At 31.7% G+C, this 144,179-nt stretch overlaps 10 protein-coding genes, 2 long non-coding RNA genes and 3 pseudogenes across 24 annotated transcripts in view; 11 read left to right on the top strand and 4 right to left on the bottom strand.

The window, feature by feature from the left end:
- The first annotated feature begins 10,062 nt into the window (after positions 1-10,062).
- Golgin84 (golgin A5) lies at positions 10,063-18,746 on the top strand. 6 transcript variants are annotated; one of them, XM_083087775.1, is made up of 9 exons: positions 10,074-10,515; positions 10,820-11,247; positions 11,316-11,772; positions 11,860-12,064; positions 12,167-12,406; positions 13,931-14,164; positions 14,242-15,931; positions 16,012-17,906; positions 18,562-18,746. In XM_083087775.1, the coding sequence occupies exons 1-7, from the start codon at positions 10,367-10,369 to the stop codon at positions 14,299-14,301; spliced, it is 1,773 nt and encodes a 590-aa protein (XP_082943901.1). In that variant the 5' UTR covers positions 10,074-10,366; the 3' UTR covers positions 14,302-15,931; positions 16,012-17,906; positions 18,562-18,746. The 6 variants fall into 6 exon arrangements, with proteins under 6 accessions (XP_082943904.1, XP_082943905.1, XP_082943901.1 ...); XM_083087774.1 differs by having other exon boundaries at positions 14,242-16,255; positions 16,373-17,906; XM_083087777.1 differs by adding an exon at positions 18,390-18,485 and having other exon boundaries at positions 14,242-17,906.
- LOC145964922 (protein transport protein Sec23A-like) lies at positions 18,412-21,401 on the top strand (annotated as a pseudogene). The gene is made up of 6 exons (XR_014436570.1): positions 18,412-18,420; positions 19,566-19,780; positions 19,876-20,129; positions 20,211-20,865; positions 20,961-21,111; positions 21,247-21,401. The product of XR_014436570.1 is annotated as a protein transport protein Sec23A-like (transcript).
- Positions 21,402-28,314: 6,913 nt separating this feature from the next.
- On the bottom strand, positions 28,315-33,299 carry LOC145964921 (uncharacterized). Its single transcript, XM_083088073.1, has 3 exons — positions 29,886-33,299; positions 28,606-29,791; positions 28,315-28,338 (listed from the first exon to the last, which is right to left on the bottom strand). Exons 1-2 carry the CDS (start codon positions 33,297-33,299, stop codon positions 28,991-28,993), a joined length of 4,215 nt encoding a protein of 1,404 aa, XP_082944199.1. The 3' UTR covers positions 28,315-28,338; positions 28,606-28,990.
- A 4,362-nt stretch (positions 33,300-37,661) lies between these two features.
- Positions 37,662-82,098, bottom strand: LOC145965249 (uncharacterized). Of its 3 annotated transcripts, XR_014436656.1 has the most exons (4): positions 82,026-82,098; positions 57,983-58,292; positions 55,367-55,715; positions 37,662-37,954 (listed from the first exon to the last, which is right to left on the bottom strand). XR_014436656.1 is itself a non-coding variant. In XM_083088659.1 (3 exons), exons 2-3 carry the CDS (start codon positions 58,278-58,280, stop codon positions 55,525-55,527), a joined length of 489 nt encoding a protein of 162 aa, XP_082944785.1. In that variant the 5' UTR covers positions 58,281-58,292; positions 82,022-82,085; the 3' UTR covers positions 50,798-55,524. The 3 variants fall into 3 exon arrangements, 2 of the variants coding, with proteins under 2 accessions (XP_082944785.1, XP_082944784.1); XM_083088659.1 differs by lacking the exon at positions 37,662-37,954 and having other exon boundaries at positions 50,798-55,715; positions 82,022-82,085; XM_083088658.1 differs by lacking the exon at positions 37,662-37,954 and having other exon boundaries at positions 50,799-55,715.
- On the top strand, positions 37,682-38,493 carry LOC145965250 (uncharacterized). Its single transcript, XR_014436657.1, has 2 exons — positions 37,682-37,956; positions 38,377-38,493. It is a non-coding gene; the product is annotated as an uncharacterized LOC145965250 (long non-coding RNA).
- Positions 42,872-44,200, top strand: LOC145964920 (uncharacterized). Its single transcript, XM_083088072.1, has one exon. It carries the CDS (start codon positions 42,872-42,874, stop codon positions 44,198-44,200), a length of 1,329 nt encoding a protein of 442 aa, XP_082944198.1.
- Positions 82,099-89,314: 7,216 nt separating the features above from the next.
- On the top strand, positions 89,315-90,262 carry LOC145964919 (uncharacterized; annotated as a pseudogene).
- A 2-nt stretch (positions 90,263-90,264) lies between these two features.
- On the top strand, positions 90,265-91,414 carry LOC145964917 (uncharacterized). Its single transcript, XM_083088071.1, has 2 exons — positions 90,265-90,584; positions 90,628-91,414. The coding sequence occupies exons 1-2, from the start codon at positions 90,265-90,267 to the stop codon at positions 91,412-91,414; spliced, it is 1,107 nt and encodes a 368-aa protein (XP_082944197.1).
- Positions 91,415-92,027: 613 nt separating this feature from the next.
- On the top strand, positions 92,028-92,519 carry LOC145964916 (uncharacterized). Its single transcript, XM_083088070.1, has 2 exons — positions 92,028-92,226; positions 92,317-92,519. The coding sequence occupies exons 1-2, from the start codon at positions 92,028-92,030 to the stop codon at positions 92,517-92,519; spliced, it is 402 nt and encodes a 133-aa protein (XP_082944196.1).
- Positions 92,520-92,562: 43 nt separating this feature from the next.
- Positions 92,563-93,539, top strand: LOC145964915 (uncharacterized). Its single transcript, XM_083088069.1, has 2 exons — positions 92,563-92,995; positions 93,115-93,539. Exons 1-2 carry the CDS (start codon positions 92,563-92,565, stop codon positions 93,537-93,539), a joined length of 858 nt encoding a protein of 285 aa, XP_082944195.1.
- An 11,558-nt stretch (positions 93,540-105,097) lies between these two features.
- On the top strand, positions 105,098-107,001 carry LOC145964914 (uncharacterized; annotated as a pseudogene).
- A 5,650-nt stretch (positions 107,002-112,651) lies between these two features.
- LOC145965439 (uncharacterized) lies at positions 112,652-113,662 on the bottom strand. The gene is made up of 2 exons (XR_014436712.1): positions 113,306-113,662; positions 112,652-113,223 (listed from the first exon to the last, which is right to left on the bottom strand). It is a non-coding gene; the product is annotated as an uncharacterized LOC145965439 (long non-coding RNA).
- Positions 113,663-115,880: 2,218 nt separating this feature from the next.
- Positions 115,881-123,697, top strand: LOC145965046 (uncharacterized). 4 transcript variants are annotated; one of them, XM_083088314.1, is made up of 6 exons: positions 115,881-115,954; positions 117,367-117,536; positions 118,239-118,404; positions 120,341-120,533; positions 121,400-121,588; positions 123,489-123,696. In XM_083088314.1, exons 2-6 carry the CDS (start codon positions 117,403-117,405, stop codon positions 123,623-123,625), a joined length of 819 nt encoding a protein of 272 aa, XP_082944440.1. In that variant the 5' UTR covers positions 115,881-115,954; positions 117,367-117,402; the 3' UTR covers positions 123,626-123,696. The 4 variants fall into 4 exon arrangements, with proteins under 4 accessions (XP_082944440.1, XP_082944439.1, XP_082944441.1 ...); XM_083088313.1 differs by having other exon boundaries at positions 115,887-115,954; positions 117,377-117,536; XM_083088315.1 differs by having other exon boundaries at positions 115,907-115,954; positions 117,393-117,536; positions 123,489-123,697.
- Positions 123,698-125,386: 1,689 nt separating this feature from the next.
- Positions 125,387-135,067, top strand: LOC145965233 (uncharacterized). Of its 2 annotated transcripts, XM_083088630.1 has the most exons (8): positions 125,387-125,795; positions 129,528-129,746; positions 132,172-132,405; positions 132,863-133,021; positions 133,109-133,267; positions 133,409-133,632; positions 134,140-134,299; positions 134,540-135,067. In XM_083088630.1, the coding sequence occupies exons 2-8, from the start codon at positions 129,533-129,535 to the stop codon at positions 134,671-134,673; spliced, it is 1,284 nt and encodes a 427-aa protein (XP_082944756.1). In that variant the 5' UTR covers positions 125,387-125,795; positions 129,528-129,532; the 3' UTR covers positions 134,674-135,067. The 2 variants fall into 2 exon arrangements, with proteins under 2 accessions (XP_082944756.1, XP_082944757.1); XM_083088631.1 differs by lacking the exon at positions 125,387-125,795 and having other exon boundaries at positions 129,569-129,730.
- A 6,259-nt stretch (positions 135,068-141,326) lies between these two features.
- LOC145964913 (uncharacterized) overlaps positions 141,327-144,179 on the bottom strand; it is a 5,814-nt gene continuing 2,961 nt past the window's right edge. Inside the window, exon 2 of the mRNA XM_083088068.1 lies at positions 141,327-144,179. This exon is cut by the window's right edge and continues 1,454 nt beyond it. Within this exon, the coding sequence (XP_082944194.1) occupies positions 141,327-144,179 (2,853 nt within the window).

The raw sequence follows: 144,179 nt of genomic DNA, 5'->3' as shown, positions 1-144,179 counted from the left end.
TTATACAGTGATATGTACATAAAAAGGAGAAACTAATTATTTAAATTAAACAATTTATAAAAATGATAGTTTTATTTCTCTTAATTTCCCACACGGAACATGACATCCATTGGAGGTCCATATAACCTCCATACTTCCATATGACCTCTATCTCCACGGTGGATGTTCAATGGATCTCTAATAGAAATCCATATTATCTCCACGGTAGATGTCGTTTGTAAATTCATCATGGATGTCCATTAGACGTCGGTTATGGATGTATGATAGATGTGTACACATTTTTCTTAACATAAATCATTTTTATTAATTATTTTTCCTAGTATTGGTAAATATTATTTTTTGTTACTTTATCTTATATCTCACTAATAATTATAGTTAGTGGAAGTAAAATTTCACTGTAAAATCAGTAATCGCGCTAGTTCGTTCGTTTACCGCTATGGTGCGCTATTTTTCTCGTACTTAAGTTTTAGTCATGAGAATTATATAAAGCTTGCAAAAGGCGACAGATAAAATTAAAAGTATTACTTCGATCTAATTTCTGATACAGTTTCAATAGAGGAACTTCAGATATTAAATCGATTTTATAAGTCGGACAAGTAAATGTCCGGCCAATAAACGAAAATGATCCGTTCATTATCTATTTGTTACTCCATATAACGTACATATGACATCCATGAAAGCTCGACAAAATATCTATAATTACTCCATATAACGTATAGCTGACATCCATAAGAGCTCCACAAAATATCTATAATTACTCCGTACATATGACATCCATGAACGCTTCATTCAATATCTATAATTACTCCATATAACGTACATATGACATCTATGAATACGTCTAATGGATGTCGAATGGAGGTATGAAATGCGGAACTGTGGATGTCTAGTAGATGTTTACGGGACGTTTCATGGACATCTAATGGAGGTTTCGAATCTCCATGGTAGATGTCTAGTGGACATCCATTAGAGGTTTTTGTCCCGTGTGGGACAGGCCTACAAAAAAGAATTTTTTTTAGACCCAGAGACCAGACAAGGTTATTCCGAAGGTTTTTCGTGCGCTGAATCCAATCCCGGTGGTTTTTTCGCCCTAGCACGTCAGGATTTTGAGATATCTTAATCTAAAAGTGCAAAAAAGGCCTATTTTGGGCATATTTGAGGTTATGTAGCGTGAACAAGTGGGATTTTTTTTTATTACCGTATTCGTCATCAGAAAGTATCATTCTTCCCCTCCAAATAGCGTTTTCGATTGCCCTGATACGATTCCTAGTTGCTGAGATATTGCACTTTGAAGTTGAAACGATATCATTGCTAACGATAGTGTACAGGATACCATTACAGGATCATTAAATGTAGAAAATTTGCGATATCTTGATAGTGTTTTACGACAGCGTTTGAGATAACCAAGTCTATTGAAGAAGAGCTTACGAACTCAATAAACCACAACTTATGGGTCCGGATCCCTTGAAACCCAGATTCCATGAATCAAAATATCATGAATGCGAAGTTTTAGATTCAATGATCTCAAATCCAGTGAAATTAAATATGAGCTCAGAATATTTCAGCCGTGAACCCTTAACCCTGTAACCTCCTAAAGCCTTAAACCTCCAATTCATTGAAACTGAACATTGAAACTTTGAAACTTGAACGTTGGAACTCTAAGCTCTCGACTTTGAATTCTTTGTCCCTCGACTCTCAAACACGCAACTCTGAAAAATTGAATCTGTAAGCTTTGATCGTAAAAACCCTCAATCCTTAGAGTCAGACTCTTCAATTTCGATGCCTAAACTCTGAACCCTTTGAATCTGAGCCACCGAACTCAGGAGATACCTGGGAGCAACGGCTCACTGCCAAGCATCCAGCCGGTTAAGGCAAGACAGCGTGGCGTCCGGCCAGCTAAGGCAAGATAATGTGGCGTCCGGCCAGCTAAGGCAAGACAATGTGGTGTCCGGCCAGCTAAGGCAAGACAATGTGGTATATCTATTACCATTATGCAGTAAGACTGCCTTGAGACTCGCTTTTGAGGAATCTATAAATAACCGCCACTTGTCTGCATCATATAAACCAGGTTTGAATTCATTGATGAGTCTTCTAACATCTTTACAATAAACAAGGTCCTCGTCTTGCGTGAAATATTCCAAATAAGCATTTTCCCTATTACGGTATACAGAAATTTTAATTCCGGGTAATAACATATTTCTTTCTTTGAGTCTTGAAGCTAATACCTCAGACGAATCTTTTGGAAGACCCAAATCACGCCCAAATCACGCACAAGATCATTGAGATCATCTTGATCAAATAAAATGGGATTGTTGGAAGATGATGGATCTTCAAAGTCACTATCTTTTTCGTATTCGATTTCAACAGTCTCCATTTCATCAAATGTGATTGAGCTTCTGCTTTGTTCTGCTGGATCTCGCAACTCTGAAGTAGATACCATTTTATCCTTCTTAGCTGACGTGACAGAGCTTACAATCGGATAAACCATTTTATTTTTATTCTTTGCATTGAATCCCATTGTATTGCAGGAACAGAAGAAGCAATCATTGGCGTGATTTGAGGGCTCCCGCCAAAATGTTGGTTCCAACATGGTTTCTGAAAATTGGTTTCTCTCGTTTCGTCGATTTAACATTACTTTGCATGAATTACAAACACATTTTGGAACCCATGACTTGTCCAAGTTTTTCATTGGTATTTTAAAGCACTCGTGATATTTACCTTTTATATCATCATTGATTGATTTACGAAGATGAGCGACTTCATACTGGCCACATATATAGCAAAATGTATTGGCTTTATCATGACATGGAAGCCTTGACGACATGTTGAGACGATGGAAACTACAACGTTGCTGCAGTGGACGTAATCGCTGAAACTGTTTTTGGGAATACTTGGATACAGTTTATAAGACAGCAATGGTCATGAATGCAACTAATAGAAAATGCTCGCGGTAAAAATTGCTCCACGAGAAGAAGATGGTGAAACACTATTTGGAAATACCCGAAACAATGTACTTTCAATAGCAGTCGTGATAATGACTAATGTATGGCTGTTTTGAAAAGATCTCTATTCAATAGGTATTACTATAATAAAAAAACTCTTCGAGAAAACTTGAGACAATTTACTGTGAATGAAAGCTGTGATAACGACTGATTGATTAACTGCTTCGAATGAAATGTCACTCGACAATTTGTGACACAAACAACTCGATCTTGTATATTCAAATCCCGCTTCCTTGAACCCTATACCTCATAAGTTGTAGTCTTGATTCTTATACCTCAAGCCGCCGAGATGAAAGTACCAAACCCCGAACCTTTACAAGATACAGGGTTTGAGACTTTGAGGTTTGCGATTAAAGGCTTTGAGTCTGAGTCAAGAGCTCATGGGTCACAGTTCCATAGGTTCTACGTCCACGATTAAGTCCTTTCAGATGCTCTTGTTATTGAGATATCGCGAGTTCTCTACTTTTTATGTTCCTGTAATGGTATCCTGTACACTACTGCTACCGTTAGCAATGATATCGTTTCAACTTCAAAGTGCAATATCTCAGCAACTAGGAATCGTATCAAGGCAATCGAAAACGCTATTTGGAGGGGAAGAATGATACTTTCTGATGACGAAGACGGTAATAAAGAAAAATCTCACCTGTTCACGCTACATAACCTTAAATATGCCCAAAATAGGCCTTTTTGCACTTTTAGGTTAGGATATCTCAAAATCCTGACGTGCTAGGGTGAAAAAACCACCGGGATTGGATTCAGCGCATGAAAAACCTTCGGAATAACCTTGTCTGATTTCTGGGTCCAAAATCATGTTGGCCTGTGTAATTATAGTCAGTGGAAGTAAAATTTCACTGTAAAATCAGTAATCGTGCTAGTTCGTTCGTTTACCGCTATGGTGCGCTCTTTTTCTCGTACTTGAGTTTTAGTCATGAGAATTATATAAAGCTTGCAAAAGGCAATAGATAAAATTAAAAGTATTACTTCGATCTAATTCCTGATACAGTTTCAATAGAGGAACTTCGAATATTAAATCGATTTTATAAATCGGACAAGTAAATGTCCGGCCAATAAACGAAAATGATCCGTTCATTATCTATTTAAGATGCATGTTCAATACGCACCTAAATATAAATAAAATTTTTAATTTTATACGAAGTAAATAAATTATAATCTAATATTCCCGGCAAGCAAAATGCGCGCAATTTGCCAGCAGATTGGCGACAGATTTTCACAAAAGTTGCTAGCAGATTGGCATCCGTTATGTCCGCAATAAGCTCACGATTTGCTAGCAAAACCTGCTCACACAATCTGACAGCAGATTGTTAGCAAAAACCAAACAGGATCTGCTAACATGACTTGACGTCAAATTGTCGGCAGAAACCGAGCAGGATCTGCGCGCGCCTAATCTGATGGCAGATTGGCAGCAAATTCTGAGCAGAATCTGCAGTTTCTGGTCATTCATATAAATATGTAATATAAATGCAACAAAATTGATTATTACAGATGCTAAATAAGACTATTATTGATGAATTACAATTTTCTTCTAATATAACATATAATATGTAATATATGTTATATCTCACATAGTGAAGGACTAGTTCAATTTAATTAAATTAATAATAAAGTAAATGGTGAAAGTAATTAAATTTAACTTATAAAACTTGATATATAATTTATTTAGAATTAAATTCTTCCTTTATACTTCAAATAGGTAGTAAATGAATAATTTTCCATTTATTCTATTGATTCCAATCAGTTTAATATTCTGAATCTCATCTGCTTGTATCAGATATCAAAATCAAGTGATAGAAATAGTTACTATTTTTAATCTTTTATTAATAATCGCGACTTTATATACAGGATGTTTCATTTTAATCGCCCCAGGCAAATATCTCGAAAAATATGGAAATTATGAAAAAATGTTTCGGACAAAAGTTGTATGGTTTCGAGGGGGCCATAAGATAGTAACATTGGTTTGACCTTGAACCAGTCATTTGAAGGTCACATAAAGGTTACCTTAAATTTCTTAAATGGATCCTATTATTTGTCATTGCATATTCTTGTAGCTTATCTCCAGAGCTTTCCAAAACACTATAATTAAGTACCTTTTCGTTAAGTATTTTTTGAGTTATGAGGCTTGAAATAATTTCTCAATTTTACATAAACCGTAAAATATCTTGTAAAATATTCATTTTTCGATTATCTTACCTTAATACTTTTACGTACAAAATAATGAGAGGAATCAATTGGTGTAAAGAAAACACATAGTTGTTTTAAAGAAGAAATATGTAATTTGCAATTAACAATTCCATATTTTTTCTTAAAAAATATATTTTTCATTGTGTAAAATATTAGGTTTCGACCAGTCAAATTCATGTCCAGATTCCAATCTATGTTTACAAATGACGGAATCTTTTTGCCATAGTGCCACGTATAAAAATGGACGAGATTTTAACTACTTTCAATAATTACCACCAACGCTTGAAATTCACTTATGAAATTGAAGTTAGTTCGTCCATTAGTTTTTTAAATGTAACTGTCATTCGGTCTGACAACAGACTTATTACTAATTGGTACAGGAAACCTACATGGTCCGGGAGATATATAAATTACTATTCAAACCATCCGTTGAAATACAAAATTAATACCATTTACAATTTAGTTGACCATGCAATTTTATTATCGAATAACAGTTTCCATCAAAGAAATATTGAGTTAGTACATGACACCTTACTTAATAACTGTTTCCCGGAACATATCATAAAACGACACATACAAAAAAGAATCAATTTTTTAAATAATCGTGACCACAACAATACTCTTGACGCAAATATTACACGTTTTGACAGGACATCTTTTATTTCATTACCATATGTGGAAAACGTGAGTCATGACTTGTGCCGTCTACTACGAGGTTGTGGCTTTAATGTCGTCTACAAAATGACTAAGAAACTAAATACTTTAATAAAACGCGGTAAGGATATTTTACATAACAACGATAAAACAAATGTTGTATATAAATTAAATTGCAAAAATTGTAATGTGTCGTATATTGGGCAAACAAAAAGACATCTACGTACTCGTGTGAAAGAGCATTTTAGTAATATAAAATTACATGAAACAAATCATTCCGTCATAAGTAAACATAGATTGGAATCTGGACATGAATTTGATTGGTCGAAACCTAATATTTTACACAATGAAAAATATGTACGAAAGAGAGAAATTGCTGAAATGTTTTTTATAAAGAAATTCAACAATTTAATCAACCTACAGAAAGACACGGATAGTTTAAATAACATCTACGACAAAATAATAAAGGTCGTATAGTTCGTTATTATTTTTTGATTTAACACATTTAGTTCGTTGACGAAGTCTCACACTGCCACATCGTTTTTATCTCTTGATTTTAAATTTAATAAGATGTAATGATCTTGCAAATGTGACTTGTGCAGTTTACAATACTATGAGTTATATCCATCACTTGATCTGTATGTACTCATATTGTTCACATTTAATTCGTGGGTATTCTGTTTATTCAAACCGTTGAAAATCTAATTTGTAATTTCATATTCCAGTATATATTTGAAAAGGACCACAACCATATGGTCGAAACGTCGTAATTAATAAACAAAAATTCTGGCTAGTTTGGTCGATTACATTATTTCCAATCCTTTTATATATATATATATATATATATATATATATATATATATATATATATTTAAGTAAAAATACTTTGGATGTTTTAAAAATTATTCTTAAATTTACAAAAAATGTAATATTTTTAAAATGAAACATTACACAAAAAAACTGCTAACGTGCATGGACTCGAACTTAAGTCTACAGGATGATAGACTGAACATCTTGCACTTCGCCATTATACGTGTTACTCACTTGCGATTTTATATTACTAATATTTTTATGTACCAGTATATATGTTTATATATCGATATAATTGAAAAAATATCATTATTGATTTATAAAACTATGGTTACGGTTGCTAAAAAATAATATTAAATAAAGATTGACATCACGCTACCTCTCTATACCATTAGCATGATGTACGAAGTATCGATAATGGCTGCGTTCAGCAGGAAAAGCTGCTTTGCAACTGTTGTAAAATTCGTGAATCTGATTGGTGTATGCTCTTAGATTCAGTCAAAATTAAGAGCATATACCAATCAGGCTCACGAATTTTACAACAGTTGCAAAGCAGCTTTTTTTGCTGAACGCAGCCATTGTGAGAAAGCAATGAATTACTAAGTCTAATAGACACCCGTATCTTACATATTATATATGTGTTCACCCTATTATCTATAATTCTACTGTTATTATTCATCAACATACCCAGCAAACACCAAATAACAGTTATATAACTGTTAGTTATAATTTCCCACTCAACAATATAACTGTTACATAACAGATATGTTATGTAACTGTTATATTGTTGAGTGGGAAATTACAACTAACAGTTATATAAATGTTACTTGGTGTTTGCTGGGTATAATATCTAATCGCATATATAATTTTAATTATAATTTAAACATATATATACACATATACACATACATATACATATACACATACACATACACATACATATACATATACACATGTATATATGCAAATATAAAATTCACAAAAAGTGGGCGCCCGTTAGTCTTGTTACATTACTGCTTTCTGCCACGAGAGGCCAGAAAGCATTTTCAGGCCATATCTCGGCCGTAAAACGATATGCTAGAGGAACAAGGATAGCATGATTGTCGATCCTTTTCTCTCTGTCTTCTCTACGGTGCGTTCGCGCGAGCAATGCAATGGTGTTTGCACAGTATATACAGTAGTGCAACTCTCTGTCGGCACCTTTGATGTATGTGCAGCACAAAAAGAAATACGCATGCGCGAAGTCAGGGAGTATAACTAGTGCTGCCATCTAAACTTTTATCTCATTCTCTCTTGGCTCATCTCGTCTTGGCTCTCTTTTTAGCACATTACCGCATGTAAAACTATTAATAATATAAGATATAATATATACAATAGAAGATAAAAAAATAGAAAATATAAAGTAACATATTATATACATATTAATTAACAAAAACCTACAATAAACTTATAAAATATATTTTTTTATGAAAATTTATTAAATTTTTATATTAATTTTATTTTACAATTAAAAAAATTAATTACATATGTATAATTAAATTAAAGACCACATTATATTAATTAAATGCCCCGGGAAAAAAAGTCCATATAAAATTGGCCATATATGGATTTTGTCAATATCTAATTATGTTTTGCCAAATATAGTCATATATGATATCATATATGAATAAATATTATTAGATCTGAAAATTAAGTACCACTAAGAGTACACCGAAAAAATTGTATTCTTAACTTAAGAATATGCCACTTATCTTTAGAATATATATCACTAAAATAGGCGCCAAGAGGATCCTCTTAAGTTAAGAGGAAAATCTTCTAAAGAGATATTCATAATATACAGAGAAAAATATTTCTTTGGATTTAATAAATTTTGTTGAAGTCAAATAAATTTAATTATTGGTCTAAAAGTTTTTTTCCGCCTAATTTCAAATAATCTGTTTAATATTCTGAATCCCAACAAGGAATCCAGATTATTAAATAAATTATTTTAAATTCAGTTTGAAATTAAACTGATAAACAGTGATGTCAGAAAGAGGATGCAGCTCACGTGCACACAGAGAACCTGTGTGTGAGAAGCGTCCTCTCTTTCACATCACTGCTAAGGGAAAAAAATATAGATCTTACGTTAATACAAGTCCTTTATATACATTTCATGATAAATATTGAATACGAGAAAAATTAAGAGTGGTGTCGCCGCGTAGCGGCAAATGAAGAAACATGTCGCGCACACGAAAATCGAGTTGCGGCGTAGAAGTCGCAAATTAAGAATATATTCTTATTCATTAAGAATATATTCTTATTTATTAAGAATATTTATTAAGAGGACTTTTAATTAATTAAATATATAATGCAAGATATAATTTTTAGGAAAAATTATATTTGTCTATATAAAAAAAGGTGAAATCATATATAATATTAAATGATTATATATAATATCATATATGATATATATAATATCATATATGATTTATATAAAAGCATACATGAAACTAACCTTTGCTTTGGTTTTATACATGCTTAGATATGATATCAATATCTGACTATGTCTGATTGTACAAAATGACGTGAGTTATCTAATATCATTTTTTATGATCAGAAATGGTCAGAGATGGACATCATATCTAAGCATATACAAAAACGTATGCTCTAATAAAATCATATGTGATATTATATATAATTATATAAGACTGTATATAATTTTACTTTTTTTTTATATAAATAGACATGGACTTTTTTTCCCGGGGCATTATTAAGAATTTATTATATTTACAATTTAATTATAATAGCACATACATTAATTACATATAATAATACGTACACACATACACAAGTTAAAAATTTAATAAATTTTCATAGAAAAATATGTTTTATAAGTTTATTGTAGGTTTTTATTAATTAATATGTATATAATATGTTACTTTATATTTTCTATTTTTTTATCTTATATTGTATATATTATATCTTATATTATTAATAGTTTTACATGCGGTAATATGCTAGAAAGAGAGCCAAGACGAGATGAGCCAAGAGAGAATGAGATAAAAGTTCAGATGGCGTTACTGGGTATACTCCCTGACTTCGCGCATGTGCACTCCATTTTGTGCTACACAAAATTAGGCCGGTATTCATAGTCCGTTCTTATATTTAAGATCGTCTTAAGAACCCATTCAACCAATCAAATAGCTGCAATGCGGTCATTGATTGGTTGAATGGGTTCTTAAGACGATCTTAAATATAAGAACGGACTATGAATACCGGCCTTAGAGAAGTTGCGCTACTGTATATACTGTGGTGTTTGTACGTATACGGACATACACCTCTACATAGAGACCGAGAATTTATTTCTCAGATTGGTAACCCTGAAACCGGAGTTTCGCATTGTCACTGCGTGAGGTCTCCAATATCAATTCGGAGTTTGCTCGTCACTCCAGCCGACCCTTAAATCCGATGCGCACCGAAGCAGAATCGGATTGAAGACTTCGGTGGAAACTAGACCATATTGTCAGTTCTTTGCGTATCATGAAATGAGATGCACTAGTATACATGTCAAACAAACGCAATAGTAGTGATTGTAGCATCTTGTCATGAGTAGTCACCATGTTATATTGCAAATAAAATTGTGGTTTATCGAATAATCGTTATATATAGATATAATATAAAATTATTTTTAAATAATTTTTTTTTAATCAGTTTTCATTGACATGGCTTGGTTGTCTGGTCTTGCGGATAAGGCAGAGAATTTACTAAATAAAATCGACAAGAACACAGCAGCTGTTTTAAATAAAGATAAATATGAGATGTCACAAAATCACTTGTCAACAGAAATAACATGGCTTTCTCCGGAACTTGGGTAATTGTGTTTATGTCAATTTTAAGTATTTATAGTAAATATTTTTAGATCAGTGATCACTTTACGCGACAAACTTTCATACATTTCATATATTATTTTTTGTGCATAGAATATAATATATAAATTGGAATATAAATTTATCCTATAAAAAGCATTATTCTCTCTATTCTCCCCTTCTCTCTCTCTTTCTCTCTCTCTCTCTCTCTCTCTTGTGCAATTTTGAACATATGATTTTAACATGATAATATAGTTGCTAATGGGAAAAAAAATATGAGGACAAATAAAAATACAAGTTTTATTTCAGACAAAATGGAAGTACATCTAAAAGACCTTTATTGGAATCATCAGATCATATCCCTTATATTACTCCTACTTCAAAATTAACATCAGTGAATCTATTAAATGTGACAGCATCTAAAGAAGATGTACTATTTACATATTTAAATACTCCAGATCCAAGTCCAAAAAAGATAGCAGAATCTTTTAATTTGTCAAAAACTACTTCATTAGTAGAACATCCTACTAATGATACAGATTCAGAATTATCAACTCATAGCGATCAAATTAGTCCAATTCATACTTCATTAGAAATGGTTCGAAATGCTTTAGATGATAAAGATGCTGAAAATGAAGATATAGATGCAGAAAATGAAAATTTATGTCTATCTAGTGAAACACAGATGTTAAATTGTGAATATTTAACTAAACCAATAACAGATGCTCTACAAAATGGTATATTTTTATTTGTGTACATCATTAATTTGTAATATATGTAATTTATATATATTTTTATATTACAGAACACAAAACAGAAGAACATTTGAATATTTTCTATCCTCAACTCAAATATAAAATAAAATTAGATAATTTAAAAGTGGATATGTTAGGTAATTTCACTGATTCAATAGAAAATGAGTCTATGCAAAAATATATAAGAGAAATGGAAAGAAATTTAGAAAAACAAAATGAGCTTCTTGGGAAACAAGAAACAGATTATCAGAAAGAAATTGTAATTTTAAATGAAAAGTTAAAAACTTTAGAAATAGAAAAGTTACAACAATCTAAGCAAATAATGGATTTGCAATTTGTTATTGACAGAAATAGACAAGAATTAAATTTAATTAGATCTGAACTAGAGCAGCATAAGGCTAGAGCATTAAAAACTTTACAAGAAAAGGAAAAATTGATAGTTGAATTAAAGAGCAATGCTCCAATAACTATGGATGAAGTTACCATCATGGAATTAAATCAATTAAAGTAACATTAATATTTTACAAATTTATATTATCATCTAATAATCATTATGTAGTACAGAATGTAATCTACTAATATATTAAATCACAGGCAGGAATGTGACAGTGTTAGAGAAGAAAATCAGCAGATGTGTCAACAATTAAAAACGTTACGTGAAGAATTAATAAGTGCAGATCTGAACTTAGAAAAAATAAAACAGAAGTCAATGGAAACAAATCTGCAAAACCAAGAGATTCTTACCAATGAAAGACATCGAAGATTAGAAGCGGAAGAAGATGCAAGACTGCATTCTGAAGTATACAATTTTACTTAAAATTTTACAAACATATATTGCATCTTTCGACATTTTTTGAGTTAATAATTAAAAAGTAATAACAATTAATTAATTATGTTTTAGGAAATAAGATCCTTAAAAGATAAATTAATTAATCAACATAATGAATTTACTCTACAATTACAAAAACAGAATTCAGAGATTTCTAGGCTTAAATTACAGCTATCTACATTAGCAATGCCAAATAGTGAAATGGATTCAAGGATAGCATCTCTTACACAAACTCTGGTCATAAAACAACAAGCATTGGAATGTTTAACTACAGAACGAAATGCATTACGTCTCCAACTTGAAAAAATCGAAGTAAATATAATAATTACTTTTAGAAAAATATTTTTAAAATTTAGAAAACTATATAATATAATATATAGGCTAAAATATATATTATTTTATACTATTTATTCTATATTATTTATTTTATACTATTTATTTTATATTATTTATTCTGTGATATATTACATATACCTTTCATGATATATGTTTGTTGATAAATAAGTGTTTTGAATTTTAGTATATCTCTAAAAATTTTAATCTATCTCTTTTAGTATCTCTAACATTTAGTATCTGTAAATGTTTTTCATGTATATTTTCAAATACTTCTTTTCTTTAATTTACGTTTATAAATGCATATACACATGCACACAATATATATATGTATACAAGATGTTTCTTAAGTAATGTTCAAAACTTCAGGAAGTACTTGGATGACTAAGAAAAAAAAATCCTATGAACATGAATCTGGAAATGCTTTCCTGCAGAGTTATGAACCTTCAAAGAAAAATAAAAGAATTCTGTGATTATCTTTCATAATTTTTAATTGAAGATTCTTAATCGAGGCTCAAAAATATACGTCTCGGAAACATAAACATTATATTTATGATCTCTGCAACAAAATTGTCGATTTTTTTCAATACTAATTCGGAATTTTTCAAAGAATACGACAATCAATGGCCAGAAAAATGCAAGCGTGTGTAGTTGCGCGAAGTGAATGCTTCATTTAATTTAATTGTTACTTATTAACATTATTATTCAATTAAAAATTACGATGTTCATCGAAACTTTTTTCTTCAAAGTTGTCCAAGGAATTACTTTTTGTAGTTTTGGACATCACTTAGGAAACATCCTGTCATATACCAATCTACCAATTGTGAGTAAATTATTATTGAGAAATTCTTATTAAAAAAGAACTTTATAACTTGAAAGAAAACTTCTGGACCGATAATTACGACCTTTTTTTCTTACACTAAATAGATTATGTTCCTGTTTTAGTCATCTCTTCTGAAATATCCTATACGCACGCGCGAACGCACGCACGCGTACATACGTATTGTAAGAAAAAATGTTATAAATATCGGTCCAGAAGTTTTTTCAAGTTTTTTTTTCTTTTTTTTTTTAAAATCTCAATATTAATTTATTCAATTGACGGATTGATAAAAAGAAACTATTTTTGTAGTTTCCCTAGCCTGTGTTCCTCCTAAATTAAATTTTCAGAATTTTTATTTGTGGAAACACATCTTAAAATTCTTTTTATGTACTTTTGTCCCTACTATGGAAGTATTCTTAAATCATCAATTTATGCCACAAAATTCGAAATATTTAAAAAATTTTTGAATATCTGAGTCCGTAAGACATTGACAAGAGATATACTTGAAAAAGAAAAAGGTATTTTTACTAAACTTTCTCATAAATAAAAAGTGTTTGTAGACTTATGTTTATATAATTTTTTTCTCTTGTTTCATTTTGATGTCATTTTAAGTAGGCTCCTTTTTATCAATCACCTATTTTTGAAATATCTTGTATACTATAATAATGTGCTTTATGTAACAGCATGAATATAGGAATGCTGCAAGTAATTTACGAAGAAATATATCGTACAATAATATAAACGATACAGATGATGCAAAAGCTCAAGTTCCCACATTTTTTATGGAAACACCATTTGATACCAGCGTTACCAGAAGAGTAAAGAGAGCTTATTCTTCATTGGATGCTATAAGTATTCGAACAGGAGTTTTTTTAAGAAGATATCCACTAGCTCGAATTTTAGTGTTGATTTATATGGTAAAGTGCATATTTATATTTATTTTTCTTAATAAATATAACTATTATTATAATTTATAGTATATCTATTTTTGCAGGGATTGCTTCAATTGTGGGTCTTGGTAGTACTTTTATCTCAATCACCAGAAGCGCATTAATAGCTAATTAGAAATTAGCATCGCATTTTAAAGAAAAAAATATAAAAAATTCAATTTATGGATATTGGAGGGTGAGATTTGCATAACACATCAAATGTCTTGTACAATTTAGAGTATATATATATATATATATATATATATATATATATATATATATATATATAATATATCTTCATAAAATTATTTTATTATCTTTAAAACTGAATAAAAATTTAAAAAATGATAAATCAGTGATATTCATAAAATATTATGATTAAATTATCTTTTTCAAACATTTTTTACCTTCATCTATTATCATGGAATTTGTCTCTTATTTATCCTGTTTTATTGTTTATATTACAAAAGAATATTATTTTAATTTGTACAAAACAGTGTTATTTTAATTTTTAAAATACTGTTACATTAAAAATTATTTCAATTTTTATTCAGTTTAACCTGTATATGACAATCATTATCGGACACTGTATATATATAGTGCCCGATAGTAATTATATCATGTGCAGATTAAACTGAATAGAAAAGTCCTATGCCGTTTTGCAATTTTCGCAATAATTAATGAGCAATTAATTTTAAAAAATCAACCAATTCGTGCGAGTATAAAACGCGGCGAGATAGTCCAGCATTCACAATTTATGTAGTTGTCATTTATAGAGCACTCCTTCCCTCGTTTCATCGCGCGCATAGTAACTGCATAACAATAAGTTGTCTTTTCTTCGCCGCGTGGCAATATTCGCGCGAATTGGTCGATCTTTTTTAATTAATTTCTCATTAATTGTGAAAATCATAAATTGGCATAAAACTTTTCTACTTATTGTTAGTTTAATTCGCTTTACCTGCACACAGGAAATAATACCGATTATTATCGGACATTCTGTTTATATAAAATATTTTTTAACGATTATCAGATCTATATACGATCCGGCTGAGTTGAGATCTTAGTACATATACATATATGTATAATATTATTTGCTATGATACGTATGGATTTGTTACATCTTATATCATTTCACTATATTATCATCTTATAAATGTAAGATGTATTACAAAATCGTGTATCAAATTGCGGATATGTAATCAAATATGGCAACGCATATTTTGCGTTTTTAACATAAGATTCATAATGTATTCTATTTATATAATGATAATATAATAAGGTGGTACAAGAATACACAACAAGTCTATATGCATCTTTAGATAATACAGTCGGTATGGCTGATACAGACCTTTTATATTAATATATAAAATTTATATTAATATATTTTTATATTAATATATAAAAAATTAATATATAAAAGGTAGTATAATACTAGACTGTTAACAGTGATGTTATCCGTGAAGAGTAGCTATTTAATTTGACAGAATATAATTATTGCATTAATGGGCAGAATATCAGTCAATATTTATACATGAAAATACTTATATTTTAATAATTATCAGTAATATGACTTTTTGTATCAGAATACAAGTTAATATATTAACCTAATCTATATATTCAGTCCAATTGTAAATGATTACTTTTTCTTCTTCTTCTTTATGGCTGGCTCCGTGATGGATTCGCCTATACGCCAGATGGTGTTGATTTGTGGTTGATCAATTCAGATATAAATTTTGGCGTCAGTTACAGACTTGTGTAAGAACTGAAATGCTTTAATGTCTTTGGAAAAAAACTATGATAGGGATGTCTAAAGTAATGAGAGGGTTTAATTTTAGCAAAGAAGTGATTAGGATATTAGAGTGTTCCTGTAAATTAGGGCAATGGAAAAATATGTGATTTATATTTTGAGATGGAGATTTGCATGAGCATTGAGTTTACAATGTTTTTATCCCATAAATGGGAATGAATTGCTACGTGGTGTGTTTTAAGTCTGGATATAAGGGAAATTGCAGAGCGGGAGGGGGAATCATCTATCCCATGATACCACGGAGGTTCTAGGATAGAAGTAATTTTTGAAAAGTATCTAGCTTCTTTATATAAGCTTTCTGACGAAGAATATTCCAGAGAATATTAATTGCTTTTTCTTTAGAAACTTTTTTAAATTTGGAATATAAGTTAATATAGTGATAATTACAGATAAGGAATGGATCTGGAAAGTGCAAAGATTCTTTAGCTAACAGATCTGCGGACTCGTTACCTGGCATACTTCGGTGCCCTAGTATCCACATAAGTTTAATGTTTAGACCCTGATTTTTGCATTACATGGAAAATTTTTAATGTTGAGGATGGTACCATGAGAAGATTTGTTGAAATTAAATGATTTAATGTTAGACAATGCACTAAGAGAATCTGAAATAATTAAAGTATTCGTGGAATTATAGTTTAATTGTGGGAATCACTTTCTATGCGGAAGCTTCCGCATAAAAAAGTGATTCTCACAAAGACTAATTTCTAGGCGGAAGCTTCCGCATCGAAAATGGAAAAGAGATTATTAATTCTTTGTGAAAATGAATGTTTAATTCTGGGGAAAAGACAACACATATCCCATTCTTTCTGAGTTAAAGTCAATGGTAGATTTAGGGTCTGTTCTTTTTAGCTGCACTAGTGCAATAACATAAACTTAAATTTAAACGGGCAGTAAGAGCCAAACGCGGATGGTAGTGCGTAAGTTCAACGAGAATTAAGTTTTCGTTGAAACTTATTTGTGTGCACAGGGTACAAATTTTCTTGGTACGATACCAAGCAAATTTAAAATAATTCTCAATTCGAGACTTTATTTTAATTATTATCCCTCTTTTCCCCCCTGTAATGTTGTAGGCGAGAAAAATATCGGGCCGAAAGTCGCTGAATCGGGAATCGAATAGTGCAATAAGTTAGAAAGAGACAAACATACTTTCTTTCACTGGATGCATCCAGAAGCACAACCGCTCACTGAGCGGCTAAGTAGCACTCGAATGTGATTGGTGAATTCAAAGATAGAAACCAATCATATTCAATTGCTACTTAGCCGCTCAGTGAGCGGTTGTGCTTCTGGATGCACCCACTCTAACTAATTGCACTAGTGCAGCAGTGCAGTTAAAAAGAACAGGCCCTTAGATCCATCTGTGTAAAAAGTGGCGGTAAAATTTGATTCATTAAAAAAATTATTAAAAGTACCCACACAACATGCATGTCTTGAAGACGTCTTAAACATGTCTTTCTTATGACGCCTTTAAGACTTGTCCAATTGACGTCTTTCTGATGTTTTTAAGACATTCAATTTAAGACGTATTTTTTTAAACGTCTTAAAGATGCCTTTCTTATGACGCCTTTAAGACTTGACCAATTGACGTCTTTCTGATGTTTTTAAGACATTCAATTTAAGACGTATTTTTTTAAACGTCTTAAACATGCCTTTCTTATGACGCCTTTAAGACCTGACCAATAGACGTCTTTCTAACGTCTGTAAGACATTCAATTTAAGACGTATTTTTTTAAACGTCTTAAACATGCCTTTCTTATGACGTCTTTAAGACCTGACCAATAGACGTCTTTCTGATGTTTTTAAGAACATTTACTTTAAGACGCCATTTTTAAGATGGCCGCGGTGCCAGGCCAGTCAGGCATTAGACGGGATCGAGTTGGAAAATAAATTATTCCATTTACCAAAGTTGAGCAGTGCTTTGCACAGGTAAGAATTAATGATATTTAAAGCCGGGTCTGCAATGGCCATAGCATAAGGTTGTAAGATGTAAGCGAAATAACCAAATCCATTTCCTATGGATTTCGTGCGTTCTACGGTGGTCTCGCATACGCAGTCACGGAAGAATTCTGCGTTCTTAATTCTTATTGCGCGTCCGCCGTAGAACATACATAGGTCCCATTCTACAATGGCAGTAACAAGACTGTAGGAGTAGAGATTAAATCGTTTTTAGTGAAGTAAAGAAGAAGAAGTAATGAAATAGACAATTCTCATTTTGTACTACTATTACCTTAGAGTACTAATGAGAATTTCTATTTCGTTACTTCTTGTCTTTACTTCATTAGAAACAGTTTATTCTTTACTCCTACAGCCTTGTTATTGCCATTGTAGAATGGGCTTAGGGCATGTTCCAAAATTCACTATCAGCGCTGAAAATCTTTAGTTCACGTTACGTATATTATATATTTTCAGCGCTGGCAGTGAATTTTGGAACATGGCCATAGTAGGAAATGGATTTGGTTCATTTCGCTTACAACTTTATGCTACGTTATATATATATATGTATATGTATGTATGTGTAAAAAAATTAAACTCTATATTGTAAAAAAATATATTAATTATCTTTTGTATATTTTTTTTGCAGCATTATGACAACATATGAAGATTTTATTCAACGAAATTTTATTCAACAAGATTGTGACGGTGTGCGTTCCATAAATGGAATGCTTGGCCATCATCGCGTATTGATACTACTAGACTAGTTGTACTATTGAAAACTTTGTATCAACCAATTAAGGAACAAGTAGATCTTCCGCCAATTCAATATGATCCAGTTTTATGTACAAGATCTACATGCAGAGCTATTTTAAATCCATTATATCAAGTAGACTATCGTGGTAAGTAATAAGGTATTATAAATGAATAGAACAAAAATCATTTTTTATTTATCACAAGAAACATTTTGAAAAATATTAAAGTAGTTTATTTCTATTAGAAATTAAAGTATATTTTAATATGTTTCTTTATTACGATGTATTTACATTCATATTCTTTATTATTCTTTATACTTCATTTAAATTCGTATTTTATTTAATGCATAATTCTCTTGTAATTTTCTGTCTATATCATATAAGATAATTTAAAAAATCAAATTATTTATTAGGAGCATATAGTATTCATAAAAATATTGTAAAGGTATTTTTATATTTCAATAAATTCTAAATTTGTGTTATCATTATATATTATTTTTTTTAAGTTACATTATAATACACATATTGTGAGTTATATTAATAATTATGAGAAAAAAACTTTGCAAAAAGAATTTATGAGGAAATTCTTCGAAATAAGGAACAAAAGGGAAATATATTTAAATGATCAAAATGTATGCATTTATTTGAATAATAGTGTTATATATGTGTTATATATGTTGAATAGTTATATTATGAAACAAATATTTTTGATTTTACTTTTTTTAAGATTTGATTCTTTTCGAACATTTTTTTTATTATCATTTATTGACATTACATGATTTATTATAGTTTTTATTATATATAAATTTATGATATATATATATATGTGTTACTTATATATTACTTTAAATATTATTCTATCTCAGTCCAATTGTATGTATTTATATGTATTATTTAGCGTGCCCAATGTTTGCCATCAATATTTTTACTTTTTGCGGATACATATGTCTGGATGATGAAGAATTAGAGGCACTTAAAGATTCATTACAAATGTCATTGTCTATGCTTTCACTCAATGCTCTTATTGGTCTTATCACATTTGGCAAAATGATTCAAGTTCATGAATTAGAAGCACAAAGGATCTTCAACCAAAACAAGTTCAAGATATGTTAGGTACGAATAGAATAAGTCCCAAGTTATATTTACTATATTAGTCATTGTTCTTCATGATTACTTTATTGCATTTTATTCACAATACATTTTGATAGGTATAGGTAGACTAATTCCTGGACAAAATCCAAATCAACCAAGAGGACCTGGTGCGTAACTATTGCCAGCTGCTAATCGCTTTTTGTAACCAGTACATAAGTGTGATATGAGACAGTTCGACAGATCTTTTAGGAGAACTGCAACGTAATCCATGGTCTGTTGGGCCAGAGAAACGTTCATTGCGATCTACAAGTGTGGCATTAGCAGTCGCCACGGGTCTCTTAGAAGCTAGTTATGCAAATACTGATGCTAGGTATTTATATGTTGTAATATGATGTATATATGTTATGTTTTTCATTGTAATCCTACATATAATGCTATCAATGTATTTAAGGATTATGCTATTTGTTGGCGGACCATGTTCTCAAGGACCTGGCCAAGTTGTAACTGATGATTTATGACAACCAATCAGATCACATCATGATATTCAAAAAGATAATGCTAAGCATAAAAAGGCAATTAAGCATTATGATACACTTGCATCACGTGCTGCAACTAATGGCCATAATAGATATTTATAATAGATATTTATTTTTGTGCTCTTGACCAAACTGGTTTATTAGAAAGGCGACAATATTGCAACTCTACTGGTGGTCATATGATGATGGGGGATTCATTTAATTCTTCATTATTCAAACAAACTTTTCAACGAATATTTGCTACAGATGCCAAGGGTGATTTGAAAATAGCATTCAATGCAATCTTAGAAGTAAAAACATCTCAGAAAATTAAAGTTTCTGGAGCAATTGGATCTTGTGTATGTCAGTGGGAGAAAGGATCAAGTGTTGGAGTACTACAAGAAGTAGGCTTACTTGTCAGTGGAAATTTTGTTCATTGACACCATCTACAACAACAGCATTATTCTTTGAAGTTGCAAATTAACATACAGCCCCAATTCCGCAAAGTGGAAGAGGCTGTATTCAATTCATTATCCAATATTAACATAGTAATGGACAAAGGCGAATTAGAGTTACTACTATTGCAAGAAAGTAAATATATTTTTTATTATACATTATATGTATATCATAAATATTTATAATATCATAAATATTTATGATGTTATAGGGATATCTTTAATTATTAGTTGGGCAGATGAATCATCATCTTTGCATCATGTAAGCATAGAATTTGAGGAAGCAACAGCTGTTTTTATGTCACGTTTAACTGTATTTCGAGCAGAAAGTGATGATGGTCCAAATGTTTGAAGATGGGTTGATCATATTCTGACTAGACTTGTTAGTAGTTTCTATCATTAAAATTGTGCCCAATTACACTTAATATAAAGCTTAAACTTTATATATTTATACATATAGATTTACACATAAATATATATTGTATCTATTTTGAGGTGTAAAATCTTATTATTGCAGTATCAAAAATTCGGAGAATATGCAAAAGATGATCCAACTAGCTTTAGATTGGCAGAAAATTTTTCCTTGTATCCACAATTTATGTATCATTTACGCAGATCACAATTCTTCAAGTATTCAATAATTCCCCAAATAAAATTAGTTTTTATAGGTAAGTTGTTATTTGTATAAAACACATGATATATTTAAAACTTATTGATACTTTTAGGTCTCATATTTTATATATCAATGTATATTTTTTGACATTCTTTTTAACTGAAAGAAGAAAGGAGCGTCTCAGATAAAGTTTTCATTTATCTTATGATAGCAGTCATTTGTCATAAGTTGCTAGTGTATTCGCAATATATACTGTGTCCATTTTGTGTGCAACATTCAATTTAATTTCAAATAACTGCATTATTGCATATTTGCATTAATTGAATGTTGCACACAAAATGGACACAGTATATATTGCGAATACATTAGCAACTTATGATAAATGACTGCTATCATAAGATAAATGAAAACTTTATCTGAGATGCTCCTTTCTTCCCATCTTTCATCGAGTGCGATTGTGATTGTGGTTGTGCGTTAAGTGAAAATTATATAAAATAGTTTACAATGAATGAAATTTAATAACACTGTGATGAACAGTATAACTAACAAAATGAACTCACAGACTTTATATTTACAGATGTTGACATTACTGATGAGGAATGGTTGAACGAAAGTTTAGTAGGTGATTACGTGTCTTGCGGTAATGCTAATGTGCGTGATGATGGTAATGGGCTTAATAATGACAATGTGCCTGATGATAATAATGATGATGATGATATGGTGACAATATGATTAGCCCCGATAATGTGCTTGACGGTGATGACATGACAACTTTCAATGCCAACGGCAATCAGTTGGAAAAATGCTATGGTATGTATTAAACTTTATTCTTTATTCTTCCTTCTTAATTATATCGTTATATTGTACTTATAATAGCAATATGTTATATGTACTTAATTTCGTATGTATGTACTTGTGTAAAATAACTAAACAGATAATTTTAATGATACTTATAAAGAGAAATAAATATTTTTCTTTTTTATCTTATACAGATGCGTGTCGTACCGAACAAAAAATTATTAAAAATCTCATACAAAAGAATACGAGACAGTTGGAGATAATAATAAATTTAATAAATAACGCAGGACCAGCTAATACAATATATAATAATGACGAAGTCCAATTATTGCCGGAATTTCCGCTATCAACAGTTGACGAATTTTTCAAATTTGACACGGATCTCCAAAAGGACAGAGAGATTCGGAAACAATTAGTGAGTACTTTTCTGTTTTTGCGTCTATTTCTTTTTTCTTCTTCTCTCTATTTTTAAATGTGAAATAAGTGTATATTTTTATAATTCAATCAACAACAAAAATTCTTTTGTAGAGATAAAAGTAGAAGACAAAATCTAGATATTGAATATACTGGGTGTCACACTAATTAATTCCTCTCATTATTTTGTACATAAAAGTATTAAGATAAGAAAGATAATTGGTGTAAAAAAAACACATAGTTGTTTCGAAAAAAAAATATGTAATTTGCAATTAACAATTACAATTTTTTCTTAAAAATAACTGTGTTTTCTTTACACCAATTGATTCCTCTCATTATTTTGTACATAAAAGTATTAAAGTGAGGTAATCGAAAAATGAATATTTTACGATTACCTCACCTTAATACTTTTATGTACAAAATAAGATATTTTACGGTTTATATAAAATTAAGAAACGATTTCAAGCCTCATAACTCTGCAAGTACTTAATGAAAACTAACTTAATTATAGTGTTTTGGAAAGCTCTCGAGATAAGCTACAAGAATAATAACGCAATGAAAAATAAATGGTTCCATTTAAGAAATTGAAGGTGACCTTCACATGATCTTGACAACGCTATTCAAGGTTGTACTAATATTACTGTGCATTATTTGAAACCCTATAACTTTTATAGGAAACATTTTTGTCTGCCGTTCTCGGTTTTCGAGATATTCGGCTGATACGGGTGGTCTGACACACCCTGTGTATATATATATATATATATATATATATATATATATATATATATATATATATATATATATATACAGGGTTTGCCAAAAGTGTGGAAACCCCTTAATATTTCGAAAAATACGCATTTTTAAAAAAAATGTTTCATACAAAAGTTATAGGGTTTTATGTGGCGCATTACACAGCAACATTATTATGACCTCGAATAGCGTTGTCAAGGTTATGTGAAGATCACCTCCAACTTTTTAAATGGGACACCCTATATGCTTTTGCATATTCTTGTAGCTTATCTCGAGAGCTTTCCAAAACACTAGAATTAAGTTAGTTTTCATTAAGTACTTTCCGAGTTATGAGGCTTGAAATCATTTCTTGAAGGCTTGAAACCATAAAATATCTAGTAAAATATTCATTTTTCGATTATCTTACCTTAATACTTTTATGTACAAAATAATGAGAGGAATCAATTGGTGTAAAGAAAAAACAGTTGTTTTTAAAAAAAAATATGTAATTGTTAATTGCAAATTACATATTTTTTCTTAGAAACAACTATGTTTTTTCTTTACACCAATTGATTCCTCTCATTATTTTGTACATAAAAGTATTAAGGTAAGATAATCGAAAAATGAATATTTTACTAGATATTTTATGGTTTATGTAAAATTAAGAAATCACATAACCTTCACATAACCTTGACAACGCTATTCGAGGTCATAATAATGTTGCTGTGTAATGCGCCACATAAAATCCTATAACTTTTGTATGAAACATTTTTTTTAAAAATGCGTATTTTTCGAAATATTAAGGAGTTTCCACACTTTTGGCAAACCCTGTATATATATATATATATATATATTTATTTATTTATTTATTTATTTATTTATTTATTTATTCATATAATAAAAACAATTTTTAAAAATAAAATAATGAAAATAATAGGCTCAACATAATAATAAATTACTAAGGGGTAAAAAGGCAAATAAAAATCAAAAGACACGCGGTTATTAGTGCGCAAATTTAGATATATAGTATAAAATATTTACTTAAATTTACTTAAAGCGTAATATATAACATTCTTTTAAATTTTATTACAATTTTTGCTGCCTTTTGTCGCTTAGTAATCTTGAAAGAAGCTCTTAAAATATATTAAATTCATGTTTCCTTTTTCTTCAATTCAAGCGGCTTAAATTGAAAATATTATTAAACATTTTTGTAACATTCTGTTATAGAAAAGGAAAATTGCAAAAATTGGAGGAAACACTTTCGTTCACAAGACAAGGAATATTATAAAATACACATTATCGGATGAATTGTGCCGCAAATTATCATGGACAGGCCAAAAAGGATCAACGGCAATTAAGGACACAAGTTTTGTCACAGTTATTATGGGTAATTATTATTTCTTTAAGATATATTTTTATTTCTCCTTTTTATGTAATATTGTTTAAAAATAGTTGCACCTTTAATGTATTCGAACATCAGTATTCGAGATAGTATCTAACATATGCTTAGATGTAACGTGCACTTTTAACTTTAAATTTTTCTTCAGAATTATTAATAAGATCTTACTTCAAATTTCGTTCAAATATTCTTCTACACTTTATACTCTTTCCAATTTTTTACGGATCAAAATTTTTATATTCTTTCCAAAAGTTACAAACGTTTATAGCTATACTTTACTTCATGACCCTACCCTATTCTAACTATTGGAATTAAAGCACAAAATATTTTAATAATTATGTAACAAATCGTTTTTCAGCATACGTTTCGGACGACGAAAAAAGTAATATGCACGATATTAAAAAGACCATCCAAGAATGGTTACGACATGCGGGAGATCGCCTCAACTATTTAAGAAATAAGGAGAAAAAGGTTGGTAAATTATTGAAAATTCCATACGATATTATTTAAAAAACAATAGGGCTGTATAATGTTGCTGCATAACATTTTTAGTGTTGAAAATGAGAAAACATTGAAATTAATATATGTTTTTTAATATATGTAAATGTATATCTTAAATCATATTTCACTTATATATTTAATTTTGTGTGTGTGTGTGTGTGTAAAAAATTAAATTCTATATTGTAAAAAAAAATATATTAATTATCTTTTGTATATTTTTTTACAGCACTATGACATATGAAGATTTTATTCAACAAAATGAAGATTGTAACGATGTGCGCAATGGAATGCTTGGTCATCATCGCGTATTGATGCTACTAGACTAGTTGTACCATTGAAAACTTTGTATCAACCAATTAAGGAACGAGTAGATCTTCCGCCAATTCAATATGATCCAGTTTTATGTACAAGATTTACATGCAGAGCTATTTTAAATCCATTATATCAAGTAGACTATCGTGCAAAATTATGGATCTGCAATTTTTGCTCTCAGAGAAATCCTGTAAGAAAAAATTCTATCCATTTTCTTTTAAACTAAATCATTTCAGCTAGACTAGAGTTTAACTTAATTAGATTTAAGCTAGCAATTGTTCAATTTTGGAAGTAAATTCAGCAGAATAGTAAGCTATAGGTCCTTGATAAAAATGACTAAAATAATATGATTTAGATTGTACAGATCATAAGATTTCAATCTTGTATTATAGTATGTATGTATATACACAGCATATATATGCTATACACATAAATGAATAGAGTAAAAATCATTTTTTATTTATCACAAACATTTTGAAAAATATTAAAGTAGTTTATTTCTATTAGAAATTAAAGTATATTTTTATGTATTTCTTTATTATGATATATTTACATTCATATTCTATTCTTTATTACTTCATTTAAATTCGTATTTTATTTAATACATAATTCTCTTGTAATATTCTCCTCTCTATATCATATAAGATATAATTTAAAAAGTAATCGTAAATTATTTATTAGGAGCATATAGTGTTCATAAAAATATGTATAAATATTCAAAATATAATAAAGAAATGAACTTAAGATGAGTTTTGTTATTTATTATAGAATAAATCAATAAATCAATGCAGCTATTTTACCGACCGAATTACGCACGTCTAAAAGTCGTCTTAATTGAAATGTCTGAGACGTCTTTATAACATCCTGAGTGAGACATTTAATTATATCTTGATTGGGACGTCTTGAGTGAGACGTCTTAAAACAATGCCCGATAGATATCTTAAATCGGGACATAAGACGTCTTAAAGACGTCATAAAGATGATAACTTCTTAAGACGTCTTTAGAAATTTCATGACGTCTTTAAGACGACATAATGTTGTGTGGGCTATGTATAAATTAAATAGAATGGGACTTAGGATTGATCCTTGTAGTCCACGAGATGAAAATCTTTGTTGGAGTGGTATTCCTGCTGAGAATGCTATCAGATGACAATTTGTGGTGAATGTTTTAATATATTTTATGATTTTGTTAGGAAATTCATATTTTTCCAACAGTATCTACAGAATTTCAGTATTATGTTATCAAATGCTCCGATAAGATTTAAGAAAAGGACTCCAGTGTATTTTCGTTCTTGATTAGCGAGATGAATCTTAGCAGAGAGAAGCCTGAGAGCGGCCATCCCGCTTTAACGGGCATATTGTCCTGATGCGCCGTCTGAGAAAGTGGACGTGAACTATGTCCGTTACGCTCGGTAACGGTATATGGTTCATATCCGTGCTATGGTTCATGTCCGAACTAGATAAGGCGGACTGACAATGAGTCAGACAAGAATCGATAATGAATCGCCCTGGCTTTGTCTCACCAACTGTACGGCGATAGGCACGAGGCGAGCTAACGGCGATTTATATCGCAAAGCTCATGTCTTTCACCCCTGTCGGTTTTTTTAATTATTGGAAAATATATATTTTTCAAATAATTAATTAGAAAATATACATGTGAATAGGAATAATATCTTACTTTGATGCATTTGTCCGTAATGTTAAAATCTATCGTATTTATATATTTGTGCATTATAATTTAAAATAAAATTTAGTATGTCGGGAATTAAAAGTATTTTGAATTATATTATAATTTAATATAAGTAATGTATGATTCCCAACAAAAACAGTTACGTCACATCCTTGTCGAATCCACGTATTTTACGTGGCTTACATGGATACAGATTTATCCACGAATTATCTACGTGGATACAACTTTCTTTTTTCATTATTACATCGAGGTACTTTATTCTCGAAATATCATGTAGATTTCATGTGGATATTTCTATTGAAATTATGATTAATCATTCAACGACTCGGTAATATTGTAATGTTAAAAGATATTTTATTAAAATTTTTCAATTGTAATTTTGTATCTGAAATATTTCAGAAATATACCTGCATCATGTTTTTTATAATATTTATAATATTTATATTATAATATTATAATATTTATATTTTATATAATATTGTATTTGCAATATTTCTTAAATCTTTCAGAAAGATAAAAAAGTTTGCTAAAAAAAAGATTATATCTGTATGTTTCTAAATATGTAATAGTACATATGTATATAGAATATGCTTCCTCGCTTTGCCGTTATGCGGCGCTGCATCAAATTAGCTAACTCGTATTCAACTTTTCGTCATAAAGGTCCATATTCTGAATCCTCTTTTATCGATAAAAGTGCCTCTAAAAGTGGCTTATAAGCCTTCTGATTGGCTATAAGCCACTTTTAGAAGCACTATTATCGATAAAAGAGGATTCAGAATATGGACCAAAGTGTATATAAAGAACTGATACTAACACGGTCCGAAGTTTATTTTTTCTTTTAAGGACCGTCTACGATGGAAGTAATATTGGTGGAGTGGACGGTGAAGTAAGGCGTAAGCGAATGGTTCTTTTCCATTTCGCATTACTCCTAGTCTTACGCCTTACTCCACCATCCACTCCACCGTCCACTCCACCGATATTATTTTCATTGTAGACGGTCCTTTAGTCAGTTTAATTTAATAAACTGATTTAATTTAAAATAATTTGTTTAATAATCTGGATCGCTTGTTGGGATTCAGAATATGGAACAGATTATTTGAAATTGTAGAGGAATAGATGATGAAATGGTCTTCAGGATCCCAGTTTTTATCTACTGGAGAAAGGAATAGCAGGATAATTTGCGTCATAAAACGCAAATTAGATACAACACTATTCACTTAAATGTCTTGAATTTATTAATTAGCCAAAGCTGCACTCTTACTCGCACATCCACACAATGCTTTCACACTTGTACATGTTTCTCTCAAATTCAATTAATTGCGCACGTGATTTTAAATGCTAACAATTTATGCATAGGCGATGTACACACATGCCGCGTTCGACTTAGACTGCCGGAGACCGGTGGAATTTGAGTACTTACAATATTTCATATGCGATGGCGCTTTTAATCTAGAATTTCGGAGATCGTCACGTGATATAATTTGAATCCTTAACAAACCGCCCGCCTTGAACCGTCTGGTTCAAATAATTATCAAAGTAACGAATAATATAGGACGATTCGATGAATATTACATGTAGTTGCTTACTTTCGTTACATATTACGGTGCGGTACATAATACAATGAGTTTCGCTGTTTGTGACTAATTATTCAAGTTCATCGAAGTTGATTGAACAGATAGAATTTCAGTGAAAGTTAATTACATAGACAGAAGATAAAGGTGAATTCTGATCAATCAATCGTACAATAATGATTCATAAGTATAATTCTTTGTGAACCTTTATAAATTTAACTTATCGATATTATATTAACGAGTGCATTCGGAATCGGTGTTATCAGACTCTAAAGCTACTGGCAATTGTGCAATCTCAGTTATTGGACGTAGAAAGGTTGAGTTCTCAGTTTTTACTCGAACAGTGCGAACTTTATCATCGCGACCCGGAATGCATTCGATAATTCTTCCTAAAAGCCATTTCGAGGCTGGAAGGTTTGGTTGTTTCAACAAAACTAGTTGTCCTAGTTTTATATTAGGTTGTTCAAGACGCCATTTTGTGCGTTGCTGAAGTGAGTTTAGATAATCAGTAGACCATTTACGCCAAAAAATTTCAAAACATTGTTGCATGGCCTCCCAACGTGATAAACGATTTTCATTTAAATAGATTAGAGAAGGTTGAGGAATTGATATCAAGCTACTGCCTGTCAAGAAATGACCAGGAGTTAGAGCTTCAAAGCTTTCTATATCGTCAGTTAAGGGTCCAAGTGGACGTGAATTTAAAACACCTTCAATTTGACAAAGTATTGTTGTTAGTTCCTCAAACGTTGGAGTTCGATTTTTCAAGATTTTCGTAAGATGTCCTTTAACGCTGCGCACGCCCGCTTCCCATAATCCTCCAAAATGAGGGGCTGCAGGTGGATTATAAATCCACATAATTCGATCGTTAGTTAATAAAGTTCGAAACTCGGTATTTGAGATTGCCTCGTCGTATGCAGTTCTCATAAGCGCCACGAAGATTCGTACCGCAGTCGCTGTACATTCTCTCGGGCAATCCTCGACGCGAAGTAAAGCGTTTGAAGGCCGCGATAAATGCATCAGATGAATAATTCGATACTAATTCTAGATGAATTGCTTTAACTGCGAAACAAATGAAGAGAGCAATGTAGCAGGGTTGGGATTTATGGCCGCGACCAGAACTAAGACGTACCTGAAGCGGACCTGCATAGTCGATTCCGCAATCAATAAATGCACGCGGAGGTCGAGTGATTCGTCTCTTTGGCAAGTTTGCCATAATTTGATGCGATAATTTCGCTCTTACTTTTGCGCATTCCAAACAATTGTAAACAACAGACTTCACAAGAGTTCTCGCATTGATCACCCAATAATTTTCACGTAGAGTACTCAAAGTTAAACGTACGCCTCCATGCAGGCATCTTCTATGAACATCTTCGATTATCAATTTTGTAACTCTATGCTTAGCTAGAATAATTGGATGCCGATTGTCGAAAGTGAGGTCAGCGTTATCTAAGCGACCGCCGACTCGAATAAGAGAATCTGTCAAATATGGAGTGAGAGACGAGAGCTTACTTTTCTTTGGACATGGTAAATTGTTTTGAAGACTTGATAATTCAAGTGGAAATAGGATGTTTTGTAAATGTTTTAGAACTAGTTGTTCTGCTGCGTTGATGTCGCTTGCCGTAAGGAGCTTTGTATCACTCGTATGTTTGTTTACTTTGTGAGAAAGAATTTCTTTTGCTTTTAGAATGTAAGCTACTGCTCGGAGAATTTTACTCCATTTAGAGCAACGTTCATACAATTCGGATAATTGATCGAAAACGAATACAGTGAAAGTGACATGAATTTTTCTATTCTCTTCGAGATCTATATTAGAGGGCAATTGAATTAAATTTTCGGGCCAGTCAGATTGTGAATGTGATAGCCACGGTGGGCCTTGCCACCAGAGTGATGAGTCAATCAGTTGACTGACGGACATTCCTCGAGAGACAAGATCAGCAGGGTTAGTTTTAGTAGGAACATGCCGCCATGTATGGTCAGGAAGTAATGAGTGTATTTCAGACACTCTATTTGCGATGAACGTTTTCCATTTTGCTGGATGTTGACTGAGCCAAGTGAGAACAATACTTGCATCAGTCCAACATTGAAAGGGTACATGAGTTAGGGCTCTTGCATTTCGAATTGAAGTTAAACATCGAGCTAGCAGTAAGGCTGCTTGAAGCTCAAGTCTAGGAATGCTTTGTGATTTTATTGGAGCGACTTTTGATTTGCTCATTAATAAAGTAACAGTGATTTGGCCGTTGTAATCTTCAACTCGTAAATAAATTGCAGCTCCGTAAGCTATTTTTGACGCATCAGAGAATCCGTGGGTTTGTACAGAACGGACACTTGGTGAAAAGCCAGTCCATCGTTGAATAGAAATTGAAGTTATTTGATTCAGTGAATGGAAATAATCGAGAATGGATTGAGTTAGGTTTTCCGGCAATGGATCATCCCATGAATAATTTTCACGGAATAAGTTTTGAATGAAGCATTTTCCAATAATGATGATAGGTGATAGCCAGCCCATAGGGTCAAATAGCTTTGCGATTAACGAAAGTGTAGTGCGTTTAGTAATTCGCTTTGGAATGTCAATAGTTACTTTAAATCCGAACATGTCATTAGATGGATTCCAATTAATCCCAAGTAATTTAATGCCATCATTTTCACCTGTAGGCGCTGTCCAGGCAAGCCCGTGATCTGATGAATCTATACCAAAAAGTAAATCATGCGAGTTGCTTGTCCATTTGCGAGCTTGGAATTTTCCTCTATCGAGTAATAGAATTAGTTCATTTCGAGCGGCTAACGCATTGCACTTGTTATGTGCTCCAAAAAGAAGATCGTCGACAAATGTATCGTGTAGAAGTATTGGTGAAGCGAGAGGAAAACTCTTTCCTTCGTCCTCTACTAATTGTTTGACAACACGAAGCGCGAGGAACGGCGCTGAACGTGTTCCATACCTGACAGTCATGAGTTGATACTCTTTCACACGCTCAGTATGAGAATAACGCCATAAAATGCGTTGAAAGTCTACATGATTTTCATCTAATAAGATATTGCGATACATTCGAGCGAGATCCGCAGTAAATACAAATTTATATGAACGCCAATTGATCATTATTGTTATTAGGTCTGCCTGCAAAGCAGGGCCTTTGTACATGAAGTCGTTTAATGACATGCCATTTGAAGTTTTCGAGGATGCATTGAAAACCACTCTTAATTTGGTCGTTTGACTGCTCTCTCTGAAAACGGCATGGTGTGGTAAGTACACAGGTTCGACTGATAACTTAGATGGTTGTGTAGACGGGAGAACTTCTCTCATATGATTCATAGTTTCGTATTCTTTCATAAATTCCGAGTACATTAGGCGATAAGTATCATTTTTTGCTAGACGAGATTCGAGAGTTTTCAGAGATGATTCAGCGACATATCGAGATTTGCCGATTGGCAGTGGAAGATCCGAATTAAATGGAATCTGTACAATATAACGTCCGTCATCAGTCCGTCTATGCGTTTGTCGAAAATGGGTTTCACAATTTTCATCCTCTACTGAAAGTAATTTGGACTGTGGAAATTCCTCGATTTCCCAAAATCGTTGTAAATTTGAATTCAACATTGAGTTTGTAATTACATGATTAATAGTAATTGCATTATTCAAACCTTTGGTTGGGCATTGCATATTACCAGATACAACCCAACCGAAGATTGTTTTTTGTGCAATGGGTTCATCAATTTTACCTTTGCGTACGCCATCGAGAAGAAATGCTCCATAAAGATTAGCACCAATTAGTACATGTATTGGATCATTAAAAAAGTCATCTGCAAAATCGAGGTTCGACAAGTGAGACCACGAGGATAAATCACCCGTGTATTGAGGTTTGTATGAAGTAATTTTTTGCAATATCATAGTAGTAGTATGAACAGATGAGTGGCCATGATGATTAGCGGAAATGCGAATATGCGCGGCTGATGAGACAGGCCCAGCGTTGGATTCTCCAACGCCAGAGAGTGATTCTGAAATTTGTTCCGTCTTTACGCCAAGCGCGCGTGCGAGATCGTGGGATATGAATGACCACGTTGATCCAGGATCGATTAATGCTCGAACTCTTATTGCTCTTTGCGACGGACTTAAACACCAAACGCGAGCTGTTCCGAGCTGAATATTTGTATGTGATGTTGTCGAGCAAGACAAGTGTGACAAAGTTGGAGATTTGTTTACGATCTGCATACCGCTTTCGCAAGATAGTTGCTGTGTCTCGTTTGAGTTATCGTCTTTTGATTTAATTTCTACATCTCTATGTAACCATGTATGATGACGTTTTTGACATTTATAACAACTTTTATCGCTTTTGCAATCTGTTACTTTATGATTTGGTTTCAAACAATTGATGCACCATTTATGCGTTTTCACTAAGTCAAATCGTTCTGTTGGACTAATTTGCTTGAATTTTTTACATTTGAATAACTTATGATTTTCTTTGCATAATTGACAGGAATCTTCTGTATTAGAAGCTAAATGTGATTTGATCGATGATGATTGGAATTTTGTTTTCGACTTCGAAATCATTTGATTGTTTACATGTATTGATTCGGACGACGATGTTTCGAGTGACTCTAGTATACGAGCTAAGAGAAATTTATCAAGATCATCGAATTTTGGATACTCTGTATTGGAAGTAAGCGAGAGTTCCCAATCACGTTTGGTGCGTGAATCTAACAAAACAACAGCGATTAATCAAAATGTCGTCGTAGCCATCCGTATTGCGGCCTAATTGTTTCAACGCTCCAAGATGCTTTGTAATTGAGTTACGCAAATTTCTAAGTAGTGCAGGCGATTCCTTTTTTATAGGATCAATAGCGAATAACGCATTCAAGTGAGCATTTGTTAATGCAATTGTATTATTATATTGTCGAACAAGTAAATCCTATGCTACTTCGAAATTCGCATTAGTTACATCCATAGTAGAAATCAGATCAAAGGCTTCTCCATTGAGAGAAGTGCGTAAATGCCACAATTTTGTTACATTGTCATATGTGCGATTATTCTTTACAAGTGCGGTAAAAGTATCACGATAAGATTGCCATTCGGTTTGTTTGCCGGAAAATTTCGGTATTTCGATACGAGCTAACCTTACATAAGATTCGCCGAGGCTTGTAGCTGCCATGGGAGGTGTCGCTACTGGAACATCCCGTGGTTGTAGCTCTGCGTGTCGTTCAGCAAGAGAGTCGAAGGCCTTGAAGATGAGGTTTTCCATGGTGGCAAATTCTTTCCTAGTGAAGTATGTGAGTGCCTTTTTCACTTCGTCAGTGGCGATGCGATATGCTTGAGAATTTCGATGTTGACATTTAATCCACAAGTGTTTCATGTATCCTTCTCTACATGAAAGAACTGAGCTTGGTTTGTTATTTTGTATAAGAGATGCAATTTGTTCTATCTGGCGTTTCAGAGATTCAAAATCTTGCATTTGATCAGAGAGCAAGTCTGCTAAATCCATATCCTGGAATTCTTCCATATTGGTTGATATATTTTCTTGTTTGAAGCTTTTTTCTATAATTGTTTGGTCGAACGATGATCCAGATTGATTGAGCGAAAGATGGGACATTCTATTGTCGACTCGTACTGAATATCATATTGGGCGGCAATGCGTTACATAATAGTGTAAACTCTGGTAGGTCGAGTCTATCGAAAATGTCTATTTGTTCGGTATGTTTTGGTTTAAGCGTTGATTGTGTGTGTGCGCATAACGTTTCGAAGAGTATGAGCGGTTCGTCGTATGAAGAAGCAAATAACGATGGCTGCTTCGTTGTGACGTCATGAGATTGGAATTTTTCCTTTGTTCTTTGAATAGCGTTGCAGTCGAAAGAAAATTGATGATGCAGTTCCCTTTGATCCTGGCAGGATCGCCAAATTTTTGTAGAGGAATAGATGATGAAATGGTCTTCAGGATCCCAGTTTTTATCTACTGGAGAAAGGAATAGCAGGATAATTTGCGTCATAAAACGCAAATTAGATACAACACTATTCACTTAAATGTCTTGAATTTATTAATTAGCCAAAGCTGCACTCTTACTCGCACATCCACACAATGCTTTCACACTTGTACATAGTTTCTCTCAAATTCAATTAATTGCGCACGTGATTTTAAATGCTAACAATTTATGCATAGGCGATGTACACACATGCCGCGTTCGACTTAGACTGCCGGAGACCGGTGGAATTTGAGTACTTACAATATTTCATATGCGATGGCGCTTTTAATCTAGAATTTCGGAGATCGTCACGTGATATAATTTGAATCCTTAATAGAAATTAAACGGATAAATGGGAGATAGCCTATTTATTGCGTATATTAAAAATAAAATATAAATAAAAATAAAATTATTCTTATGGCCGAGTGTATTTATATACTTTTATAAATGTCTAAGATATTCACTTATCAAAAATGAAAAAAGTAATATGTCTCGAAAGTTCATGAAATTTTCACATAGATTCCACGTAGATTCTAGTACCGTGTTTGAGTGGATTATCCACTCGAATATTCACGTGGATTCAACGATATTAATCTACGTGGTAATAACGTGGATTTCACGTGCTGTTTTTGTCGGGAATTAACCATATTTATTTGCAATATGTAATTTAAATATTTAGATATTTCGATAATTTCGATATTTCAATTTATTATAATCTATATATCTGTATTTATTATAATCTATATATCTATATGTTTCTATTAATGAATTAATAAATGTACATACATACATACATATATTGTAATGTCAGACACATATGTGTCTTTATTAATAAACACACATATGTACATATTAATAACAGATATAAAACAGATTGAAATAATCTATATAAAATTAAATATTGCAAAAATAAATAAATACCGTTAATCATATTTCATTCATATTTAATTATAATATAATGCAAAATACTTTTAATTCTCAAAATGCTATAATTCTCAAAATGCATAAATATCTAAATACTATATATTTGAACGTTGCACACAAATCAAAGTAAGATATCATTCGTATCGACATAAAATAAAATAAAATATTAATAAAATAAAATATTAATATATAAAAAATAAAATATATAAAATATCAATAGTAAAAGAATTCATTAAACTTATTTAAACTGATTTATAAAACTGAATTTAATATATTTAACAATAATGCGAAAACTTATGATTGTAGATTTATCACGAATGGAATATATTAATTAGAAATATAAATTATGATAATAGCAATTTTTTATCCGCGAAACATTTGGAGATAGTTAATAAAATTACGTTCTGTTTAACATTTTTTTATTTTTACAAATTAGAGTACACTTATTTCTCTACTAATCTGGATGCGAATTGATGAAATATTATTATTTGATTCCTCTCATTATTTTGCATATAAAAGTATTAAGTAATCGTAAGATAATCGAAAAATGAATATTTTACTAGATATTTTATGGTTTATGTAAAATTAAGGAATTATTTCCAGCCTCATTACTCGAAAAGTACTCAATGAAGAAATACTTTATTATAGTGTTTTGGAAAGCTCTCGAGATAAGCTATAAGAATACATAATAAAAAATAGAGGGTTCCATTTAAAAAATTAAACCTTCATGTGACATTCTTGCTTATTACTTAATAATTATTGCGAATTTTGCAAAATGGTAGAGGACTTTTCTTCTTAGTTTGACCCAATCTATCATCACTTTTCGTTTGGTCCTTCACGAATCGGACACCCTGTATACACGGCTCTCTTTTTCAAAGTTATATTCTTTTTAGCGATCTGTAAAATCTGTGTGTTTTGCAACACGTGTTGCCGTTTCGTTTATCTGACATCTGATCCGGCATCCGATTACCCGTCAATATTTTCGCGTATACGCGTATATGTATACTTCTATCGTGTCGGTTCTGTGTTTGTTTTTTTCACGTGTTGTATTTCTTCTTTTTAAGTTTTTTTCATTTTTTTACTTCATTTCTAAATTTTTTTTTCGCATCGCATTTTAATAAACAATGTCGAGTCAGTGCCCTGTAAATAGTTATTATGATAGATGTGTGTACAAAGAGTGCAAGAATGGAAAATCGCATGGAAAACGACTATTCAGATTTCCAAAGCAGGAAGATGTAAGATGCAATATGTGGATACGCAATACAGGTAGGTCTCTGTGCAATAATTATGTCATTATTTTATATATTGACATGCTAGCAATGGAAAATCCGAGTATGTGTCACGTATACAGGGTGTCTCATGTAAAGTGTCCCACTGAAAGTATATCTCGTACAAGTACAAACTGGACTAAAAAGTCTTATATGATTTTGCAAGCAATTACAGCAACGAAAAGATAAGAATCGGGCGGCGTATAGCCAAACTTTATTATCGTGCTTTATTATTCGCCGCTGGCACGCCTAGCGCGCACATCCCACGATTTAGCCACACGAATGAGACGTGCTCATCAGCTCTTCTTTAATTAATCTCTTTCTTTAATAAATCTTGAAATTTTACGATGTTGTTTGCAAAATAGTATAGGACTTTTTAGTTTAATTTAACGAGATCTACTTGTACTTTCGGTAGGACACCTCAGATATGCTGTAGAAATATGTGAGGTATATAATATAAGTTTATAAATTTTATATATAAATTTAATATTTAATAATTATATATAATTATATTTACAGATTTATACTTCCTCTCTTTCTTTTGTTTAATTTTTTATTAATTTATTTGATTAATGATAAATTTTATTAAATTAATTAATAAGAATCCATTAATATATAAATATTTAAATTAATTTAAATTATTAATTTAATATATAATAATTTACGATAAATAAATTTATTAATGTATATTTAATAATTATATTTGTAATATTAATGTAAAAAATGTAAATTTTCATTTTTTAATTTATTTTTTATCCATTTATGTATTTTTTTTAAGTAAGCAAATTTAAATCTCAAAAAAACTCGGTGGCGACGACGGCGACGGTCCCGACGGCTATGATGGCGACGACGGTGACGGCCCCGACGGCCACGGTGGCCACGGTAGCGACGACGGCGATGGCCCCGACGGCCACGATGGCCTCGGTGGGGCCGATGGTCTCGACGGCCATGGTGGCGGCGACGGCACCGACGGTCCCGACGGCCACGGCAGCTTCGGTGGCGACGACGGCGACGACTCCGACGGCCCCGACGGTGTTGACAACCGAGCCAATTATATTAACTGTAAGTAAAAAATTAATAAATTTTATATTATAACCAATATTCATATTATAATTAACATTTTGATGGCCGCATATATCGCATGTTATCTGTGTGCGACTGACAGTGTTAATAAAAGGAATCGCGGAATGTTTTGCTTTATCTTGCCTGATTTTTTGTCTCACTTTCATATATATTTAAGAAAGCATATTGTTTTTATCTGTCATGTATATGTCATATTTAACGTCTTGCACGCGGATATTTCAGAATTCGCCTTAGAGTTAATATAATATTTATCATATTAATATTATATTACGGTAATATAATATTGATTATACACATATATTTATTTTTTTAAATATAATATTTATTACATAATATATTTATTTTTTTGTTGCAAACAGAACAGTTGCAAACTGTAATTAACAATATTTTTGTCCAAAGAGGAAGATGGAGGGATAGAAGGGGATGGAGAGATAGAGGAAGAGGAAGAGGTAGAGGTAGAGGTAGAGGTAGAGGTAGAGGTAGAGGCCGGGGTAGAGGTGCAGGCGAAGGCAAAAGTGATGACATAAAGATATTTTATTATGAGAAATAAAAAACATGTACACAATAAAACACGTCTCCTAAATATAATTTTTGAGTAAAATATATAAAAATATATAAATATATAAATTTTAAATATATATGTGAAACTTTTTTTTCCGATATTTCCTATCCTTTTTCCAATATTTCTTATCCTTTTCGAAATATCAATAAGTTAAAAACGAGACGGGAAAGACAAATCGCTATTAGCTCGCCGCGTGGTTTGCTTATGCGTTGGTGAGACAAAGCCAGAGCGATTGATTGTCCGTCTTTGTCTGACTCTGTCCATCTTATCTAGTTCGGATATGAACCATAGTATGGACACGAACCATGTATTGTTACCGAGCGTAACGTACATAGTTCATGTCCACTTTCTCAGACGGCGCATCAAGCGTCGAGAAATTTGCTTCTGGAGGCCAGTGGCCGCTCTCAGGTTTCTCTCTGATCTTAGTGGTTAAAATAGCCATGCTATCCGTGCATGAAAGCCCACGACGAAATCCAAATTGTGAGTTAGGTTAGGTATGATATGGTTATTGTTGTTGATCTTGGATTTTTGGCTTGCGAGGGATAACAAATGTTATGGATTACAATAAAATTTATATGGATATAATCTGTCGCGTGTGCCTTTACAAAGCAGTCGGGATCGAGAGAGAGAGAGAGAAAAAAAGGGGGAAGGCAAGCGAGTAAAACGCCTAGTGACATCTTAATAACACAAAAAAACTAGCGAGTAAATTACTATGAAATACATAACTCTGATTCAGTAATACAGGCGAAATGTCATTACAACTTAAAAGAAATAAATTTAATAATTAGAGATTTGGCTCAAGTAATCAAAAAATTAAAAAGAAAATGGCATAAGAGCCAACGCGCGGTAGTTGGAGCGCAGAGAAGCAACAACATTCTTTCTTTTTTCAATATTAGTTTATTAAAAAACACATTATAATAACAAAAAACGAACGTTTCGGATCACCTTTTGATCCTTCTTCAGCGCGATGTTAACAACTTTTATTACAATTATACTACAATTATTACTACAATTTATATTACAGATAGTGACGCGTTACATTAAACGAATTTGTTCTCGACGCGTAGGTGACGCTAAATTGCATCCCGCGGAGGTCTACCCTGGTGAAAATTAAACGCTTCTCGAAGTGTCAAAGAAGCGTAAACGAACAGAATAAACGCTTCTTAGAAGCTTCATTGACTTCCCATTAACTCTTCGCGATTTTAAATCTTCGTGCATATTTCTCGAACGCTCCATAAAGTGTATACGAAGCATTCCGTTACGCTTCCCTTACGCTTTAATATTTCATGTTTTCCTTTACGTTCCCCAAACGCTCGATAAAATGTGAACGAAGCACTCCGATACGCTTCCCACACACTTCAATGATTGACATTTAGAAACTCTTCATTTACACTTCCTAAACGCTCCATAAAATGTGAACGAAGCACTCCAATACGCTTCCCGCACACTTCAATGATTGACATTTTAGGAACTCTTCATTTACACTTCCTAAACGCTCCATAAAATGTAAACGAAGCACTCCAATACGCTTCCCGTACATTCAATGATTGACATTTTAGAAACTCTTCATTTACACTTCCTAAACGCTCCATAAAATGTGAACGAAGGACTCCAATACGCTTCCTATACACTTCAATGATTGATTTACTTAGAAACTCTTCATCCACATTTCTTCAACGCTTAAACACTGCACAAAACATGTATGAAATACTTTCCATACACTTTAACAATTTAAAGAAATATTTTTAAGGACGTCAAAGTTTCGTGCGAGCACGCAAGGATCTGTTAGTTCGTTCGTTTACCGCTACGTGCGCTATCTTTCTCGTATTTAAGTTTAGTTATGAAAATTATATAGAGTTTACAAAGACTAACAAATAAGATTAAAGATATACTTCAATTTAATTTCTGATCTCGATGTAGGAGCTTCAGATATTAAATTGATTTTTATAAGTCGGACAAGTAAATGTCTGGCGAATAAACGAAAATAATCCGTTTATTACCTATTTAAAATGTAAAGTGCAATATTAACGGTACAGTATAAATATAGTAGAGTATAATATTTCATTCGTATTCGCCAATAAGTTTGATGACATTTCATTTACGTTCTTTGAAAATTATATTAGATATTTCCCCTGGCGAAAATAATTATCGGAGCGTAAGTCGAATGTAAGGAAAGAGTAACAGAAGTGTAAACGAAGCTTCTAGGAGGCGTAAATTGAAACAACGAAACGTAAACGAAATGTTAACGCTTCATTTACGTTTCGTTGTTTCAATTTACGCCTCCTAGAAGCTTCGTTTACACTTCTGTTACTCTTTCCTTACATTCGACTTACGCTCCGATATTTATTTTCGCCAGGGTTATTCATGTTTGTCGGAGAGTTCGATAACGTTTCGTTTACGTTCCTTAAGGAGTTTGATGACGCTCCGTTTACATTTGAAAGATATTTCGTTCACGCTTGTCGGAGAGTTTGATGACGCTTCGTTAACGCTTTTCTAACACTTAATAGCCGCTTTATTTACGTTCCGATGTTTCAATTTACGCTTTCTAATAGCTTCGTTTACGCTTCCGTCACTTTTCCGTTACATTAGATTTACTCTCCAATTCATGCTTTGTTAACGCTCGGTTTACATTTTATTTTCGCCAGGGTAGTAAGCGCTCTGCTTCCAACAGTCAATTAAATATACTATAGTTATGCTATGCGACGTCATAGCAGATCTTACAAATCGAGAATAAAAATAATAAAATAAATACCGAAAGATATTACACGTGAATAAGCTTTTTTGCTTAAATTAATAGTTAGAAGCATGGCTCACCAGATTCCGCGCTTTTTACAATTAATAATATAGTATGCCGCTGTGCGCCCCATGTCGATTCGAGATTCGATGACGAACTGTATAAATATGTCCTCGGTTGTCAGGGGGTCGATTGTGTATCACACAACTTGGTGAAAATTACAAAAGTGAGCATATGTACTAGAATATTTATAATTTCATTAGTCAAATCTAGTAAATTTGCTCACTTTTGTAATTTTCACTTAATAATGTGATACACAATTGACTCCCAGGACGTAAACATGGACTCAACCAAGGACATGCGCAGTTGACTCAACGATAACAAACATACCGACGCGTGAACGAACGCCTCATATTTTCGATAAATTATCGATTATCGTCGCAAATGTATGATGCAAGCCCTCTGTATCACTGCAAATTTAAGCTATTTTTTTGGCGCTTGATAAACAGCATTTCAGAGACAAGCCTTTTGCTCAACGAGGACTCCCTGTCCAAAATCTCAGATTCCTCCCAATTAAAATCATGACCGAATTCCAGTCTGTGATTAGTTATAATCGAAGGTTGTGACGTATTTCGTCGAATGTGATTTCGGTGTTCAGAAATTCGTTTTTTTAACTGTGCTAGTTTGGCCGACATATGACGCATCGCAATCATTGCACGAGACTTTATACACTACATTGTTATACGAATCTTTTGGCATTATGTTTTTATAGACCTTGAGAAAATTACGAAGTTTATTTAAAATACCAAAATAAGAAACTCCCGTGTCATGACTACGAAGAACTCGCTTAAATTGTTCCGAAAACGTTGGAATGTATGGGATTGTGAAATATGAAGAGGGTCTTTTCTCAGGGTGGTCCTCGTCGGGCTCCGAGCCTGTTCGATTCAAGGCCAATAGCAACTTCAGACGTTCTCGTATTACATGGAAAATGTAAATAACATGTAATTTTGATGTGAACGCGGTTGAGGCACTTAAGAGGTGGATCAATGTTCAAAAGAAAATTATTAAAACAAATTTGCAGATCAAATTCTTAAAGAGCTGCATAAGCAATGACATTGTTCCACCTCATGTTAGCCGATGTGTGTCTCGTGGCGAAAATTTGTATCATGATAAATCATTGCGAAGATTTAGATTGTGAATCGTTTTTGTATCAGCGTTTTGCGTAATGAGATCGATGATGCATACAGGCGCGTTCGAGCGTTGCGCATACAAACATATAAAACCACCCGCTATGTATACTCGCGGTTACCGATTTATATTTGTAATGAATTTTTTTCGAGACAATGCAAGTCCCTCCATTTCTATTTCACTGGTGAACATCGGAGATTGGATAAAAAACTGAATGGTTGATCCATAAACATCGACTCTTTGTCGATAGTCAGATTCAACCGATTTGCTATTATGGTGCTTTCGAATCACATCCCGCGATACCGCCGCGTGTGAATCTCCAGTCTGATGCCACTCGATCAGCGGAGGGCGTCGTAAAACCTTGCTTTTCGTTTAAACCGATTGACAAAAAATCAAATATAACTTCGGTAATGATCGACCTTAGTCCTTCTGTTTTTAACCGCGAAGAAACGCCTTCCGCTCTCGATTTAGTTGATGGGTGGTTCATTAATCTTTCTTCCGCCGACATTCCGAGAGAGATCCAAGGCCTGTTACAACTAGGGAATAATTTTTGCTTACCAATTGAAAGTAATGAAAAAGCAATAGTTGAAATGGTCAAAAATATTGAACATAACATTAGAAGACTTTCGATTGGTGATCAAATTGCTATCAGGAACCGCTCTGCCCCAATAATTAATAAGATAGCTGGCCACTCTTTTGGTGTGTCGGAGGAGGATGAGACACTTATTCGCGCGGCAAACTTTACTAAAAAATTCCTACGGGAAAATCCCAACGTTATTTTTACAAGAGTGGATAAGGGAAATGTCACGGTTGCCCTTGACAGGGAGATTTATTTAAAAAAGATGACAGATATGTTTAGTGACGAAAGCACCTATTTGATTTTAAGTAAAAATCCGATTAGAAAAATGATTAATGATCTCCATGAGTTGCTAGTGAGATGGAAATATTATAACTACATTTCTGATATGACTTACAAGCGTTTGAACTGCACTGATGGTGTGTTACCGAGAGCCTATGGATTACCAAAAATTCATAAGCCGAACTGCCCATTTAGGGTGATTGTCTCCTCAATCAACACTTCCCTATACCAATTAGCTGCATTTTTACATAACATCATCTATGACGCTATCCCCAGGGCACATAGTCATGTTGCCAATAGCTTTGAATTAGTCAAAAAACTATCAGGTGTACAGTTAAATGACCACTTTAAATTACTATCATTGGATGTTGTTTCTCTCTTTACTAACATCCCATTAGATTTAGCGTTGGATAGCGTCTCAAAGAGATGGTGTTTAATAAAAGAAAAGTGCAGCATTCCCCGCGACGAATTGTTGACTGCAGTTCGGTTTATATTAAATTCTACTTTCTTCACTTTTAATGGGAAAATATATCAACAAACATTCGGAACTCCCATGGGCTCTCCCCTATCCCCCATCATTGCCGATATCACTCTGCAAGATTTGGAAAATAAAGCAATTGGACGAGTTCCCTTCAATCTACCATTCTATTATAGATATGTGGATGATATAGCTTTGGCGGTTCCCTCTTCTATATTCAGTGAGGTCTTGGGTATCTTCAACTCTTTTCACCCAAAGCTTCAGTTCACATTGGAGGAGGGAGTTGATAATAAACTTAATTTTCTTGATGTTACGATAATCGTGAACAATAATTTAATCGAATTCGATTGGTATCACAAACCTACTTTTTCCTTATCGGTCAAAGAGAGCGGACTATTATAGTCGCTAGCTTTTGCAGGGAGCTTCAGAGCTCTATGTAATTAACCGCAGATGGTTAATTTTTTATAAATTCCATCATATATGTATCTATATACAGAACCGATCAAGTTGAATCGATCAAGTTTTTGAGAAATGACAAAAATAAAAATTTAGTAGTTAATAGACATGATATTAAATTGACTGAAAATTGACTTATAATCGCCACAAAGTTGACTTCTAAGTCGACTTATTAGCTGACTGACAGTCGACTATAGTCGAGTCATTTGTCGGCTGTTAGTCGACTTTAAGTTGACATTCAGTTTGACTTTGAAGTCGACTTTAGACTTTTTCTGCTGACTGACAGTCAACTAACAGTCGACTTGGTGCTGTTTGGGATGTGGGATAGTTGTGAATTTGTAATTCCCGCGGGAGATTTCTTGTATCGACCCTTAAAACCTAGTAACAATTCGATTCCTTTAGCAATTATTGAGGTGTAATTAATGCGAGACATTATCATGTCTCTTGATAATATATTATTGAGAATCTATTTATTTATTATATTAAATTATCTTTGTTTTATTACATGTTAAAAGAATAATGTTACAATAAGTAAGCAACATATTAGGATAAAAATAAATCGTTAAACAACTAAAGTAATAAAAATTGTTATATAATCCCAGACAGCACACGGACGTCTTTTGGATCTCCTAAGGACGTCCTACATGGATATAGGGAAATATCCTGAGGATATCTGTTTGTAATCCTCGTACATCCTGAGGAATAGTAAATGAGCGCCTCACATAAAGCCTAGATATATCCTCAGGAGATTCTATTTCAAAGTCCTAAGGATATTTGCAGGATGTCCATAGGAAATTTTATAACTCTTGAAACGTCTACAATACATCCTAAATTGGTCCAGAATATATCGTTGAGGTGCTTTATATGCTATTTTCAGGATTTTAATTTAGGTTATATCCAGCATATTTTTTCCCATATTTTATATCGCGTTGCTTAATTTGGCAGTTTATATGTCGAATATATGTTTGTACCCAAACAGCACCAAGTCGACTGTTAATTGATTGTCAGTCGGCAGAAAAAGTCTAAAGTCGACTTCAAAGTCAGATTGAATGTCAACTTAAAGTCGACTAACAGCCAACAAATGACTCGACTATAGTCGATTGTCAGCCAGTTAATAAGTCGACTTAGAAGTCAACTTTATGGCGATTATAAGTCAATTTTCAATCAATTTTTAGTCAATTTTCAATCAATTTAATGTCATGTCCATTAACTATTAAATTTTTATTTTAATGTCAAAACTTTGATCGATTTAATGTTCTGTATATAGATACATATATGATGGAATTAAAAAAAAATTAACTGTCTGCGGTTAATTACATGGAGCTCTGAAGCTCCTTGCAAAAGCTAGAGGAGATGCGACTATAATAGCGCTCTTTGATCGATAAGCTGTGATTCGTGGGACTTGTGTCGCGGCCTTATATTACTGTCTTAGATGAATTCCACTTTCGGGTTAAGCGTTTTCCTTTTCGCCACCTAGCGGGGCGTAAAACTCGTGGAAGTTTATGAATATTTTTATTTATCCATTGGATATCTCTGGTAGCTACTTGGTGAATATACATTCATACACAAAAAAACAGGCCACAATAATAAACGACGACTTAAAAAGACGACTTCAAGTTGACTAAAAAATGTCGACTAATAGCCATTCAGTCGGCAAATAGCCATTCGTACTGTGTGGATATATGCAACGCATATATAATTTTTTAAATTTCTTCTTAAATAATCCTTGAAACATATACTGGATATAATCTAAATTAATCCTTCAAATAACATCCCTAGTAACACAAAATATTGGCAAAATATTGGTATACCTTGGCTCAATATTGGTTATATTGGAAATGTCTTGGCCAATATTTCCCAATGTAAAACTAATATTGGTTGTTAACAAAATGCAAGTGTTCTGCCAATATTGCAGTGCCCATGATGACCAATATTGGCTACTAAATAAATATAAATGTGTTGCCAATATGGTTGCATCCATTATAATACCAATATTGGTTATGAAATAAATGTAAATGTGTGCCAATATTGCACGTTCACACATTATATGTGAGCTTCGCGCGTCGCCACTAGGCGAAAAGGAAAACACCTAACCCGAGAGTGGGACTCCATCTAAAGCAGTATATAAGGCCGTGGCACAGGTCCCACGAGTCATGACTTATTAGTCAGAGAGTGCGGACTATTATAGCCGCATCTCCTCTAGCTTTTGCGAGGAGCTCCAGAGCTCCATAAATTAACCACAGACGGTTAATTTTTTTTTTTGATGGCAAATTCCGTCATATATTAAAAACTGATCTACAGGGTGTCCGATTCGTGAGGGACCAAACGAAAAGTGATGATAGATTGGGTCAAACTAAGAAGAAAAATCCTCTATCATTTTGCAAAATTCGCAATAATTATTAAGTTATAAGCAAAAATGTCACATGAAGGTTACCTTTAATTTTTTAAATAGAATCCCCTATTTTTTATTATGTATTCTTATAGCTTATCTCGAGAGCTTTCCAAAACACTATAATAAAGTATTTCTTCATTGAGTACTTTTCGAGTTATGAGGCTTGAAATAATTTTTTAATTTTACATAAACCATAAAATATCTAGTAAAATATTCATTTCGATTATCTTACCTTAATACTTTTATGTACAAAATAATGAGAGGAATTAATTGGCGCAAAGAAAACACATAGTTGTTTCGAAAAAAAATATGTAATTTGCAATTAACAATTACATATTTTTTCTTAAAAATAATTATGTGTTTTCTTTACACCAATTGATTCTTCTCATTATTTTGTACATAAAAGTATTAAGATGAGGTAATCGAAAAATGAATATTTTACAAGATATTTTACGGTTTATGTAAAATTAAGAAACGATTTCAGGCCTCATGACTCGGAAAGTACTTAATGAAAACTAACTTAATTATAGTGTTTTGGAAAGCTCTCGAGATAAGCTATAAAAATACATAATAAAAAATAGGGGGTTCCATTTAAAAAATTAAACCTTCATGTGACATTTTTGCTTATTACTTAATAATTATTGCGAATTTTGCAAAATGGTAGAGGACTTTTCTTCTTAGTTTGACCCAATCTATCATCACTTTTCGTTTGGTCCCTCACGAATCGGACACCCTGTATATCCAATGTAAAGCTATTTGAGTATGTATAATTAGTCAATCTTGGTTAAAGATGAAAATAATATATTGGTCCAATATTACAATTCAATATTTGCTCAAAATGAAATCGCGTCTACTTTGCAATATTGGATCAACATTGGAAATATTGGATATATATTGTTAGCCAATATTGCTCCAATAAAGTGTGCTACTAGGGATATATATAATATCAATCACATATTTTCTGAACTAATTTGGGATGCAATGAGGAACACAAAAGAATATCCTTAAAATATCCCTTACAGTTTCGCAGGACTTCCTTAAGAGATCCAAAAAATATCCTGAGCTGTTTGGCTTTATACCATATCCTGAAAAATCCCGCGTATATTCCGAGGATATTTAGGATATATTCAGGATCATCCTGAGGATATCTTGTGCTGTTTGGGATACTACTTTTTTGAATATTATTATTAAATATTATTAACTATATTGTGTATAATTATATCAGAGCTGTCCACGTTTTGCACATTTCGGCCGATTTCCGTGAGTCAACGCCTATCGTCGCCCCCCTCTTCCCTTACGTCTCGAGATCTTAATAACGAGCCAGCTAACAACCGTAACCAAGACGCGCGACACTTTACTTCAGGTACGGCTCATCTATAACGCAATGTTGTTCCCTACGCCTCTACCAAATGTTGATACTTTAAAAGAATACGCGAGTTCTTTAAAATCTTTTTAGATAATTAATTCAAAATGTATAATAAAGTTTCAATTCCCGATTATTAATTATATTAATAATAAAATATTGACATTTGGCAGACGGAGTATAGGGAACGGTATCGTATTATACCGTTTATTATGCGTATTATTATGCGCCGTACCTGAAGTGTCTTGGTTACGGTTGTTAACCTGGCTCGTTGTCAAGATCTCGAGACGTAAGTGGGGGGCGATGGGCGTTGACTCACTGGGGAAATCGGCCGAAATGTGCAAAACGTGGACAGCTCTGAATTATATAATTAACTATATCATGTATAATTTTGAAATATATATAAATATATGTATAAATATATGTATAAATATATGTATATTTTAATGTCATTTTAATAAAAAGGTTTATTTTTATGAAGACCTTATTTTTATAAATAATTATTATTTTACTTTGAGAAAGATATATAGGGTGTTTGGTAATAACCGTATTATCTCTCGTGTGTAGATAGAGCGAGTTAAATTGAGTAGAAAAGTTCTGTATCATTTTGCAATCTTCGCAATAATTAATGAATAATTAATTAAAGAATCGACCAATTCATAGAGTATTACCGCGCAATGAAAAGAGACATCCCGCTGTCACGTTGTTGCTAAAACGTGAAAATTCAATACTCACTATACTCATATGTAGTTGTTATTTATTAAAGTGCTTCTTCCAAATGTTCGCTTGTGCTTATAGTAACTATGGAATAGTTAGGTTACTGTCTTTTCTTGCTACGTGCTAATATTCGCGCGAATTGGTTGATCTTTTTAAATTAATTTCTCATTAATTATTGTGAAAATCATGAAATGAGGATAGAGGACTTTTCTACTCAATTTAACCCTACCTGCACACGAGAGATGATACAGTTATTGTCGGATATTTTATATATACATAATTGACGCTTTTTTATATAAAATATTTACGAAACAATTGTAAATATTATTGTGGAATTAATTTTTTCTCAATATAACTGCAAATATTTGATTCTGTTTTTCCTGTGATAATAGAAAAAATATTAAACGCAGTGAAATATAACATTATATGTGAATATTTTTGTATTGCATTTATTTGTACACACATATGTTCATTACGTTGCATATGTAAAATCAAGTTCGCAAAACACTGATTATATGTTGATAATAAAATATTCCTATATCTAAAATATTATAGTGGAAGTTAGATCTATAATCAATACACATATCGAATCTAACGTCACTTATTATAATTATTTATATTTGTATTGCTCATGATCGTAAAGAGGCGTGTACATGTACTTTAGGCACACATTTTTTCTATTAACATACAATTTGATTGAACAATGATAAAGTATATTTATCACACGATTTTCAGTATGATCAGTTATCTGAAATATACTATGATTCCTGAACTATACTATGATTATCACATAGTTCTAAGATGGATTAAATGTAGTGTTGCTTCATTAGTTAAATATTTCAAAATACATTTAATTACATAATCATTAGTTATATAAATATTTCAAAATACATATAATTACATAAGATATATATAAATAAAAATTATTTATTTGTAAAAAAATTGAATATTTCCTTGTTATAAGTGCTCTTGTTATAAATATATTATTCTCTCTGTTATAGATATTTTATTCTTTTAGGTTACATTATATCTTCTTTAAAAAAAGAAAACATGTGAAGTAAATATATAAAATTCTAATTAATTCTAATAAAGTCTAATTAAAATTGTCAATAATTTTACATATTTTATACATCAAAAGATATGCTAAATTGATGCAAGAATATCATATAAAATAATCAATTTTTTTATTTTAAGCATATTCTTAATGATCTATGATCAATTCTGATTGGGATCATAAAAAATTTTTATAACATGAAGTAGTTAAACTGTTGCTTCTTGTAAGTTATATTTATAAGCATTAGAAATCTATATTATTAGATTATTTTACATCGAGAAAAATTTGATGTTAGTTTCTATTACTAATTATCAATCTTTTTATTTATTATTTTTTTTAGATAAATTCATTATATTATTCAATAGTTTAATATTTATATAAATATCTATAACAAATATGCTAATATGTATGTACTATGATATATTAAACTACATTAGCATACAATTATTTATTCTAATATACAGGGTGTCGCAGACCACTCGTATCAGCCGAATATCTCAAAAACTGAGCGCAGCAGATAAAAATATTTCAGACAAAAGTTGTAAGGTTTCAAGTAACGCATTACATGGCGATATCAGTATGACCTTGAAGAGTGTTGTCAAGATCACGTGAAGGTCACCGTCAATTTCTAAAATGGAACCCCCTATTTTTTATTGCATATTCTTGTAGCTTATCTCGAGGGCTTTCCAAAACACTATAATAAAATATTTTTCCCTCAAGTACTTTTTGAGTTATAAGGCTTGAAATCGTTTCTTAATTTTACATAAACCGTAAAATATCTTATAAAATATTCATTTTTCGATTATCTTACCCTAATACTTTTATGTACAAAATAATGAGAGGAATTAATTGGCTCAAAGAAAACACACAGTTGTTTTTAAGAAAAAATATGTAATTGTTAATTGAAAATTACATATTTTTTCTTAAAAATAATTATGTGTTTTCTTTACACCAATTGATTCCTCTCATTATTTTGTACATAAAAGTATTAAGATGAGGTAATCGAAAAATGAATATTTTACAAGATATTTTACGGTTTATGTAAAATTAAGAAACGATTTCAGGCCTCATAACTCGGAAAGTACTTAATGAAAACTAACTTAATTATAGTGTTTTGGAAAGCTCTCGAGATAAGCTATAAGAATATGTAATAAAAAATTGGAGTTTCCGTTTACAGAATTCAAGGTGACCTTTACGTGACCTTGACAACACTCTTCAAGGTCATACTGATATTACCATGTAATGCGTTACTTGAAACCTCACAACTTTTGTCTGAAATATTTTTGTCTGCCGCGCTCAGTTTTTGAGATATTCGGCTGATATGGATGGTCTGCGACACCCTGTATAACAACTAGAACGACAAAATAGCCATATTACATGTAATATTGCAAAAGGGATAATGCATTATAAGTGCAAATACAGACCACAGCCATGATAGTAAAAGGATATATTCAAGTAATATTTAAATTACTAAATTAAATTATACAGATGTTTCAAATCTAAAAAAGTTTTTATAAATCAATTGATTTTAACTCTAAAATATTACTGTGATTATATAAAAATTAATATAACTATAAAAATTATATTACACACGAATAATGTCACAAGAATTTACAAATATTTAGAGAATAAAAATTAAAAATCGTCATCGCTTTTGATTGAAGTGTTGCTGACTGTTTAGATTATTTAAAAATTTGTTTATAAGAAAATCTCTATTGGGAGATATATTGAAAATTGACATATATATATTGAAATTTAATGTAAATTTTGATCATTTGGATAAACGGACTGCATATGTGTGACTGTAATACATCAATTTGATCAATAATTTCATCTTATCTTAGAATTATTTTATTATTCAATTAAAATTTTTTCTTCCGTTGTCATGAACCGTCAGAAATTAATACGCAAATTAGCGTTAGCATTAACAATTCTTTAATTAAGACATTTTTATCTAATTTATACATTAATGCTTCCAATATATATCACATTATAACATTATTCATCTTTTCGCTTTTTAATCAGTTTATTACTAAACTTAATCAGTTTATTACTAAACTAACTTTTTAACATCTATTATATTTTCTAATATCATGCGAGTACTCACAAAAGATTATATGCAAATAACTTAATTGCCAGAATTTTAATAAATTAAATTAATTATAGAAATGGCATTTCATCTATAACTATTCAAAGCGATTAGGGATCACATTTTTAAAGATTCATATCATATCATATACCTAATTATTTAATAATAAAGTAGTTTTAAAAATTTATTTTTAATGCTCAAATTGATATTCATGCAGATATAATTTCTTATACTATCTCTTTCAAAATTTTACGATTAATTTTACAGAATCAGTCATTCGTTTGAGAACCATATTTCATTCAGCGAAAATCATTATTAATCTCCGCATTGGAAGAAAATATGTGAAAACTGCCACTCTGTATATTAATATTGATAAATATAATTTTTTATTATATTTTAGAAGAGAAAAGAGAATAATGTATGTATAATATATATATTACACTGGATTTTACACTGGAAGATCTTTTATTTTGCACAATTGGATATATGCAATTTTTTGCATTTATTAATAATTGAAATAGTATTTTATCATGTGTGTAGGAAAGTTGTTCATCTTTCATTGAAAGAGCAAATTTCGTTTGGTGGACCTCACGGATTGAATCCAATTGTGGTCTAAATGATGATATATTAATCTGAAAAAAATTTCATGTTGAGCATAGGAATGGTTTTAAAGATATGAAGAGTCAAAATCGCGAGAAGCGAATCCAACGGTATGTGATAGATGAAAATACCATGTGGACTTTCATTAGTACATTTTTCTGGAATCCGAATCTCAGGAATTATTTTTTGGAGAAATTGTAATTGTGCAATAATTTGTTTAAGCAAATTGTTTAAACAAGTAATTTTGCAATTTCAACTCTGGAAACAGTGATGCGCGAAACTACTTAAATTATAAACAGTTCATACGCGTCTTTGTTCAGTTCCATGTTCATTAAAGAGTTATGTAAACTATAAAAGCACAAGTCTAACCAGAGTTTATCAGTATAAGGGGCTCAGATGAAGATATTTGATAATAAACCCTTCGATATCAAATTCTTCATCCTACAGCTTCTAAGCCTACATCTTTGAAATTGTCCAGTTTCAAGCCCTTAAATCCCGATAAATATGACCAATGAGATTTTGAGTCATAAACACGCATATTTCTCTAATTTTAAGTCAACGTGATATTTTCATCTATTCCGTACCAGTGGATTTGCTTACCGATTTCGACAACTTTAACTCTTCATATCTCCGGAACTATTTTTATGCTCAATTTGAAATTTTTCTCAAAATACATCATCATAAGCTATCATTTAGATCACAATTTAATTCAATCCGTAAGGTCCACTAAAAAACATGTATTTTTGCGGTTGCTCTTTACAATCTGACATACATATATTTCAATGCAACATTAAGTTTTTTAATCTAAAATTTTTTGGACCGAACCTGTTACTAGAAGCAATTTATTCAATAAAGTTTCTATTCTAATAATTAATGAAACATAAATATAAAGTGTTATTTTTTCTGTGAAATTGGAAACCATTTTTTTTTCAACGACACTAAGGAACTTCGGTATATCATTCTTCTTTCAATTTCTCCCGTTAAATATTTAATATTTTATAATTCTTTTAATATCTTATTAATATATCTCTTTCCTATAAACATTTAATATAATATAACTAATAAGATATATAAATAAAAAATCTATTGAACTTCTCCAACATAATAATGAAATAAATATCATAAAAAATAAATCAAATATATATTCTCTCGTTTCTTTCGTTTCGTTTCTCTCGTTTCGTTTCTTAAATATTTAAGTCAAAACCTTCGAGTATTGATATGCGTCCTAATACTAAAAATACATCGTATGAACATTATTGATTGAAATTTGGTTTTAAAAGCAAATATTAAGATTACTTTTATAAAAAATAACTTTAAATATTGATTTGGATAAATAATATTTAAAGAAGATTATATTGAAAAAGATATTAAATTATTTGTAAATTATTTATCAAATATTAATCTCATCACTTATTAGTAAAATTTAATTTTCAAGCAATGCATATTTGCATATTATATAATTATTAAAACTGTCAGTCACGTGCTTAAGATATAGTTAAAATATATTCAGATAAATAGATAAAATATAGATAAAATTTATGAATTAATTATTAAAATTAATAAAAACGTTAAAATAACAAAATGAGTAAATCTTTGTAAAAATATGTGGTCACATAAGCTTTATCTTAACATATAAGCTTTCACCTTAACATATCAATAAACAATAATTCTTGTAGCAAAAAAATGGATTTTAAATTCCGTAAGAAATATAAATTATATCTTTTTGTCGCCAAAATATCTCACATTCAGCACAGAAACTTGCAGCAACATTGCAGATTGCAGTGTAATGTAGCAGAGATATTAAAGACATTTTACAATATTACTTTAGCAATGTTACAACATTTTAAAATAGCGAAAATGTATGATAGTGTACGGTACGTGTTTCTTCGCTTGCCGCTACGCGGCGACACTTCAATTTTTCATCATGAAATGCATTCAATTTTTTATCATGAAATGGATATAGAAGACTGGTACTAACAGAAGATTCAAAGTATATTTCTTTTCTTTTTTCAATTTAATTTTCGACAAACTGATTTAATTTAAAATAATTTGTTTAATAATCTGAATCCCTCTTATTAGGATTTAGAATATTAGATTATTTGAAATTAGAGAAAGGCGAATAAATGGAAAATAATCTATTTATCGTGTATTAAAGTATTCCTATTGCTAAATGTATATATAAGATAATTGTATGTATCGAGATAAAAGCATTTTAATAAGAAACATTTAATAAAAAATACTAATAGACGTTTCTTAAACGTTTCATAGACGGTTAATAGACTTTAAATAAAATCTTATAGAGATCTAATTTGAAAGACACACACAAATGTCTAATTAACCGAATTGATGATGTCTAATTAACCAAATTTTATATATTTTTAAGTTTCAAGATTTCATCTATCAAAAGCAAAAATATTCTATATAATATTATTAGATTATTAGATAATTACATTTTTTAAAATATATTACATTGCAATGTTGCTATGATGTTTTGTTGCAATATTACAAAATGCTAACGTCTTAATGTTGCCGTAATTTTACAGCAATGATGTAGCAAAGTTTCGCAATCGATTTGTAATATTGTAATATTTTAATGAAAATATTCTGCAATATGTCTGCAATCTTTATATGCTATATAGATATAGAGAAAAATCTAAAAATATTTTTAGTATTAAACTTTAAATATTAGATCGCGAATAACTTTGTTCAAAAATGTTTATTAATTCTTTCATGTTGTGTATTATGAAGAATAGGAAAATATTTTATTTAGAGAAAAACATCTTACGAAATAAAATATATTCAAAATATCTTTTTACGAGAAGGTATTCTCTCTTAGATTTTTTTAAAATTGTGACTTCTGAGAAATTATTAGCTTCAGATTTTAAAACTTAACTAACCTAACTTTTGCTTCTGCTTGAATCTGAAGATTAATCAAATTCGGTTCAGCATTAGTATGATTATGATTATTGTAAGCAAAAATAATTCCGCGAAACAAGTTTTTGCTCGAATCGAAGCCAAATGGAGGTGATAACGTTGAGACTTTCTTCGTAGTAAACTAGATAATCTCATCCTCAGAATATGTCGGATGCAGAATTTGCAATCTTCGTTCTTGATTCTGATTTTGCGGATTCTTCAATACAGAATGGAGAAATCTTCGTGTCTCCGCTTGTAATGCGTTTAAACGTCTCTGAAGGATACGATTGCGTTGAATGAGAATTATCGTGTGTATGATAATACTCAAAAGATCTGTGAGAATAATTTAAGATATCAGAAAACTCTCTCTCTTTCTCTTTCCCCTCTTGTTCTTTCTACGCCTTTCTTTCGACCTTCTTCTGATGAAAACGAAAAATAAAATAACTTTTCGACCAAAAAAGCTAAAAGTACGCCGTGAAAAAACTTTGCAATAAACATTGTTTAAGAGTAAGTTTTAGTTTTATTCCATTTATTTTGCTTTGTTTTTTTAAGTTTCGAACGAATTTTCAGTAAACAGTGTTATATTAATGTTATATAAGACGGAATGTTACAAATAATATACATAAGTATTATTGGTAAGTTATTAATTAATTGTAAAATCCCATTCATAAATGTAACATGTAATGTAAGAATGATGTCGATAACAACATGTTTTATCGTTGTTATATCGTAGTTATATTCTAGAATTGGTTGACAGAAAATATTGAGTGATCATATATAGAGTTGGTAATTAAATAAACAAAATAAATTATATGTATTTAATTTATAAAATTTGGAATTTTAATATTCTAGAAATTTCGATTTTTTACTAATAGATAATAAATGGCCTATTTGTCACATTTACGCTCAAATTAAAATAATCTGTTTAATATTTTAAATCTCTTGTTGGAATTGTTTTAGAAATAAAATTGACAAAAGAGAAATAGGAGAATATTGTCCCGAATAAACCATTCCTCCGATTGGGAACTTTGCAAGTAATCTCAAGATATCATATTAAAGTCAACTGTTAAAATCTCATATGTAGTTTTTAAATAGTTTAAAAATTATAAATAAAAATATGACTGAAAAATATCACTGAAAATGGTAAAAATCGACAAGAAAACCTAATGATCTTGATCTTGATATATGTTATCAAAGTTATGTTCCTGAATAACATTTAAAAGATTTTAATCGTCGTTTATTTTTTATTAAAAAGTTATTAACAAAAAAGTTTATAAATGAAATGTAATTCTTTATCTTTAGAAAAAATCATCAAGTGGCATTTTAATAAGTGAAACTATATAACAAACAGTAACCAAGTAAAAGAAACCAACTATAACAAACAATAACCAACTAAAGAAAAAAAAATCGAAATAGTACATTTTACTGTGCAAAAAGTCGCAAATCCATGTATCTTATAATTAAAGAATAAAATTAACTTCGTTACTGTGTCCAAAACACTAGACTGGGATGGATCTCGCTTCGCGCGGAAAAGTTATAAATCTATGTGAAACTATATAATTATAAACCTCCTTTCTCATCCGAAGCACCATTATAAAAATTATAAAAAATTTCAAACTCATATGGATTCTTTTTTTATTTTCTTTCCTTGATAATAATATTTTAATCTATTGGTGTTTAGTCTTATAACACATTTAATCTATTGGTGTTTAGTCTTATAACACATTTAATCTATTGGTGTTTAGTCTTATAACATTTAATAAAATAAAATATTTTAACAAAATATTATTGAATTCTTATTTTTATATGGGGATTTTAAAAACTGTTTAAATAATTCAAATTAAATTTCTCAGAAATTAGGCATTTTCGCAACTCATTTTTAGTACTGATAATTTCGATTTCATTCAATTAATATTACATATCTGTAAAATTTCATCAAAATCGGAAAGGGATGATATACTAAAGTTAAGCTGTAATCTCCTTAATTTTAAATAAAAAATATTAAATTATATGCGGCACACATTATAGATGCGCCGTACTTGAGGTAGATCGCCGCATGTTTTGTTTATGGTGTTATCAGTTTAGAATTTAGAAAATTATAGATATCCCGGATAGGACTTTAATAAATGATTTCTAAACATCATAACAATATATCATTTATCAAAAGTTTCATTTCCATCGGAAGAATGGTTTATTCGGAACTACAGCTTAATAATATTTTGTTATATTACTGTTGTGATGTTGCAAAATAATACGTATGATATATTACAATTTTATATCATATAAGTAAAACTTACGTTATATTATTTGTTACTTCCACGTTATATTACTGCAATAAACAATGTTTGCTGGATTGTTTCAATTTAAAAGTGAATTTTAGCTTTGTACTTGTGTATTTATATACTTGTGTATCTATTTCGCTTTGTCTTTTCAATTTCGAACGAATCTTTGCCACGCATAATATGGAGCAAAAGATTTTTCTATAAGGGAAATCATATTTGTCACAATTTAAATCGAAAATATGTGTTTGAGTTTACTATAAAGTTCGCGATACTTTTTTGTTTCAATACTTTAAATTTAAAATACGTTAACAATCGTACCTTTTTTTGGCATGAGGAGTTTTTTACAATATTCATTCGTATTTGTTGCATGTTTCGTATTTTTATCTGGAATAGAACAGTTTGGAATCATATTCATATATTTTAATTTCCGTAAACAATTTTCACGAGATGTTAGGGATGTTTCGATGATGGTCCCATTTTGCAGTATCTGTTCCAGCGGAAATGTCTGTCGTTTAGTGATGTTTATTCTGTTTTGAGATCTTCGTCGCCGGCGAACATATGTGTTAACTGTAGTTCCAACAATCGGAAATTCTGCTACACAAACAGTTGGCGCCATTTAATAAAAATTCTGAAACATAAATTTTTTGAAATATTTATCAGAAAAATCTTATTGAAAATTATTTAATATAAAGGAATATGTAAGGAATATATAAGAAAAATATTTTAACAGAAGAGCGTATATATTCAAACATTTAATTATTTAATATTTACTTATTATTAAATGTAAATATTATTAAATATAATTATATATTATTAAATAATATAATATATTGGAATCTTTTGATACTGTGATTTAAGGAGGATAAATCTACATCAAAAATTAATAAATCTAATATATTTTAAGATTCATAAATTTGATTTGCTCAAAGCACTTTTAGCCTTTTAATAATTAAAATTTGTAAGTAAAATAAAGATTTGCCTTGTAGAATTAAAATTATTTTCATGAATTTTTATGTCGTATAATTAAAATAATGTGCCATTATAAAAAAATTGTAGTTCGATAATTATTAAGATAATATAATAATATATTAAGATAATATGATTTTGAAGTTAAATTATATTCTACAGAGCAAATCTTTATTTTAACTCACAAAAATTAATTACTAATTTTATATTTTAAAAAGTTAAAAATATATTTATGCAGTGTCAAATTCATCTCAAAATGTATTAGATTTATTAACTTTTGATGCAGATAATTTGTCCAGTTAATTGAAGTTTTGAATATAATAGAGATTGCTTTACTTCACTTACATACCATGAAATTCAGAGCCGTAGCAATATCACTTCATAGATTATTTTCTAGTATATTGCTAAAAAACATAGATATACATTGTTGTTTGGTTATACTGCTATCTCATATCAATTCATGCTACTCATGTGCGTATGTACAGTATGCAGGAAAGAAATTTTGAATGATCAAGATTTTTGCTATTACGGTTCCAGAATTTGAATATTTTATACTTCTAATATATGTAACATTCACATATAATTATATATAATTATATATATATATATATACATACATATATATATATATATATATATATATATATATATATATATATATATATAACTATAAAATATTATGTATAATTTTTTAAATAATTATAAATAATTTTATGTGAAATTAATTGTATAATTATTGCAATTATACATGATGCTGTCTGTGTGATTCCTATAATATTCCTATATAATTATATAGTAAAATCTCGTAATAAAAAAGTTGCATGAGGTTATAACGAGATTATAATCAAGTAGGATATTATTGTTTAAGTGATAATTTAAGTGATAACTTCAAGTAAGCAGAGTAATATCAGTCAATATTCGTACAGTACAGAAACTTGCAGCAAACATTACTACAATGTTGCAACATTGCACATTGAAATGTAATATAACAAAGATATTACGAAAACATTATTTTATAATATTATTTTAGTAATATTGCAGCAATATTTAAAAATAGCGAAAATATATAATAGTGTATGGCACGTTTCTTCGCTTGTCGCTACGCGGCGATACCAAACTCAACTAATTCGTATTCAATTTTTCATCATGAAATGGATATAAAGAACTGGTACTAACATAAGATCCAAAGTATATTTTTTTCTTTTATCAATTTAATTTCTGATAAACTCATTTAATTTAAAATAATTTGTTTACTAATCTGGATCCCTTGAAATGAGAGAGAGAGAGAGAGAGAGAGAGAAAGAGAGAGAGGGAGAAATTAATTGATTGATTGATTGATTGATCTTTATTAGCTTTCTAAGAAATTTGTAGTATATAATTTTAGATTATATTAAATAACATTAAATAAAATATATTCCTTTAACATTCGCTTAAACGGTTCGATCTTTTCACATTGTTTTATTTCGGCTGGTAAAGCACATTATATAATTTCATTCTTTCATAAAACATACCCTTTGCGCACTTCTTATTTTGCGAAATTGTATTGCAATGTCTCTGGCCTGTCGCGTTTATCTTTCACTTTCATTTCCTATTATTTCTAGTTTATTTTTTAACTGTTCTGTCAGCAAATTTTTTAAAATCTTAAAAAAAATAAATAAACATGTTATAATACAGCCTCTGTCTTATGGATATAAACTGCAACGTTTGTAGTATATGTTCTACACTTTGTATACCTGTCACATTGTAATATAACTCTCACTGCCCGATCATGCGATACTTGTAATATGTTGTTTCTCAGCTTGACAAATCTTATTGTTAGATATAAAATAATTTTAAAACAGAAACTGGTCGAGCTAAATATCTTTGTATCTGATATTATAAATTTCTTCTCTTAATATACTTAAGTAGCGCAGAGTGATGACATAATGATATCTATTTTTAGTTTCTATTATTCGTTATAGACATCGATGATTAATAATGGGCGTTTACAAGATATCATTTCTTAGATCAGCCAAAAATATTTTAAAGGTGTCTTAAAGTTGCTCAAATAAAGTCTTTTCATAATTTGAGTTGATTTGGGTACGTGGGTTATAATTTGTTATGCGATGTGCTATGCGTTACCTATATGCGTATTCAAGTTTCTGTTATGAGCGAATATAAAGCGCGGCTAGTAAGATTAAAAGTGTAGTATGTATCTATTTCTATTAGTTTAATTTCTAATACAATATCATATCTTGACACATATCTTAACACAAATATAAATAAGATAATGAATCAATTTATCAAAAATTGAATAAATGAATTATCTCCTGAATGAATAAAAATCATCTGTTCATTATGTATTAAGATATAAAGTAGGAGTGTAATTATAATATTTAATGTTAATTATAATATTTAGTTTTATCTCGTTTATTAAGTTATATATTGGTCTTATTTTTGCTGTCAATAAGAGAGAAAATGACATCTCATGGGTGCAACATATCAACATTAGTTTCGAATTTCATAGGATTTCATTTAGAATAATAATTAAATTTATAAAATTTATTATAGTTAAAATAATATTCACTGTCAAAATTCAAATTTTTACAGTTAACACACACACACACACACACACACACAGACGTTAATTGAACTTTGACAGTGTTATAATTATATATAACTATGTACAATTATACATATATATAATTATATCACATTATATATATACATATAGACATATAATATCTCTTTCCGGTCGAATTTTCCGTAGACATGGATGTTGTACTGGTCAGAATTATTTTTTGCGTGGTCGCTCAGTCAATTATTGCCTAAAAAACGTATAAATTTTACTTAAATGAATTTGTTTAAGCTAAGTGTATATTCTTTGCTATCTTGGAATTCGATATCTCATGTGTAGTGCGATAAGATAAGCGTGTAGTGTTCCATTGCTTAAATGAGTATCGCATTCTCGTGCCGGGAATATCTTGATACGCGACCGCAAGGCTAAAAACGCCTTACCGGCAATATCCTGGATTCCAACCGGAAAGAGATATATGTGTATATAGGATGTCTGACATAAGGCATCCCACCTAAATATACAAGTAGATTTCTCTTAAACTGAATTAAATGTCCAATATCATTTTACAAATAATCATGCAAAATTTCGAGATTAATTAAAGAAGATCAGTCAATGAGCGCGCGATCCGCATGACTAAACCGTAAGATGTGTGCTCTAGGCCAGAGAAGTATCGCACGGCAATGAAAAGATAAGAGGTACGATCGGCCAAACTTTTCATTGCCATGTAATACTCGCCACTGACACAGAGAATACACATACTAGCTACGAATCTCCTCCAGCACTTCGTCGCATATCTAGTATCACGTTACAGAAACAACTCTTCTCGCCGCGCGTTTTTATTCGCGCAGGTTGATCGATCTTTTTTAATTAATTTCTCATTAATTGTTGCGAAACGGTAGAAGACCTTTCTACTCATGTCAATTTAATCCGCTCTACCTGCACACGGTGATTATTACGAGACATTCTGTATATATAAACATATTTTTATATATAAACATATTTTTATATAAATTATATTATATTTATTAAAGCATACTACAGCTATTTTTATGATTATCTATATAATTTTTATCACATTGCATATTTTATGTTAGTATTTGATTGATTATGTGATGCATGTAACTCTCTCTCTCTCTCTCTCTCTCTCTCTCTCTGTCAGGTATTAAAAAAAATATCAACATACACTCCCAGAAAAGAAGATTGCACATATATGCTATCTTTAAATTTTGCAACGTCATATTTATAATTTTGTAAATATATTAAAAGGGAAACAACAGAATATATAGAAGAATATATAAAGAGACTTTAAATTGACACGTAGAATTTTATGTAGAATAATATAAACATGTAAATGAATAGGGATAAATTCAAATTATCTTTAAAGTTTTTAAAGTTTCTTGAGTTTTCGTATTCGACTATAAGACATGGCATATTATTGTGTTACATAAATTCGTATAATAAGGCCTGACAAAATGTTAAGTAAAAGTGAGATTAAAATAATTCTCGCTATAAAAAGACAAGGTTTGACTATTTTCAAAATTGTAGAAATAATTAATAGAATTAGGGAAATTATATACAGGGTGTTCTAAAAAGGTATGTCAAAAATTTAAGGAGATATTCCTCATACCTGAAGAATGAAAAAATGTTATATGGACATAGGTGCGGAAATGCTTATTTCAGGAGTTATGTTGAAAATACTGTTAGCTGTTTTACTTACATAAGGAAAAATTTAGGATTAATGATTGTAGACGACAATCATCAGGTGAATATTTTCAACATTTATTGTAACATACTCAAGGTCACATTAAAACTAAATGTAAATAAGCCTAATTAAACGATCGTCTACAATAATTAATCCTAAATTTTTCCTTGTGTAAGTAATACAGCTAACAGTATTTTCAACATAACTCCTGAAATAAGCATTTCCGCACCTATGTCCATATAACATTTTTTCATCCTTCAGGTGTGAGGAATATCTCCTTAAATTTTTGATATACCTTTTTAGAACACCCTGTATAATTTATGAACAAAAGCGAAAAATCGTAAAAAATGAACTATTTTATTATTTTACATGAGTTATTTTCAAATTCTTGCAGTACAGCAAAAAAATTGCTCGCAAATCTGGGATTAATATCAATATTAAAAATATTGGTAAAATTTTACATTAACATACACAACACGAATTACTTTGATATATTATATATTGTAGAGCAGTGCTCGAAATTAGTTGCCTTTTTTAAGCCGATATTTGAGGCGACGCCAACGATCTCCCCACTACTATCCGAGGCTCGACAGCCGAGCCGCCGATCGCGCGCGTAACGCTATGCCTTAGGAGCGTCCGCCAAAACATTTCGCCAAATCGTCATTAAAATTTTCTTTGGTAAATAATTTTTCTTTTTATAAATAATTAAATATCAAAATTTTTATTATTATAATATATTATTTATGTATTTATAATCGTAGGCGTCGCCTCAGATATCGGCCTAAAAAGGGCAACTAATTCCGAGCATTTTTGTAGAGAGTTTCTATGTAATACATACTTTGAATTTTACGGCTCTCTATTTTGTTCTTGAGATGTGCGATTTTATAGTTTTCGTACTTATAGCATATTTTTATTATATCCTACTTATACATTTATATTTTTTGTATACATTTGTTGGTCAGTCAGTACGCTTCTAAATTACTATTCAATTTTGCTAATTGATGAATTTATTTTGTTTATATTTGCTTGTCATTGTATCACTGCCAATACAAATGATTTATAAAATAAGCATAATTTAATAAAATATGAAAAATTACATACTCTTTTGTTTTTTTTAATATTATTTTATTTTTATTTCAATAATTTATTAAGTATTTATTATTAAAAATAAAAAACGTAAATATTTAAATAGACGCATGAATGGACAAAAGGCGGAACTGTTCCTTTGTTCGTGTCTTTATTTTATAATAAGGAGAATCATGATTTTCAAAATATATGTATGTGTCAAAGTCGTTGAAATGAATTCCCTTTCCTTAAAAATTATTTTTACTATGTTTCAAAATCGCATATCTTAGAAATCAAAAGAGAGCATCACAAAATTCAAAGTATGTATTATTTGAGAAAGAGGGAGAGAGAGAGAGAGAGAGAGAGGAGAGAGGAGAGAGAGAGAGGAGAGAGAGAGAGACCTTTTCTACAATACATGTCAAAATGAACATAATTCGTGCTGAGTAAATTAGTGCAAAGGTTTATCAAAATGTTTGCCGTATGGTCTAGACATGTAATAATATAAATCTAGTTAAAATTAAAAGAAAATAACAATAAAGCAACAAAGAACATCTACGATTTGCAAAACACGTGTATTAGAAAAAGATTCGGAGAAGAATCATTTTCACGTATGAGAAGCAATTCAATTTAAGGAGTTATGCCTAGTCAGGAGGTCGAAAAAAGACGAATTTTTCAGAATTTTTTTTGAAAAAGTGTATGCATATTTTTTTTTTTACAAAAGTTTCTATATTTAAAATAGTTATATTTGACAAAATTATTGTAAAATTTTGGTACAAAAATATAAATTTATGGCAAAGTTACAGCCGATGTCCGGGAAGCCTATATTCCAAAAGCGTTTTGCGGTGACCACTCCTGTTTGGAATTGAGTTATCTGCAATCAAAAATTCAAGAAAATTTAGTTAATACATTAGTTTATCTAGTCTTTAATGGTTCCCTGTTACAAAAAATTAATTTGCGAGAAAATGGCGGCCGCTTAAAGTGAAATTATCGATTTTCGTAAAAAAAAACGCTCGTTTTTCATTCATAAAATAAAAATTACGCATTGAAAAAAAAAATCCTTCGGTCAAAGACTAGATTTTTATGTTTACAAGAAGTTTGTAAAAGTTGAAATAGATTGCTGCAGCAGTTTTCGAGATATTTTGGTCACCGTCTTTGAAAATGTGGTTTCGAGAAAAACGCGTTTAAAGTTTCGAGTCTAATTTACATTAAAATAAAAAATTTATTTTTCAACTTACACAGAGTCATCTATTCCAGGCCCATACAGTACGCCTTCTGCTGCAGTTGTTGCTTCTAAAATATTAATTTGTTCTTGCCGATGACGCATTCTTGCCACTCGAGTACTATCGAGTGTGCGGCAGTCAGAAATCTTTATGTGGCACAATAATCTCTTTTTGCAGTTTCAATTTTTTTGCAGATGCACTAAAAGTACTTTCTTCATACTCCATCATTTTCGGATTAATATTTTGCTTCCTTTTTCTTGATCTTGATTTTCGAAAATTTTCCGATTTTCTCAAATCTCTCGAACCTTTCTTACGATCCATAATTTATTTAGAAATCGAAAAACTACGAAAGAAACGAACGTTCGATTGCACAAGTCGACGTCAACGTCGACGTTCCTATCTTCCTAGCTTCGACGTCCTAGCTTCGACGTATACTTCACGTCGTATATCTCCAACAAATTTCAGCGGATTAATTTGAAACTTTCAGGGAATATTTCTAACATTATCTACTTCAAGAAAATGTGAAAATCCCAGAATCGAAAATTTGAAAATTTCTGACTAGGCATAACCCCTTAAATTATTTGGTCGGTTTTTTTTATTATTATGATATACAGAAATGTATAATAATGTAAAGAAATAATAACAAAAGGATAGGGGTAGGGGGTCAGGCGGTAGGAAGTGTAGAAAGTATAATGGATTAGGATAGGAATCGGCTAAAAGAAAAGCGGATATTCATTTCTTAATTAAAACAGGATTAAATTAATAAGTACGTCGAACGTTTGCCGAATATAGTTATCAGTAGATGTATATTTTTTAACATGTTACTATTCATATAGCAAAAAGTCTAGAATTTGTGTAAAAGAATTTTTTAACATGTTGCTGTTCATGTAGCAAAGTCCTTATTTTTTTAAAAGAAAAGATTTCCGTTATGAAGCAATCAACACACACACACACACACACACACACACACACACACAGGTGTCAGGATATCGTGCCAAGGGCTGCGTGGCATCGCGGAAGAGATGTCTCAAGCGACCCCCCTGGGGCACCGGGTTTCCCCCAGGTGTATTAAGTGACTTACTCCAGCAACCGGGGCTCTGCTGGAGCGGACTGCTATTTCCCTAGGTACTCGTGGGAATGAGATGGAAGTTTTAAACCAAAATATTAATATCGACATAAAGAAGACTGGGATTCAAACTCAGCCACCGGCGCAGGACACAAGTGCTGCAACAAAAATGGAGAAAGCGATGGAGCGGCACGGACAGCTCATCACGGACTTGCTCACCTTCATAAAAGGGAAGTCGGACGTCCACATGGACATCCGCAACATGGCTAGCTCCCTGGGGAGCTTTTTCAGGATTCGGGAGCTAGAGATGACCCGTACCGCAGGCGAGCGACCACTCACCTCGACTGGCGTAGCGCAGACATCTCCGTGGCTTCTTCGGAAATGGTGAAGAGCACGGAGACAGACGAAGATGAAATGAAGCTTACTCCGAAGCCGAGACAAACCCGTAATGCAAAGCGGAGGAAGCGTAACCCACCCAGATTGGACACGATGGAAACCAAGAAAAGGAAAGAACGAGGAACCACCCCGTCAGCTGAATAGCAAACGCAGGCTGCTAACAACCAGGAGTGGCAGAAAGTGACAGTAAGGAAAACACAGAAGAAGAGAGGTGCAGCAACAAGACCCAATGCGCTCCTCATCCGCCCGAAGGACAAGGAGAAATACTCTGAAATACTTAAACGGGTAAAAGAGGATGTTCTCCTTGAGCAAGTCGGTGATTGCGTAGATAAGATACGCAAGACGACCACAGGCGATATGCTGATCGTCCTGACCAAGGAAGACGCTGACAAAGCTCTCGGCCTGCAAAGGGCGATAGCCGAACTCCTCGGAGATGAGGCAGAGGTACTCAACAAGGTGCAGGAGGAGGATCTTGAAATCAAAGACCTTGACAAAGCGACCACCAAAGAGGAGGTCCTCGAAGCTCTGCGGAAAGCAGCAGGTGAGGACTGCAAAATTACAGCGGAAGCGATTAAGTTTCTGTGAAAGGCGTACCCAAACTGACTCTGTTTGAATAGCAGCGGCAGTGGCCAAGAAAATAGTCGGAGAGAAAGGCAGAATCAAGATAGGCTGGGTTAATTGCCACATAAAAGGAGTTGAGAGGCCCGTCAAGTGTTTCAGGTGCTGGCACTATGGACATCTCGCAAGCAAATGCAAGAGCGAGGTTGACAGATCCAAGCTCTGCATCAAATGTGGAGAAGACGGCCACAAAGCGGCCGACTGCAAGAAAGAGGCCAGGTGCACCCTTTGCGTCGAAAAGGGCAATACGGGGAACTGCGCTCATGTGGCTGGTAGCAACAGGTGCCAGCTTTCCAAGAGGCACTTCAGGCGCTAAGCAACAAAAGGCGATGAGGATCCTGCAGCTTAACCTCAATCACTGCGAGGCTGCACACGACCTGCTTACCCAGTCAGTGCGGGAGCTGAAGTCAGACCTGGCGATTATATCGGAGCCGTATAGACATCTGGATACCCAAACGTGGGTCTCTGATACCAGCAAGAAGGCCGTCATCTAGGCCTGTGGCAGGTACCCGCTTCAAAACATGGGTAGCAGTGCCGAGAATGGCTTTGCGAGAGCGAAGCTGGACAACATCCAGTTCTACAGTTGCTATGCTCCGTCCAGCCTTTCGCTCAATGAGTTTACTGGCTTTCTGGATAGGCTAACCAAGGACGTAAAAGAGCACTCCCTCGTGGCAATAGCCGGAGACTTTAACGCCTGGACTGTTGAGTGGGGAAGTAGGGAAATCAACGCAAAAGGGCAAGCGCTGTTGGAGGCCATGTCTTTGCTCGACGTGGTCCTGCTAAACAGCCAACAGTGATGGGCCGACATTCGCGAGAGGGGGGGCAAGCTTTGGTCAGCGAGCGACCTTTCAGAGATCCTCCGTGGCAATCGGCATTGCATCCATCGAGTGAAATACTAACATCGCTCTGGAGTCGCATATCACTGTGTTAAAAAGCAGCATTAGGTGTGAGGTCTGGATAGCTCGGTGGTCTAGAACAGTTGCCCGGAAAGCGAAAGACTCGGGTTCAATTCCCGATCCAGCCACTTGCGCCTCACATATTTTTCTAGTCTGCGAATATTGTTTTCTAGCAATTATTCGTTAGGCTGAAAAGTGTGTGAATGCTCTCTCTACAGGATATGCGTCAATGCCGTTGCCACGGATGGATTCTGTCGCTCGTTGATCAAATGGGCGTAAAGACACGTCCGACCTACTCCCACATACATCCCTATCTTTTTCTGTGATAGAGGACACATGACTGCCTAGTGGAGTCGCAGGAAGACCGATCGCGGTAGCCTTCCCTACGAAGCAATACCTAACGGTGGTCCCGTGGGGGGTAAATAAATGGCAAGGAGATGGAGATTTAGGTGTTTAGTCGGTAGGGGCTGTGTGGGAAAACAACACATACATTGCACAATAATAAAAGCCGAGTCCGACACGTTGTGCGTAAACGCATTCACCCCCTCAAAAAAAAAAACACACACACCACACGCGCGCGCGCGCACACACACACACACACAAGCTCTGCTTATAAATATTTTGTAGACTAAAATATAAAATATTATAGAGAATTCTTGAGTTAGAAATTGCGGTAATTATTTACTTATACGGACCACCTCCCGATTTCAATAATTCTCACATATGTTATCAAGATCATCACTCTGAGTAATGTTGTGAAGGTTTTAGTCGGCGGTCATTGTTTATTAAAAAGATATAAATAAAAGAAATTTCATAAGTTCATTAATACATTTATCGAAAGAAAGGTCAATTGTTACATAATTTCACATACACGGAGAAAACGATATGGTTACCAAATGCATAATTATGGTAGATGCAACCATAAAAAATTGTAATATTTGGTACAGCAATATGTGTGGTTGTCACATCCATATTGATTTAGTCATGTTGTCTATAATTGAGATTATTACACTGTATGATTGGAGCAACCATAGAGAATTGATACCGCTTGCACTTCATGTAGCTTTCGGAACCATATCTAAAGAGATATTCTTAACATACAGAGAAAAATGTTTCTTTGGATTTAATAAACTTTACTGAAGTCAAATAAATTTAATTATTGGTCTAAAAGTTTTTTTTCGTCTAATTTCAAATAATCTGTTTAATATTCTGAATCCCAACAAGGAATCCAGATTATTAAATAAATTATTTTAAATTCAGTTTGAAATTAAACTGATAAACAGTGATGTCAGAAAGAAGATGCGGCTCAAATGCACACAATCAGAGAACCTGTGTGTGAGCAGCGTCCTCTTTCTCGCACCTCTGCTAAGAGAAAAAAATATACTTTAGATCTTACGTTAATACAAGTCCTTTATATACATTTCATGATAAGTATTGAATACGAGAAAAGTTAAGAGTGGTGTCGCCGCGTAGCGGCAAATGAAGAAGCATGTGCCATTGCACTGCACGCATGTCGCGCACGCGGGAATCGAGTTGCGCCGCAGAAATCGCAAATTAAGAATATATTCTTATTCATTAAGAATATATTCTTATTCATTAAGAATATATTCTTATTCATTAAGAATATATTCTTATTCATTAAGAATATATTCTTATTCATTAAGAATATATTCTTATTCATTAAGAATATTTATTAAGAGGACTTTTAAAGTATACATTTTAAGAATACAATTTTTTCAGTGTATGCTGTATCGTGTCGATGCAAGTCGGCTACCGGCTACTCGGCCAACGCATGACAAGTACTGTCAACGCTGGTGCGATGATGCGACAACATCTTGCGCTTCAGCAGCAACTATAATATGGTTGTCACAACTACACACTCTCAACTACGGAGAAGTAGTGGAGACAACTATGTGTATTTAGTACAGCAAATACAATAAATGTTGAGACACAAAACAATATGGATGCCCTAACAATCCGTACGGCAACATTTTAATTTTAATTGTATCAACCTTAGCCGTTTTCTCCGTGTAGATTTGTAACTTTCGATGCAAAGTGTATCCCGCATCACAAACACGGGTTGGGTTAGGTTATATCTTCTGAAAGTGGACCCCCCGTAGGGGGGCGGAACATACTGTACCTACGCATGTACTTTCTAAAATGAAGCAAAATTTACTCTTAATGGAGGTCAAGATTAAGTGAACTTTGCTTCATCTTGAAAAATACATGCGTGGATAGTATGTTCCGCCCCCCTGCGGGGGGCTCCACTTTCAAAAGATATAACCTAACCCAATCTGTGTTTGTGATGCGGGATACACTTCACTTTGCATAGAAAGTTACAAATGTAACATTTTTCGCACACAAATAGTTTAATAATCATATTTTGTTGTTAAAGCGAGAAACTCGTATTACTTCATGTTAACTGTACAACAATCTGTCTTGTACTAACTCAACTTTTCTTAAATATTTTCAAAGTCATAAGAAATATCAGAAACATAGAAGCCTATCATTGTTCCACTATCTGATTTCAATATAAGAAAGGTAAACAATGTCAAATGACAACATAGTTTATGTACGGTGTCATAAAATTACATATTACATATTATATTATCATTAGATACTTTTTGTTTATAACTTTTTAATAAACAATGACCGCCGACTAAAATCTTCATAACATTACTCAGAGTAATGATCTTGATAACATATGTGAGAATTATTGAAATCGGGAGGTGGTCCGTATAAGTAAATAATTACCTCTATACTTCTAAATGTGTTATCATTTTGTCTCTATTTATATTTACATATTTATATTACTGTACATAGAACTTATAGTTAGTATGTTAATTTAAAATCTGTTTGTTTTTACGACGTAACATTTATACAGCATTTGTAATATACAGGGTTTACCAAAAGTGTGGAAACCCCTTAATATTTCGAAAAATACACATTTAAAAAAAAATGTTTCATACAAAAGTTATAGGGTTTTATGTGGCGCATTACACAGCAACATTATTATGACCTCGAATAGCGTTGTCAAGGTTATGTGCAGGTCACCTCCAACTTTTTAAATGGGACACCCTATATGCTTTTGCATATTCTTGTAGCTTATCTTGAGAGCTTTCCAAAACACTATAATTAAGTTAGTTTTCATTAAGTACTTTCCGAGTTATGAGGCTTGAAATCATTTCTTAATTTTACATAAACTGTAAAATATCTTGTAAAATATTCATTTTTCGATTATCTTACCTTAATACTTTTATGTACAAAATAATGAGAAGAATCAATTGGTACAAAATAATGAGAGGAATCAATTGGTGTAAAGAAAAAACATAGTTGTTTTTACAAAAATTAATAAATATAAGACTCGAAATATAAAATTAAACAAAACAGTTATAATGGCAATACGAGTCGAGTGTCGATGTTATAACACATTTATTTATAATACAATCAAATAAATATTGATATTAAAGCATACAAAGAGAGGATAGCGAACGTTTCGACCCTATTTTTGGGTCATCTTCAGCGCGAAAGTATATAATAAAAGATAATATAATGAAAAAAATATAATAACAAAGTGTTTTATATCGGAGTCTGTTACAAAGGGTGCTGTCTAAAGCGATAATAAATGTCTCGGTATCTCATTATCTTGACGATGCCTACGTAAAAACAAAGGACAAAAGTAAAATAAGTTGAATAAACAATGTAACTAATATGAACAAAGAAAGAAAAAAGTACTAAATTAAACATGAAATTACGAGATTGAAATGTCAATTTATTAAAAATGATCTAAATATAAACTGAACATAAAGTCAAAGAAATAAAATAAATAAGTTATAAATAAGTTAAATAAATAATATAACTAATATGAACATAGAAAGAAAAAAGTACTAAGAATTAAACATGAAAATTACGAGATTGAAATTATTTTAATGTCAATTTATTAAAAATGATCTAAATAAACTGAACATATAGTCAAAGAAATAAAAATTATAAGGTTAAAAAGATAAGAAGTTAAAACTACGGAAATAAGACTTACTTCCAGGCATCGAAGAGTTGTTTTTAAAAAAAAATATGTAATTGTTAATTGCAAATTACATATTTTTTCTTAAAAACAACTATGTTTTTTCTTTACACCAATTGATTCCTCTCATTATTTTGTACATAAAAGTATTAAGGTAAGATAATCGAAAAATGAATATTTTACTAGATATTTTATGGTTTATGTAAAATTAAGAAATGATTTCAAGCCTCATAACTCGGAAAGTACTTAATGAAAACTAACTTAATTATAGTGTTTTGGAAAGCTCTCGAGATAAGCTACAAGAATATGCAAAAGCATATAGGGTATCCCATTTAAAAAGTTGGAGGTGACCTTCACATAACCTTGACAACGCTATTCGAGGTCATAATAATGTTGCTGTGTAATGCGCCACATAAAACCCTATAACTTTTGTATGAAACATTTTTTTTAAAAATGCGTATTTTTCGAAATATTAAGGGGTTTCCACACTTTTGATAAACCCTGTATATATACAGGGTTTTCGAAAAGTCCGGAAACGGTCGAATATCTAAAAAATAAAGCATTTTAGAGAAAAATGTTTCAAATAAAAGTTGTTTGGTTTAAAGAGAGCTATAAAATGGTGGCAACGGTTTGACCTTGAATAGTCGCTGGAAGGTCACATGAAGGTCACCTTGAATTTTTTAAACAGAACACCCTATATATTTTTACACATTCTTGTAGCTTATCTCAGGAGATTTCCAGAACACTATAATAAAGTATTTTTTTATTGAGTACTTTTCGAGTTATGAGGCTTAAAATAATATCTTAATTTTACATAAACCATAAAATATCTAGTAAAATATTCATTTTTCGATTATCTTACCTTAATACTTTTATGTACAACATAATGAGAGGAATCAATTGGTGTAAAGAAAACACACAGTTGTTTTTAAGAAAAAATATGTAATCGTTAATTGAAAATTACATATTTTTTCTTCGAAACAACTGTATGTTTTCTTTATACTAATTGATTCCTCTTATTATTTTGTACATAAAAGTATTAAGGTAAGATAATCGAAAAATGAATATTTTACTAGATATTTTATGGTTTATATAAAATTAAGAAATTATTTCAAGCCTCATAACTCGAAAAGTACTGAATGAAGAAATACTTTATTATAGTGTTTCGGAAAGCTCTCGAGATAAGCTACAAGAATGTGCTAAAATATACAGGGTGTTCCATTTAAAAAATTCAAGGTGACCTTCATGTAACCTTCCAGCGACTATTCAAGGTCAAACCATTGCTACCATTTTATAGCTCTCTTTAAACCAAACAACTTTTATTTGAAACATTTTTCTCTAAAATGCTTTATTTTTTAGATATTTGACCGTTTCCGGACTTTTCGAAAACCCTATATATATGTATGTATATATATATATATATATATATATATATATATATATATATATTTATGGAATCATAATTACATCGGAGAATTTAGGATATTACATTTAACAAAAAGATAGCACACATGTGCTATCTTTTTGTTAAATGTAATATCTGTATTCAGTAAAAAAGTTAAACACATGCTAATATTTCTTTATTATAACTTTCTATAAAAAATTATGAAATTTAAACATATTTTTTTAATAAAAAATATGACTAAATGGCATAAAACGTATTTCACCGTGTATATAATGCGATATTATTAATATCATAATAATATTAATTTCCATGCAATTCCATGTAATATGTTACAAATCTTGTTTAATCGTTTCATATGAGATTGTGTACAGATATATACTTTCTCTTACATTAGTTTAGATTATGTAAATCTGTCTTGCATATTTCCGATTTTTATTCCGCACAGTGCGGAAAAAAGATCGGAATCCCTGAATAACTCCGAAAATATACAAGATAGAAAAAAAATATTAAATACAAAAGTTGTAGGGTTTTAAGTGACAAATTACATATTTAATACCAGTATGACCTTGAAAAGCGTCGTCAATGTTATGTCACCTTAAATTTTTTTAAATAGAAATCCCCATTTTTATTGTATATTCTTATAGCTTATCTAAAGCTTATCAAAACACTATAATAAAATATTTTTTTATTATGTACTTTCGAGTTATGAAGCTTGAAATAATTTCTTAATTTTACATAAACTATAAATATCTCTCGTAAAATATTCATTTTTCGATGCTTACCTCAATTCAGGCTTACCTCAATTCAATAAATTATGAAGTTTCTTATTTTGAAAATTCATATATAAAAGATAATAGAAATCTTTATCTTGAATAGAAATCTTTATCTTTTACAAAATGCGTATATATGCCAACGAATTGACGTATCATTTTTAATATCCCACTCTTGACTTTGGAATAACATCCGGCGTTTTGATAATGACCTATGTGTCCTACACGTGGATATTTTTCCGCCCTCCGCGCGTGGCAACACGATCGATGCAGGCGATGACCTGATTACCGTTAACGTCACTGCACGTGCCTGCACCAAAATAATGCTAAAGCCTCATTCTCCTACCCACTGCGCGGTGTATATATGTGAGATTATTTTGACCTCGAGTCTCTTCTACCACGTGCAAGGCGTGACGCGCAATCATATGATATATAATAAATAAATACAATTGTCTTTGATATGTTAATGTGTGAAAACTTGAGCAGATAATGAGCATCTGCATCTCAAGGTACGTATATATATATATTAATTTTTAATTATTCACCTTGTTTTCTCACGATATTTTCTCACTAATTTTTATAATTTTGATACTATATATACATATATATATATATATATATATATATATATATATATATATATTATATTAAAAGATTTAAAATAAAATTAAAATTTGAAGACAAGTGCTTTCATGACAAATATTTTATAATGCATAAAAAATAATTAAAATTTTAGTCTACAATATCAATATATATCGAAATAAACAACTTAATCATGAAATACATTCTTTGAATTAATTTTTCAATATCAACGAATTATGAAAAGAAAGAAACCCGTACTATATAAAATATTAAAATGTTTAATACATATATAAATATAAAAATTGTAATCTTATATTTATTAATTGTATATTTATTAATTGTAATATGATACAAAATATAATGTATATAAATAAATTATATAGCTTTTTCCTAATTATTTTTTTTGTAATTATATATTTGAAACTATAATAAATTTTTTGAATATATTTCTTGCATATACATATAAAGATAAAAAATAATATATCAGAGTAAAAGTATATATTAGCACAAATATAAAAAAAAAATATATATAATATATACATATATATATTTAACACACACACACACACACACACACACACACACACACACACACACACACACACACACACACACACACACACACACACACACACACACACGTATACATATAATACAATATATACAACACTATACATACATACATACATACATACATACATATATATATATATATGTATATATATATATGTATATATATATATATATATATATATATATATATATATATATATATATATCTTTCTTTTCGTAATTCGTTGATATTGAAATATATATATATATATATAGTTTTGTGCCGATATTCTTTTACTGATTTTATTATTTTTGATCTTTATATGTAAAGATGTATATGTAAGAAATATATTCAAAAAATTTATTATAGTTATAAATATATAATTACTAAAAAATAATTAGAAAAAAGTTATATAATTTATTTATATACATTATATTATGTATAATTTTCATTAGAATTTATATATATATATATATATATATATATATATATATATATATGATATATAAACATTTTAATATTTCAAATAGTATATTGGTTTCTTCCTTTTCGCAATTCGTTGATATTGAAAAATTAATTCAAAGAATATATTTCGTGATTAAGTTGTCTATTTCGATATATATTGATATCGTATACTAAAATTTAATATGCATTATAAAATCTTTGTTATGAAAGTACTTGTCTGCAAAATTTTCACTTTATTTTCAATCTTTAAATATCTCGGGAAAAAAAGTTTATGTCTAATTATATATAATATAATTTTGTATGGATTTTGACCTGATCTAATCATATATATATATATACAGGGTGACCCATTTTAACTTAGGCAGCCAAATAACTCGAAAAATAAGCAAGATAGAGAAAAATGTTTTAGACAAAAGTTGTATGGTTTCGAGGGGGCCATAAGATGGTATCATTGGTTTGACCTTGAAGAGTCATTTGAAGGTCACGTGAAGGTCACTTCAATTTTTTTAAATGGAACATCCTATATATTTTTGTACATTCTTGTAGCTCATCTCGAGAGCTTTCCAAAACACTATAATTAAGTACATTTTCGTTAAGTACTTTTTGAGTTATGAGGCTTGAAATAATTTCTTAATTTTACATAAACCGTAAAATATCTTGTAAAATATTCATTTTTCGATTACCTTACCTTAATAGTTTTATGTACAAAATAATGAGAGGAATCAATTGGTGTAAAGAAAACACATAGTTGTTTCGAAGAAAAAATATGTAATTTGCAATTAACAATTCCATATTTTTTCTTAAAAACAACTATGTGTTTTCTTTACACCAATTGATTCCTCTCATTATTTTGTACATAAAAGTATTAAGGTAAGATAATCGAAAAATGAATATTTTACAAGATATTTTACGGTTTATGTAAAATTAAGAAATTATTTCAAACATCATAACTCAAAAAGTACTTAACGGAAAGGTACTTAATTATAGTGTTTTGGAAAGCTCTCGAAATAAGCTACAAGAATGTACAAAAATATATAGGGTATTCCATTTAAAAAAATTGAAGTGATCTTCACGTGACCTTCAAATGACTCTTCAAGGTCAAACCAATGATACCATCTTATGGCCCCCTCGAAACCATACAACTTTTGTCTAAAACATTTTTCTCTATCTTGCTTATTTTTCGAGTTATTTGGCTGCCTAAGTTAAAATGGGTCACCCTGTATATATATATATATATATATATATATATATATATATATATGTATATATATATATATATATAATTATTTTTAATTATATATGATTAGATCGCATTATGCATCCTTTATAATATATAAATATATAAAGTATTTAGCCCAACATAATTAAATAATAATATAACATCTATCTATTTCTCATAAAATTAAAAATTGTATTTATATATATATATTGAATTTTACAGCTTAAGTATATGATGAACTGATCATTTTCATTTATTCAGCGGACATTTATTTGTCCGCCTTATAAAATCAATTTAATATCTGAAATCTGAAGTTCCTCCACCGAGGAACTTGTATCAGAAATTAAAGCAATTGAAGCAAAATATTTTTATTCATATTTGTCACCCTTTGCAAGCTTTATATAATTCCCGTAATTAAACTTAAACACGAGAAAGAAGCGTCACGTAGCGGTAAACGAAAAAACTAATGATCATATAAAATCATATATATGTATATATGATTAGATACAATTACATATTTTTAAATGCAATTAAATAAATACAATTTATATACAATTGTATAAATATATCAAATATATAACTATATCAAATAGATGTATTTATATTATTATTTATATGTAATTTTATTAAAATATTTGCAATTTTATATCGAATTATATAAAATTATATCGAGTATAATTCTCGAGCAAGAATTCTAATATAACTTTGCATAATTCGATACGGAGTTATAAATATCTTGATATAACAATATAAAATGATATATGTGATAGTATAAATAGATCTTAATATATATAATTATATTATTTATAATTATATTATTATTATATATAATTATATTTAAATTTATCTAATTGTATATAATTATGTATAAACTTTTTTCCCCGGGATATTTGTATTATATCCTATTATAAAGTAGTAACTTATTAAGCTACATCTCTATTATAATAAAAACATTTTTCTTAATTTTTTTGTGTCTTCGTATAATAAATATATAATGACATAACTAGTTTGTATAAGTAATCCTTCTTAAGGACTCTTTTAGGAGAAAAATGTCAATTTACATAAATATGATTTTTTATTCTTTGGCACGTGTTGATGATTAATGTACTTAAACATTAAAGTCATTTAATTTGCGTATTTTGCTGAGCATGCTGAAAACCGTAACTGTGCCGATCATGGAATGCATGCGATAATTCTGGCATTCTCGGGAAAAACTCGATTATAAAACGTTAAGGTTATAGAGCGATACACGCGCGACGAGAACGGGCACGTGGAAGGCCGTCTTACGTCATTCTGCCCCGCTCTATTAAAGACGCGAATGCCTCCGTGTACGCGCCGACCTGTATAGATGTAGGAATACATGGGCACACTGACATCGTTTTAATGCCGCGGACATATTAATGATTGTACGCAGTTAAGCATAGAAATTTTTTGTCAATTTTTAATTAAAACTATATGAATGGTGAAAGCAGTAAAACTCAAGATGCATCTGAACGTAGTAAATCTTTGTATATAATTCCGGATTTCCGGATGCGGAAAACATTGAAATCAGAACGATATGACAGAAGAAAGAAAATATTTTATCGCACATTTATATATATGATTTAAATTAATAATAATTCATACACTTAATATTATCTATAACAGTAATCCGTAAAATAATAGTCTTTATTAGTTTTTTTATCATGATTATATCTGAGATATTATTCTTTTTTAATCTGTAAGAGTGTGTCTTTTTAACGCTGCTTACATTAAATGTTTTTTAATCAGGTCTATTCTCTGTAAATGATAAAACATATGGTAGAGAGGTCCTAAAATTATGGAATGTTGTATTCTTTTGAGAGCAAGTTGGAATCGATTTTTTTTCAAGAAAATGTTAAGATATTTGTAATATAATTATAGTCCTGTGTATAATTAGCTGTAGAAAAATAAAGATTTTTTGCGAAACAAATATTGATAAGATAAAGTCTAATAAAATTTTAATTGGAATTTAAAGTTTTTGTTATATTTGTTATATTTTCGTTATCATTTTTGTCGCTATTTTATTTTAAATTTTCTTTTGAAATTTCTTCCTTGTAAATCTTATTAGAAATTGAATCTTGAAGAATTTTGAGGAATTTTTTAATTTTTTTTTAAATACATATTTGTGTTATAGAATATATATTTTTGTGTGCGTGTTTTTATTGTAAATGTTTAAATTGAAAAAATAAAAAATGTAAGCATTATAAAAAATTATAAACAACTATATATAATATAATAGTTTATATTATAATTGTTTATATTATTATAAAAAACAATTTCATATTATAGATTATATGAAAACAAATGTTTAATATGTTATAATAATTATTTTGTATCTACTTATACTAGATATTAATCTCTCATCCCTCTTTAATTAACAACATCTGTTTAGGATGGATATTTAACAATTCTTTTATTTCCTTATATTTTATCTCTCTCTCTCTCTCTCTCATCATACTTTTTTTCTCTTTCTCTTTATACACATAAATATATATAAACTCACACATTTAAAAAAATATATTCTATATTATTATAATTATGACATAAATATTTTCAACATAAAATACAAAATATGGTAAAATGTGAGATAAAAAGACTATGATTAGAAGACTCTGAATCACGTTGCTAAAAAAATAATGTTAAGTACTAATGCATAAAGATTAAAATAATTATATAATATAATATATTTGCGTGTTCTAATATTATAACATATTATACAATTGTATATGATATATATGATATATATATATATATATATATATATATATATATATATATATATATATATACGAGAGATAGTATTATAGCATAGAGAGATAATATTATAACGTATTATACAATTGTATATGATATATATACGAGAGATAGATATATTAGAGATTTAGTACATATATATATATATATATTTTTTTTTGTTACTTTATTATATTTATTCTCTCAGTATAATATATTGAAAGCAAAAAGGGATGGCTAAATTTTACTAATTATGTACCTTTAAAAATGAATTAATTATTAAATTTTAAGTTTATATAAATATAAAATGTTTTGAGTGAAATAAAAACTCGCGACAATTAAAATCATTTGAATTCAAATTGATTAAGATTGCAGTGAATCAAACAATAATTATTAGAATTATTGTATTTATTGAATGGAAGCTGGTTAGCAACGATGAGAAAATTCGGATTTGCATTTCAATATTTCTAAGAATTGGATCTATTTAAATTTTTAAATTGAAAGAAAAACAATTAGAAATAATAATAATGAATACTAATAATTTCCCTTTTTTTGTCTTTTTCGGAAATTTATTTAATTTTTAATCTTTAATATTTAATATTTAATCTTTAATCTTTAATCTTTTGCATAAAAACACATTCATCACATAACAGCACATTCATACACGTGGCAACTGTAAAGTTCAATGACTCTAGCTTATGTATCTACATGTATTCTCTTAGTTAGCATATTAAAGAGAGATGGATTCACATGATTCTTTTTAATCTCTTATACAATTCACTTTTTTCTAGCAACTATTTTCTTTTATCAACTTATTAACAACTAAAATTTTATATGCGAATTTATAAGCATCGATATTGCATATAATGATGCATTTGTACAGGAAAGAGAATAATGATCATGCATATGAATAGCAATCTATATAATAAAATGTATGAGCACAAATAAAAGTAAATATTTATCTTTCTAATACTTATATCTATATGTAACATTATTTTTGAGTGCCTATAATTTTTATAAATCGTATAAAGAAATCTTTAATTTAAAGTATAATTATGTTTTTCTATTTTGTAAATGATAAATTTTTATCATTTATTTATCTTTCATTAATTTTTTCTTAAGTTGTATATAAATTGAATAATAAAATTATTTTCATATATATTACATAGTTAAAAGAATTACACGGGGAAGTTTCATTACATATTTCATAGAAATTACATATTTCTAATAAAATAATTTTTACAATTTTATATTTTGGTTTAAGAATTTTTTATATAGTATAATAATAATATATGCACACTATATTCTGTAAAAAGATATGATTTCATACTTATTATTAACTTTTTCATTAATATTTATAAAAATTTTTCATTAATATCTTACTGTAACATATAATAATCTCAAATATGCTATGTATATGTATTTGTATATGTATTAAAATTTTATAAAATCTATATTTGTTATTTTATTTTTGATTTCTGTATATATGTATGGCTGTAATAATAATGTACGAACACAAATAAAAACAAATATTTATCTTTGTAATTTTTATATTTATATAAGATTACTTTTGAGTGTTATATAATTTTTATAAAACGTATCAAAAAATCTTTAATTTAAAGTAAATTTATTTATACACTCTTGTATCACATGTTGAATTTGACAATCACTTTTACGATAGGGAGACAAAAACAGCAATTTTAACAAAAAATATCACTTTCATATTTCAAAACCTATGCCCTTGTACAAATTTCGGATATTTATCTCAGAATCATTGTAGAGAGAAAATCATATCTTATAGAAAATATTAAAATCTTTTTCTTATATTCTTCTTATTGCATTTTTTCTAAAATTTGGCACAAAAGGATCACTGATGGTAACAATGCACACTTGATGTATCATGAAGTTCAATCTACATATATTCCGACACATATCCCCGATTCTTTCAAATACATTCTCTCAAAACCGACTTACAAAGGCAACTTTCATAGTGAAAATTAAAGAGCGCGTATATATATCAAGAGACATAAACTCATCTTGATAAAAATCGAAAATTCAGAATATACAATTAAAAGTTATCGTGAGAAAGCTTGTGTTGATACCTACAAAGAACCGTCACTTAATGTCGTCGTCCCTCTATCATTGATCTACACGCGCCGATGGTCGCAAACCGACTAACTATGCTAGGCAGTCGCCATATTACTTAGTTGATGTCGAGAACACATTATAGTCACGCACGCGCGTTATATCGGTTGAAATACACGACTCGAATTGGCGCGGATGTATTATATCACAATGACAAAAGGAATGACACGTGTGTCCTCACCTTATAGCCCTCGTTCTGGATGTTGAAACATTTCGTAGTAAAATTATTTACTAATCGAGACGCGGGATGACTTCAGCGGCGCGATAGCACTAGTCTGGATTTGAATTAACAGAAATCGAATGTTCCTCATAAAAATACCTACGAAAATATCACTTTCAGCAAAGAAAGATCTATATAGCTATAGTAACGCTTAAATACATGTGAGTAATACATGTTATATTACACATGTGCATATATAATACATGTGCATATATAATATATGTGCATATACATATATGAGAATATATAAAACATTGTTGTAATCTGATCTTTTACTCACTGACCTATTAAATATTGTTCATTGTAATATAGTACAACAAATAATGGTAAATTTTCGGAAAACCCACCTATATGAAATAATGGGTAAGAATACCCAATTCCTACGTATTTTTACCTCCTGAAACGAATATGAAACTTAAAAATGGACGTCGGACTCGCAAGTCGAAAAAAAACGCAAAAAATCAATAAACCTTTGGAAAACGTACCTATATGAAATAGTGGGTAAGAATATCCAATTCTTACGTATTTTTATCATCTAAACACAAATTTGAAACTAAAAAATGGCTCTCGAAACAAGAAACATAAAAAATAGCAGCAAAGATCGCAGAAAAACGTAAAAAAGCCAATGAAAATCAGCGTAAACATTAATGTTACAGTGTACACCCCAGGATACGCCAAGTGTATGTGTGTGTGTGTGTGTGTTTTTTCATAAACTTACTATTTTAGCTGTTATATAAAAAAATAATTATTTTAAATATATACATTTAATACAATTAAAAAATATCACAAATGTATGTGTACACACACACACACACGCGCGCGCGCGGCGGGTGCAAGGGGGGGGCCTTCGCCCTCCCTCCTGCAACCACCCCGCCGGTAGGGGACGCATTGCGAAAAATTCAATCACAATGGATATATGCTATAAGTTGTAAAGCGTCCACCTTGCCTACTGGCGGAGTGGTTGCGGGAGGACGGACTGAAGACCCCCTTGCACCCCCGCCGCGCGCGCGCGCGTGTGTGTGTACACATATATTTATGATATTTTTTAATTGTATTAAATTGTATTAAATTCTATATAAATTTAAGTTGTTTATCTTTTTTTTATTTACCTTTAATTTACCTTTTTTTGCGTTTTTCTTCGACTTGCAAGTTCGACCGCCATTTTTAAGTTTCATATTCGTGTTCAGGAAGTAAAAATACGTAGGAATTGGATATTCTCATCCATTATTTCACATAGGTGGGTTTTCCGAAGGTTTACCCAAATAATGTATATGTGTGTCCGCGTGCGGATGCGTGTGTGTGTGTGTGTGTGTGTGTGTGTGTGTGTGTGTGTGTGTGTGTGTGTGTATTATACAAGGTGATTCAGGATCTCTGCAACAAACTGTGAGGGATGATAGGTCTTGTAGAAAGGAGCATTTTTTGTCAAACAACTCATGTTCTCTGACGCGTCGTTTAAGTGCTACGCGACCGCGAAGGTCTTAGATGATATTCATTACGATTATGACCTCCTTACTTACTTTAAAGACGGTGCTCAAAGTGTCTACCCTGAACTTCATTGCATTCATAGCATCGTTGTAACATTGATTGGCGGACATAACATCAAAGCGCGTGCGGCGCTTCAGCGTTACGTTTGACTAGTGCTCCGCCCACCGCTTCGCCGCGCACCTAATATCAAATTACAGTGGCTTTTCTCGCTGTGTGCTTCTACTCACACGATCTTCAATTAATATCTCGAAATTTTACGTAAATGTTTGCAAAATGGTATAGGACTTTTTAGTTCGATTTAACGAGATCTACTTATGATTTTTTCTTGGCAGATGATACGACAGACACCCTATATATGTGTAAAAATAGAAATTATTTTGTGAATAAATTCAAGTTTTATAATAAATAATTATATGTATATTCATTAACCTGCTCTCATTTTCCAATCTAAAAAAGATCGCACTTGGCTCCGTCCCGCATGAAAGAAATTCTTTTATCGAAAAAGGAACATTGAACGAATGTTCGAATAAATAGTATAATGGAGACCTCTCAAACGGTCGTTTATTTATTTTTCAGACCTTATTGTTGTTCGACCTTATTGTTTGTTCGACCTGAGTCACTTCTTCATTGATTGAGTGACTTTGGAAGTATAACTGTAACGTCTTTTCTTTGACTCATCGTTTGCCCAGTCTAGACATAACAATCCCTCTAAAAAAACCTTATAAAGGTAAAAAAATACGCCAAGTACATAAAAAATATTCTACCTTGTATGCAACAAAATGTTTAATAAAAAAAAGTACTTAAAAATAATTTACAATAATTTTTCCTCAAAAAATCATTTTTATATAAAAATAAAATCTTAAAGAATAATTTCCCTAAAAAAATACTAAAAAATAAAATATCAAAACTAAATATGAAATCAATAATTACTATTAGCCAAGTACTTAAGAGCAACTTGTAAATTTGATATAATATTTGCCATCAATATATTTGAAATCAATTTTACATTGTAGAAATATTATACATAAATTCGCCCTAAGAAATTAAAACGCATTTTATATTTATTCAGAGAGACTTAATTTTTAAAATATTTTTTTATGTACTTGACGTCACGACGCTACTGCGTCGCTTGATATATAAAGTGTTCATTTTAAAATGTTCCATCTGTTTATTTCACGATTGATTATTTTTTGCGAAAAATGCTAAAAGATGTCATCAATTTTGTTTTCGAGGGAGACATTTAAGTACGTTAAATGCGAAACGAAATTTTTTTATCGTCTTCGTCGGGGTAGCTACGCCTTCATAAATATTAAATGGCAATAGGAGTCAAGTGATATATGATTTTAAAGGTCCTTTGATTCTCTGTACAACTCTGTTTCTTTTTTTTAAGTGAGAAATCACACTTGAAAGTTTTAAGTGTCAAAAATGTTTTGGCAAATGTTTTCTTTAGGTTACATAGCTCGAAAAATTTTTATTTTCACATATGTTGTAGAGGATACATTCCTAAATAATATACCGTTTGAATTTTGTGGCGGTCTCTCTTCGTTTCTGAGATATGCGATTTTGAAATTTTATACTTACTTGTATCATCTTTTTGTTACATTCTAAATATGTTTATATTTTTCTGTCTACATTTACCGAGGTCATCTTTTAGAAGGTTTTAGCCTTGTTATTTATTAAATAGTTATTAACAAAAAAAGTTTCATGAATAGAATATAATTTTATCACATCATGTATGTTTAAGAAGAAATATATTTAATAGAATATATGTATTTGTAAACTTTGTTTTGTCTTGCTACATGCGTGGTCGGTGCCGTTTCTTACGGAACACACGGAACGTCGGTGCCATTTCCTACGGAAGGCCAGTCGGAAGCCAGCATGCAGTGCACGCGAATACCTCCACCGGCATTTATTTGGTCAGCGAGCGATCTTTTCAAGGATCCTCCATGGCAATCAGCATTGCATGCATCGAATGAGATATCAACATCGCTCTCACTGTGTGAGTCGCATATCACTGTGTTAAAAAGCAGCATTAGGTGTGAGGTTTGGATAGCTCAGTGGTCTAGAGCAGTTGTCCGGAAAGCGAAAGACTCGGGTTCGATTCCCGATCCAGTCACTTGCGCCTCACATATTTTTCTAGTCCGCGAATATTGTTTTCTAGCAATTATTCGTTGGGCTGAAAAATGTGTGAATACTCTCTCCACAGGATATGCGTCGATGCCGTTGCCACGGATGGATTCTGTCGCTCGTTGATCAAATGGGCGTATAGACACATCCGACCTCCTCCCACATACATCCCTATCTTTTCTGGACACCGTGTGTTCTGCACCCCCCCCTCCCCACGGGGAGCTCCACTTTCGGAAGATATAACCTAACCCAACCTTTGTCTGAAGTGTAGGAAATACCTTGATATATGACATTTCGCTTCACATGGTTCATATGGTTCATGAGTTTATATAAGTTTGCAATTTTCTATGTGAAGCCAGGTATATTCCACACTTCAGACAAGAGTTGGGTTAGGTTATATCTTTCGAAAGTGGAGCCCCCGCGTAGAGGGGGGGGGGAACATGCGGTGTCCACGCATGTACTTTGCAAAGCGAAGGAAGTTATATACAAACACTTATTAAAAGTTTAGGTAAAATAAAAAGTACAATTTTTATTTAGCGAAACTAAACAATAATTCTATAGCTTAATGACATGAAAGTGACAACGAGCAAACGTAAACAAAAAAATATAATATAAATATAATATAAACACACAAGTAAAATATAATATGAAACCGTGATGAGCAAATGTAAACAAAAAATGTAAACACATAAATACGATATAACGAAAAGATGACAAAAGGATGAAACTTCAAAAGTGCATATTTTAGAAACTAAAAGAGACCACTGCAAAATTCAAACGGTGTATTACTTAGGAATGTATCCCCTACAACATATGTGAAAATGAAAATTTTTTGAATTGTGTAACCTAAAGTAAACATTTACCAATGTTTTATATAAAAAGATATAATTTGGAGTAGAATTTATTTATTTGTCATTTATTATAACAAATGTCAAAATGCTCCATTGTTTTCTAAACAATAATATAAAGAATTCTCAAATTCTGAACGAACATTTTGAAAAAGACTATTTTCTGTGGAGATACTTAAAATCCATTGTTTATGAAACACCAGTGGAAAATGTAAACGATTTGCGTCGAAAAATTGTACAAGATTGCTATTCCTGTAAAAACTTTTTAATATGTTCGTTCAGAATTTAAGAATCGTTTATATTATATTGTTTAGGAAACAATGGAGACCCTTTTTAACATTTATTGTAATAAATGACGAATAAATTGTACTCCAAAAGGTATCTTTGTATGTAAAACATTTTTGATACCTAAAACTTTTAAGTGCGATTTCTCGAAAAATATTCATTTAAATAAAAAAAAGAAAGAGGGTTATACAGAGAATCAAAAGACCTTTTTAAATAATATATCACTTGATCCCTATTGCCATTTAAGATTTTTGAAAAGTTAGCTATCCCGACGAAAGGGATGAAAAAATTTCGTTGCATTTAATGTATTTAAATATTCCCCTCTGAAACAAAATTGATGTCTTTTTTCGCAAAAAATAGCCAATCACGGGTAGAAAGTTTTTAAATAAACATCCTGTATACATAAGTAATATATACACATATATATCAAATCACATTCTTCATTAATTCGTTCCTAAGCTCGCGGTAAGGAGAACAATAGAATTATAACCATATATAGCGCCATCAGTCGGCAGTGGCTAACTGATGCTGATTTATCGACTTAATTATCAATTGCCGTAAAAAAATAAGTAAGGATATACCAGCCCCCTGACACTCTCTTGAAATCCTTTGTTACGGGATGTCTACTTAATGTCCTAAGGCCACTACGTGGCGCTACCTGACATATAGCCCTGTTATGTTTAGTTGTGAGGTTAGTTCGTTCAGTTTCATTCAAAAATCATTGACTGTATTATCTATTACGTAACTGGATATTTATCAAATCACATATTGAAATCAATAAAATGTGACATGCAAAAATGCATTTATCAGTTCTACTACATATTCTGCTTTTCCTGCAGCTTTACTACCCACATAGCACAAGATATCCAGCGGACGTCCAAATTATGTCCATTTTATATCGGAACGTCCGTGGACATGTTACGAATGTCCTACGACGTTCGTTTATGGATATCCATTACACGGCCATCAAAGGTCATCCAGTGGATGTCCAAAATATATCCATTTTATATTCGATTTTTTTGGACGAATTATGGACGTTTATTGTATCTTTTATTTAGAACATCCGTCGGATGTCCGCCACAGGATACTTATTATAATGGATCCAAATCGCATCCGATTTACGTTAATAAATCCATTTGCGATATATGTAAAGCGACACACAAATTTAATTAAATATTTTGTACAATAAATTTATTTTTCGATGCTTCCCATACAGCACATATATATCATTCAAATATTCTACACTCATACTGTGAACATACGTTACAGATATAACATACTGAGAACATTTTCATAATATCTCTTGTTGTATATTATTTCTCATATATTCTCAGAATATACTTTGAATATCTCTTATTAGTATCCCATACAGCACAGAAGCTTGCATCAACATTGCTGCAATGTTACAACATTGCACATAGCAGCGTAATGCTGCAGAAATATTGCAGAGACATTATTTTGTAATATTACTTTGGCAATGTTGCAGCAACATTTTAACATAGCGAAAATGTATAACATGTGTTTCTTTACTTGCTGCTATGTGGCGACACTAAACTTAACTAACTCGTATTCAAATTTTCATCTAAAGTAGATATAAGGCCTACAAAGGACTAATGTAGTAATTATATTTTTTTGTCTTGTGTCAGTTAAATTTCTGATAAACTGACTTGATTTATTTAATATTCTGAATCCTAATAAGGGATCTAGATTATTAAACAAATAATTTGTTTAATAATCTAGATCCCTCGTTGGGATTCAGAATATTAAACAGATTTTTCTTCATTGAATCGGTAAATGGGAAATAATTCATTTATTGCACGTATTAAAATATTCTGGTACCGAGTGTATGTAAAATAATTGTATGTATATTATTGAGATAAATATTTAATAAGACACATTTGATAAAAAACACTAATAGATATTTTTTTTCAAAGGCGGTAAATGTTTTTTTTCCTATCTTTCTTAAACATTTCTTTATATTTTCAAAGTTTATTTATTAAATTTAAAACGGTCTGCATTTGCAATAGCAAAACGCGTTTTAATATTGCAAATACGTTGCACCGTAACATTACTACAATCTTACATTGTAATATTTCTGAGGGCCTGTAATATTTACAAGCCAAGGTGTTAATGAAACCGTGCCGACGGCTGCGTGGCGCAGGGGGTGCTGCGTCTCGAATGGTTCCCCCGGATACCAGGCGACCTCCGGGGTATTTAGCCAAGCCCCAGCCATTCGCGGCTCTGGTTGGGTGATATCGCGCATCCGCGGTTCTCGTGGGACCAAAATGGACTCGACAAACACAATAAACAAAACGACAAAAGACACCATTATGGACAAAGTCCTCCAGGACGTGGCTTCCTTAGGGAGCGAACGACCGGAGGAATGCAACTCGGGGGCACCTAAAACCCGAGTCAGATATAACGGAGCAGCAAGGAGACGCTACAAGAAACAACTTCAGAGGGAGGGAGAGGCTACTAAAGCCCAAATCCCTCCCGCCGAAGCTGATTCGAGTCCTGGGCCCAACAGCGGTGGAGCCCCGACTGTGGCGCTTAAACGCGCCCGGCCGGGGAATAACACCTCTAGCCCCATCGATACTCGCCAGGGCAAACAACCCAAGATCAATGATCAAGGGTCATATGCCCAAGCGACCAAAGGGCTTGTCAGACTAGCCCTCATTTTGGAGGGCTTCCCTGACAAGAAGCTAGGAGCCGCGGATTGTGGATTGATCAGGAAAATGATCAGAGGGCGTATCCTCGAGTTACCCGAGGGTACAAAAGCCCCCACATTCTCCGGCTCCTGGGAGAGAAATGGAGCCTTTGTTTTTGTGTGCGACGACGAATAGTCGGGGGACTGGTTAAAAAGTCTATCCTCCGACCTGAAGGTGGGGGGAAACTCCCTACGTGTAGTGCCGGTCGATGAGCTGCCTAGGCGCCATCGAGTGGTGGTACACGTGGAGGAGCCAGACTTGTCTGCTGAGGAAGTCTTGAAGCTCCTCGGCAGACAAAACGCAGGACTGGCAACCGGAGATTGGATCGTCACCAGGGGGAGCGTGAGTAGGGATGCCACGAGCACCCACTTCGCCTGCCTGATTGGGGATCAATCTCTAGACGCCCTGAAGTCCTGCAATTTCAGGCCCAGCTGCAGTCTCGGACGGGCAACCGTTAGGCTGCTCGAAAGGGAGTGCGGCAGGAAGCCTGAATCCGTGGAGGGAACATCAGGGGAGACTGCCTAAATATGACGGTCTCCACGGTACCCATCACCCAAATTAACTTGCATCACAGTAAAGGCGCCTCGGCTATCCTTGCCAGGAGCACTGTTGCGATGCACACACACCTTGCCATTATCCAGGAGCCTTGGCTCCTGAATAATGCCATCAAAGGTTTGGGCGGCTATGGAACTATTTTCAGAACCTGTTCGAACCGCAAACTAAGGACATGCATTGTAGCAAAAGGCCTTAATATCACTTTTCTGCCTCAGCTTAGCAGTGAAGATCTAACTGTCGTCCAGACGAGCATCAATCTGGAGGAGGGGAAGACAATGGACTTACTCATAGGGTCAGTATATATGCCCTACGATTCCTGCGATCTTCCACCTCAGGACAACGTCAAAAACCTGGTTGCCCATGCCGAGGAGGCAGGACTCGAACTCCTCCTGGGCTGTGACGCTAACTCCCACCATGTTGGGGGAGCTCAAACATCAACCCGAGAGCGGGGAGCCTGACTTCATCCTGGACAAGGGACTTATCATCCTAAACAGAGGTACGGAACCTATCTTCATGGACGCCAGAAGACAGGAGGTAATCGATATCACTATTTGTACCAAGGGCGTGTCTGAACTGGTAGGAGACTGGAGGGTTATAGACGAACCTTCAGGATCCGATCACAGGCAGATACGCCTCACCCTTCGCCAGCAACCTACGAGGCGGAATCCTAGGAAAACGAATTGGGACGGCTTCAGGCTAAACTTGAAGAATAGATTAGCTACCGTTCCGACCAGATTCCATACCAGGGATAACCTGGAAACTGCCGCGGCTTGCTTAAGTAACGTTATTTCGGATGCCTTTGAGGCAAACTGCCCCCTGAAACTTATACGGTCCCAGACCAAAGTCTCCTGGTGGAACAAAGAGCTGTTAAAGCTCAGATCCGAGACTAGGAGACTCTTTAACAGGGCAAGAAACTCATGCTTGCCTTCGCACTGGGAAGCCTTTAGGAACGCCCAACGCAGCAAGGAAATAGTCAGAAGTAAACGCAGCAGCTGGAGAAAGTTCTGCGAAAGCATCGAGAGTGCTCCAGAGGCCTCCAGGCTAAAGACAGAATACTTAGCTCTGACAATCGCACCCAGTTGTGATGCCTCCCGACACAGGCTACACAGTCAACCTCACTGAATCTATCGAGCACCTTATGGAGACTCATTTTCCAGGTTTTCGAACGGTCGACAATCTTCCTACCGCCCGTGTGAGACCCAGGGAAGTTTTCAAACCCAGGGATTGGTCACTAGCGGCGAAGATAGTCCATCTCAAAAGCGTTGAATGGGCCGTCAAAACCTTCAAACCCTATAAATCACCCGGACCAGACGGGATCTATCCCGCCTGCTTACAAGAAGGTTTGAGCCTTTTGATAGGCCCCCTAGTCGAAGTGCTTAGGGCTAGTATAGCCCTTAGACACGTGCCCCTTGTCTGGAGTGTCACCAGAGTCACTTTTATACCTAAACCAGGCAGAAACGGACATATCTTGGCCAAAGATTTCAGACCCATTATCCTTACCTCCTTTGTTTTGAAGACACTGAAGAGACTGATAGACAGCCATATTAGGACATCCGCTTACTACCTGACCGCTGGCCTTTTCTCAATACGTCTATAGGGCCGGCAGATCCACGGATACTGTCCTTCATCACCTTGTGAGCAGAATTGAGACACAGCTGGCGACTGGAGAGTATGCCCTAGGATTATTTCAGGATATTGAGGGTGCATTTGATACCACCTCATATACAAAGAGGCCATGCACAGGCATGACATCCCCGAAACTCTGATCGATTGGACACAAAGCATGCTATCGGACAGAGTTTTGACTGTTGATTATGGAGATAAAACTTTGAATGGTCTCCCGGCCAGAGGTTGCCCGCAGGGCGGCGTTCTCTCTCTTGTGGTACCTGGTGGTAGACGAACTCCTGGTCAAATTACAAGAAACGAGCCTCCTCGTTTGTGGCTATGCGGATGACGTGGCTGCAATCGTGAGAGGCACCTTTCTCTCAACTCTTAAGGAGCTTATGGCACTTTATATTATAAAGCACTTAAGATTATTCAAAGCTGGTGTCAAGCCAAAGGTCTCACGGTCAATCCGTCTAAGACCGAGGCTATGATTTTTATCAGAAAATACAAGCCCGAACCCATAGGGCCTTTGAGGCTCTGGGGCAAAGAGTTACCATACACTTCTTCGGTGAAATACCTGGGGATCCATCTTGATCCTAAACTAAGCTGGATTTCACCTTGAAGTCAAACGTAAGAAATTTTACACCTCCATGTGGGCATGTAAAATGGCTGTAGGTAAAACGTGGGGCATTAAACCCAATATTGCTCTCTGGATCTACAAAGCCATTCTACTGCCCCGTCTCACATATGCTGCGGTGGTCTGGTGGCCCAGAGTGGAGAAAGTGGGGGCCAGGAACCTACTCAGAAGCCTTCAGAGTTGTTACCTCAGGGCGGCGATGGGAGCCATGAGAACCACCCCTACAGAGGCGCTTGAGATTGCACTCTGTCTTCCACCCCCGGACCGCTTTATTATCAGCACAGCCAAACTTTCTGCCTACAGATTAAAGTGTCAGGATGAGTGGAGAGGACAGCATCTTGGTCATACCAGGCTATCGTTCCTCCATGAACACCCATTCTCTCTGCCGCAGGATAGAATACCTAGGAAATCCCAGGTCTTTAAGTTAAGCAAAACCCAGATACCTTCTAGGGAAGATTGGAGTAAACCAGGACGAATCTGCCGGCCAAACTGGGACATCTGGTACACGGATGGCTCGAGGGCGGAAGGACGATTTGGAGCTACGGCTCAAGGACTAACCACAGGGAATCTTACTCCCTAGGGAAGCTGGCCACGATTTTTCAAGCTGAGGTTCTAGCAATCCTTGAATGTGCAAACACCTTAACCCTAGTTAAAGCCACCAACAGAAATATACTCATCTGCTCTGATAGTAGGGCAGCTATTAACGCTCTAGCTAAGACCACCACTGAGTCCTCGGTGGTTTGGGACTGCATGCTAGCGCTCAACAGACTAGACGAATCCAATAGGATCACCTTAGCCTGGGTTCCCGGTCATCAGGGAATTCATGGCAATGAAGTGGCGGACGGCCTGACAAAGCTAGGCACCCTCGAGGTCCCGGCTAGACAGGTCGTCGGCGTCCCCATTACCATAGGTAAAAGACTCATCAAAGAGTCTTTAAAACGGGAACATCTGGTTTCGTGGGGCCAGGTTCAGGGCTGTCGTCAAGCCAAGTTATTGCTGAACTGACCCCTTTCTAAAAGGACGGATGAACTCCTAACCATGAGCAGAAAGAAGCTCAATATCTCCATTGGCCTGCTCACGGGCCATGTGGCCCTTAGGGCCCACTTATTCAATCTCGGCTTGGCCGAGCGGAAAGACTGCCGGCTATGCGGCGAAGAAAAAGAGGACATCATTCACATTCTGTGTTACTGTCCCGCACTTGCTCTTAGGAGATACACACTTTGGGGTCATATGTTCGCTGAACCCAGTGCATTACAAAACGTGAGGGTGGGCGATCTATATAATCTTCTTGTAAGGGCCAAATTGGATCGCCACATATAACCTCAGACAACCACGGTGTTACAGAAGATCTTTTAGATCTAAGTGACATCAGGAACTGATCTAGCCCCACCCGTCTTCTTACTACTACTACTACTATATACAGAATGTAACTGAAAAAGCGCCCACGGAGCAAATAGCGTTATTCCTGATTAAAAATCAAGTCGAAAAGTCCTGAACCATTTTTTTCTATAATGCTTAATAAAGTGGTAATTGTTGAGTAAAGTTGCGCCAATAAGCACCGACCTTTAGCCTCCTTGTCGAAATTTTTTTTTAAGGAAACGCTTTTGACGGAAAAAACATGATTTTTAATGCAAATTAAAGTTTTTCACATTATTACAACGCATAAGAATATTGCACGATAGCGGCATAACATAGCGCCGAAACGGCGGAGCGCTCACGCACACTACCAGGCGCGCGGCTCACTGACGTGCGCCCGTCTAAAGGTCGGTGCTTATTGGCACAACTTTACTCAATAATTACCGCTTTATTAAGCATTATAGAAAAAAATGGTTCAGGACTTTTCCACCCGATTTTTAATCAGGAATAGCGCTATTTGCTCCGTAGGCGCTTTTTCAGTTACACCCTGTATATACAGGGTGTCCCATTTTAAAAAACGCACATCGATAATTCTTCAACGAAGCATTTTCAGCAAAAATGTTTCAGACAAAAGTTGTATGGTTTTAAGGGGGACATAAGATGGTGTCATTAATTCGACTTTGAATAGTTACTTGAAGGTCACGTGAAGGTCACCTTCAATTTTTTAAATGGAACTACCTATTTTTTGCATTTTCTTGCAGCACATCACGAGAGCTTTCCAAAACACTACAATAAAGTATTTTTTCATTAAGTACTTTTCGAGTTATGAGGCTTGAAATATGATGACTTTTTGTTGAGTTAAGCTTTAGCTGTCTGAAACGATTCTTCTTTCTGGTTCGGTTGGAATTTTCGAAATCGTAGGAAAAGAAAGGTGATTAGAGAGAGACTAAGTGTGAGAACCGATGTTTATTGCTCTACGGTTTTTAAACAGCTGTGTAGTCGGCAGGCACACCGAAATCGATAATAAGATCGAGATTTATAAGAGATGCATGAGTGTGAGTACAGAGTGGATGTGTTTGTATGTGTGTATGTGTATTATATCTAGGTAAACATTGAAAACGCAGGGATCTGCCGTCGACGGTTGAAAACGATTGAAATGAGAATTAAAAATAAGAGATACAGATAGAGAATTTAAACTAGATTATAACGAGTAAATATAATTGTCACAAAAAAGGGTGATTGAGAACAAACAATAAAAAATAGCTTAATAAATTTGAAAGGAAGGAAGTCGAGAATAGTTAGTTCGTCGTAACAAAATAATTTCTTAATTTTACATAAACCGTAAAATATCTTGTAAAATATTCATTTTTCGATTATCTTACCTTAATACTTATATGCACAAAATAATGTGAGAAATCGATTGGTGTAAAGAAAACAACTATGTTTTTTCTTTACATCAATTGATTTCTCTCATTATTTTGTACATAAAAGTATTAAGGTAGGATAATCGAAAAATGAATATTTTACTAGATATTTTATGGTTTATGTAAAAATAAGAAATTATTTCAAGCCTCATAACTCGAAAAGTACTCAATGAAGAAATACTTTATTATAGTGTTTTGAAAAGCTCTCAAGATAAGCTGCAAGATAATGTAATAAAAAAATATAGGGTTCCATTTAAGAAATTGAAGCTGACCTTCACATAACATTGACAACGCTATTCGAGGTCATAATAATGTTACTGTGTAATGCGCTACATAAAACCCCATAACTTTTGTATAAAACATTTTTTTTTAAATGCGTGTTTTTCGAAATATAAAGGGATTTCCACACTTTTGGTAAATAATTATATGTATATAAATATGTATATCTGTAATCAGAGAGAAGCCTGAGAGGGGCCACGCTGCCATTTTTCATGGGACGCTTTTTTTACGTCGTACACTAGCGGCGCGTGCATCCATTTTACGCCGCCTGGAACTACATGGCCACATCCACTTATAGGTGCCGATAAAACAGTCGGTTTTGGTTCATGTCCGTGCTACATCCACAATTTATAGCTCAGAAATAACATCCCGCATATAGACGTAATTAAAATATACTTTGTTAGCTGCGCGATTTCTTTTCCACATTCAAGTATATATTATAAATATCAATATTAATGAGATGCTATTAATGAGAGCTATTAATGAAATAAGTTTGTGTAATATACGTGTGTAGGATATTTTCTCGTGAATATTATTCTCATGAATATTATTCTCGATAGAAAACAGAAAAGATAAATTATATAAAATTCAATAAATTGAATTTTATTTACTAAAATGATCTTAGAAGAAAGACAATTAGAGACCGTTTCCAGGAGATGTCACGTGAACACTACATATTTGATACGCAACCCTGGCGAAAATAAATATCGGAGCGTAAGTCGAATGTAAGGAAAGAGTAACAGAAGTGTAAACGAAGCTTCTAGGAGGCGTAAATTGAAACAACGAAACGTAAATGAAGCGTTAACACTTCGTTAATACTTACGCTCCGTTATTTATTTTCGCCAGGAAACATATATAACTCTTTTAAAAATAAATATAACATTAAATATATTGAAACTAAATTTTTTTATATTTCTACTAGTTTATGTTATTGAACATAATTTTAGAGTTAACGAGATTCTTGCTAAAAACTAAAAACTAAAAATTAATCACATTAAACCCAACATTTCTCATTCGAATAATTTTCAATTAGATACAATTTTTTTACTTATCTAACAATAAGGAACAATTATCCGAATTATATCATTACATCATTTGATGTCATTTTAAACGCAAAAATTTCACTAATTTATTTTAATTACTTTCAAAAAGATCAAATAAAATATAAAAGTTTTTATTTTATGGATATTTAAAGTTATAAATTATTATACATAACGAAAAAAAAGTTTTTGATACCATTGAAAGCGAGAGCGAGAACGAATAAGAGCAAGCGAGATGACGTAAAATATAAGTTTTTATTTTATGGATATTTAAAATTATAAATTATTATACATAACAAAAAAAGAGTTTTCGATATCATTGAAAGCGAGAGCGAGAACGAATAAGAGCAAGCGAGATGACGTATCGTCAAAAGAGTTCCGAAATCTCTTACGCGACACACCCTTTCTCTATAGTATGTCACAAGTATGTCATCTTATCATAGAAAATAAAATGTATTTTATTCGTTTGAAAGTAATTTTAATGGAATAATGAGCATTTTGCAATTAAAATGACATCAAACAGGACATATGTCGGATAAATGTAGTTAAATATATAATCCAAATTTTTATTACCAGACTAATTAAAAATTGTCCGATTTATATCGTGTTTGGAGTCATTTTAATCGTAAAAATCTCATTAATTCATTAAAATTATTTTCAAATCGATAAAATACAAAATAAAAGTTTTAGTTTTTAATTTATAAGATGTTTGCATTCTCGTGAGTTGCGAATGGATAGAGAAAGCGAGAAAACCGATTATTAAAGACTTCGGAACTCTTTGATGATAGGTCAACTCGCTCGCACTCTATTCGTGGTCTCGCTTTCTCTGTCAGACTTTACAATCGTGCTCGGAAAGATAAGCGGACTCGAGGATCGAGAGTGAGATCGCGAGTAGAGAGTGAGCGAGATGACCTATCATCAAAGAGTTCCGAAGTCTTTAACCACTTGCGCTGGCAACTAATCCACAGATGCGCGTGCCAAAACGCTCCACTGTAACTCGCCGTGAGGCGTCACTTGAAACGGGAAGAGAACTCGGTAGAGTCTTACACAAAGAATTCATTCAGAAGAATTCATTTTCGTCATTTTTATTTCTGCGACAACTGCCTACCGACGTGTACAATACGTCGTTGGCGACTTTGTAACAAAAACATCTCGACGTGCGTGGCACGTTTTTCCAGCGCAAGTGGTTAATAATCGGTTTTCTCGCTTTCTCTATCCATTCGCAACTCACGAAAATGCAAACATCTTATAAATTAAAAACTAAAACTTTTATTTTGTATTTTATCGATTTGAAAATAATTTTAATAAATTAATGAGATTTTTACGATTAAAATGACACCAAACACGATATAAATCGGACAATTTTTAATTAGTCTGATAATAAAAATTTGGATTATATATTTAACTACATTTATCCGACTTATGTCGTGTTTGATGTCATTTTAATTGCAAAATGCTCATTATTCCATTAAAATTACTTTCAAACTAATAAAATGCATTTTATTTTCTATTCTGATAAGATGACATACTCGTGACATACTATAGAGAAAGGGTGTGTCGCGTAAGAGACTTCGGAACTCTTTTGACAATACGTCATTTCGCTTGCTCTTATTCGTTCTCGCTCTCGCTTTCCATAATATCGAAAACTTTTTTTTCGTTATGTATAATAATTTATAACATTAAATATCCATAAAATAAAAACTAAAACTTTTATATTTTATTTGATCTTTTTGAAAGTAATTAAAATAAATTAATGAAATTTTTGCGTTTAAAATGACATCAAACATGATATAATTCGGATAATTGTTCCTTTTGTTAGATAAATAAAAAAATTGTATCTAATTGAAAATTATTCGAATGAGAAATGTTGGGTTTAATGTGATTAATTTTTAGTTTTTAGTTTTTAGCAAGAATCTCGTTAACTCTAAAATTATGTTCAATAACATAAACTAGTAGAAATATAAAAAAATTAGTTTCAATATATTTAATGTTATATTTATTTTTAAAAGAGTTATATATGTTGCGTATCAAATATGTAGTGTTCACGTGACATCTCCTGAAAATGGTCTATAATTGTCTTTCTTCTAAGATCGTTTTAGTAAATAAAATTCAATTGATTGAATTTTATATAATTTATCTTTTCTGTTTTCTATCGAGAATAATATTCCCGAGAATAATATTCACGAGAAAATATCCTACACACGTATATTACACAAACTTATTTCATTAATAGCTCTCATTAATAGCATTTCATTAATATTGATATTTATAATATATACTTGAATGTGGAAAAGAAATCGCGCAGCTAACAAAGTATATTTTAATTACGTCTATATGCGGGATGTTATTTCTGAGCTATAAATTGTGGATGTAGCACGGACATGAACCAAAACCGACTGTTTTATCGGCACCTACAAGTGGATGTGGCCATGTAGTTCCAGGCGGCGTAAAATGGATGCACGCGCCGCTAGTGTACGACGTAGAAAAAGCGTCCCATGAAAAATGGCAGCGTGGCCCCTTTCAGGCTTCTCTCTGCTATAACTCTATAGTTCTATAGTACATAATTATATACATATATATACATATGTATGTGTGTGTGTGTGTGTGTAGAAATTTACATATTTGACTGCGCAACCATAATTATAGTTACATAGGCATTTATTACATTTGCCTGCGTAGACACAAATATAGTTACGCAGAAATGTTCCCTACATGTATAATGATAATTATATATATATATATATATATATATATATATATATATATATATTGTCGCAAGAAGATTGTTTATAAACAACGAGAGTCAGCTAAGTCGTTTCCGAGCTGTCAAGCTGCGCGGACGCGTTTTACATTCGGTGTTGTATTTCCGTATGAAATCTTGTTACATTCTGTGTTCCCCTGTGTTCATTAAAGTTCTTGTGTTCTTTTATAAATACGAGTTATTATTTACGTGTGCGCGAGCGAGTGCGCGAGCGAGTACGCGGGTGCCGATCCTTGTGTCGCGCGCGATCGATAGATATCGTTTCGCGGACGCAACAATATATATGTATATATTATAATAAATAATTATATATGTAGGGAATATTTCTGCGTAACTATATTTGTGTCTACGCAGGCAAATGTAATAAATGTCTATGTAACTATAATTATGGTTGCGCAGTCAAATATGTAAATTTCTACACACACACACTATATATGTGTGTGTGTGTGTATGTATATATATATACACACACATATACAGGTCGATCCCGAAAAACCTTCCGTCTGTAAAATGACGTATTCCTGACACCATTCTAAGACAATTTTTCCTTTACCAAAATTTGATTTGAAGCGTAGTTTTTGAATTATGAGCAAAAATAGTTAGTAAATCACGCGTCGGGTACGGAAGGCAGGCAGGAGCGGCGCGGCGTGCCGCGAGCGCGGGCGCAGCTGACCGCCCGACGGGTGATTACCACCGCATGAGTCGCTAACTATTTTATCTTATAACAAAATTATGCTTTAAATAAAATTTTGGTAAAGAAGAAAATGTCTTAGAATTACGTCAGAAATACGTGTTCCTTAAAATAACGTTATTTTAATAATGAAAAGTTGTTCCGGATCGCCGGCCGTCCGACGTTGCAATCAGCTGATTGCTACACGCGATGTGTGTATGGCGGAGTGTGTGCGTAAGAGAGAGAGAGAGAGAGAGAGAGAGAGAGAGAGAGAGAGAGGGAGGGAGAGAGAGAGAGAGAGAGAGGGAGAGAGGGAGGGTAGGAGGGACAGACATTCACACGCACGCACTCTTTTCTCGCTCTCTTTCTCTCTTTTACGCAACACTCATACACTCTCTCATTCAGTCTCTCACTCACACTCTCTCGGTCACTCACTCACTCACTCACCTGCTTACTCACTTGCTCACTCACCTTGTAGCAGCGTAGCGAATCTTCATGCTATGTATTGTTGTTATCTGCTGCACGGTTATGATTGCTAGAGATGCGCGACACATCGAAGTTTTATTCACTCACTATCGATTTATCGATACCAAAAATTACTTTCAAAGAAACGCGAATGCAAACAGCACATGACTGGACGCGAAGCGACGGACCGCGGAGACTGCGCGACCACAAGAGTTATGTTGCCAGAAACGCGACACGCGACATCTAACAAACGACTTGCGCGTGGCGCGTGATTGACGCGAGATAAGACGAACGATCGGCTAAAACCTTCGCATTGCGAATGCGGTAGAAAACATGAAACGTATTAGGTGCGCAACTAAGTTCCCGCTGTTTGTCAATAGATTGCGCCACCAATAAGTGTTGGTCGATTTCGACATATCCAAAACGTCATGAATCAAGCTTAGACATATGGTAAACAAACCGTTTTGACACAGTAGTGATTTTGTTTTGGCGTCATATACTTTTGGTTGTGTGAAAATGTCTGATTTTGTGCTAAATAATCGTCATTTGCGGGAAGTGTTGATTTTCTTCTTTCATTCGAAGAAAACGGCGGCTGAAGCGCATCGAGAGCTCCACAAAGTTTACAGAGATGCTGCTCTAAGTGAAACAACGTGCCGTGATTGGTTCCGTCGCTTCAAAGACGGTGATTTCGATGTTGACGACCGTCCGCGTGAAGGAAGGCCAAAAACCTTCGAAGACGCTGAATTGGAGGCATTGCTCGATGAGGATCCATGCCAAACGCAACAAGAGCTTTCATCAGCATTAGGAGTTACCCGCCAAGCCATTTCCAAGCGATTGCATGCGTTGGGAATGATTCAAAAGCAAGGAACTTGGGTTCCTTATGATTTGAAGCCAAGGGACGTTGAGCGTCGTTTTTTCGCCTGTGAACAACTGCTCCAGCGGCAAAAAAGGAAGGGTTTTCTTCATCGCATCGTGACGAGTGATGAAAAATGGATTCATTACAGCAACCCAAAGAAAAGAAAGTCATGGGGACTGCCCGGTCATGCTTCTACGTCGTCGGCTCGGCCGAATATTCACGCTGCGAAGGTTATGCTGTGTATTTGGTGGGACCAGGTCGGTGTTATTTATTATGAGCTGTTGAAACCGAACGAAACCATCACTGGGGAACGGTATCGACTTCAATTGATGCGATTGAGCCGAGCACTGCGCGAAAAACGGCCACAATACGAGCAGAGGCACGAAAAAGTGATTCTACAGCATGACAACGCTCGGCCTCACGTTGCCAAACCCGTTAAAACCTACCTCGAAACGCTCATTGTGAAGTCCTACCCCACCCGCCATATTCCCCAGATATTGCGCCGTCCGATTATTACTTGTTCCGTTCGATGGCACATGGTCTGGCTGATCAGCAGTTCCGCTCATATGAAGACATCAAAAAATGGCTTGATTCGTGGATAGCCTCAAAAGATGAACACTTTTACCGTAACGGTATTCGAGCTCTGCCAGAAAGATGGGGAAAAAGTTGTAGCTAGCGATGGGCAATACTTTGAATGATTCATTTGTAACCATTTTTTCACAATAAAGTTGCATTTTCATAAAAAAAACAGCGAGAACTTAGTTGCGCACCTAATATAATGATGACATATTTAAAAAATTAATTATTTATTATAAATAATAACTATTTCTAATTATAATAAATAATTATTATTTTAAAAAGCATGTGTTATACGTTATTACGTTTTCGTTTTTATGTGTCGCGCATCTCTAGCAATCATAACCGTGCAGCAGATAACAACAATACATAGCATGAAGATTCGCTACGCTGCTACAAGGTGAGTGAGCAAGTGAGTAAGCAGGTGAGTGAGTGAGTGAGTGATCGAGAGAGTGTGAGTGAGAGACTGAATGAGAGAGTGTATGAGTGTTGCGTAAAAGAGAGAAAGAGAGCGAGAAAAAAAGTGCGTGCGTGTGTATGAATGTCTGTCCCTCCTACCCTCCCTCTCTCTCTCTTTCTCTCTCTCTCTCTCTTACGCACACACTCCGCCATACACACATCGCGTGTAGCAATCAGCTGATTGCAACGTCGGACGGCCGGCGATCCGGAACAACTTTTCATTATTAAAATAACGTTATTTTAAGGAACACGTATTTCTGACGTAATTCTAAGACATTTTCTTCTTTACCAAAATTTTATTTAAAGCATAATTTTATGTTATAAGATAAAATAGTTAGCGACTCATGCGGTGGTAATCACCCGTCGGGCGGTCAGCTGCGCCCGCGCTCGCGGCACGCCGCGCCGCTCCTGCCTGCCTTCCGTACCCGACGCGTGATTTACTAACTATTTTTGCTCATAATTCAAAAACTACGCTTCAAATCAAATTTTGGTAAAGGAAAAATTGTCTTAGAATGGTGTCAGGAATACGTCATTTTACAGACGGAAGGTTTTTCGGTATCGCCCTGTATATATAATTATCATTATACATATAGGGAATATTTCTGTGTAACTATATTTGTATCTACGCAGGCAAATGTAATAAATGTCTATGTAACTATAATTATGAATGCGCAGTCAAATATGTAAATTTCTACACACACACACACACACACATATATATATATATATATATATATATATTTATAAATTACGTAATTATATTCCACAAAATGATAACTGTCTATTCTCTTTATTAATATAATATGTCAAAATATATTATGTCTAATCTAAACAGAAATGAGAAAAGTTTCACAATATTTACCTTTTGATTGATGAATCGCAGTCCACTTGGTTGTCGTTAAGTGTCACAAATCTGTGTTTTTACTAATAAATGCAATCGGCGTCGGGACGCTACTGCGTCGCTTGATAATAACTTTTAATATGTCACTTCTCTTCCTTGGTACGTTATTACACACTACTTTTCTTCCTTGTTCTGCACTATACTTTTATTTTTTACTCTTATTTATTTCTTAAAATCTGCTTTTAAACAAGAAACTTGACTGCTTAACGTGTCACTTCTCTTCCTTGTTACACTATTCCGCACTATACTTTAATAAATTTATCTTTCATACGTACGTACACACATACATATACATATCACACGTATGTGTGCACATGCACACATATGATTTTGTCTCTCAAAGCATTGTACATATCGAAGCAATAATTGTATACGCAGCGGTGTGAACGCCGCTTGAGGGACAAACTCGCTTTGCATGTGTGCGTGCGAGCATATGTACGTGAGTCTAAACCTGAAGGAAAAGAAGGAGAAAAACGAAAAATGTCACAATTCTGACATTCGATCATCATTTCTCAGGATTGACTGCACCGATTTTATTCAAACAAGTCACAATCGAAAGCTTGTACTCATATTATATCATAGAAGTGTCGTTAGATTTTTGATTACGGCTTTAGTTTATTAAATATCTTAACTGAAAGTTTACTTGACGCGAAATTCCGGATAAGGTACTTGGTAGCGCCGCGTCGAGAACAGTGACTCTCAACTCAATGCTTGGACCTGTTTTTTATGTACTTGGCGTCGCGGCGCTACCGCGTCGCTTGATGATCTTAACCGAAAGTTTACTTGACGCGAAATTTCAGATAAGGTACTTGGTAGCGCCGCGTCGAGAACAGTGACTCTCAACTCAATACTTGGACCTGTTTTTTATGTACTTGGCGTCGCGATGCTACCGCGTCGCTTGATGATCTTAACCGAAAGTTTACTTGACGCGAAATTCCGGATAAGGTACTTGGTAGCGCCGCGTCGAGAACAGTGACTCTCAACTCAATGCTTGGACCTGCTTTTATGTACTTGGCGTCGCGACGCTACCGCGTCGCTTGATATTCTAAACTCTATTTGTCATGCGTGTGTGTTACGCAGAGATCAGGCACAGCGCGCGCGCGTACACACATATGCACGTACGTACACATACACGCATATATAACAGAAAGGACTTGAAATTATTAAATATTGTAGAAATGACACACATTATACAGGGTGTCGCAGACCACCCGTATCAGCCGAATATCTCAAAAACTGAGCGCGGCAGACAAAAATATTTCAGACAAAAGTTGTAAGGTTTCAAGTAACGCATTACATTGATATCAGTATGACTTTGAAAAGTGTTGTCAAGGTCACGTGAAGATCACCATCAATGTCTTAAATAGAACCCCCTATTTTTTATTACATATTTTTGTAGCTTATCTCGAGGGCTTTCCAAAACACTATAATAAAATATTTTTCCCTCAAGTACTTTTTGAGTTATAAGGCTTGAAATCATTTCTTAATTTTACATAAACCGTAAAATATCTTGTAAAATATTCATTTTTCGATTATCTTACCTTAATACTTTTATGTACAAAATAATGAGAGGAATCAATTGGTGTAAAGAAAACACATAGTTGCTTCGAAGAAAAAATACGTAATTGTTAATTGCAAATTACATATTTTTTCTTCGAAACAACTATGTGTTTTCTTTACACCAATTGATTCCTTTCATTATTTTGTACATAAAAGTATTAAGGTAAGATAATCGAAAAATGAATATTTTACTAGATATTTTATGGTATAGGCAAAATGCAAGTAGCATGGTGGCGCACCGTGGCCAAAATCGTAAGTTCCCGTGAGTCTATTGAGAAAGCTACAAATTGTAGAAAATATAAACAGTAAACGTATAAACAATAAATAAATAAACGTATAAAAATCACATCATATGCAAACGAAAATGAGTGATCCACTAGGAAATAGTATCCAAAAAAAATCGAAAAAAAGAAAATCAGTGACATGTTGTGTTCCTGGATGGAAATTCCTTGTGGAAATCCTTGTGGAAATTCATACCTGAATACGAAGGATGTGACGTTTTATGTTTTTCCATCAAAACCTCACGAGTGTGATAGGAGAAAAAATGGATAAATTTCGTAAATCGTTGTAAGTAAGTTGAAAATAATTATATGTATGAAATGAGTCTGCACGTATTTTAATATTTTATTGTAATGGAGTATTATAAAAATATAATAATACATATAATATGTATAAACGTACGATACATTTATTGGTTATGTTTTGATTGAAACTGAATCAATTTCAAATTTTTTTGATCTTTATAATATTTTTCTAGCGAAGACGGTTCACAATGGCAACCTACAAAGCACTCAAGAATTTGCAGCAAACATTTTGTGGTGGAGAAAAGTCAATGGATCCTCGCAACCCTGCCTACGTACCAAACATCTTTAATTCAAAGGATTCTACAAAAGAAAAAATTGGAGAGAAAATTATAGATAGATATAAGCGTCATAAGAGAAGATCAGAGTCATCTTCTCAAAACAACAGTATTTGCAGTGTTGATGATATTGGTCTTGACTGTTCATTGTCGCAAGAATCACCAACAACATCAGTGCAAATAATGGCAAATAATGCGCAAAAAGATAAATGGACTCAAACCCCAGACTTTCATGTTGATGAATGCAACTTCAAATTTTCTTCTTCTTTTGAGTATATTGATGGAATGTCAAATGTTAGTACGGAAGCAATCATTCCCCATAAGGTAACACTCGGTTATATTAATCCTAAAATTGATCGAGCCACTGGAATTTCAAATAATTATGATGATCTGAAAGGTTTTCATGGTTATGACGAAAGAATCACTGAAGATTAATTGAAGAAAATAACCGGTGTGTCAAAGAAGGTCTTTGAATTATTTTTAGGAATATTGGATGTGTCAAGCAACGTTCAAGTCAAAAAAGAAAACAGATTATTAATATTCTTAATAAAAATGAAACAGGGAATACCATTTCATGCAATCTCAGTCTATTTTTGCATAAATCTATCAACAGTATCAAGAATATTTGAAGAAGTTCTTTTACAATTATCATCTGCAACTAAAAATTATATTTTTTGGCCTGATAAAGAAATAATTCAAGATATCATGCCAATTGCTTTCAAGATTCATTATTCTGATTGTCGGTGCATAATAGATTGTACTGAATTTAAAATTGAACAACCATCAACTGTAGAAATGAGAGTGTACACATACTCACAGTACAAATCAGCATACACTTTTAAGATCTTAATAGCGATAAATCCAAATGGAAGTATTATATTTATATCAAAGTGTTATGGAGGGAAAACCAGTGACTTTTATAACAACTGATTGTGGTTTAGTGAATCTCTTACAACCAGGTGATATTGTACTGGCTGATAAAGGTTTCCCCGGTATAAAAACATCTGTGGAAGACAAAAATGCTATTGTTGTTATTCCTCCATTTCGACATGATGGCCATTTAACTGAAGAAGAACTTCTTGAAACTAATAGTATTGCAAGTGTTCGAATACATGTGGAACGAGCCATTCAAAGAGTGAAAATTTATAATATATTGCATAAAATAAACACATCATTATTTCTTTATGTTGACAATATTGTGCATATGTGTTGCATTATGGCCAATTTGCAAGCACCTATCAATAAACAACTGATGAAATAAAACAGTGATGTGAAAAGTATAAACTTTATTAACAATAAAAAATGTGATATTTTTTAAAATACAAAATTATTTCGTAATCTAATTATGTACTTACATAACGTGTAATTACCATGAATAAACAATTGAATATAATGCTTATAAGCCATAAAAAGGGATTAAATGTTAAATATAATATTTAAAATAGAACATTTCTAATTTAAGAATAGTCTTTTTTAAAAATTCTTCATCTCTTTTAACTGTTAAGTGTAAAGATTCATTATTTTTGCTAAAAATATACATATCACATACATTAAAACCAGTGCAGTATAAACCTATTTGAATTTGAGTATAATACTCATGTGATTTTTTCAACTGTAAACATGCCTCTTCTTCAGTAAAAATAATGTATGACACATTAATACTTTTTATACAACCATTTTCAATTTCAACAATAGGTTTATTTGCACATGTGATTGGACTTTTTATTTCCAGTGTACGGACTAGTTTACCATTTTCCACACAAATACCATCAAGGCTACAACACAACCAAGGCTGTTTGTAATGTAGTATTAAGCCACAGTCATACACAGCTACTGAAGTTAATCTTTCAAAAGCTTTGCGAGCCACTGGTTCATTTCTTAATCCATAATGGACATTCCGTAGAGCTTGTCCAGTGAGATCCTTTTTTTGTAACATTTTTTGGGCAAGCTCTTTAAAATCTTTTCTCCTAGTTTTTACACTATGGCTTCGAGTAGCAGATATTCTAATGCTCCTTTCTATAAACCAAGTATCACTTCCAGACTGTTCCATAGTAGTATCACAAATATTTATCATGTCATTTTTGTTAACACACACATTATTTTCATAAAAAATTTGTTCATAAATTATATTGAAATTTAGATTATTCGTATAAATTTTAAACTTTTTTTGATTTTCAAAAACAACATCAATTATTTGATTGCATTGAGTACTTTGCAAACTAACAACTACCTTACCTAGTATTTCATTTATTAAACTATTAACAAATCTTTGGCTCTCTGTTCTATTGGCAGACTTAACTAAATTGTATAACGAACAAGGAAAATTGATTTTACTCAGTGAAAGGGGTTCAATTTCATACTTTAATTTCTTTGGTGGAATTAAATCTTCTATTTTCTTAATTTCTTAACTTCTCTTTGCCTGCATTAGCAATCTTTGGCGCCAGCCATGTACATGGTTCGCTTGTTTTGCTTTTATCCGTGTAATTGTTTATAAAATATACTAAAGCTGCCCTGTGCTTGCACTGAAGTCCTAAACCAGCAGTACATTCACATGAGTTCGAAGTAATTTGTCGTGCTTCATTCAACTAATAAAAACATATAAACAAAATCATAACCTTTGTTTATTGATAAATTTTACTACTAACAGCTAAATATGGAAAAATTATACATTATTTACATTTAAAATAGTTTTATATGGAATATTTCCAACACCAGCTTGCCTGACACATAAGCTTCTATTGTAGATTGAGTACCCCACATAAGCTTCTATTGTAGATTGAGTACCCCACTTTATTTCTCGTACACTTCCAACATGCCCACTTTCAAATAATAAACGACCATTTTTTTTTCGCAACATTCGAACGATAATCCTCAGTAAAAACTTTTTGGAAACCAGTTTTTAAAATGATTTTATTCATTTTAATGTATAATATGATCGCATATGCTTGCGGTAATTCAAACATAGACTCACAGAAACTTACGTGCTTTGCCATGTGGAGCGCTAGTGTCGATCATCTGTCACTTGCATTTTGCCTATATGTAAAATTAAGAAATGATTTCAAGCCTCATAACTCGGAAAGTACTTAATGAAAACTAACTTAATTATAGTGTTTTTGGAAAGCTCTCGAGATAAGCTACAAGAATATGTAATATTTATATAATTATTATTAAACACACACACACACACACACACACACACACACACACACTGATTGCTACACTCATCGCGTATAGCAATCAGCTGATCGCGGCGAGCGCCCCACGTAATCGCCTATATCGCGTCGTCCCTGCCTACCTCTCGTACTCGTTCTGTAATTAGTTAACTATTTTTCTTTATAGTTTAAAAACTAAGCGGATAAAGTTTCGAATAGCTGTTATCTCCAATTGGGTTGAAATTTTGCACAGACCTTCTCCTTAACGATATAAGAAAATGTACCAAGGGATTTTTGGCGCATCGGCACCGTTTCGCCCTCACCCCCTCCCAAAATTAAAAAACCTTGGTTTTACCTTGTATCTCCGAAAATATCGATTTCAGAGAAAAAAGTTTCAAAGAAAAGTTCAAGCTTTTGAAAAGATCTACAAAAAAGGTTATATACATTTTTTTCGTAAGCTCATTATTTTGGCTATTATGTTAGAAAATAGTAATTTTAATCTATAGTGGGCTAGTCTTTTTTTTTAACAAACCAAAACCAGTATGGTAAATATGCATAAAAGGTCTGACCTCGCCGATTTTATCGCCACTTCAATGTTATAGAGGAGGTTGTCCTGAGTAATCCCCCGCAAAAAATAAGTGGGGAACGGCATTAATTTAGAAGATATAACAAGTTAAAGTTTGACAATTTTAACGCTTCTTTTGGGCATTATAGATTATTATTAACAACATTATATATGTATATAAAATTTGTTTACATCCTATTGATCTATTTAACATTTGCTATAGTACATACGCAGACGCAGTGGGTTTCGTCTCCCTCCCCCAACCCATGTCTGAGATATGGAATGCACACACACACACACACGCGCGGAGGGTGCAAGGGAGCCTTCGGCCCCCCCTCCCGCACCACCCCGCCGGTAGGCAAGGTGAACCTCGCTTTACCACAATAGACACATACTGTAAGTTGTAAAGCGAAGTCCATCTTACCTACCGGCGGGGTGGTGCGGCAGGGGGGGCCCAAGGCCCCCTTGCACCCCCCGCGTATATGTACGCACGCGCGCGCGCACTTTTCTAATTTAGTACTCAAAATAACGAGTTTACGAAAAAAATGTATATAACCTTTCTTGTAGATCTTTTCAAGAGCTTCAACTTCTATTGGAAACTTTTTTCTCTAAAATCGATATTTTCGAAGATACAGAGTAAAATATTTTTTACCTTTGAGGGGAGGTGGGGACGGAACGGTGCCGATGCGCCAAAAATCCCTTGGACGATTTTCTTATAATTATTTTATATCGTTGAGAAGAAGGTCTCTGCAAAATTTCAACCCAATCGGAGGTAACAGCTATTCGGAACTACAGCCAAAGCTACTTTTTTCCAATATTCGACTGTCCAATTTTGATAATCTTTGGCAAACTGTAATCGGGCCTTCTTATTCTTTTTGCTGATTAATGATTTTTTAATACCTATACGACCAAAAAGTCCCACATCATGTAGTCTTTGTGTCACATTACTACGGCTAACATTGGCAAGGTTTTCATCTTGTAGCTCGCGTGCAATTTCGGCAGCAGTTTTCTTGATATCCGCAGTTGATTTGCGTTTGATGATATGATCTACATTTTTAGATGTTTTTCGTGGCCTTCCACTACGCGGACGATCTTTTAAACCATATCCAGCACGGTACTTAACAATAATATCATTCACAGTTGATTTACCTATCGATAATATTGAAGCAATCTCACGAGAAGACTTTCCGTCTTTCTGAAAATTTAATTACTCTCTCACGAATTTGGATTTGTGTATGCCGAGCCATATTATGCTTTGACGACAGTAGTGATACTAGGAGGTTTCTAACGCAGGTCCTCCGAAGGGGGGTGAGGTGCGAGGGGGGAACCGCGCCGGGGGGTGACGTCACGCGGAAGGGGATGACGTCACGTGCGGGGGGATGACGTCACGTGCGGGGGGTGACGTTACTTGCGGGGGGGATGACGTCACGCGGGGGTGATGTCACGTGCGGGGGGAGTGACGTCACGCGCAGGGGAAGGGGGATCCGCGGCGCGACCGATGGACGAGAGGGTCCGCGCGGGGAAGGGGGATCCGCGGAAAGAAGACGGTGGTGTGAGAAGGATAGCTCTAGTTGTGGGAAAAGGATAGCGCTAAGTGTGTGAAGAGGACAGTGCGACAAGGATGGCATCAATGTGCGACAAGGATGGCGTTAACGTGGGACAAGGACGACGCATTGTAAGATGTTGCATAGGTGGGAGAAGGACGACGCAAAGGTAAATGAGTGAGTGATAGCGACGAGCATATGAAAGAGAGAGAGAACGATAATATCGCGAGACAACGTGTACGAAAGAGAACGATATTGCAAGAGCAACGTGTGCGAGAGAGAACGATAGCGCGAAGAGAACGCATACGAAAGAGAACTATAATATCACGAGACTTAGAACGATAATAGCGCGAGAACAACGCGTGCGAGAAAGAGCGAGAGAGCGCAAGAACAACGCGTGCGAGAGAGAATGAAGATATCGCGAGACTTACAACTAACGCGCGAGAGAGGACGATGATAGCGCGAGAACAACGCGAGAGAGAACGATATCGCTATACTTACAACTAGCGCAAGAGAGATAGAGACGCAAGGGATGGGAGCGCAAGGAGAGGCGCGTAAATAAATACATTTTTTTTTTCAATACTAAATATATAAAATTTATTATAGTGTGTAATACAATTGTGTGTGTGTGTGTGTGTGTGTGTGTGTGTGTGTGTGTGTGTGTGTGTGTGTCTAATAAAATAATATTTAATAATATTTAATAATAATAATATAATAATAATATAATAATAATATAATAAAAATATAAGATAAAGTATATAATAAAAAATAAAAATATATATGGGGAGGGGGGGATGCGCCGGGCTAAGGGGAGGCCGCTCCTGGAACAGAAAAAGAGACATTTCATTAGTTTTTAATAATTTATTGTAAGATACTTTTGATGTATTATAAATTGAAAGTTACTTATAATTTATGTTTCTTGAAAGAAGAGTTCGTTACGCGTCGCCGAATTCTCGCTCTGAGTAGGCAGCATATAATAAGGTTCCAGCAACTCCTCTCATTGCTCTTCTATACTAGGAGGTTCAGACGGTAAAAAATGTATCTTCCATATTTCCATACGGTCAGTATTATATACTATGATGGACATATTATCTACATCATATCCTTGCTTCTTGAGGGTACGGAACGTATGACAGTATTCCAGGTAACAATCCTTGCAGTCTAGGACAGATCTTATCACCGCTACCTCCGTGCCGCAGTGACAGCACCTAAACGGTGTAAACGGTCCCTCGAAGAACCCGTGGAAATAATTATGTTTTAATGCATAATTTCGATAAAATCCATACCGACAATCCTTGCAGTAGTGCCGGTTTCGACGTAGGTAGGACTCGGTCCAGAAACATTTTGCAATGTGTATTCTCGGGAGATCAGAGTGAAAGCGAGGATCGGACCTCGGTTTGTATGGTTTAGGAATGCACATAATTTTGTCTCTTCTTTTCCCAAGACCAACGAAACATAGAACAACGAGAGAAATAATATTCTAATGCTGCAGACTCCTCTTCATTATATATCTTTTAATATCTTTTGTCTCATTCCAACTAGAGCATCACGTCTCATCTACCTCAGCATTTCTCTACATCTTTAGCGGAGCGTGTTGAGAAAAGTATAACTATTCTTATTTGTATGGAAGGAAAGAATTAAAATCACAGATGGAATAAAAATAATTATTTATTGCACGCATCGTAAAGAATATCATTTACAGCACATGTTAATAATTCGCAATCGATTAATGATTCGCTGTTAAAGACATCACTATCGCGTATCATTTTTACAGCATCGCATACAGTAGTAATATTGTTACGTTGTAATACAGTTTCAAATTGTTTAAATTTTTCATTTACGAGATAGGTATTCTCACATAACCAATTGTGCATATGATCGATACAATTTTCAAAATTAAATAAATGTAATAATGTTTGTGGTTTCATGTACAAAGAATTTTCGCATAATGTGAGTTTTACAATTTTCGATTGATACATTTCGATCGATAAATCTCCAATCCTTAATGGGAGAGCAATCGATTGTAGAAATTGTTCAATGTCTGCTTGCTTCTGCATCAACAAATTCCATGTTGAAAAAGGCAATACTATTTGATTGCCTCGATTATCAGTTCCACGTACGATACAGCTCCAACGCTTATTCCAATGTCCAAATACTTGTACGACGTTGGGGTTAGAGCGTATCTTCTTCCAAGTATGCGAGTCGCACGACGAGGTTGAATGCTATATAAATATATATAAATTAGATCAATATTTAAAAAAAAAAATTAATAAATAACAAAATTTTTAAACGATCGAAACTTACGTGTCGCATTTTTGCTTCTTACACGGTGGAGTTTCACCGTTTCGAATCGGAACGTAAAAATTCATGTTGATTTCTTTAGTGAACCTTTCACACGCGCGATTGATGCAATACTGATCGTATTAGAATTATTATTAATTCAAATAGTATCGCAAATTGCAATGTAGAGGGGATTATTGCTGACGCAACATTTTAATTTCCTCTAAAATTTTGTCGCGCCGATGTACGGCTGCAATGACATCATCCCCAGAACAAAGAATTAGCTGAATTCGCTAAAATCGAGCGCCGATGTACGGCTGCTCTTGATGCAATCACGTTAGATTTTTCAAATGTACGTGACAAAACGTAAAATTTTCAAGGTTAAATTGCGCATCGGAACAAAGATTTAGCTGAATGCGCTAAAATCGAGCGCCGACGTACGGCTGCTCCTGATGCAACCACGTTAGATTTTTCAAATGTACGTGACAAAACGTGAAAAAAATAACCGCCAAGATTAAAATGCGCATCACCCCTAGACAAAGATTTAGCTGAATGCGCTAAAATCAAGCGCCGATTTACGGCTGCTCCTGATGCAATCACGTTAGATTTTTCAAATGTACGTGACAAAACGTGAAATTATCCACTATTAAAAAAGGCATGTTAAATCGATTCTCGCATGTATTGTTGCCACTTTTCCGCGATGCTGATTGGTTGTCTCGGTTCTCTCTCATTATGTGTTATATTCACAATATCGAGCGACTCTGTCATCGCGAAGGTTAATAGTTTAATATAACCTATTATGAAGTATATATATGTGATTAATATATGTATATATACAGGGTGAGCCATTTTAATTAACGCACGCAATTATTTCGGAAACAAAGCATTTTAGAGAAAAATGTTTCAGACAAAAGTTTTATGGTTTCGAGGGTATCATTGGTTTGACCTTGAGGAGTTATTTGAAAGTCACATGAAGGTCACCTTCAATTTCTTAAATGGAACCTACTATTTGTCATTGCATATTCTTGTAGCTTATCTCGAGAGCTTTCCAAAACACTATAATTAAGTACTTTTTTGTTAAGTACTTTTTGAGTTATGAGGCTTGAAATAATTTCTTAATTTTACATAAACCGTAAAATATCTTGTAAAATATTCATTTTTCGATTATCTTACCTTAATACTTTTATGTACAAAATAATGAGAGGAATCAATTGGTGTAAAGAAAACACATAGTTGTTTTTAAGAAAAAATATGGAATTGTTAATTGCAAATTACATATTTTTTCTTCGAAACAATTATGTGTTTTCTTTACACCAATTGATTCCTCTCATTATTTTGTACATAAAAGTATTAAGGTAAGATAATCGAAAAATGAATATTTTACAAGATATTTTATGATTTACGTAAAATTAAGAAATTATTTCAAGCCTCATAACTCGGAAAGTACTTAATGAAAACTAACTTAATTATAGTGTTTTGGAAAGATCTCGAGATGAGCTACAAGAATGTGCAAAAATATATAGGGTATTTCGTTTAAAAAAATTGAAGTGACCTTCACGTGACCTTCAAATAACTCTTCAAGGTCAAACCAATGGTACCATCTTATGGCCCCCTCAAAACCAAACAGCTTTTGTCTGAAACATTTTTCTCTAAAATGCTTAGTTTTTGAAAGAAAAGGGGTGTACGGGTGGTCTAGGACACCCTGTATATGTGAATTTTAGTAATATTCTTATAAATTTTCTTATCTTTGTTAAATCATACATTATTCTACTCTTCATTACATTATACATTATATATATATTTTTTAATACTATTTAATTATAATTTACTTTTTTCAGTTACTTATTTCCATGTTTCCTTTTCTCAATTTTCTTAATTAACTCTAAATGTTATGGATTTTCCGGAAAATATTGGAAAAATATTAGATAAAATCATGAACATTTCTAAAGATAAGTTTTATTACAAATTTTTATATACTTTATTTAAGTATAAATATGTATATAGTATACATATATATACATATTATACTATAACTAATTTATTTTTTATTTTTTAATTTATGTCTTACAAGTAAGAAAATGGTATTATTGTTTAACTTATTTTTATTAATTATTTTTTAAGAGTTGATTGAAGATATAGAGTAGATAGAGAAGATAGAGTAGATAGATTCAATTAGTTCATCATCTGTAATGCATTTTTTAAAATTGCATCTATTAAGTAGTTAATGAATAATAAACATTTTTTTCTGTAATAAACAAATAAATTTTCAAAATAACAAATGAAATATTTCATATAATATTGTTTATTTGATAATTTTAATTTGTTAGATTTCTTTACATTAATAAAGAAAACTTTCGTTAAGAATATTTTTTTGCAAACTTACATATAACAGAAAAACAATTTAGATCATAATAATAAGTCACCCCTTGTATATGTTTATAAAATAAAAATAAATAATTTCATAGTGTACGGTATGTTAATCGATTTATCGCAGTCGATTTATGTGACATATTTTATTGCAAATTTCACTATATTATAATGTTGCTATGCGATTAATAATTTGCTATGTAAATAAACATAAATAATTGATAGACGATTTGTTAATGATTTTTATTAGAAGTTTGCGAGACACGTAAGAGAGAGTTGAGAAAGATTCAACTTTATATATAAAAGGTAATAAATTCTTTTTTTAAAATAATTATTTCATAATGATTGTTTACGTTTGATTTATAACACATTTCACATATATTTATATTCTTTTAACATATTTACGTTACTTGTATAATTACACAGGTAAAATTTTATAAATTATATTTATTTTTATTTATTGTATAACTTTAAGATTAATGTACAATTACATGTGAACTATATTATATATGTAAAATTTTGTGACATTCTTATAAATTTTCTTATCTTTATTAAACCAAACATTATTTATTCATTAAATTACATACTATATATTAATTTTATTCTTGACCAGTTGAAATTTGGAATACACATATCATTTCTCAAATCATCTTATTTTTGCTTACTTTTCGAATCGTTTATCTCTTCAACTTATATTATATTCTTTTATAATTTATTTTTACGTATATTACAAAGAAAGAAACGATTTATATATATATATATATATATATATATATATATATATATATGTATATATATATATATATATATGTATATATACATATATATATCTTATCTTTATTAAACCACACATTATTTATTCTTCATTAAATTACATACTACATATTAATTTTATTCTTGACCAGTTGAAATTTGGAATACACACATCATTTCTCAAATCATCTTATTTTTGCTTACTTTTCGAATCGTTTATCTCTCCAACTTATATTATATTCTTTTATAATTTATTTTTATGTATATTACAAACAAAGAAACGATTTATATATATATATATTTATATATATATATATATATATATATATATATATATATATATATGTGTAAAAATAAATTATAAAAGAATATAATATAAGTTGGAGAGATAAACGATTCGAAAAGTAAGCAAAAATAAGATGATTTGAGAAATGATGTGTGTATTCCAAATTTCAACTGGTCAAGAATAAAATTAATATATAGTATGTAATTTAATGAAGAATAAATAATGTGTGATTTAATAAAGAAAATTTATAAGAATGTCACAAAAATTTACATATATAATATAGTTCACATGTAATTGTACATTTATATATATATATATATATATATATATATATATATATATATATATATATATATATATATAGAAATAAGCAACTTATAAGAAATCTATTCAACTTGTATTCTTTTTTTATCTAAAATATGAGAATTACATTTGTTCTTTTATCTAATATATAAGAATTACATTTGTTATGTGTGAATTTTAGTGATATTGTTATAAATTTTTTTATTATAATTTTTATTTAAATTACATATTATTTATTCTTCATTAAATTGCATGCTATATATTATTTTTTTTCGTAATTATCATTTGTAACTTTTTCTCTTTCTGTTTTTTTTATTTTCATTAATTTGAGGTACAATATTTTTTAATGTTAATATTTTCGAAATTTTATGAGTAGTATAATTTAGAAAAAGAAATCATTAGTAGAAGCGATATGTCGAATCAAAAGGAATCTGAAAGAATGGATGAAGAAGTAGATAGATTATCTGAATTTGAACAATTGGATGGAATGGAAGTTTTGTCTTCTAATGAAATGTTAGATGATATTCAAATTAATGATTCGACCGTGTAAGTACTTGAATTTTATATCGATTTTCCTAATTAAAATTTAAATTGTTACAAATTTTTTCCATTATTGATTTTATATTTCATTTTTATTATTAGTTCAACATATTTTATATTATAAACTGTTCTATAATTAGGTGTAAAAAAAATCAATTTTTTCGTAATTGTTATATTCTTCGTTTCTATGTTTTGTTATTTATTTTTTATTTATTTTATAAACGTTTATAAACTTTTTTAATTACTTTTTTAATAATAATTTGAAATAAAATTTAATTATATACGCTAAGTTGAAATATAATAACAAATGAATTATTAAAATAGAATTTATACACACAAACATGTGATTTTGTATTTTTTCTAATTGTATGTTTCTAATTTTTCATTTTTTATATACTATATTTATATACTATATTATAAAAATTTCTTTGTTGTATGAATTATTTTTGAAGTAATGAATTTTAAAAAATAATTTTATCTAATAGATTAATGTTAATTTTTGAATCGACGAATTGATTCATTGAAAAAATATTCATGTTTTTGAGATGTATTTTTTCTTATTTTTTTGCTAAAGTTTAGTATACACACACACATATATATATATACATTTTTATTTTTATTTATATGTAATTGTTGGAACATATGTAACTTGAAAATTATTTATAATTATGCATACAGCATTTTTTAATTTGCATATTATTGTTATAGCGAAATAATAGGATTTGTGGATGGAATAGACACTCCACGAGATGTTGGCGATAAGCAATATAGAATATTCAAGTTTTATATAAATAATGGTCATGGAAAACGTGTACAAATTATCGTCTGGAATGACGATATTGATTATATATTACCTCATATAAAATTGAATTATGTAAGTTATTTTTGATTTTTATTTTCTTTTCACATAAGAAAAGTTGAATGCAACTGTACAGGAATGATTGAACATGTGAATTTATGTACATATTGGAATATATAAGCATTTTCCACATATTTATAGAAAATGTATGTGTGTGTGTGTGTGTGTGTGTGCGTGTGTATGTTTCTGCATAAATTCGGATGTTAAGATATTTTTCTCGTGTGTACATCATGCTTCTAAAATAACAGATAATTACATATATAATTAAATAGAATTTAAAAAAATTACAAAATTTAATCATTTGATAAAATATATTTGCAGTGTTTTATGTTTGAATTATAAGTGTGATTAAATTTTTTTAAATTAAATTTTTCAAAGTACGTTTATCAAACAAAAAAAAGTTTAATAAATAGAAATTTTATAATTATAAATGAGACATGAAATGAGTAAAATAAAATTTTTCTAAGTTAAAGATATTTCGGAGATTTGAAAATTAACTCAAATTTACTTAAAAAATGTTTTTAAATGAAACTATTGTAACTGTTTTATATAAGTTTTTGTAATTCTGTATGAAAAGTTATGATAGGAAAGTTAAAAATTGAATAATTTATGAGATATTTTATTTCTTTAATCCAATATATTTTTATATAAAATTAAAAATATTTCTTAAAATATTTAATTTTTGTTAATCTTATAATAATACTTTTATAATAATGGTTTTGTGTTTAATGAGATGAATTAACTTGGTGCAAAGAAAATTTTACAGTTATTTTAAGGAAAAGTATATAATTTGCAATGTACTTTTTCAATGTAATTTATAATATACATTCTCAATTTGATTTACTTCATTGTTTTATACACAAGAATACTTTAATATTTCGGAAAACTAAATATTTAGTAAAATATTTAATTAAAATATTAAGATGTTAAATATCTCGTAAATTATTCAAATTATTAAATTATTTAATTTTTCATTATTTTGCTTCTATCATTTTTTTGTAGAATATTATAAAAAATTTATTTAGATAAAATAGTTGATATTTCTATTAAAAAAAATTCGAATTAATTTCCAAATCTTCGAAATGCTTTTTTTGTATTTATGAAAATCTATTTTGTTTCCACTGAAATTACGAAATATTTGTAAATAATGTTTTTTTATTACTTAAAGTAGCAGATATTTGAAGAGAAAATTAGTGAGATATTTGTGTATGTGAAATTTATTAAATAAATTTTTAATATTATACAGGGTGTCCCATTTTAATTGTTCCAGGCAAATATCTCGAAAAATATGGAAGACACGGAAAAATGTTTCAAACAAAAGTTGTTTGGCTCGAAGGGGGACAGATGATGAACATATGTACTTGACCTTGAGTGACCTATTGAAGGTCAGGTCAAGGTTACCTTGAAAAAAAAAACATAGTTGTTTTTTAAGAAAAAATATGTAATTGTTAATTGTAAATTACATATTTTTTCTTCGAAACAATTATGTGTTTTCTTTACACCAATTGATTCCTCTCATTATTTTGTACATAAAAGTATTAAAGTAAGATAATCAAGAAATAAATATTTTACTAGATATTTTATGGTTTATGTAAAATTAAGATATTATTTCAAGCCTCATAACTCGAAAAGTACTCAATAAAGAAATACTTTATTATAGTGTTTTGGAAAGCTCTCGAGATAAACTGCAAGAATATGTAATAAAAAGTAGGGGGTTCCATTTAAAAAAACATCGATGACCTTGACCTGACCTTCAATAGGTCACTCAAGGTCAAGTACATATGTTCATCATCTGTCTCCCTTCGAGCCAAACAACTTTTGTTTGAAACATTTTTCCGTGTCTTTTATATTTTTCGAGATATTTGCCTGGAACAATTAAAATGGGACACCCTGTATATAAACTAATATGTGTATTTGTATATATTTCTAATTAAATTTTGTTATACGACAGATTATTCATTTAGACGGCGTGCAAGCTCGAATGCCTAAAATGGCTTGTTTTAACAATGGCAATGTGCCTTATGAATTACAAATACAATCTAATACTATTGTTTCAAATTTAGGTAAATATAATCCAATTTTATCTGACACGCAACTGGAATGTATTAAATTTTGTGATGCTATGAATACGTCGGAACGTGTCAGTAAGTTTTATGTTGTTTATATATACGTAGTTTCATATTATTTGTGTATATAGGATGTCTCATTTTAATTTATCACTCTCAAAAACTTTTTTATTTGTGATTCTAGAAAATAATGTTTCAGATAAAAGTTATTTGATTCGAAGGGGGATATAAGATGATGTCATTAGTTTGATCTTGGGTGGCATCTTCAGGACAAGGTTACCTTGAATTTTTCAAATGGAACACCGTATTTTTCATATTTTACATATCCTTATAGCTTATCTTGAGAGTTTTCCAAAATACTATAATAAAGTATTTTTTTATTAAGTACTTTCGTTATAAGACTTGAAATAATTTAATTTTGCATAAACTATAAAATATTTTGTAATTCATTTTTCGATTATCTTACCTCAATAGTTTTATGCTCAAAATAATGAGAGGAATTAATTGGTGTAAAAACAGTTGTTTTTTTTACACCGATTCCTTTTATTATTTTGATAAAAGTATTGAGGTAAGATAATCAAAAAATGAATATTTTACTAGATATTTTATAGTTTATGTAAAATTAAGAAATTATATCAAGCTTCATAAAATTTGGAAAGTTCTTAATATAAAAATATTTTATTATAGTGTTTTGGAAAATTCTCGGGATAAGAATAAACAATGAAAAATATGGGGTTTCATTTAAAAAATTCAAGGTGACTTTGTCTTAACCTTGACGTCATCCAAGGTTAAATAAATGATATCATCTTATGTCCTCCCTTCGAATCAAACAACTTTTACTGAAACATTATTTTCTAGAATCAGAATTAAAAGTATTTCGAGGTGATAAATTAAAATGGGACATTCTGTGTATATATATATATATAAATTTTTTTTTTTTATAGTATTAGAAGGCTATATAAAATCGAATTTTAGAGCAACATATAACTATAGCTTGAATAAAACAATTGGTTGTGGCTCATTGACCGATGGATGTTTTAAATTGGAAGTACATATAATAAATTTTGATGCAAATGAATATAATTTGATGAAAGGAAATAAAGTTAAAATAATTGGTGTAATGCAAAATACAGGTATATGTATATATTTATATTATTGAATTTCAACTTATTTTTAACTTTGTTAACTAAATGTGATTTATACGTACACACACACACACACATATATAAATATATATACAAACACATATGTACACATGTACACATGTATGCATGCACGCATGCATGTATGCCCGTACATATTACTTACGTGCATGCATACACACACACACACACACACACACACACACACACATATATATATATATATAAATACAGCTTTTTTGATTTAAATATTATTACGATTATTCTTTTAAATAAAGTAAGTTGAAGAAAAACTATTTGGATAAAAATTGTTTCACTTTAAAAGATATTTAATGATTTGATCCGACATTTTTTGAACTTTTGTCTCTGGAATATATTTAATATCAGTTTTATTTTGTTTGAGATAGTACACATCTATTTTAAAATGAATTTATAAAGAATTTTATGATAAATTCAATAATGTGCGATAAGACGATAGAATAATAATTATTTAGAGTAATCATTTATGAGTTATTGTAATTTTATATGTAATTTCTTTCTTAATCATAAATTTAATATTAATAAAGTAGTCCCAAAAAAAGTTTATATATAATTATATATATAAACAGATTACAATATATATTTATCTATTTTTTTCATTCACAATCTCATTCATAATCTCTTGTTTATATATATGAAAAAGAAAATAATAAAAAGGATGATTGAAAAATAATTAGAAGAATGATATTCATATTGCTTTTTCTTATAAAAAGTTAGAAAAAAAATTGTTTATGTGTGATTAAGTAAAATGTATTAAATTATAAATTTAATTCATTATAAATTTAATTAATAAATACAAAGAGTAATTAATTATAATTTTGTCATTACTAAAAAAAATGACAGCAAAAGACATTTTTTATTTTTTCATTATTCCTTTGTTTTTACTTAAATTGGAAGCATATAAGAAAGAAAGAACATTATATAAATATTTATATGTATTTATATACATGTATATATTTATATCTATTTACATGTTTATAATATTTTTTTCATGCTTACAATTAGATATACAGGGTGTTTCAGACCACCCGTCCACCACTTTTCTTTCAAAAACTAAGCATTTTTGAAAAAAACGTTTTAGACAAAAATTGTATGGTTTTGAGGGGAACATAAGATGGTGTCATTGGTTACACCCTCAATAGTCGTTTGAAGATCCGTAAAAGTCACTTTCAATTTCTTAAATGGGACTCCTTACTTTTCATTACATATTCTTGTAGCTTATCTCAAGAGCTTTCCAAAACACTATAATTAAATATTTTTTCATTAAGTACTTTTCGAGTTATGAGGTTTGAAATAATTTCTTAATTTTACATAAATTATAAAATATCTAATAAAGTATTCATTTTTCAATTTGCAATTAACAATTACATATTTTTTCTTCGAGACAATTATGTTTTTTCTTTACACCAATTGATTCCTCACATTATTTTGTACATAAAAGTGTCAAGGTAAGATAATCGAAAAATGAATATTTTATTAGATATTTTATAATTTATGTAAAATTAAGAAATTATTTCAAGCCTCATAACTCGAAAAGTACTTAATGAAAAAATATTTAATTATAGTGTTTTGGAAAGCTCTTGAGATAAACTACAAGAATATGCAATGAAAAGTAGGGAGTCTCATTTAAGAAATTAAAAGTGACTTTTACGGACCTTCAAACGACTATTGAGGGTGTAACAAGTGACACCATCTTATGTTCCCCTCAAAACCATACAATTTTTGTCTAAAACGTTTTTCTCAAAAATGCTTAGTTTTTGAAAGAAAAGCGGTGGACGGGTGGTCTGAAACATCCTGTATATATATACATATATATTTAATTTTTATAATAACGATGTAATAATTTTTACAGTTAATTTGCCGTATTTCTTAGTACAAAGTTTAACAGATATTACAAAATTAGAGGGACATATGCCATTGGCATCATTACTAAATATTAATCGTACGCTTAAGAAGGAGAAAACAGAAGATTTATCGCATAAAAAATAAACATTTTATAAAATATATAATTATATATAAATTATTTTATAATGTTATCGAAATAATAATAATAGCTATCATAAAATAAAGAAAATATGTGTATAATATGAAGAATGTATTTTAGCTGTAAGTATTTTCGTCTTTTTATTGCCGTGGATTCTAACCGTTGGCATACCTGGAGTATATATCTTATAATCTTAAGAATTGCGCAAAATGTGCGTTCATTAACCAGTTTTTCTTAATTAATATTTCAAATTATTGCTAAAATTACGACATAATAAAGGACTTTTCTATTTAATTTACTGTCCTCTACCTGCTCATGAGCTCTCGAGCACCATCTTTATGGGACACTCTGTGTGCGTGTATGTGTGTGTGTGAGTGTGCGTGTGGGTGTGTGAATGGGTATGCGAATGAGTGTGTAAATGGGTGTGCATGTGGATGTACGCATACACCCACACGTGCACCCACATGTACACACATACGTATACTCATTTGTACGCGCGCGCGCGCACGCACGTAAGCACGCGCAAACACACACACACACACACACTCATTCGCATACTTATACATACATTCGCACAGCCATTGGCACAGCCATTCGCATAGTCACTGGCACACCATACGAATAATTATTATAAAAGTTGCAAAACGGTGAAAGATTTTTCTGTTCAGCTTTAGTCACGTACGAGTTTTGTCAAGCGCGTCCTAAGATATCTCATACATAATTTTTTTTTTATGGTATCAGATTAAAAAAGTAACTAAGAATAAGATGATTTGAGAAATGTGTTAAATTTCAACTGACAGTTAAGAAAATGTTTATTTAATAGTGAAAAAATTGCAACTGTTTTTTATAAAATGTATGTATAATAAAACGTATATACATTATAATACAAATTCGAGAAAGAAATTATAATATTCTTAAAAAGATTAGTAATTAAACAAATAAATAAATCTAACATGCATATTTAAAAATAAATTTATTTTTAAATATTCATGTTAGATTTATTTATTTGTTTAATTACTAATCTTTTTAAGAATATTATAATTTCTTTCTCGAATTTGTACCCAGCAAACACATATTATAACATTTATATAACATAGGAATAAAAAATTATAATAACAGTTGTTATATCTTTATTATCTAATATTTATATAACTCAAAATGGTTAATATTATATAATATAATGTTATATTTATATATCCCAGCAAGTACATATTATAACAATTATATAACATTGAAGTAAAAGATTAATAACAGCTGTTATATCTTTATTATATAGTATTTATATAATTCAAAATTGTTCATGTTATATAAAATAATCACATATATATATATAAAACCAGCCATTCCCCTATATTCGAAATTTATGTTTCTTTATTTGCATATTTTACTCAGAGCTATAAATTAAATTTCGCAACTTATTGACGCATATGCGCGGGATTTTTTCCTATATATATGTATTTCGTGATAATGATTCGTTCTTATAGGCTTCTTCCGCAGAGCAAAGGGAATATAGAAGTGTAGCCGTGGCGTCACCAGCAGCTGACTTATCGGTGTTAATTTATCGACCTAATTATCGGTCCCCGCAAAAAAATACGCTAAGTCGATAAAGAATATACGTGCGCGATTTATCACAATAATAAGAGGTATTAAATCAGAAATAACATTAAAATGATATTAATGTATAGAAAATGTAGTATTTTAAATAAAATATTAGATTTTCTATATATTAATATTATTTTAATGTTATTTCTGACTTAATATCTCTGATTATTGTGGTAAATCGTGCGCATACATTCTTTATCGACTCAGTGTAATTTTCTGCGGGGATCAATAATTAGATCGATAAATTAACGCCGATAAGTCAGCTACTGAGGACGCCACGGCTACACTTCTACGTTTCTCTTACCCCGCACGAGGAGCCGAGGAACGAATCATTGTCGCGGAGTGTTCTGTATTTAAAATACACGGGATTATAGGAAATCCAAGGTCGCATGTGGTATAACGTCGTAACATTCTTTTGCGTCGATTAAGAACAAATGATCACTACCGTTCTATTGTCGAGCTTCGAGTTTTTCTCTTCGAGCGTTCACACAGTGCGCAATTAGTGGATTGTTGTTGTTCTTCGTGCTGCCCTGAAGCAGATTTTAGTCAGCGGATTTTCATCAGAAAGCTGGAGTAAGGAAAGTATAAATATTAGATATTAAAAGCATTAGATATATATCGAAAGCATTACAATACTACAGAATTTCATAAGTTATGGTAGATCACAGAAATTAATTTTTTGCACACAAATTTTATTCGTGTAAAATAAATATTTCCAATTACGTTGTCACGCGCGTTTAATTTAATTAGTAAAGTTTTATACGTTTTTAATCTTTATTATGAACTATTTATATATATTTTATTTAACAGCTATTTTATAATATTCAAATAATATTAGATTTTGAATGTTTTCACTTTATATTAGTAATTTCTCAATTATTCAGTGATATTAGTTTATTTGTTTTTGCTACATCCATTTATTATTATTCATTGTATTGATGTTCTGTGATACATTGTCAGTTCATTCATTTGCTTAAAATTACTTAGTTTGCGTATATGTATATTATTTGTTTCATTTAATAATTATCAATATTCACACATATGTTTTTATTATAATTAAATTTAACCAATAATATTTTATTCCTTAGATATTTAGGAAGTTTCATCAAAGCATCAGTATTCAAAATTTCCATTTGATTTTCATATTTATAATGTTACAGTAGCTCATCATTAATTATACCAACATTTTAAAGTTGCTTATTTTAAGTTATTTTAAGTTTGCATGTACATTTATGTCTAGTTTATTTAATTCTTGATGTTTGTTCGCACATTATTTGTTCATTTCTTTGTTTATAATTAGATGGTTATTTTTACGTAAAATTATTATTCATTTTATTTACTAATTGATATTTGCATATAATTTTGATTCTTATGATATAAAATAGATATAGAAGATATTAAAATAGATATAGATGATATTAAAAATAGTGATTAATTTATCAGAAAAGTTAATTCATCAGTTTTTATTAAATTCTTGTCCTTATATGTTCATACTTGTTCTTTATGTATTTGTCTATTTATATATATTCTCTTATATTGATTCTTTCTACCTAAACTCTACTTTATAAACTTTATCACAAAATCATTCATGTTGCTAACTATTAAAGCTTAATTATTTGAAAATTTATTGTTCTGATTTTAATAATTGAGATTCAGTTATCAAAATGCCGAAAACATATCATCATTTATCAAAAAGGCGTAAAAACCAATTAATTTCACTTCATATTTCTCAATTAGAGAAGGCAACTACATCAAATGTTTCCAAAAAACGTTTTAAAACTAATTCTAATGTAGAAATGATCTGCAATGACTCTAATTCAGAGATTACGAAATTTTCCAATGAAACTTGTACCAATACTTTTCTTAATGATAACATTTTAGATTCATCCAATAATATCTCAAATTTGTCAATGGATAATCATAATTCTTCAATATGTAACAATTTTGACATTCCAGTTGCATTAAATCAAAACGATTCTTTATTATCTAATTTTCCTACCGAATCAATCGATTTTAATAATGAGATCTCCTCAGAACAGGAACAAAATTTTAGTTTACAAGAAGATTTGCAAATGTTAGTTTCTAAATGTTGTATTCCTCAAGGTACTGTAGATAAACTTCTTCTAATTCTGCGGAAACATGGTCATGATGATTTACCTCAAACATGTAGAACTTTAATGAAAACACCACATAATACTTTTCAAAATATATCTTCTCTTAGTGGTGGAAGATACATTCATTTTGGATTGGCTTCAGGAATAAAACGTTCTATATTAAAATATTGTAGAACCATGCCTCGTGAAGTGAAAATAAATATTAATATCGATGGCTTACCATTGAGTAAAAGCTCAAGTAGCCAATTTTGGCCTATTCTTGCATCAATTGAAATTAATGACCTTTATACCGAGCCTTTTACAGTTGGTATGTTTCACGGAATGTCAAAACCGAAAAATGTGAATAATTTTCTCCGTCCTTTTGTTAATGAAGCACAAATTGTTCTTCGAGAAGGTGTATTATTAGATAATGATTTCCATTGTAAAATCTTATTAAATGCAATATTATGCGATGCTCCTGCAAAATCATTAATTACTTGTACGAAGGGTCACACAGGTTATTTTTCATGTTCAAAATGTACACAAGAAGGTGATTTCGTATGTAATCGAGTTATATTCCCAGAAATTAATTCTACATTAAGAACAAACGAATCATTTCGTAGTCGTAATCAAGATGAGCATCATATAGGTGATTCAATTTTAGAAAATCTTCCTATAGATATGATTTCACAAATTCCTCTCGATTACATGCATCTTGTTTGTTTGGGTTCAAGACGTTTATTACAATTTTATGTCAGGGGTAGGAAAGGTATAAGATTATCTAATGCTGCAATTGATTCCATCGACAAACACTTACTCGACACAAGAAAATTTATAATTAAAGAATTTTCAAGATTACCAAGAAGTTTATTATATATTGACAGTTGGAAAGCTACGGAAGTTCGCCTTTTTTTGCTTTATTTAGGTTTAATTTTATTAAAGCCCTTTTTGTCTCATGATTATTATAATCATTTTTTATCATTAAGTGTAGCTATTCGTATATTTGCAGATCCAGAACGATGTTTAGTTCTTAATGATTTCGCACATTCTTTGATAATCTGGTTTATTTCAAATTACAAAAATGCTTTTGGACTTGAATATCTTTCACATAATGTTCACAATTTAGAACATCTTGCAAATGATGTTAAAACTTTAGGGTGTTTAGACGCTTTCAGCTGTTTTAAATTTGAAAATTACATGCAATAGATTAAAAAACGAATAAAAAATTGTGGCAAACCATTAGAGGAATATTCTAACCGAATTTTCGAATTAAACCGACTTCCACCCGAAAAATGTTATTCAAAATCATATCCTATTATTCATTTAAAAAAAACAGTTAAAGATAGTAATGATATATCTTATTTAGAATTTAATGGCTTCAATATTTTCACAAAAGAAAATGAAAATTGTTGTTTGTTGAACGACAATTCTTTAGCTTTTATTTTAGAAATAATTTTGGATAATGATGTTCCATATATAAATGTAAAGCGAATTTTACTTACCGAACCATTTTTAGTATTCCATGTGATTCTAAAGAATTACTGGGCATACAAATTTTTACGGAAACAAGTCCGTTTAATATTGAAAAATTGCCGGCAACAAATATAAAAACAAAATGTTTGAAATTAAAACATCTTGAGTTGCAGAACACATTCGTTATAATTCCACTTTTGCATGCACGCACATAATAATAATAATTATTATTTTGATTCTCGTTATTCTCGTCTTGCGATGATTTTGTGTTCTTTTAACGGACTTAATTAAATTAGAAACAATATTTCAGTGTGTTATTTTAAAGAATGATCCGACGATACTTTTTAGGATTAATTTTTATATGATTGTTATGTAGATCTGATTTTAATTGAAGTTGTTTTAATTGGATATATTTTGAATGTTATACCTGTAGCTTAGATTATTAAGGCGATTATAAGTATTTGTTTGTGCTATTCATTTTCTGCTTTTCATAAAATAATCTATCAAGTTTCACAGTAATTTTAATTATTCTATAGTATATTGTTCTGCAAATTACTACAAATTTAAGAAGTGTACTTTTATCTTTATTAAAAATATTGTACAATATTTAACATTGCGAGTTTATACTATCAAAAATTCATAGTGTTTCTTGTGAGGGCATTTATATGGATTATATATTGTGCTGAGTCATTATACTGTGTAAATCTGTAATATATGTATATATATATTTTTTTTTCAGAAAAAATGTCCGAAAAAAAATTGTACGCAGTTGTACAATTTTTAAGTGATGAATCCTTCTCGGAGGTTCCAACAAATTGGATTCAACAAGGAGATGAAGAAGATGATTTTATTTGTTGGTGGCCTAACACAAAAAATATCAGTTCGCTAATTGAAAATCGAACTGAACCGGATAAGAAATCATGGTCAACTTTTCACATTATGGTGACCAAATATTGTTGTAAGTTAATAGTTAGTTAATAGTTAGTTATAAAATAGTTTTATAAAAATATTTTATAATTCCAATATTTTCATTATTTTGATTGATCTCTTTTTTTTCTTTTAACATTAAATACACACATACACACACACACACACACACACACATTATTATTATTATTATTATTATTATTATTATTATTATTATTATTATTACTATTATTATTACTATTACTATTACTATTACTATTACTATTACTATTACTATTACTATTACTATTACTATTACTATTACTATTACTATTACTATTACTATTACTATTACTATTACTATTACTATTACTATTACTATTACTATTACTATTACTATTACTATTACTATTACTATTACTATTACTATTACTATTACTATTACTATTACTATTACTATTACTATTACTATTACTATTACTATTACTATTACTATTACTATTACTATTACTATTACTATTACTATTACTATTACTATTACTATTACTATTACTATTACTATTACTATTACTATTACTATTACTATTACTATTACTATTACTATTACTATTACTATTACTATTACTATTACTATTACTATTACTATTACTATTACTATTACTATTACTATTACTATTACTATTACTATTACTATTACTATTACTATTACTATTACTATTACTATTACTATTACTATTACTATTACTATTACTATTACTATTACTATTACTATTACTATTACTATTACTATTACTATTACTATTACTATTACTATTACTATTACTATTACTATTACTATTACTATTACTATTACTATTACTATTACTATTACTATTACTATTACTATTACTATTACTATTACTATTACTATTACTATTACTATTACTATTACTATTACTATTACTATTACTATTACTATTACTATTACTATTACTATTACTATTACTATTACTATTACTATTACTATTACTATTACTATTACTATTACTATTACTATTACTATTACTATTACTATTACTATTACTATTACTATTACTATTACTATTACTATTACTATTACTATTACTATTACTATTACTATTACTATTACTATTACTATTACTATTACTATTACTATTACTATTACTATTACTATTACTATTACTATTACTATTACTATTACTATTACTATTACTATTACTATTACTATTACTATTACTATTACTATTACTATTACTATTACTATTACTATTACTATTACTATTACTATTACTATTACTATTACTATTACTATTACTATTACTATTACTATTACTATTACTATTACTATTACTATTACTATTACTATTACTATTACTATTACTATTACTATTACTATTACTATTACTATTACTATTACTATTACTATTACTATTACTATTACTATTACTATTACTATTACTATTACTATTACTATTACTATTACTATTACTATTACTATTACTATTACTATTACTATTACTATTACTATTACTATTACTATTACTATTACTATTACTATTACTATTACTATTACTATTACTATTACTATTACTATTACTATTACTATTACTATTACTATTACTATTACTATTACTATTACTATTACTATTACTATTACTATTACTATTACTATTACTATTACTATTACTATTACTATTACTATTACTATTACTATTACTATTACTATTACTATTACTATTACTATTACTATTACTATTACTATTACTATTACTATTACTATTACTATTACTATTACTATTACTATTACTATTACTATTACTATTACTATTACTATTACTATTACTATTACTATTACTATTACTATTACTATTACTATTACTATTACTATTACTATTACTATTACTATTACTATTACTATTACTATTACTATTACTATTACTATTACTATTACTATTACTATTACTATTACTATTACTATTACTATTACTATTACTATTACTATTACTATTACTATTACTATTACTATTACTATTACTATTACTATTACTATTACTATTACTATTACTATTACTATTACTATTACTATTACTATTACTATTACTATTACTATTACTATTACTATTACTATTACTATTACTATTACTATTACTATTACTATTACTATTACTATTACTATTACTATTACTATTACTATTACTATTACTATTACTATTACTATTACTATTACTATTACTATTACTATTACTATTACTATTACTATTACTATTACTATTACTATTACTATTACTATTACTATTACTATTACTATTACTATTACTATTACTATTACTATTACTATTACTATTACTATTACTATTACTATTACTATTACTATTACTATTACTATTACTATTACTATTACTATTACTATTACTATTACTATTACTATTACTATTATTATTATTATTATTATTATTATTATTATTATTATTTGGTAGCGTCACTTGCATCTGCACAAAAATCAGCTACAGATGCTTACTATACTACGACTGATGATGAAAAATTTGGCCGAGGACAAAGAAATGTAAGAAAAAATAAACATTTTTTTAAAGAGTTAGAGAAAAATCATGAGGAAAACAATGATGATTTAGATGATGAAGAAGAGAATGACAAAGAAAATTATGATGATACTAGTGAAAAAAACAAAAAATTAACCAAACATTTGAAACAGAGTAAGAGTTTTGTATATTTACTTTGAAATTGAAATATATATGGATAATTCTATATCAAATCGGACAAAAAACTTTTTTTAATCTTGTATTTTTTAAATCGAACGTAACATTTTCATATGTAATATATATAAAATAAGAAGATACATATTTTTTTATTTGTTTGAAATATTTTTTGCAAAAGTTATAAATAAAATATAACAAATATAACCAGAGATATTAATTTTTAAAATTGACATTTTCATTTTTTACGAAAATTTTGTTCATAATTTCTGCAAAAACCTATTTCAAACGAATAAAAAACGTATCTCCTTATTTTATATACATTTCATCTAAAGAAAACTTCGTTCAATTTAAAAAATACGAGGACATTTCTTATTGATTTGACGTGGTATTGCGCATATAGTATGCTGAATATTTAAGATGGTTATTTATTTTTTATGATTTACTTTGTTTACAGATATTAATCGTTCTCCTTTTAATCCTATGCCTGTATATACTGAAAATACAGAAAAAATAGATAACTTATGCCAATCTGTTAGTACCTACAGTATCGAAAAAAATCTACATTTTTCTACTTCTAAAAATCCTGAAATTGAAATTTCTCCATCATATACAAGTACGTTTATATGTTATAATTTTGTTCGTATAAATGTATAATTATATAAATGTTTAAGATATTAAAACAGATTATTGTAATCTGCAGATATCAACAAATGTAATTCTAATGGAAAAACAAAATTTAAGGAAAGTTTATATCCTGATAAGTCGTCATCATCTGTTACCGTTATGAATATTGAGAATATTCCTGTTTTAGAGATTCCATCAACAAAAGATGTCTACAATATTTTGGAACGAATAGAAAGTATAATAAATTATTATATCTATTTTATATGTTTTGAAAATTTGTTAATTATCAATTTGTTATTTATCAATGTCAATTATGCAATATTTATATAATCATATATGAAATATGTACGTGCTGTACGCTTCTTTTTAATTGCAGCAAGCTTAAACAAAATTATACGGGCAAATGTTACAACCAATTTCGAGCTAACAAATATATCGAAAAGATTGGCTAAATTGGAATCCTGTCAAAATAATAATAATACAGAACTTACAGAAAATGATATGGTTATTATAACATCATTATTGCCAATCCAAACAATAGAATCCATAAAAGAATTTGATGATTTAATTAATTCAAATAACATTGCTGCATCGCAATTTGTAAGTTATCATTTTTCATTTGTAACTATTTAAATCTATATATAGATCTAAATTATTAATTATATTATTTACATTAAAAAAAAGATATAAATGCGGTTTTTGTATTATTTATATCATCTTCAAAAAGTAAACCATTTTTATAATATTTATAAATTATATTATTTATATTAGTTATATTATTTATATTATATTTATATTATTTACATTCTTAAAAGATTTATATTTATATTATTCATTCCATTAATTGCATTCACTGCAAAAGATTTAATATTGATTCTATAAATCAAACAATTTATATCCAAACATTTTCTATAAAACTTTTTATAAATTTTTTTCTTATTTTCTACATAAAACCATTCTTATTCTATGCTACAATTATATTCAATTCTACAAAAAATTTTTTCAATATATATTATTAGCTACTTCTTTTTTATGAATTTACAGCTGATACGAATAAATAGTACATGTTTTTATGATATATTTATATAAACTTATTGTTAATTTTAGAAAAAATTGATTTTAAAAATTGGTGGTAACACACCACGAATTTGCATTCATCGTGTCTTAGAACGAACAATTAGTAATACATGTGCTAAAAACTGTTCTTGGAAAGGCATTTGCTCAAATTATAAAATATGTAATTTAACATTTATTAAGATTATACGTGGTGAGTATTTTAAAAGTTTATTTAACTGTTTTCTTAAATTTTATGCCTTAAATTAAAAAAAAATATATATATATTTTTTTTTATTATTAGCTACTATTAATTATTTAAAGTGATTTTCTTACTACAAACCTGTGCGCGTGCATCCGCGCGCGCGCACACACACACACACACACACACACACACACACACACACATATGCACGCACTAATATTATTAATAAAGTTATAATTTAATTTGCAGATGTCATATGTTCTGTACATTCAGGTTTAACTGAAGCCGAATTTGATATAACCTCTGCGGAATGGTTCAGATTTGCCAAGCAACGAGCAATACGAGAAGAAAAAAAAAGAGATCTACATAACAATAATAAGTGAGACAAAATCACACATAATAACATATGGAAAGAAAAACGAGAAGATAATTATTTGTTTATGATTGACTTTATTATTTTATTTTTATTAGCTTATATTTCAAAATGTATGTGATCAATTATAATAATTATACAGTTTTGAAGTCTTTATTTTCATAGTGCTTAATCATACAATGTGTGATTTAATGGCCACGATTTAATAATCGACAACATTGATTTATACTTTGTTGAGAAATATTTATATAACATATATGTTAATATATAAATATATACGTTATATTATAATTGTTGTATGAACTCATAAAGTATTGTTTATTTTATAAATTTTATGTTTTTGCGTACGTACAATTGTTCAGTAATCCACAAAATATTAATAATATAATAATAATACTAATATAGCAATTTAGAGAAGTTTTATTATTTCGTCTATTCCGATTGAAAATTATAAAATATCCAAGTAAAAATAACAACCTATTAACTATATAATAATCTTACTATAAATAAGTCAATTTAAGATCGATTTATAATAATATCTTAATACACAATCTTTTATACATTTACGGAAATTAAAAAGTTATAACAAAATTATGTATTTATATATATATATATATATATATATATATATATATATATATATATATATATACAGGGTGACCCATTTTAACTTAGGCAGCCAAATAATTCGAAAAATAAGCAAGATAGAGAAAAATGTTTTAGACAAAAGTTGTATGGTTTCGAGGGGGCCATAAGATGGTATCATTGGTTTGACCTTGAAGAGTCATTTGAAGGTCACGTGAAGGTCACTTCAATTTTTTTAAATGGAACATCCTATATATTTTTGTACATTCTTGTAGCTCATCTCGAGAGCTTTCCAAAACACTATAATTAAGTACATTTTCGTTAAGTACTTTTTGAGTTATGAGGCTTGAAATAATTTCTTAATTTTACATAAACCGTAAAATATCATGTAAAATATTCATTTTTCGATTACCTTACCTTAATAGTTTTATGTACAAAATAATGAGAGGAATCAATTGGTGTAAAGAAAACACATAGTTGTTTCGAAGAAAAAATATGTAATTTGCAATTAACAATTCCATATTTTTTCTTAAAAACAACTATGTGTTTTCTTTACACCAATTGATTCCTCTCATTATTTTGTACATAAAAGTATTAAGGTAAGATAATCGAAAAATGAATATTTTACAAGATATTTTACGGTTTATGTAAAATTAAGAAATTATTTCAAGCATTATAACTCAAAAAGTACTTAACGGAAAGGTACTTAATTATAGTGTTTTGGAAAGCTCTCGAAATAAGCTACAAGAATGTACAAAAATATATAGGGTATTCCATTTAAAAAAATTGAAGTGACCTTCACGTGACCTTCAAATGACTCTTCAAGGTCAAACCAATGATACCATCTTATGGCCCCCTCGAAACCATACAACTTTTGTCTAAAACATTTTTCTCTATCTTGCTTATTTTTCGAGTTATTTGGCTGCCTAAGTTAAAATGGGTCACCCTGTATATATATGTGTATACACGATTTTCTTCTAAATGTATATCGCACATTTAGAAGAAAATCGTGGTATTAAAAAATTTTCGAAATTTCTTTTAATGTAGAATCTGAATACAAATATAGCGTACACAATATAAACATGGCTTTCCTATTAAATTTGCATTTATTGAGTTATTCCAACTTTTTTCTAAATGTGCAATATATGTATGTATATGTATACACATTTAATTGTAATTACATAAGAAATAATATTACTGATACATTAATTGTATAATAAAATTAATATATATATATATATACAGGGTGTTTCATTTTAATCCGACCAGTCGAATATCTCGAAAACCAAGCCCGGGAGAGAAAAATATTTCAGATAAAAGTTGTTTGGTTTCGAGGGGGCCATAAGATGATATCATTGGTTTGACCTTGAAGAGTCATTTGAAGGTCACGTGAAGGTCACTTCAATTTTTTTAAATGGAACACCCTATATATTTTTGCACACTCTTGTAGCTTATCTCGAGAGCTTTCCAAAACACTATCATTAAGTACCTTTTCGTTAAGTACTTTTTGAGTTATGAGGGTTGAAGTAATTTCTTAATTTTACATAAACCGTAAAATATCTTGTAAAATATTCACTTTTCGATTATCTTACCTTAATACTTTTATGTACAAAATAATGAGAGAAATCAATTGGTGTAAAAAAAACACATAGTTGTTTTTAAGAAAAAATATGGAATTGTTAATTGCAAATTACATATTTTTTCTTCAAAACAACTATGTGTTTTCTTTACACCAATTGATTCCTCTCATTATTTTGTACGTAAAAGTATTAAGGTAAGATAATCGAAAAATGAATATTTTACTAGATATTTTACGGTTTATGTAGAATTAAGAAATTATTTCAAGCCTCATAACTCAAAAAGTACTTAACGAAAAGGTACTTGATTGATTGTTTATTGCTGCCCCTCAGGGATTACAAGGCGCTTTTACAAGGAGCGTTCCCGAACCTTTCACAATCCAAAAAATTTACATCCCCCCGACCTGGCCCTTGTGCGACCACTACATTATAATTTCCCACACCCTCCCTGCGTACCCTCCCCTTCCTTTCTTTCCATCCCTCACCCCCCTTTCCACTCTTCTGACCCTTCTCCTCCCAATCTATGCTTCCTCTCATGCCAGCACCGCTTTCCATCTTCCTCTTCCTCCTCTCCTTTTCTCCTGCGTTTTGCTTTTCCTATCCTGCCTTTCTTCCTTTCCTGTTTCCGTTTCCTTCTGCTCTAATCCTTCCTTTCCATTCTCCTCTCCTTTCCTTTTCCTTCCTGCACCGGACATGCCTGTACAAACTAGACAAAACAAAATTAGTCCAAAAAACAGCGGATATCAACTCCTCCTCTCTACACCCTCCCCTTCCACCCTTTCCCTACAGCCTTCTCTCCTATTTGTCCCCTTCCTCCCTTCTGTTGTATTTCCCTTTCCTACCTTTAACTCCTCCGCCTTCCTATCCTCCCCCCGTCCCTTCATTTTTCCGTCTATCTCCTTCATCCACTTCTTCTCCCTCCGCTTCCTTTCTTTCCCCCCCCTCTACACCTCTTCACACTATGTTCCTCCTTCTTTCCCTCCTCTTCTCCGCCTCCACCTCTCTCTCCCTTTCCTTTCTCTCTAACTCCTTCCTCTCTCTTTCCCTCTTTTCTTCAAATTTCCTCCATGCATCCTCTCCGGCCGTCCTCTTGCCCTCCCCCCGTAGAGCCTCTTCTTTCTCCCCTCCTCTTCCCTTCTCCGCCTTCTTCCTCTTCCTTCTCTCCTCCTGTTCCTTTTTCACCATCTTCCACCAATCTTCTTCTCTCTCTCTGTCCTCTGAACTCTCCTCTCCTCCACTTTCCCTTTCCTTCTCTACCCCCCTCTCCCCCTCCCTCTCTCCTGCCTCTTTCATCCTCTTCCCCTCCTCCCGTTTCTTTCCTTTCCCCCTTCTCTCCTGTGCCTTCTCCTTTTCTTCCTTCTTTTCTGTTCCTCTTCCTTCCTTCCCCCCCTCATTCCACTTGTTCCTCTTCTCCTTGTCTTCCACCCTCCCTCCGTCTCCTTTCTTCTCTCCTGCCTCCTTCCTCCCCTCTGATGTCTTCCCTTTCTCCATCCTCGGCTCCTCCACCTTCGCATCCTTCTCTCTTCTTTCTTCTTCCACTCCGCTTCCTTCCCCTCTCTTCTCTCTTGTCTCCCTTCTCCCCTCTGTCATCTTCCCTTTCCCTGTCCTTGACTCCTCTGCCTTCCTAACCTCCTCTCTTCCTCTCCTCTCTCCTCTCTCACACCTTCTCTCTCCTTTCTAACCTCCTCTCCCACGTGCTCACGACCGGCTTCCTCTCTTCTCTCCATCCCCCTCACCATCCTCCTCCACCAGCTCTCCACCTTCTGTCTTCCTTTCCATTACTCACTGTGACCCTGTCACTTCTCACTGACTACTCCGTCCACTATAACCCCCCTCATCGATCTCCTCATCGATCTACGCATTGATCTTACTGCCCCTGCTTCATTCTTCTCACCCCTAGAGCCATCTATCTGCCGCCCGCATTCTTCCTCCATCCTCTGGCGCCATCTCCACTCACCGTCTCTGCCGCTTCTCTCGCTCCTTCTTCCTGCCTCCAGCGCCACCTTCACTCTCTCTCACCTCTCTCTTCCCGCCTCTCCCACCATCCTTCATATCCAACTCAGCACTTTTCGTCGACTTTTCTCTTTCGAATAACTCCCTGACCTTTTCTTCTCCATCTCTGCCTCCACATCCTTCCAATTCCCTCGCATAACTCCACCTCCTCCTCAACTTTCAGCTCCCATCTCCTCTTCCAACCATCCTCTTTTCCTTTTTCTCTTGGCCCACCTCTCCACACCTGTCACCTCAACCCTCGCCATTTTCCAATCCCCGTAATTTGCAATTAACAATTACATTTTTTTTCTTCGAAACAACTATGTGTTTTCTTTACACCAATTGATTCCTCTCATTATTTTGTGCATAAAAGTATTAAGGTAAGATAATCGAAAAATGAATGTTTTACAAGATATTTGACGGTTTATGTAAAATTAAGAAATGATTTCAAGCTTCATAATTCGAAAAGTACTTAATGAAAACTAACTTAATTATAGTGTTTTGGAAAGCCCTCGAGATGAGCTACAAGAATGTGTAAAAATATATAGGGTGTTCCATTTAAAAAAATTGAAGTGACCTTCACGTGACCTTCAAATGACTCTTCAAGGTCAAATCAATGATACCATCTTATGGCCCCCTCGAAACCATACAAAACATGTCTGAACCATTTTTCTCTAAAATAAAAAATGAGAGAGATATTTGGGGTGGACACTTAAAATGGGACACCCTGTATATGTGTGTTATTGTATAGAATCAATAATTTATTATTCAATAATATAAGTAATTCTATGTAATTGTTATTATATAGATTATTATATTAAAATAGTAAATTATATAAATTTTGTTTTAATTATATTTATTTTCGTCTTTTCTTTTATTTATATTTATTTCGTTTTAATTGTTTTATATAGCTACACGAGTAATATTTTATAAATTATATTTATTTATTGTGTGAAATATAAGAGAATCGTCCATTATGCGTTAAAAGTTTGAAAATTTGAACGGTTTCGGCTTTGTGTGGATACAAAATTTAGTTACCAAATTTTGATGCAATTTAATTATTAAACTTTATTAGCATCTTTTGAGTATATATTACAAATAAGAAAAAAATATAAAGATATGTTTAGAAATATTTTATAAATTAAAATATTATGTGCGAATGCATAGTTACACACAGGACGTTTTTTCTAATATTAATATTATTATTAATTTCATTTTTAAATAGAAATATTTTTAAATAGTATCATAATTTTTCTTAAAAAATCAATTCTTTTTATTATACGCGTAATAGTATTTAGATAAAAGAAGAAGATAATAGTTTATAAAATATTTTGCAATTTATTTTTTATTTTTTAATTTATATGTATTACAAGTAAGGAAATAATATTGTTGTTTAATTTATTTTTATTAATTATTTTTGAAGAATGGATTGAAGATATTAAAGTGGTTGATCATCTGTGATGCATTTTTTAGAATTGCATTGTTATGAATGATTGATAACTGTAAATATGAGAATATGAAGGTTTATAATATAATAGTAGATATGGGCCACTATGGTGCGTCAAAACAAACCCCCACCACTCGGCCCCTGGCGCCGTGGGCGTGGCCAGGTGAAGTGGAGGGAGGCGTTCTGATTGGTGGAAACAATGCCCCACCTCCCGAAGTCTCGATTTTAATTGGCTTGCACCATAGTGGCCCAGAGTTTGATTGGCTTGCACCATAGTGGTCCAGAGTTTGATTGGCTCGCACCATAGTGGCCCAGAGCTGCGATTGGTCGACGCCGGCTGTGTCGCCGATTTATCAAATTTTTATTTCCCTACCTCCGCGGTACTAGACTCGAAGAAGCAATCCTCCTCCCACTCCAGCCCTGGCCCACCTGTATAGGGTTCCGAGTCAAATTCCCGTTACCTAGCCCTTAGTCGCTCTCGCTACGTCTTGGCAGAACGAACCCCCCCCCACCTACCGACTTTCGGAGGGTAGCCGGCGGTATATGTCTCGAGGAAACAATCCTTACCTCCCCACTCCGTCTCGGGGCCCGCTATGGAATATCGAAACAAGCCCCCTCCGCTCGAACGGTTCATGACGCACTTTATCGGAAAAAGAGACAAAGCATCTCAGTAGGAGACAATAATTATTATAATTATTATAATTATTATAATTAGACTACATTGCACTACAGAGGTAAAAAGATGAACATGCGGATGATTGAACGCGAGGCGGGGGTGTTATAAAGGAAGAAGGGAAAAGTTAAAAGTATTAAACTCGAATTAAGATAAAAAATTTTTACATTTATTAATATTTTTCAAAACCAGCCATTTTTTAATAAAATTTTTGCTTATTATTAATATACAGAAATATATACAAAGAAGAATTATATTTATATTGTTATAAATTTTACATTTTTCTTATGCTACTTACAATATTTATAATTCTATTTTTTAAAATAAAATCGGTAAATGCGCGACTTTTATTTAAAAAAGAAAAAGTCACCCAAGAAATAAGAATATTGTTATACCGCCACATATCCGTATGGTAGCGAATATCTGCTATTGATAAATCTACGCTTTACTAATACCGGCGCACATATTTTTGTTTCACTTCGCGTAACAATTTCATGAAACGCCGTACGTCGAATCGCATTAAAGCGTAGATTTATCGAAGTTTCGTTATTTTCTTCTTCTTCGTTTTCCTGTGTGTGTTTTTCTCTCGCTAATAGTAGCTTTTTTATAGCATTAAAATTAATTCGTCGCGAGTTCTCGTAATTGAGAGTAATACCCTTAACTTTACAAGTTTCGTGAGTATTACCCTCCGGTGTTCGCACGATGTAGGCGTAAAATTTCGGGCCCCCGGACACGAACGCCTCGATATAGCTACCGCGGCCGTAGCTTTCGAGTTCATCCGTCATGTCGCCTAGAAAATTTCCCGTAGGCGGCATGTATTCGTTCGAATCACCGGTGCTTATAAAAATACACGAATCCGTATCGTAATATAATACACGACGATCTAAACGTTCTAGGTACTCGTACAATTTTAAACGCGCTAGTGCAGTCGTATACGCTGCTATCACGACGTTTGTTATCGGCGAGGGAACGAGAGCCTCTTGTCGCAGTCGCCACGAAACATACATTACCTCGTCATTCACGGGTAATATGTCGGTTATCTCGTATTCGGCGCTCGTTAGTAATGTCGCGAAACGTTGTTGTGTTTTTACGATTTCGGTAGTCGGCAAATTGGATCGTTGGCCGAATTTTCCCCAGAATGAATTTAAGCACAGTTTCGCAACCGAGCGTAAACCAGGATTCCGCGCGATGTTTCGCTTATCAAGAACGATACCCTCAGTTTTTTCATATTCCCTCAAGTATCGCTCTTTTGCCTCATCGTCGTTTTCCCCGCATTCGCTCGGCCAACCACTGGCTTCCTGTTTAAGCTGTAAAAACGTATTAATATATTCGGCGAACAATCCACCTTGCCGCGACGCACGATCGTATTGGCTAACTCTATATTGCCAAATTTCGCTTACCGACGTTACGAGATAACCTTTCTCGACGGCCTTGCGTAATTCGCAGGTTACCCAGGTACCCTCGAATTCACGCTCGCTATCATTATGAGTGCACGGTGTCTGAGAAAATGTTTCGCAGCAACTACGACATAACGCGAAGAGTAATTTTCCTCGTACGCGATGCGGAAGTACGGGGTGAAATAAATCACGAGGAGGGAGTACTCTACAGCGTATGAGGCCTTCGAGCGAGTCGAAATTATAATTCGGTGACCTTCCGACTAACGCGCTACATTCATCGCCGACGTAAATTTCCGGATGACCGATCGGAAAAGCGCCCGTCTTCAATACAAACGGGTATAATGAGCATACGTCGACGTAGCGTATTTTCTCCGTACCTGTGACTTCGTATTGAGTTGCGATATTTCCCGTACGCCCACCGAAAAACGCGTCGCGAGGATCGAGCGGTGGTGTTTCTACCATCGGATGGTTCGCGAGAAAATCATACATTACGCGATTGTCGCGCATTTCTTGGTCGAAGGCGCACTCCCACTTTTCCGACACTATGTATCCCCGCTGACGAAGGCGCCATGAAACTGCGAGAGTTCGTTCATATCGCGAATTTAATGTATCTCCGCGATCCTCCCCCGACGAAAGCGCTTTATCGCGATTTACAGGGAAACAAGTTGGACATCCGTGCCAAAAGCAACCGTGAAATTGCAACACGTGACGCTGCGTCCTTCCCGCAACAGACGTTTCGAAATAACCATCGACGAGCGTACCCTCGATCGTGCGATATTCCCGCGCACGCCCCGCGTGATTTATACGACGGTCGAGTTCGCGCTCCATCCATATCAGCCATTGTAAGGCTTTACGCGAATGATTGCTCGCGCATCTGTATCCCCCCGTAGGAATAATGCCTATCGTATCGGCTTGCAAAAAGTTTTTCCGGAAAACCGTCATGCAGATCGAAGCAATAGTTGTACATTCCTCGAACGGGCATACATTTCCGCGATCTAGGAAAATTTTTCTAAACGCTACGCACGCTCGTCGAAGAATATCAACATCGTTACGACAATAGCGCACTATCTCGCGTTGGAAGTCGAACACGGTATTTTTTTCCCTCATTTCGGTATGCCATGTGAGAAAGCGTTCGCGCTCTTGCGATTTCATGTTATCCGGAGAATAATATTGTACATCGGGTAACGGTCCGACGTACGTTTGATTTTCGATAGTATTAAATAAATGCGGAAAAATGCCCTTATCCTCAGTATCCTTTAGCCCGAAAGCCTTAGGTAATTCGGATAAGCGCAACGGCATATAATTAACGCTATCGATGAATTTTGTATGTCCCGCGGTTAAAAGAATAATTTTTGTGCCGTTTAAAATTACTTTCGGTTTAATATCCCTACAATTTTCCACGATATATTTCAAAATAAATTGCGCGTCGAACGCTTTCGCGTTATGCGCTATACAAATTATGTGTTTAAAATATTTTACCGGACGCGTAACGAAATCTACAAACTGTTTAACCGGATCGCGTTGAAATACGAACTCTCGCACTCCGCACCAACGACACCACATGGACATGTTATTTTCCCCCACGCATGCTTCACAAATCTGTTGCGCGATGCATAGCGTCGGAATATGTTTTTTTATATTTCCCGTTCCTTCGACCGTCTCGTCCTGCCGCGTTTCGAAATCATAAAATACGAAAGCCACACGTCCCTTTCCGCGTTCATATGCACGTTCGTTCTTTTCCGCGTTATCACATATGTTCCGTGCTTCTTCTTCTCTCGTGCTAGATATATCTACCTCATCCGGTACCATCGCTGATGAAGATGGCCCGGCAGAGGAAATATCGAC

The sequence above is a fragment of the Camponotus vicinus genome, unplaced genomic scaffold (genome assembly GCF_025532165.1).
Source record: "Camponotus vicinus isolate PSW18456_S1 unplaced genomic scaffold, iyCamVici1.0 SCAF_14, whole genome shotgun sequence".
NCBI classification, from domain to species: Eukaryota; Metazoa; Arthropoda; class Insecta; order Hymenoptera; family Formicidae; genus Camponotus; species Camponotus vicinus.
Note: the sequence above shows the minus strand (reverse complement) of the source record. Positions and strands in the feature narration are given on the sequence as shown.

Excerpts from the sequence above, each read along its gene's own strand:
- LOC145964921 (XM_083088073.1), bottom strand. The coding sequence starts at position 33,299 with ATGATTTCGAAGTCGAAAACAAAATTCCAATCATCATCGATCAAATCA. Across the intron at positions 29,792-29,885 it reads ACTATGCAGGTCCGCTTCAG|TATCGAATTATTCATCTGAT; the intron begins GTACGTCTTAGT and ends ATCTAGAATTAG.
- LOC145964915 (XM_083088069.1), top strand. The coding sequence starts at position 92,563 with ATGGCTGTAGGTAAAACGTGGGGCATTAAACCCAATATTGCTCTCTGG. Across the intron at positions 92,996-93,114 it reads ACCTTCTAGGGAAGATTGGA|GGAAGCTGGCCACGATTTTT; the intron begins GTAAACCAGGAC and ends CTTACTCCCTAG.
- Golgin84 (XM_083087775.1), top strand. The coding sequence starts at position 10,367 with ATGGCTTGGTTGTCTGGTCTTGCGGATAAGGCAGAGAATTTACTAAAT. Across the intron at positions 10,516-10,819 it reads TGGCTTTCTCCGGAACTTGG|ACAAAATGGAAGTACATCTA; the intron begins GTAATTGTGTTT and ends GTTTTATTTCAG. Across the intron at positions 11,248-11,315 it reads AACAGATGCTCTACAAAATG|AACACAAAACAGAAGAACAT; the intron begins GTATATTTTTAT and ends TTTATATTACAG.
- LOC145965233 (XM_083088630.1), top strand. The coding sequence starts at position 129,533 with ATGTCCGAAAAAAAATTGTACGCAGTTGTACAATTTTTAAGTGATGAA. Across the intron at positions 132,406-132,862 it reads AACCAAACATTTGAAACAGA|ATATTAATCGTTCTCCTTTT; the intron begins GTAAGAGTTTTG and ends CTTTGTTTACAG. Across the intron at positions 133,633-134,139 it reads ACATTGCTGCATCGCAATTT|AAAAAATTGATTTTAAAAAT; the intron begins GTAAGTTATCAT and ends TGTTAATTTTAG.
- LOC145965046 (XM_083088315.1), top strand. The coding sequence starts at position 117,403 with ATGTCGAATCAAAAGGAATCTGAAAGAATGGATGAAGAAGTAGATAGA. Across the intron at positions 117,537-118,238 it reads CAAATTAATGATTCGACCGT|CGAAATAATAGGATTTGTGG; the intron begins GTAAGTACTTGA and ends TTATTGTTATAG. Across the intron at positions 121,589-123,488 it reads TGGTGTAATGCAAAATACAG|TTAATTTGCCGTATTTCTTA; the intron begins GTATATGTATAT and ends TAATTTTTACAG.
- LOC145964920 (XM_083088072.1), top strand. The coding sequence starts at position 42,872 with ATGATCGACCTTAGTCCTTCTGTTTTTAACCGCGAAGAAACGCCTTCC.
- LOC145965249 (XM_083088658.1), bottom strand. The coding sequence starts at position 58,280 with ATGGCGCCAACTGTTTGTGTAGCAGAATTTCCGATTGTTGGAACTACA. Across the intron at positions 55,716-57,982 it reads ACTCCTCATGCCAAAAAAAG|ATCTTTTGAGTATTATCATA; the intron begins GTACGATTGTTA and ends TTATTCTCACAG.
- LOC145964916 (XM_083088070.1), top strand. The coding sequence starts at position 92,028 with ATGCACAGGCATGACATCCCCGAAACTCTGATCGATTGGACACAAAGC. Across the intron at positions 92,227-92,316 it reads TACAAGAAACGAGCCTCCTC|CACTTAAGATTATTCAAAGC; the intron begins GTTTGTGGCTAT and ends TATATTATAAAG.
- LOC145964917 (XM_083088071.1), top strand. The coding sequence starts at position 90,265 with ATGACGGTCTCCACGGTACCCATCACCCAAATTAACTTGCATCACAGT. Across the intron at positions 90,585-90,627 it reads ACAATGGACTTACTCATAGG|GACAACGTCAAAAACCTGGT; the intron begins GTCAGTATATAT and ends CTTCCACCTCAG.